This window comes from Podarcis erhardii (assembly GCF_964252035.2).
Source record: "Podarcis erhardii genome assembly, chromosome: 9".
Lineage (NCBI taxonomy): Eukaryota > Metazoa > Chordata > Lepidosauria > Squamata > Lacertidae > Podarcis > Podarcis erhardii.
The window spans coordinates 21,736,569-21,880,747 of NC_138512.1; the positions used below are offsets into that span (position 1 = coordinate 21,736,569).

General features: G+C 43.6%; 1 protein-coding gene and 1 long non-coding RNA gene across 2 annotated transcripts; both read right to left on the reverse strand.

The window, feature by feature from the left end:
• Positions 1–43,852: 43,852 nt before the first annotated feature.
• Positions 43,853–48,822, reverse strand: LOC309349754. Its single transcript, XR_014160168.1, has 2 exons — positions 48,759–48,822; positions 43,853–43,969 (listed from the first exon to the last, which is right to left on the reverse strand). It is a non-coding gene; the product is annotated as an uncharacterized lncRNA (long non-coding RNA).
• A 17,708-nt stretch (positions 48,823–66,530) lies between these two features.
• GRXCR1 (glutaredoxin and cysteine rich domain containing 1) lies at positions 66,531–120,400 on the reverse strand. Its single transcript, XM_081875995.1, has 5 exons — positions 120,305–120,400; positions 119,380–119,995; positions 84,649–84,888; positions 69,555–69,620; positions 66,531–66,817 (listed from the first exon to the last, which is right to left on the reverse strand). The coding sequence occupies exons 2-5, from the start codon at positions 119,767–119,769 to the stop codon at positions 66,638–66,640; spliced, it is 876 nt and encodes a 291-aa protein (XP_081732121.1). The 5' UTR covers positions 119,770–119,995; positions 120,305–120,400; the 3' UTR covers positions 66,531–66,637.
• Between the last annotated feature and the right edge of the window lie 23,779 nt (positions 120,401–144,179).

Below are 144,179 nucleotides of genomic sequence, written 5' to 3' on the forward strand. Positions count from 1 at the left end.
AGAGCGGCCCCGGTGTGGTTTCTGACTTTGTGAATTTTTCTGTGGTTCCGACACAAGGCAGCACATGAAAAAGAGCATCAATCAAAGAAGAGGGAACGCTGAACGAACCATGCGGAAGGATGAGGCTTCATGCAGGGATTGAGGACAGAATAGAAGAGAAGAACCGAGAAGTCTATAGCACCGGTGAAGGCTATGAAAGAAACATGATGGCATACTGAGCACTTTGGAAGTTCCACGGATCATCCTGTTTGTTAAAATCCATGGTACTAATAGAAATGAGTAAAGCAGCTGTTCCTTCATTTGCTTTGCTTCCTATGGGCTCCCATTAGCCACACACAGAAATGCCCTTGATCTCCATTCCTGTGGCTGTTCGGTGTTAACCTTAGCCGTAAAGGATGAACGTCTTGCTAGCTGGATCAGATCAAGGGGCATTTCAGTCGGTAAGCATTCTGTTTCCACAGCAGAGGTCATGAGGTCTTCCTCTGTTGTTTGCTTCAGGGTCTGGCAATTGGTGGTACACTGCTTTTGAAAATAGAAGCTCCCATGGCAGAAGAACAAACAAAATGTTATCTTGGTCCTCTCTTGGACCCCACTGCATGTTTTGCTTCCACATTTCCAAGAAAACAAAGCATATCTTGAGCAATTTTTTGCTGTCACTCTTTTTGGGAGTGTTGGGTCAAATCATTAAAAAAAAATACATTTCCGTTAAAAAGGTAAAGGACCCCTGACAGTTAAGTCCAGTCATGAATGACTCTGGGGTTGTGGAGCTCATCTCGCTTCACTGGCCGAGGTAGCCGCCGTTTGTCCACAGACAGTTTTTCTGGGTCATGTGGCCAGCATGACTAAGCCACTTCTGGTGAAACCAGAACAGTGCATGGAAACGCTGTTTACCTTCCTGCTGGAGTGGTACCTATTTATCTACTTGCACTTTTCAGCATGCTTTCGAACTGCTAGATTGGCATTTCCATTAATCAACAACAATTAACTGAAAAGTTGAAGTGGCGAGTGTGTAGAACATGAACATATAGATTGGTTTAATGATCGATAAATATTACGGACATCTTTTTTTTTATCCAAATGTGTTTCTTGTCCTTTCTTGTGGTCTAAGAAAGGACAGATCTGTCATATTCAATTCTCCCAGATTCTCATTCTTCCCACTCTTAAATTCAGTTATCCACATCTCAGTAGCAATTACTGACTTTAAAAAAAACTCCTGAAAAGTTGTCAGCATTTTAGTGCAGATTTCTCCTAATAGACATATTTCTGTATGAAATTTTACCTGATTTACATACTTTTTGCAAGCAATCTCCCCTGATATAATGCTTACTTATATGTTATTTTCACACATTTTATGCAGATTTCCTTCCAATATGCACATTATATGGTTGGAGAACTGCCGACAAATTTCAGAAAAGAAAGGGTAGCTGTATTTCAGTCTGCATGTTCTTTCAGAAAATGTGAAATAGATAGGTTCATATTAAAATCTGAACTGGACCATATTTCTATCTCAGCCTTTTCTTTCCCTTGCCATAAAGCTTTTCCTCGGGGGAAAGAGGCTGTTTGTATCTGCAGTTCTGTGTCCTCTGATCAATAGCAAAAGGCCAGGGTGTGCTTCCCTTCAGCTCCGAAAACCCCATCATAAAAGAGGCATTTTCCTTCCTCTCCCATACATTTGCTAATTTAATTGATAGATGAATCATGTAAAATTATATATGACAAACCGGGTTCCAGAGCTACTCACTGCACATTTTAAAGATGGGCTTAGGACTGATGTTGAAGGCGGTAAAGGTAAAGGGACCCCTGACCATTAGGTCCAGTCGTGGCCAACTCTGGGGTTGCGGCGCTCATCTCACTTTACTGGCTGAGGGAGCCAGCGTACAGCTTCCGGGTCATGTGGCCAGCATGACGAAACCGCTTCTGACGAACCAAAGCAGTGCACGGAAACGCTGTTTACCTTCCTGCCGGAGCGGTACCTATTTATCTACTTGCACTTTGACGTGCTTTGGAACTGGTAGGTTGGCAGGAGCAGGGACCGAGCAACGGGAGCTCACCCTGTGGCGGGGATTTGAACCCCCAACCTTCTGATCAGCAAGTCCTAGGCTCTGTGGTTTAACCCACAGTGCCACCCGTGTCCCTCGTTGAAGGCAATACCTGCAAGCAAACAGTCACCGTGTGTTATTTTCCAACCAGACAGACATTGCATTTGATAAGTGTGCTGTGTCAACTGCAGTGCAGAGATATAACACCTGTGTAATTTCTGTGATCAGAATGGTGAGACCCCACCACTAGGCCATGGCCCTCCATAACTGTTTCAAACATGTGTCCAGAACAGCAGAACAGGAAAAGCTTCCTAGGAGAGAATTCAGAGCCAGAAACAATTGGGGTAAACACACGCCCCATAAGCACTTCTATTCTCCCCTTTCCCACTGCAGATTTCCTTTTCTTTCTTTCTTTTTCGTGGTGCCAGGGCTATTATTACGTACTTTTGTGTGGCGTGTGGTGTTCGCTCCTATACCAAATATTTTGTTGAAAATAACTGAAGGTATATTTATTGCTTCTATAATAAGTACAGCAAGCGGCAGATGAGGACAAGACCATTTGTCAAATTTATTGCCCTGCGCATAAAAAACAACTTTGAAAACGACTCTCTTTATCAGCCCAACAGCTAATGAAACTCGAAGCTGCTCTGTACAGCGCAATTGTTCCAGAATAGACATTTCCATAAAATCTCCCTAAAATTATACTTAAGTCTTCTACTGGATGAGTTTCAAAATCAATAAATCAATATTTAGTCTTATGAATCCACTCAATCTTTAAATAAAATTGTTCTAGTGCTAGAGTTTTAGGGATAAGACATCATAAATGGATTTTGAAAGTTGTAGCATTTTTAAAACACTTGGTCTCCTTTCCCTGGGCGGGTTTTGTTACTTCCCTTGACTAAGCAATCAATGGGAATATAGCTGGGAATGTCTCATTTTACAAGGCTATGGAATTCCAGTGAGGTTTTCTTCCTTTTTAATATTTAACATAAAATATTTGCAAGATGGATTGTCTTGATCTTTGTGATCTATAGCTGGTCTGAGCCTTAAGCAGCCCAGGGCATTGGGGGCAATCAGGGCTGGATTAACCATGAGGCAAAATATTACTCCAAGACCTTGTAGACCACCACAATTAAAGAACAATTTAGGTCAAGAAATAGATTCAATGGTCCACATTCAATGGTCTAAATTGCCCTTTAAATCAATTTCTGCCAGTAGAATAAAGCTTATGCTAAAACTTAATTTATAGATGGGCTTTAACTGCAAGAAAATTAGCACAGATACACCCAGAAACTTTGCCAATATGTTGGTGAGGCTGCTTATTTTTAGGTACGTGTATTCATATGTGGTGGGAATGTGGCCAAACCCAACCATTCTACTTGTCAGTTTTACATGAGATTAGCAAAATTACTAAGCATTGACCAGAAATGACACTAGAACTAGCTTTACTGAATATATTTCAAGGTAATAACACAAATCTGCATGATAAAGAACTCATTAGTCATCTGCTATCAGCAGCTAGGAATATTATAGCTAGACATTGGAAAGATCTCTCAGATGTGAATGTAGATAATTGTTACAAAAGTACATGGGATATTGGTTTGGCTTAACTTTATTATGTCTGCAATTCTTCTAGGTAATAATCTACCCCGACAGCATATAGCTCTATATGGCTAGAGTGAACCCACCCACCGCCAAAAAAGAAGAGAGGCTTTGAGTTTCCTTTCCTTTCCTCCACTCACATTACATAAACACATCCTGCTCATTATCCAATAAAAGAACCATTGAGTTAATTAATAATCATCCCTGCTCCAGACTCACTAAAATCTCTAAATTTTTATTACTCGATGACTGCCACTCAAATAATGCTGATGAATGTACTTAAGAAATGTTCTATTTACAAATGTCTTCTTTGTTGTCTTCCTTTTGCTGACGCTTGATTCTTAATAGTTATAGATATTATTATTAGATTAGAAATGTTCCTTATTTGCTTTTGTAACCCATAGATTGAGAGTCTACATTGTTAAACTGTTACATGGTTAAAATGGATTATTTTTAGAAAATATATTTGGAAATGAGCTATTTTTTAAAAAAAAAAATTCACAACATTTCATTTGATGCACTTCAGTTTGCTCTAAAAGTATTAAAAGAATTTCATAACCCCCAGAAGGCATTACTGTTTTCATTCAAAATAGGATCCTGGTTCATGGCTGGCAGCAAATGATTTTTGTTACCTCCTTACGGGATTATTTTTACCACCTTAGTGTTGAGTTATACTGAAGTGTAAGAAAATGCTTTCCGGTTAGACCAAATTCTCAGAAGTGAAAATCTCAGCAGATTTCCTGTTATTTCATTCAAGCTCTTTTGCTGGATATATGTCAGTTTAATTCATGTGCCTAATGGCATGTATAGCTTCTTGGTTCATTTGGGTGGGAGGAAAGAGACAGAAGGATAATTTATAATGGAGTTATTTTAAACTTTAGCCATCCATCCATTTACTTATTAAAACATTCACACCCTGGATTTCTGTTACAGTTTGCATGTCCCAAAGTGGCTCACATCAAGATAATTTAAATGCAACTTAAAACAAAAAAACAAAATCAAGAGCAGCGGTTACAAGAAAGCAAGCACAAACACTGGACGGCAAGGCATGATCAGGCATTGATCAGGCCAAAGCTTGGATGAAGCAAAGTGTTTCATCAATGGAATGACATCACAGATCGTCTCAGAAGGATCTTTCAGGGTGGAGAAGTCCACAACCTAGGCTCATTAAGTTCTTCTCACACAACCCTACCAACTGCTCTTTAAATGGTGGCTGGATACAAAAATGGCTTCCTCAACCAATCTGAACAGATTCATGTTTGCAGAGATGGTCCTTCAGTATCCTAGTGATAAGCTCTATTTCCATACCCCCAGGGCACCAATGCACCATTCACAACCTGGTGGAATGCTCTGTCCCACAAGACTAGGGCCCTGCAGGACTTGATCTCCTTCCAAAGGGCCTGTAAGACAGAGCTATTCTGCCTGGCCTTCAATTTGAATTAGCCTGAGCCTCAATTCCCTTTTCCCTTTCCCCTTTCCTCTTCTATGAAGAAATCCTTTCTGGGACCCCACATTTAAATTCTTATTCACACACCTCCTTGCTGGCCCTAGTAGGACCAACTTGGCCAGTGAGCCCTGGTGATCATTCAGTGTCTACTGACTGGAGGTTTTCCCCAAAAAATGACCCCTGAATTTTTGAATTTTATTGATTTTGATGCTGCTTTTTTAAGGGTTTTTTTGTATATATTTTTTATTAATTTTCCAATAAAAACAAATTTATAACACAATTAAACATTCGGAATTCATCACATGTCTTTTTTCTTTTAGACTTCCATCAGGAAGTCTGATAATTTTCCATAATTATTACATATCTTCACATTTCTTCATTTATATTGCACTATGTATATCTTATCTTACCATGTTATTTAAACAATATTTCTACCAAACCTTCTTACAGAGCTTCTTGGAAACTTACAAACGTTATATCATTATCACAAATATTTTTAATATATTCTGTAAATTTATTCCAGTCCTCAGTGAATCTTTGGTCCCATTGGTTGCGAATCCTCCCTGTTAATCTGTCCAGTTCTGCATAATCCATTAATTTCGTTCTCCATTCTTCAATCGTGGGCATTTCTTCTTGTTTCCATTTCTGGGCCACAAGAGTTCTAGCTGCTGTTACTGCATACAAAAATACTTTCTGATCCTTCCTTTTTATCTCACCACCTAAAATTCCTAACAGGAATGCTTCTGGTTTTTTAACAAATGTATATTTCAATATTTTCTTTATCTCATTATATATCATTTCCCAGAAGCACTTCATTTTTTTACATTCCCACCACATATGATAAAATGTCCCTTCTTTCTCCTTACATTTCCAACATTTATTACTCACTTTATACATCTTACTTAATTTGACTGGTGTTATATACCATCGATATATCATTTTCATAACATTTTCTTTAATTGTGATGCATGCTGTAAATCTCATCCCTTCCTTCCATAATTTTATCCAATCATCAAATTGAATGTTATGTCCAAAATCTTTGGCCCATTGAATCATAACTGATTTAACCTCTTCATCCTTCAATTGCCATTCTAATAGTAATTTATACATCATAGATAAATTTCTAACTTCATTATTCAATACTTCTCGTTGAAACCTGGATTCTTTTTCAAAATAGCCTCTTTCTGCAACCTCTTTTCTAAACATTTCATTAATCTGAAAGTAATGCAGTCAATCATTTACATGTTCTTTCACTTCTTCATATGGTTTCGTTTTCCACTTACTCCGTTCTTTCTCGATTAAACTCCCATATGTTATCCACCTCCTAGTCATATTGATCTTTTTAGCACTCATCACCTCTAATGGTGATAGCCAATGTGGGATTTTTGGTTCCAGTAGGTTTTTATACCTACCCCATACCTCAATCAGAGATCCTCTAATAATATGATTTTCAAAACCTTTATGCACTCGTTTCTTTTCATACCATAAATACGCGTGCCAACCGAATCTATTATCATATCCTTCCAAATCTAACAAATATGTGTTTTCTAATTTCACCCATTCTTTCAACCAACATATACATGGCGCTTCATAGTATAACCTCAAGTCTGGCAGGGCAAAGCCTCCCCTCTCTTTTAAATCTGTTAACAACTTAAATTTTATTCTCAGCTTTTTGCCCTGCCAGATGTATCTTGAAATTACTTTTTGCCATTCTTTAAATATTGCTACTCCTTTAATTATTGAATTGCTTGGAACAGAAACAACATTTTTGGTAACACACTCATCTTAATCGTTGCAATTCTTCCCCAAAATGATAATTTCATTCTGCCCCACACCTCTAAATCTCCTTTAACTTTATTCCATACTGGTACATAGTTATTTTGAAACAAATCAATATTCCTGGAAGTCAATACAATCCCTAAATATTTCACTTTCTTTACCACCTCAATCTCTGTCTGTTGCTGTATTCTTTCACTAATTTCTTGGTCTATGTTTCTCACCATTATTTTGGTTTTTTTCTTATTCAGTTTAAACCCTGCCACCTGTCCAAATTCTTCCATTTCTTTTAATACTTCTTTAGTACTCTCTATAGGATCTTCTATCATTATAACCAAGTCATCAGCATACGCCTTTACTTTATATTGATTACGGCCAACCGATACCCCTTGATTTTGATGCTGCATTTTATGTTGTATTCTATGCTGTTATATGCTGTTTTTAAATCACATTTGAATCAGTGTTTTATATTTGCTGTTAGACGCCCTGAGCCCGGTTTTTAAACCAGGAAGGGTGGGGTATAAATTATTATTATTATTATTATTATTATTATTATTATTATTATTATTACTCCCTTATAACTCTGGGTTCTCCCTTTCCTGCCTTCTCTCCCATGTGCTCTCTTTCCACCCCCATAAGGCCCCAGCCCCCTTCCCAGTCATTATTTCCCACCTTTCCTTCTTCATTCGACACACACCCAGGCACAGTTGCATTGCTAGCGCCTTATCCTTGTTTCCTCCAACCAGTCAAACTGCCTACTGCTGTCCAGCGGAAATGCGGTGAAGGCCTAGCGATGACACTGGGATATCGTTTTCATCTAATTGTTTGTGGGGAGAGAGAATCTGGTGCAGAAGTTTAGCAAACAGCACCATGGCAGCCCTCTGAGGGCACAGTGGTGCCCGTGGTCACCACATTGGTGACCCTAGCAATTGGCTAATGGATTTGCAATTTTTTCTCTCTCCCTTTTTAAAATTACATTGTCCACCATCCAATTGCTTGTTACGTATAAGTTGTTGATATTTGTGTTACGATATTCCGTTCCATCTTAACAGATGTGTGGAGTTGTTGTATGTCACATGTCTGTTTACATTCCAGCACAGCTTGCTGGGAACTTCCATTTTGTGTATAGCTTTTGCTTATGCTTCTTGCCTTGGACACAAAGGGGAGAAGACATGTTTTTCCCTTTGTCCTGATGCTGAATAAAATGCCTGTAAATACGCTTTACACAGCCTCTATCTGCCCTTCTGCTGCAAAGAGTTTTATTCTCTGCTAGCTTGCGTGCTCAGCTTCTGAAGGTTTCTGAAGCTCAAGTCGCAGTTACAGGCTAATCTAAGGACCAGAGATCGCCCAGCTGCTGGCCGGTGGGCTGGAGCTAGCTGGGGGTCTGCCAATTCCTCCCTTTTCCTTAGATGCATCCCATCAACAGGGTCATGGGCCCAGATCTATGGCGCTTACACAAGAGTAAGGCTGCCAATGGCTGCTGTCCAATGTGCCAATTAGCAATGTGACTATTTTACATTTGAGTTCTTTCAGAACTCTTGGGTGCATAGCACCCAGACTTGATGATCTCCTCGTTTTTAATTTGAAAGCTTATTCTAGAATGCCATCTCTTGTCACATCTTATTTGACTTATTTCTTATAACACCTAAGCAGTTTTGGCCTCAATACCTGTCTAATATCATGTCCTGTAAATAGTGGCCCTTGCATGAAGGGAGTTTTCCCTAACGTTTTCTTGGAGTGAAGTGGTCTTGTGACATGATCACTCTACCGTAGCGCAGAAAATAAGCAAACAGATTTAATAGCCATTCTTTCTCCCTAGGGAACCCTGGGAATTGTAGATCTCAGAGGGGTGGTGGCTGATATTTGGGTTCAATAACATCATTTCCAACTTCCTCAACAAACTACAGTTGTCACGATTCTTTGGGGAAACCTATGGCAGTTAAACTCTATTAAAACACCAATGTAAGCTTGGAATGTGCTTAAAGCAACTCTCTAACCAAGAGCTCTCCCTAATGAACAAATTAATGATTTCATTTTTATATTTCAGGCTATTACGATGTTTGACCTTTCCCACCTTTCTCATTTCAAAGTGAATTTCCCCTCATTTTGAAAGCACATCTTATTTCAGAGTTGAAGGTTGAGAGGGCGTTATTAGTGATACAAAGTCACAATGCCTTATTTAAAACTTTAAAATATATGCATATATGCACACACACACACACACACACACACTTCCTAATGGGTTTCTGAGGGATGCTGACTTTATTGTGCTTTGAGAAATAGACGTTTCAGAAATTCAAATAAGTTACAGTTATGGCATCTAGAAGTTATGAGATTTGCTCATAAAATAAACTAATTTCCATATATTGTATTTTAAATACAAACCACTCGTCTGCAGCACTTTAGCCTAGCCTACAAATAGCTGGAATCTATTTCCCTTGATATATATATTTAATAAACAAAACAGAGTAAGCAGAAATACAAACATTTGGTCTGAAGGGAAAAACACGCTTAGGGAAATGGCAGTACTATGTGCAGAAAACATCTCATTTTTTGGAAATATATGCGAGAAAATCAGCATATGTATATATATATATATATATATATATATATATGCAGGTTTTGGTGTCCTCGGGTGTCTTCCCGTGTAAAAGTTGGGGTGTCTAGGCGACGTTTCGACGAGGTCTCACTCGTCATCTTCAGGCTGGTGCTTTCGGCTTCTTGTTACTGGAACAAGAAGCCGAAAGCACCAGCCTGAAGATGACGAGTGAGACCTCGTCGAAACGTCGCCTAGACACCCCAACTTTTACACGGGAAGACACCCGGGGACACCAAAACCTGCATTCCTGTACCCGTGAAAATCTACGAAAGCATATATATATATATACACACACACACACACACACACACACACACACTTCAGGGAAAATGTAAGACGCCCATCAGAACTATACACTTAAGGTAGTATTGTACCAGTTATGACCTCCAACCAAAAAATCCTGGAAATGGCCATTTTTTAAGAGAATTGAAAGCTGTTGGGAAACCCTGCCCTATTCCCACCACAGAACTACAATTCCCAGAATTCCTTGGGATGAGGGACTGATGGTTAAACCACTCTGAGAATTGTAGCTCTGAGAGGGTGAAAGGGGCCTCATAGCAATTCTCAGAACGCTTAACAAACTACAGTTCCCAGGATTCTTAGGGGGAAGAGAGTAATGATATTTTAAACTGTTATGGTACTGCTTTAAATGCGTCGTGCAGACGGAGTCTAACTTCCAGGTGTGCTTTACCTTTGAATTTCCATCAGGTCACATCACAAATGTAGCAACACCAACAACAACTTGTCTTGGCCCTGAGCTATGTATGAACATCTCCAAGAAGCTCAATAAACTTCTTCTAGTTGCTGCCTGTTCAGCGGGGTTGTCGAACACTTGACATGCTAGTTCAGGCATCCCGAAACTTGGCCCTCCAGATGTTTTGGGACTGCAGCTCCCATCATCCCTAGCTAACAGAATCAGTGGTCAAGGGTGATGGGAATTGTAGCCCTAAGACATCTGGAGGGCCAAGTTTCAGGGTGCCTGCTCTAGTTGCTGCCTGTTCAGCAGGGTTGTCAAGCACCTGACATGACTGAAACATGCAACTTCATGGGTCTGAGTTGCGTATGTAGACCAACAAATTCCACTGTGAAGCATTCCTAGGCCCAAAGTGACGTTATCCTCCCATCCCGGCTATCTGCTCGCTTTGACCTGGAAGGACTAAAATGGGTTCCACGTCCAATTTAGACTCTGGCTGGCAACACCAGCATCTCCTTGCTTCTGACTCTTAGCTGCCGTCTCCTAGTTCCCGGTTGTCAGCCGTGCAAGGCCCAGCACTGACAGTTTCTGGGTTCATTTGCTCACAATCCAGCCTTATGATCCTCCCGTGGGAGATGTGAAAGGCATCCGGCTAATGAGACATCTCTCTTTTCAAAGTCTCCTACATTACACTGACGGCAATTCTGTCAGGTGCTAAAGAACGGCAGTCATTCTCTGCGAGGAGGCATGCTGGGAGCTGTACCTCAAAGCCACAGAAATGTGTGACTAACACATCGGTGCCCTGTGGCAATTCCAAGGGCAGCAGGATTGATCTGAGGACAATAGCAGAGTTCAAACAATTACGTCCTCAAAGAGGGTGGAAGTAGAGGGCCTCAAAGACTTACACCACCTGGAATCATTGGCTCATTTAGATGGGTCAATGATCCTTTTTCACTGGAGCTGGTTCCTTCCACCCAAAGTAATTAGGCTTGGTTGATGACAGATGGCACTCAACCATTTGCTAAGCCACTAGATGCTCTTGTGGATTTGGCCCACACATTTTCTTCTTAATGATGAAAATCTAAATGTGCAGAGCTTCTCTAAATGAAAACACAAAGCAACAGCCTAGCCTCCTCCTCCTCTTTCTTATCTCTCAACAGTATTGGCATTTAGACTGCAAGCTCTGTGGGGGCACAGAGCTGCCTCTTTTGCTTCTTATGCTCTGCAAAATGTAGTGCATCTTGCAAATATTATGTTAACATTAAGAAGAAATAAGATGATTTTTGAAAGAGTTTTCATGCTCCCGGCCCCACCCCGCTCTTAGAAATATTGTTAATCTTTCTCTCTCTTTCTCACTAAAAGGGTGGTGGTACTGATGGAGAAAGTTGCCATTAACACAAAAGCACAGATAATACTGTTCCGAAAATGATCCATCCTATGCATAGATGAATAATTCACCAGAACCTTCAATTTATAGGATGGCTGCGGAAAGCCAAGGGCCTTTCATGCGCTGTTAGAATTACTGTGCTGTAGCTAAGTCACTGTCAGGCTTTAAAGATTTCACTCACTATCACATGGTGGGTCTCCCCCCTTTCCTTTATATGGAGATAATATTTGTATGGGGGGAAATGCAAATTACAGCACAAGTATTTCTTCTGCTACAAACCCATGGATTGCCAGCTTGCAGCAGTGATTATCGGGGTGGTGGTGGTGGTGGGGATCATACACATATCAAATCTGGTAGAGCAAAACTGGAAATTAGCTGGTCCTTTGATTACACAGTAATCCAATCTGATCTCAGTTTGACCAATGCATGTGTAACTGTGGCCAGATTTTCTCCAGGAAAGGGCATAGCTGTAGTACTTGCTGAAGCTGCACAAAGGCACTCCTAGCCCTCACTACAGACACATGAACATCCAGAAGCAATGTTGAATCAAGGAGCACCCTCAAGCTATGAACCTGATCCATCATGGGAAATACAACCCCCATCCAGAATCCAGAACTGGCTCTGCAACTATTCCTGAATTAACTGTCCTCCTGAACCACCTCTGTCTTGTCAGTATGAAGTCCCTGCTTTTCTATCCACATCCAATCCATAACTTCCCTCAGACGTCAGTTCATGACTTTCACTGCCTCTTTGATGAAAAGAATAGTGAGGTGTCATCTCCATACCAATGATCCCAACACCAAATTCTCAAATGACTTCTCCCAGCAGTTCATGTAGATATTAGACAATATGGAAGGTGAGATGGAATGAACCCTGATGAGCCCCATAGGCCAATACGATATACGATATATTTATTGTCATTGTCCTATACAGAACAATGAAAATGGAAATCTACTTAAAAACATTCAAAAACCTCTAAAAACTCCTTATGCTGCGTTTGGAACCAGAATTGCATTTGAATAGAAACTGTTTCTCAGGCAGCTAGTCCTGGTCTTTATAACCCTATACCTTCTTCCAGAAGGCAGAAGCTGAAAGAGATCATTTCCGGGGTGCGTACTATCCTGCGCTATCTCTGCAGCTTTCTTATGGCACCTGGCAGCATAGATTTGATCTAAGGTGGGAAGAGTGCAACCAATTATTCTCTCCGCAGTCTTTACAACCCTGGGCAGTATTGTTTTTTCCCTGGCCGTGCAGCTCCCAAACCACACACACAGACCATAAGTTAATACACTCTCCACAGTACAATGGTAAAATGCCATCAACAGGTCCTTTGAGAGACTGTTTTTCCGGAGGATTCTCAGAAAATATAACCTCTGCTGTGCTCTCTTCATCAGGTCTTTGCTGTTTTCTCCCCAGGTTAGGTCATCTCTCAACTCCATTCCCAGAAATCGAAACACCAAGACCTGTTCCACACACTTCCCCTCAATAATAAGTGGCTGAATATTCAATTTACATTTCCTAAAGATCACAATAATCTCTTTTGTTTTCTTTAAGTTAAGGAGTAAGTCCTGGGCCACAGTGCCTCAGGGCCACCTTCTGTGATCTGCCCTCCAGGTAGGACAAGAGCCCCCCAACAACAACCATACCCCCAAGTCCCATCCTAGCCTGGCAATCCAGAAGAATACAAATGGCCATTGGTACAGAAAGCTGTTGAGAGGTTCAGCAGAAGCAATTGGGGTGTACTTCCACTGTCCTAGGTGGGGCATTGTCATTCCTGGGGGGTTCGTAGGCTGGTTCCTCCCACCACTCAATGTCATCCAGTCAGTCCCTGACATTATATAATTTTTAATATGTTGTAAGCCACCTTGAGAATGGTTTCCCCTTTGGAAAGTCGACATACACATCAAATGGTTGGTTGGTTGGTTGGTTGGTTGGTTGGTTGGTTGGTTGGTTGGCTGACATAGGATCTGAGCACAACAGTAATATTTCAACTTTAGTAGCCATAAAGCTGCCAGTTTATTGAGTCCATAAAGGTCATGTAATCAACAAACCTATTATGAGACTGGAAAAGGTGGTGGCAGTTGGTAGGTTTTCCAAAATGTGCCTCACGGTTGCCTTGGCATTTTTTATCCAGCTACGTTTTCAAAAATATCCCCCATAGTGAAAGCTTTATAATGACAGCCAAGAATCTTCAGATCTCATCAAGAGCATCAACTCCCAGGAATAGCACACTAGATGCTGGATATTGTAGAAAAAGGGGAAATATCTTGCCAGTCAGTTTCTAGTATACGTTTCATGCCTTACTCTTTTTTTTAAAGAGTCTGTGTGTCATGACAGAAAAATGTCAGAGAATATTTGTTAAGGAATAGGTATCAAAAGGAAATATACCATTAAACTATGAAAAAGAATTTCAGAAATAATTTCAAAGCAATCCTTTTCCTAAGAAAATATGCCAAGAGGTGTAATTAGAGGAGAATTTCTTTCAACTGTCGTTCAGTACAAGAGCAGTTATATACGTAGTGGCAAGGAGCAGGATTGGTTAATCGCCGTGTTTTCTCTGTGACATAAATTTGAACCTGTCTCATATATGAATTCTGCCACCATCTTGACAGAAAAAGGCAATACTTTTACCACTTTGTTCCTATGGAGATTATCTGTCTCTATCTATCTATCTATCTATCTATCTATCTATCTATCTAATCTCCAAACAGCATTCACCTGTTCTTTTCCTTTCTCTTGAACTAACATTTCTGATCCAGAGCTTTCATTGGAAATTGCAAAGCCAGGTAGCAAAAACAGGTCATTTACTGAGTCACTGATGGAGCCCATGTGGCGACAGAGCTGTTTGGCTGGGTGCAAGCTACTTTTTCTAAACCAGTTTTACCAGTTTTTCTAGAATCACATTTTCTCACCAGTTCATACTCCTGAATTATTTGTCCATATGACAGTTTTTCTACAGAGATAGCTTCATGTTTGTATGACATGTGGGTGGGGGAGGGGCAATCAGAGAAGAGTGAAAGCAGTTCTATATAATTCCAAAACACACACATAGGGTGCCATGATAAAAAGAAAAATCTAGGCTTTGACTATAACTGTGTTTAAAGGTAAAGGTACCCCTGACCGTTAGGTCCAGTAGTGAATGACTCTTGGGTTGTGCGCTCATCTCACTCTATAGGCCGAGGGAGCCGGTGTTTGTCCACAGACAGCTTCCAGGTCGTATGGCCAGCATGACTAAGCCGCTTCTGGCGAAACCGGAGCAGCGCACGGAAACACTGTTTACGTTCCTGCCGGAGTGGTACCTATTTATCTACTTGCACTGGCGTGCTTTCAAACTGCTAGGTGGGCAGAAGCTGGGACCGAACAACGGGAGCTCACCCCGTCGCGGGGATTCGAACTGCCGACCTTCTGATCGGCAAGCTCTAGGCTCTGTGGTTTAGACCACAGCGCCACCCGTGTCCCAGATAACTGTGCTTACAAGCAAGCAAATCCTAAAGACTGCCAAGCAAACATGTCTAGTATCCAGCTAGAGTGTTCCCCATCCACCGAGATCTGCATGACTTTTAAAAAGCAGCAGAGTGCTAAGTGAGGCCTGATACCCTTTATAAAATTGTTTTATGGGCAATCTCACAGGCCTTCCCACATTGCAAAGGTGATAATTGATATTGATTGTCTCTAAGGGGAGTGCAGGAAGGTGTGTAATAGTATTGCTATGGTCTATTTACCTTACATGTATTGGCCTTTGAGAAAATAAATAAAAGCATCAGTGTTGTCACAGTTTTGCATGTTTGAATCATGAGGACCAGTTTGTTGGACAGGGCTCTTTAAAATAAGCTTTAGGTTTAGCATCTAATACTGAAACTACTATATTCCATTGGATTTTTTTTTCCCCCTTTTTAAAAGACAAGTGCAATGGATCCCAGTATAGACTGATGGCAGGCACTTCAGACTTGGATCAAGGCCCAACCATAGATTGGCTGGGTCATCTCAGTTATGTATCTGCCTCTTAACCTGGTTCATTTATTTGAGTTTCCCAAAGCTATCTGGAGTGATATCTAACTAAGTCATATGCAGAGTTGACCCGTTTAAATCGATCAACATCTATTCGTTTCAGGGGGTCTACTCGGAGTATGATTAACATTGGATATCACCCCTGGCAACGCCATGTTCACTTTTGCTATCTGTTTATAAAATACTGTACAGTGGTACCTTGGGTTACATATGCTTCAGGCTACAGACGCTTCAGGTTACAGACTCTGCTAACCTGCTAACCCAGAAATAGTACCTCGGGTTAAGAACTTTGGTTCAGGATGAGAACAGAAATCGTGCTCCAGCGGCGCGGCGGCAGCAGGAGGCCCCAGTAGCTAAAGTGGTGCTTCAGGTTAAGTTACAGATAGGTAGCCGTGTTGGTCTGCCATAGTCAAAACAAAACAAATTCCTTCCAGTAGCACCTTAAAGACCAACTAAGTCAGTTCTTGGTATGAGCTTTCGTGTGCTTGCACACTTCTTCAGATACACAAATTGCTATGGTCTATTTACCTTACATGTATTGGCCTTTGAGAAAATAAATAAAAGCATCAGTGTTGTCACATTATTTGTGTCACATTATTTGTGTATCACATTATTTGTGTATCTGAAGAAGTGTGCATGCACACGAAAGCTCATACCAAGAACTGACTTAGTTGGTCTTTAAGGTGCTACTGGAAGGAATTTGTTTTGTTTTGACTTCAGATTAAGAACAGTTTCAGGTTAAGAACAGACCTCTGGAATGAATTAAGTACTGGCTTATGTAAGTAAACGAAGTGATGGAGGTTTGAATAGGATGACCTCCTGTTTTTCTAGCTTTGGGTCCTCTGGCATTAGAATTTTATTTGTACTATCACCTTGTGATTCCCTGAATGTCCCTTCTAAAGGCTAACAAGGACCTGAGTCATGCTATTAAGACCATCTCCAGTCTCCAAAGTGTTCTGCAGTAGCCCTCACAGTGTGCAAGATTGGAACAGCAAATGTGGTTATTTCATACGGTGGGGAGGGAATTAAGAATTATCTCTTATCTGTGGAGCAAGGTAGCTGTTGTAAGTGAGAGAGCTGCAGTCAGCTGGGTCTTGCTGAATTATCTTTTTGTGATATCTTATATAAGCAATACAGAATGCAGTTGGGATGTCCCACAGTATGGAATACTCCCTCACACATAAAACACTCCTTTTGTGTAGTAAATAGCAAATAGGAGAGAGCTGTATCTAGCCTTTTCTCCCAGTAATTTTAAAAACAAAACGAAATGGGAAATCATTGAAAAATAAGGTTCCGCCATCTGAAGTGATACAATCCAGAATTCTACTACCTCTTCCTTTGGTTGGGGGACAACACTTGGTAAACACACTTGAGACACAGTGAATGGGCCCTTTATGTGTACCAACATACATGTTTAGGGTTCATCCATATAAGGGGGTATCCTGTTTTCTTCAGTGTGTGGTTATGTGAAGCCTCCATCCTTATGTAATACACAGATTAGGGGGTACCTTCTCACATCTTCATGATGCTTCACCAATTTTGGGATAGATGAGAGCAAAGTCCTTGTTACTCCAGGGATGCTGAGGCAGCTCCCAAACCATACCGCAAGTGTTGCCAATGTAGTGCCTTCCAGATGATGTTATTATTATTTACTGAATTTATATTCTGCACTATACCCAGAGGTCTCAGGGCGGATCACAGAATTAAATCTAAATATAAAACCACAAATCAAAATAAAAACAACAACCCAATAACACCTCCCAAAAAGCCACCACATTTGAAAAGAGCAGAGGATGTAAATCAAATCAACCAAAGGCCTGGTTAAAAAGGCACATTTTTGCCTGGTGCCTAAAAGTGTATAATGAAGGTGCCAAGCGAATTTCCCTGGGGAGAGCATTCCACAGACAGGGAGCCACTGCAGAGAAGGCTTGTTCTCGTGTTGCCACCCTCTGGACCTCTTGAGGAGGAGGCACACAATGAAGGGCCTCAGATCACAGGGTCTGGGTAGGTTCATATGGAAAGAGGAGGTCCTTGAGGTATTGCGGTTCTGAGCCATTTAAGGCTTTATACAACTATTTCAGCCACAACCATTGGTCTTGCTCACTGGGACTGATGGGAGTTGTAGTCCAACAACACCTGAAGGGCACCATGTTGGCTACCCCTGCCTTAAAGTAATGCCAGAAGGTGCTGTAAGACTCTCCACACAATAGGGATAATGAGATTCATCCTTTTAAATTATACGGTCAACAGGTAGAGAACCTGCCACAGTCCTATCACATGTGCTTCAGCTCTCTGATGGAAAGAATTGCCAAGCGGCAGATGAGGACAAGACCATTTGTCAAATTTATTGCCCTGCGCAAAACAGAACTTTGACCAAAGAAGGAAAAACGGAGTGTGAAAAGAGGGTGCCCAAAACCTTCAGCTGATGCTTTTGAAATAATCTTGCATAGTTGGTTTGCCACTTTGATCAAGGTCTATATGGGCATATAAAGAAGTACCATTTTGAGAGATGTCACCTTGTCTGAGAGAGATGAGCGCCTGATTGGGGTTGAGGTAGGAATCAGTACTGAAACCTCACATTTCTGGTCTTGAAGATGCCATAAGTATCCTTTGAAAAGATCTGAGATTTTGGCTCAGTTTCTGCTTATGGAATTACAAGCAGGGGTATAATTGACCTCCAAAATGTCAAGAGTCCCCTTAGCTTTCCATTCACACTTCTTCCCTAAGGAGAGCGAACATGTATAGAGACTTAATTTGGTGTCTGAATAAATGTCTCTTTGTATTGATACAGGCATCCCAATGGCCTCGCACTGACTGTGTCCTGGAAGAATCCCCTATTTAGCAGAGACATCTCGCAGCTCCCGGCTGTAATAATCCCTCCAGAGGTATTTAATTTTTAATTAAGTGAAGCTGAGTGTTTACTCTTGTTCTATAGCTGATTAATCAGGGCTTTGCTATTCGTGCAGCCAGAAGGGCCTGACTTAAATAGATGGTACCTTTAATTAGATGAAGGAGAATCGGCATCCACCGTCACCGAGAGGGTAATACAGAAGCGTAACCCATCAGAAAGAGTGTTCCAGAGCGTACACAGGGTGAAGACACCCATAAATTAAAGGGCAGTTGGTAGAAACTTTTGGCCAACATGGCCTTGGACTGTGTGTTTGTATGCACATTGCAAGAGTACTCCGTGCAATAAAAAGGAGAGCTAATTAAAAAATCCAAATAGTACCACAAATCCAAATATTACCACAAATGTCCAGCTCACTGAATATGCCCCTTGCTGTGTCCCTGCACAGTTCAGTCCCTTGGGATAAACCTCCTTACAAGCTGCATCTTCTAGGGATGGGCTGCACACAATCAGCATTCTTCTTTCTTGTTTCTTTGGCGATCACTCATAGCCAAGTAAGATTGTCTTCCATAAACACGGATTTTAACAATGAGTCCGTATGTGACTGTGGAGGCCAATTCTGGAGCCACACGTCCTTCCACAGTGCGGACATTGGTTTCCGGGCAGGAGTTGATCACGGAGTAGATTTGCCAAGTGTGCAAATCTCCCTTTCGTCCTGAGTTCAAGTATCTTCAAAGCTCATGACACCTTTGGTAAAGCCCATGACACTTCCAACTGAAGTGCTCGCAGGCCAGTGTTTCCCAATTGTTGGTGTTTATACTACATTTTTTTTAGATTTGCCTTAAGACAGTCTTTAAAACTCCTTTGTTGACCACCAGCAACCACCTTTTTGTTGACCACCTTTCCACTTTTAAGTTCAAAATAGAGTAGTTGCTTTGGAAGATGATAATCAGGCACCCACGCAACATGACCAGCCCAACGAAGTTGATGTTGAAGAATCATTGCTTCAACACTAGTGATCTTTGCTTCTTCCAGTACACTGGTATTAGTTCGCCTGTCTTCCCAAGTGACGTGTAAAATTATCTGTCCAAAAACACAATCTCCACAATCTCCATCTCTTTATGAGCAAAAACACAATCTCCACATTCATGCAAGACTGTCCAAAATTCAGTTTTTCAGTAAAGTTGCCTTGATCCCACTGACCACATGTTTGGGCAGAGACATCACCTTGCCAACAAAGGTCCATTTAGTTAAAGCTATGGTTTTCCCAGTAGTGATGTATGGAAGTGAGAGCTGGACCATTAAGAAGGCTGATCACCGAAGAATTGATGCTTTTGAATTATGGTGCTGGAGGAATCTCTTGAGAGTTCCATGGACTGCAAGAAGATCAAACCGATCCATTCTTAAGGAAATCAGCCCTGAGTGCTCACTGGAAGGACAGATGGTCCAATACTTTGGCCATCTCATGAGAAGAGAAGACTCCCTGGAAAAGACCCTGATGTTGCGGAAGATTGAGAGCACAAGGAGAAGAGGACAAGATGGCTGGACGGTGTTCTCGAAGCTACCAGCATGAGTTTGACCAAACTGCGGGAGGCAGTAGAAGACAGAAGTGCCTGGCATGCTCTGGTCCATGGGGTCACAAAGAGTCGGACACAACTAAACAACAACAACAAAACAGGGGTAATACTTCAGGTGCTGTTGGACTCCAAATCCCATCAGGTCGAGCCAGCATGTCCAAGGATCAGGGATAATGGGGACTGTAGCCTTTGCAACATCTAGAGTGCACCATATTGGTTACCCTATCCTAAACCATGTAATTGTGGCAACAGACCCAGCAACCATTGATGGAACCAAACTGTTGTTATTAATATGGGTTTTTAGAATGTCAAGTCACAGGTCTTACATGTTATATTATGGAAACTACTTTGACCAGTTTCACTTTTTCAGAAAGGTCTAGGAAAGTAAACCAGCCAATAATGGAATTGGTATCTGTTCACACATACAGCTGTGAGTCCGCAAGTGCTTTTAGTAGATGTGGGGACCACACGTAGGAACAAACCTGTTGATAGCTGCGGTCCTTTTGGAGCGATGGTCTCTCCATCCCATGTGTGCATGTTCAAAGTCACTTCTTTTGCCCTGAGCATGGCAGAAGAGTACTGCATCTGTCTCAAGTGACAGTGCTTTTACAGCTCCCTAGACTCCACTCAAGGGATAATTATTGAGTGGATGGGGGAAGAGGTTAATGAACTGGAAAGCAGCATTGGAATGTGGCCTTTGCAAACTCGAATATGCATTTTGGATTCTGTCAGGCTGTGTCCTTGGGAAAGTTATGCAAATCTGTTTTTACTGCACCTTTAGCTAATGTTGCACCAGGATACTACAGCATCTTCAAAGATTGGTGGGTGGGCATACAGAGCACATTATCTGCTTTCTCTCTTCTCCTAAATATCACACAATGGAAACCATTTCGTTAGGATATATCTCCCAACATTTCATTACACTTCAGAACAACCTAGAGAAGGAAACCAGCAGGGAGCTGTGCAGATTAGATCAGGCTTAATTCCTTAACAGCCAGGAAAAAAGTTTAACCCCTGAATATACTCCTTTACCTTCTCATGCGCGTGAATGGTTCCCATTCATTGCTGTGCGGGAAAAGGAAAACATTGGCGGGAGAGAAAGAGTGAAAATCAGATTAATATTTCCAAGCGAGGAAGGAGACTGATGAAGAAGAGGAAGGGGAAGTAAAGGGACAAAATGGAAAGGGGTTCGAGCTCTCACTTCTTCATCTTCTCCTGACTATAAAATTCATGGGCTTTTCACAAGTAATAAATCCTCTCTTGAATGATCTCATGTGATAGCACCATTAGAAAACTGAGTCTATTATTATTATTATTATTATTATTATTATTATTATTATACTATTTATACCCCACCCATCTAACTAGGTTTCCCCAGCCACTCTTTAAAGGCTACTTCTTACATAATCCCACAGCAAACTTTTATATATATATAAAATATTTTTATTCCATTTTACATTTCACATTTGCATTCATATATAGATCAAAATCATATACAAATAGGATTCACCAAATTCCTGGACTTCCCTCTGCCCCTCGATGGGTTCCATAGTTATTCTTTTTCAACCACATCGTATAATGCTCTCCGTATTTCCTTAAAACTCAATTGTTACCATAGTTCTGTTACATTGCAAGCGTTGATAAAATCCTCCCAGTGTTTTTAATTGTTTACAGCGTTCTTCTAAATAATTTATAAATTTCCCCCATTCTTTATTAAATTTATTGTCTTCTTGGTTTCTGATCTTCCCGGTCATTTTTGCCATTTCGGCATAGTCCATCATCTTTGTTAGCCATTCTTCTCTAGGTAAATGCAGCCTCCATTATACAGAGCCAGTACACCTTCAGAGCCGCTAGCAACAACAACCGCTTCTTTGGTCCTTAACGATACAATACAATAATCTTTATTGTCATTGTCCCATACAGAACATCAAAATTGAAAAAATCTACATCAGGCATTCAAAAACCAACAAGCCAGCTATCCCAGCTATCCCAGCCTTGTTAGCCCCCTAAAAACTCTAATACCCCATAATTAAATACAATACTGTATGCTCCCATAGAGACTACCTTACACTGCGTTTAAAACCAAAATCGCATTTGAATAGAAACTGTTTCTCAGGCGGTTAGTCCTAGTCTTTATAACCCTGTATCTTCTTCCAGAAGGCAGAAGCTGAAAGAGATCATTTCCGGGGTGTGTACTATCCTGCACTATCTCTGCAGCTTTCTTACGGCACCTGGAAGCATAGATTTGATCCAAGGTGGGAAGAGTGCACCCAATTATTCTCTCCGCAGTCTTTACAACCCTGTTTTTTCCCTGACCATGCAGCTCCCAAACCACACACAGAGACCATAAGTTAATTCACTCTCAACAGTACAATGGTAGAATGCCATCAACAGGTCCTTTGAGAGATTATTTTTCCAGAGGATTCTCAGAAAATATAACCTCTGCTGTGCTCTCTTCATCAGGTCTTTGCTGTTTTCTCCCCAGGTTAGGTCATCTCTCAACTCCATTCCCAGAAATCAAAACACCGAGACCTGTTCCACACACTTCCCCTCAATAATAAGTGGCTGAATATTCAATTTACATTTCCTAAAGTCCACAATAATCTCTTTGTTTTCTTTAAGTTAACGAGTAAGTTGTTTTCCCGCACCACTCCCCCAACTGCTCAATAACAACAAATTCTTTGGTCCTTGCTTGTGAGGTTGCACACAGAAGCCTCTGGCTGCCTCTTTTTACAGACAGTCAGCTGGACTTGGTAGACCATTCATTTGTGTTAAGTTGTGGGCGAACATATCAGACGACACAGTGATTCTTCAAACAGCTCTTGTTTATTCAGAGGCCAGAACAGAACTGAACTGAAGAGCTCAGTCAGCCTGCTTATATAGAGCTCCAGAACAACGTAACTGTAGCAACTTTCTAAAACTATCTAATCACTGAACGTCACTTTCGATCCTTCATTTGCATACAAACTATCCAATCACTGAACGTCACTTTCAATCCTTCATTTGCATAACTATCTACAGTATCCCCCTGCTAGCCCAGGGTGAGAACTTCAGTACATAACAGTTTGATCCAGCATGACAGGGCAGAAGTCAAGGAAGCAAACCTATGACGTTAGTGTCCGCAGACAAATTCCTCATGGCCGCATTTGAAAAGCAAATGCCACAAATTGCCATATAGGGTGGTGGCATGCCAAAATTTTGATCCCCCACAGGGGGGGAAATCTGGCAAATCCTCCACCATCACTATCAAAAAATATTTACAACAAAGTGCTTGAATGGATCCCATTTAATTTCAAGGACTCTGAGGCTGTGGCTTCCGCGCAGCATTGATTTCAGTGAAGAAATGCTCTTGGGTAATTTTCATGGGCGGCGTCAACCACCTTTCAAAGCAATTCTATGTATCATACCTTGGCATCAGTATAGCACACAGCTTTTCTGTGTATGTCCATGAAAAGTACAAAGACATCCATCACTTCACAAGCCACGGCCAACTTGAAAGTGTCATGTTTGTACTTTCCCAATGTGTAATTTATAACTTCCCCATGTTTGGAGCTTTCAAGGCTTCTGCCTAAATCCCTTATCTTTAATTTAGACAACTAATTGCTTCAGACAAATTACACCATTCGCTTTCATATTTCCCTATATGCTGAACACTGATAAGTAACCTCCATTTATCAATGATATTCAGCTCCACATTAATTATGTTTCCCAGGCACACAGAATTCATTTTGCCATTGCACTTCCTGACTGATGCACAAACGAGCCACGTATTTAATTGCAGCCTGACATAAAGAATTTCACTGAAGCCAAGTCAAAATGTCGAATCCTTAGCCATCGCAAACTGAATGCATTGTAAATGATGCAGGTGGGGCTTTTAGTGTGAAACAGTTTTTTTAAAAATAAACAATTAAGTCTCTTAATCGAGTTGCTTATCAGCAACTAGAATGAAAGATTAAGTCACATGCCTAGGTTACCTAAATCCTCTTTGGTAGCCAACCATAAAGCTATTGAATTTGTAATGTTGTGCCCCCTCTTATGCTAAAAACACTAAACATTACAACGGGACCCAGAATAAGCCAAGCCAAAAAAAAGAGAACTCAATGGGAACTGAGGAATACCAGTTTCTGGGAATCCCAAGTGGGATAATGTTATTGGACGTACAGTGGTACCTCGGGTTACAGATGCTTTAGGTTACAGACGCTTCAGGTTACAGACTCCACCAACGCAGAAATAGTACCTTGGGTTAAGAACTTTGCTTCAGGATGAGAACAGAAATCATGCGGCGGCGGTGCAGCGGCAGTTGGAGGCCCCATTAGCTAAAGTGGTACCTCAGGTTAAGAACAGTTTCAGGTTAAGAACAGACCTCCAGAACGAATTAAGTTCTTAACCCGAGGTACCACTGTACCTTGTGAGCATCCCATAGTTTGCGCCTGTGAGAAGACTATGCTAGATAAGATGACTCTCTGGTCTGATCTAGCAGGTCTCCTTTTATGTTTGTTTATGTTGTTTATTTCTTTTTAATTTCAAGTAACAAAACAGACCCATACAAGGAATACAGAGCTTTCTTCTTATGATCTTCTGAGCACGTTGAGTGTTCTCCAAGGGCCTGTCATATCTCAGCAGGGGGACTGTTCCACAGAACAGGGGCAGCTCTAAGTTACTGTGAAGTGTGCCTCCAATATTTTTGAGTTTGGATTGTGTGGCATAAGCCATTCTTCGCCAAGCCCTCTTAAGCCTCTACACTCCACCAAATCAAACACAGGAGTAATCAGGTCCTCCTTTAAAGAGGGCACGTGTTGCTGTGAGACCTGGCAACCAAACCCTGTGTTGTGGGTGGGTTTGATTGAGTAGCCACAACACCCGATTGGTGGGTCCCTTGATGCTGGGTTTAATCAGGCCAATAGGACACAGGCGAAACCGATCAGGGGACCTATATATACCTATGCACATGACCCAAAGCTTCCTCTTTCGGTGTGTGCATCAGAACACCCACCCACCTCTCCCTATATTTAGGGCTGTGCGCTTGACCTTGCTATGCCGTCATGTGTCATCTGTCATTGGGACAGGGGCACGGCAGGAATTTTCCCCACTTGGCTGATTGGCTGGTGCCATTTGGGTTTTGCCTGCCACGTAGCAAATCGTCACAACTTGTAAGGTTGCGGATAGGCTCTGGTTCAGGTGATAGGGATGGTAGAACGCTCTCGCCATCCCTATGTGAAGGGTATTCCATTAAAGGAATCCAAGGACTCAATGGTTTGGTCAACCCCTGAGAGGGAGTTGTGCCTGTGCCTGAGTCCAGAGGGGCATTTGGGTGCTGGAGATAGTCTGTTCCCGGCTTTCCGCCTATCCGTATGTTCACCCTAGTCTGACCTATGCTGGTGCCCTGGGTTAGCGCTACCTGCAACAGTGTAGGGAGCTAGTCAAACCAGAGCCTATGCAACCACTTACTTGCTGTAATCAATAAACTTGTGGCCTAAATGCTGCCAAAAACCAAACCAAAATTTGAGTCTGGTCTGAATTTATTTAAGGGGGAGGTTTAAAGGTCTGAACAGGCAATTGATTTTTATTGATTTTCATCATCTTGGAGGATTGTTTGTTTGTTTGAAATATATTTTAATTAGTTTTTACACAACAAATTTAAATTTGAATTTATAAATTAAATTCAAACACATCATTCACCTCCTCATTTAGGATTCTTTGAATCCCTTGACTTCCCCCTGCCCTTCCATGGTTACCATTGTCATTCTTTTTTTTTCATCTGCTTCTTTTATTTTCCCTAATTTGTTAAGAAAATAATAGTCTATTTTCCCATAGTTTTTTGTACATTACAAGCATTATTCAAATCCTGCCAAAGTGGAAGATTCATTTTTTTAACCCTCTTCTTTCTTATCATGCTTTGCCCCACAATCCCTCCTCCCTTACTATGTTAGCTACCTCCTCCCTATTCCTGATGCACGATGTCACAAATTATGGATGGTCATTTGCATATTTCTCTTTCTGTGGTGAAGGAAGCACCATGCTTAAACAACCCAAAATATCCAAATGCATGAAGCCACTTGCTAGGATTATGAACTGAACTCGGCAGCGGGGTAGGGCCTTTAACAGTAGCTTGATCTGCAGCAAATAGAGCCTTGATCTCGAACAATGCAGATGTCTGTCTGCAATCTGCAGGTGTCCCTGTGCAGGCTGTAGAAAGCTTCACCAGCTGATACCTGCCGGTGGAAACACTGCTGGAGAATTATGTCCAAAACCTGGCAACACAACCAGACACTCTAAGCTGAGACAACATGCAGAATTCCGAGAGCTGGGAAACACTAAGCAGCACTTAACGAAGCATTGTGAAAACACATCAGACTAATTTGCACTTAGGGCACTGATAGCAAACTTCAGATTTTGCTAACTCGAGGTTAAACTTTTGTCAGCTACAGCTAAGACAGGTCACCTGAGGGAGAAAACTTAGCACAATGCTCTGTCCACATCTAGAGTTGGTTTTGATTTTCATTCCCAGTGCTTTTAGTTGAGAGAGAGAGAGAGAGAGAGAGAGAGAGAGAGAGAGAGAGAGAAGGATACCTCTCCTTAGAATTTTCAGAATTTCCCTGTCTCCTACATTCTCTGTTTAGGGAAGCTTTTAATGTTTGATGCATTACTGTATTTTAATATTTTGTTGAAAGCCACCCAGAGTGGCTGGGGAATCCCAGGCAGATGGGTGGGGTATAAATTATTATTATTATTATTATTATTATTATTATTATTATTATTATTATTAAGCATGGGAGGCGTTCATGGGGAGCTCCAGCAGCTCTTTCTCTAGAAAAATAGTCACATTCAAACACTTCCTGGATAATATGTGGACACAGAATGCCAATAACTATGCTACTGGCAGAACTCATAACCCACCTACTTTCAGCAGCCAGAAACACCATAACCAGACACTGGAGAGACCTGTCAGGAGTAAGCATGGACCAATGGTACCAAATAGTATGGGAAACAGCCCTACTAGAAAAATTAACCAATAAACTGAAACTGACATGGGGACAAACAGAAGAAGACGCCTTTACCCCGGCTCGCCTTTATCACATACACAGCCCAACAAGACAACGACAATAATCCACCAACAGCATACAAATCAATATGGCTAACCTGATCCAAAACACCCACCCACTCCACTCACACACGAAAACAAAGATCACCACAACCAATCACAAACAAACAACCACACCCTAGGCCAACCCCAACCTCTCTCACCACCAAAGGAACACAAGTGAACAACACAAGCAACGCTGACACCAAACCCTACATACATTAAGCATAACAGAAACATCGCCACCCGACCCCACCCCCACCCATCTTCCCTCCCTCCACCCCTTCTTTTTTTTTCTCCCCCTAATGTCTCAACAAATGAAACGGATCTGTAAAAATGTTACATGGAAAAAATATGAGAGACATTGCACTTACTTCTGTAAAACAAGAAAATCTTTAATAAAAAATTTAAAAAACTATGCTACTGGCAGTGTCATTTTGATTATAACCTGTTGAATGTTTTTATACCATTATAAGATATGCAAATAAGGGGGGGAGGAGAGAGAGAGATCATATAAATGTATTTAAATTGTTTATCAATGCAGTAGCCCAGACACTAGTAATGCAATGCTTTGCTTATTGATTCAGAAGTTAAGACCCCAAGAGCTCAGTGTAAGAGCTCAGTAAGTCCATGAGAAATTCCTGTGTTTACAGGAGCAAACACATTTTTTGTATGCGACTCAACCCCTCCTGCAAAATGCCTGGAGGTGACCTACACAGGAGTAAACAGGTTTATTGAATAATTTTTTAAAAAAAATATCTTTATTAAACAATTTTTTAAAATACACACATACCAGAGAAATGAAGATAAACAAAGAAAGAAACAAGAAAGAAGAAAGTAAAGAAAACACTTATACACTTACAAACAGTAGACCTCCATCCAGCTCAGTTTAGGGTTACATAATCTTGTACAGTTTCTGCAGTTGTTCTAGCAATAGCTCTAAACGTCGTAGGTATTAGTTACCGTCTGCTGTTAAATTATTAATTCCCAAATTAATCTCAATATAGCTTAGAAATTTAGTCCACTCACTTTTTAGTTTCGCAGTATTGTGATGCCTAATTCTTTGTGTTAATCTCGCTAATTCTATATATTGAAACAATCTCGCTTGCCAGTCTCTAATCGAAGGTATGTCGGGGGATTTCCATTTCTGCGCTATTAAAATCCTCGCCGCCGCCGTGGCATATTGAAAAAAGGTTTGGTCTACATTTTTTATCTCCTCACCGATCATGCCTAAAAGAAACGCCTCAGGTATTTTAGGGAAGTTGTACTTCAAGATTTTTTTCAACTCCTCATAAATTTGTCCCCAGAATCTCTTCACCACATCACACGTCCACCAAATATGGAAGAAGGTCCCTACCTTTTCTTTACATCTCCAGCAGGTGTTGTCAACAGATCTGTACATCTTCCCCAGCTTTGCCGGGGTCAAGTACCAGCGGTACATCATTTTCTCTAAATTTTCTCGGAGAGTTGCACAAGCAGTAAACTTCATACCCTTCTTCCAAAGTGTCTGCCATTTATTATATTCCACCTTGTGCCCGAGATCTCTATCCCATTTAACCATCACTCCTTTCACCTCTTCCTCTTTGGTGTCCCATTCCAGTAGTTGTTTATACATTTTAGAGAGGAGTTTATTATTACTTTCTAAAATTTCCACCTGGTATCTCGATTTTTTTTTTTGCTCATCCCTAGTTTTTTATGTTCACCCCACAGTGCGTTAATTTGGTGAAAGTGTAACCATTCCTTGATCTTATCCTTCATCTCATCATATGACCTAACCTTCCACCCCTCTTCTGTTTTGACTAGAAGGTCTTCATACGTCCACCTTTCACCAGTCATATTTAATTTTTTTACTTTGACAATATCAACTGGGGAGAGCCACCAGGGCGTACCTTTTTCAATCAAATTTTTATTTCTATTCCAGACTTCAAGTAACGGGCCTCTAATAATATGGTTGGAAAAGCCTCTGTGGACCTTCCCTTTCTCCTGCCACAAGTAGGCGTGCCAACCAAACCTGATGTTAAAGCCCTCTAGATCTAACAAATCTGTGTTCTTTAAAATGGCCCAGTCCTTTATCCAACATAGGCAAACTGCCTCATAGTAAAGCTTTATATTCGGGACTGCGAAACCGCCTCTCTCTCTAGAGTCCGTAAGATATTTAAACTTGACTCTAGCCCTTTTCCCCTGCCATATGAAATTGGCCAAAAAATTTTGCCACTTCTTAAAGCATGTAGTACCTTTGATTACTGGAATATTCTGAAATAAGAATAGCAGTCTCGGAAGAATACACATCTTAATCGCTGCCATCCTTCCTGTCCATGATAGTTTCAGCCTATGCCAGGTATCTAAATCTTTCTTAATTTCTTGCCATACCTTATTATAGTTGTCTTCCACTAGATTTATATTTTTCGGAGATAACCAAATTCCCAGGTATTTTACCTTATTCACGACCTTAATACCTATCTTTTGCTCCAACCAAGTTTTAGCGTGTTCATCCAAGTTCTTTGTTAAGATTTTAGTTTTTTTCCTATTTAGTTTAAATCCTGACAGTTTGCCAAAATCCTCCAAGAGTTCTACTACACTACTGGCACTATCCACAGGGTTCTCTAGAGATAAGACCAGGTCATCGGCATACGCCTTTAGCTTGTATTCCTTTTCCCCAATTCTTATCCCCTTTACATTTGATGTTTCCCTTATTTTATTTGCGACCACCTCCAAGACAATAATAAATAACAGGGGTGACAGTGGACAACCCTGTCTTGTACCCTTCATGATCATAAAAGACTTGGACAGATTATTATTAATAATCAGCCTAGCCCGTTGCCCTGAATATATTGCCTTGATGCCTTCCATATAGGGACCTTCTATTCCTGCCATTTTCATACATTGTAGTAAGAATTCCCAAGAGACATTATCGAAGGCCTTTTCGGCATCAATGAAAATAAGAGCTGCCGGGATGTCTGTCCTCATATCTAAATATTCAATAATGTTTAATATGTGACGGACATTGTCTTTCTGTTGCCTATTGGGGAGGAATCCTGCTTGGTCTTTATGGATGTATTTCTTTAAGTACTTCTTAAGTCTATTTGCCATAATATCTGCAAAAATATTATAGTCACTATTAAGAAGTGAGATTGGCCTATAGTTTTTTATATCTGTTTTTTCCTTTTCCGTTTTTGGTATTAAGGTAATATATGCCTCTTTCCAAGAGTCAGGGATCCTCCCTCCTTGAAGAATATTATTAATAACGTCCGTAAGCACCGGCGCTAGGTATTCCCCTAACGTTTTATAATACTTCGAGGACAAACCGTCCGGCCCGGGAGCCTTTCCCGGCTTCATCCTGTTAATAGCCTCTTTGACCTCATCTACTGTAATGTTCTTATTCAGTTGTGCACTGTCCTCTTCTGTTAGATATTTCCCTCCACATTGATCCAGGTAGCTTCCTATTTCTATCCTGTCTTCTTCTCCTTTTTCATACAACTTCTCAAAGAATTGGATAAACCTTTTTTCTATTTCATCTGGGTCTTCTGTAATACTATCCTCCGTTGTGCGTTTATTAATCACATTTTGTTTGTTCCTTTTTCTTAGCTGCCACGCAAGTAGCTTCCCCATTTTATTTGCCGACTCAAAATATTTCTGCTTCATAAATTTACTTCTCCATTCTACCTCTTGCTTTAATAAGGCTGAGTATTGTGACTGCAACACTTTAGAGGTTTGGTTAATCTCTTCATCTCCCGGGTTTATAGTCAATTTCCTCTCACAGTCTCTTAACTGGGTAAGGATATCCTCTTTTTTTTGTTCCCTTATTTTCCTTCTATGACTATTTTGTTGTATTAAAAAACCCCTTAGGACCGCCTTGCCGGCGTCCCATACTATATCTATAGGGGTGTCCCTGTTCAAATTTAAATCGAAATAATTTTTCAAAGTACTTTTGGCCTTTTCCGTCACCTCTTCGATTTCAAATAGATGTTCATTCATCCTCCACCTGTACTGTCCCTTTGCTACATTTTTTATTTCCAAAACTAAAGGGCAGTGCTCAGAGAGGGTCCTGGGCTGAATTTCACATCTCGTTACACTCAGCGATAATGCCCTTGACACCCAGATCTGATCAATTCTGCCCCAACTCTGGTGGGGTTCAGAGTAATGGGTAAACTGTTTTATAGTAGGGTTTTTATGCCTCCAAATATCAATTAGGTCTAGGTTCTCCTCAAGGTCATTGAAAGATTTCGGTAGTTTCCCCCGATTTGACTTCCCCTTCTTTTCACTTCTATCCAAATCCGGTACTGGAACACCGTTCATATCTCCAAGCAGGATTAGTTTATAGTCTTCAAGTTCTGACAAAATGTGTTCTAGTTTCTCAAAAAATTCAGTTCTATTTGTGTTCGGGGCATAGACCGTCACAACATTAATTTTTTCCCCTCGGTAGTTTAATTGGATTCCCAGGTTTATTGAATAAAATTAAGGGTTTTTTTCACATGCTACTTTGTAGTCTAAGATGGCAGGGCTACCCAAACTTCTTCCTTAAAGTTGGCCAAGTAATCCAGTTCAGATAAAACATGCAGAGTCAAGGTATTAATTAAGGTGACGGAGAGAGATTTGTTTCTCGTGCTTGTGAATGTGCCAGAAATCTACCTTAATCGCTCAGAAGGGCTGAGAGGTAAATTACTGAATCTCTCAAAGAACTGTTCATTCTTTACTTGGTTTAAAGAAGGAATCCAGGAGTTAAAAGCCTGGCGGTTATCAAACTGGGGATTTGTTTCTTGGCTGAATAATGGAAAACCCATGAGACCTTTTTTAAAGAAAAGAAAAGAAAAGAAAAGAAAAGAAAAGAAAAGAAAAGAAAAGAAAAGAAAAGAGGACAAAGCACATTATACATGCCCCATACTGATTACGTTCGAGGCTTCCTGTGGTATTTTGGTATGGGAGTATTCTGCCATGTGGAATGCCTAGTGACTTCCGGGTTAGCGCCATCGGCAATGGCGGAGCTCCTCTGACAGAGAGGAACCCGCTCTGCGAAAATCGGGTCTTGCCGCCGCGGCGAAGGCGGAGACCCTTTAAAAATCCCAGGCAGAGGAAGCCTGGGAACGTGGGATTCGGCTGACACCAGGAGCGCCTCCCCTACTCACAGGGAAACCCTTTTTCGGGGATCCGAAGTGACGTGGGGTGAGCGGCGCGGTGTTTTGAATCGACGGAGTGAAGCCGCACAGCCTTTGCCGGAGAGCGCTGACTTTTTCCTGTGGACAATTGGATTTTAAACAACAACCCGTGAGTAGAACGGAAAATTGGACCTCTAAATAAGTTAATTTGGCACCAAACCGGGAAGGCTCAAACAGGAAGTCCACCTTCCCTTTCTGTAAATAGACTGAAGCAAAGTAGTTGCTAACTAAGGTCTTGGAAAGTCTTATGTAAAGGACCAAAACTCCACTGATTGAAATTATTTAATCCCCCCTGGAAGCGGGGGAAGAATCTGTAGGAGGTGAAAATTTAAAATTTTAAATTGAAGCACCACGTCTCTGAACCTGGGAGTGGTCTGCAAAAAGCCCATCGACGGTGAACAGGATAAATTTGACAGCTAGTCTAAAAGAAGGACATTGTTTCCATTGTCCGCTTCTGCACTTAAAAAGAAGAAAAAGTAACTAAAAATTGTTACTAAATTTACTTTTGGAATTGTGCTGGAAAGGATTGATACAAATGAAGTCTGGCTTCCTCTAGAGGGAGCCTTGGGACATTGTTACAAGAGTGCAGCTGCTAAGATAAAGACTGTGGGAAACCAGCTTTGACCTTGAACACCTCAAGAATGTCGGCTAAGGAAGAAGTAGTCTCTGTACTGAATAGGACATTCTATTTGTTGGGAAAGTTGCATAAACAGATAGATGTCATGGCTACCAATATTGACATCTTGGGAACAAAAGTGGGCAGCTGTACAGAAGTTGACAAAAATCTACTTTAATTGAACAAATTGATGAATTGGAGAAGGAGAAAGTTGCCCTTGCTGAACATAATGCAATACAAGGGGGAGCCTTAACCTTACAGAAGCAAATGGAGGATTATAAATTGAAGCCCTTTATGACTGTAACTAGGAAAAGCCAGATTGTAAAGATGGGAGCCTGTCCTGGTTTGGAAAAGGAAAGTGGGAGAGATCCCCTTATGCAGGGATCAATCGACTTTTGGCATATGGATTTGGGCCAGGAGGAGCTTGGAGCTTTTGGGGCCTTTGGACTTGGAGGAATTGTGAAACAAGATTTGGAATACTTTGTGGGCCCTAGCTTCAACTATGGAAATCTGGCGGACTTGTTAAGAAGGAATCTAAGCATTGTTGGGTTGGAGCTCCCCCGAGACCTGCTTTTTAGCATCAAAGATTATCAAGAAGATCGGCAGAAGGGACGTCAAGAAGAGTTAAGAGCCTCGGATATAAGATATCCAGGTTGATGGACTGTTGGAGGTTGATGGAACTGGCGGCAGGGGCCGAGACCAGGGAGGGGAGAGGGTGGAAGAAAATTGGGAATTTGAAGTGTATATATGGAGATTTTTAAAATTTTAAAAAAAATTAATGAGAGATGGAAAAATCGTGGAATGAAATTTTTATGACCCTAGGGGAAATGTCTTAAGAGATCAAGTTCAAATATATTAGTTTTAATGAGAAATAAGATTAAATAAAGTAAAAATGGATGGTTAATTGGCGAAAGAAGAGAATGTAAAATTACAGTTTATTAGGATAAATTATTAGGATAAAAACAAGGATGAAGGATTTGCTGAAATATTTAACTGAACTAGAATACATAGAGGGGAGGTGTGAGGAGGTCAAGGAAAGAAAGTTATGTAAAGGTTTGATTTGTGCTTTTTTTGATTGTATGTATTTTTTATTTTTTATTTTTTATTTTTTCTTCTTTTTTCTTCTTTTTTATTTTTTTATCTGTTTTTCTTTTTTATTTTTTCTTTGATGTGACTTGTTTTTCTTTTTGTAACCTTTAAAATTTGAATAAATATCATTTTTTAAAAAAAATGGAATGCCTAGTGAGTCCCATGTATTTGCCTTAGCATATATTCCAATATTTCACAGGTGAAAACAGGGATCTTTCTGAGCATTTGTTGGTGGGGCATCATGCCAGGCAATGTCCCCTCTCCTCGCCCCTCCAAATATGCTGTTCTGCAGGTTCTCACAACCCCCTGAGCACATTTGGGAGTAGGGGGTAGGGGAAGAGAGGGGGGGTAGTCCTATGTGAGGGCTTCCGCTACACAGTGATGGCCAAACTTGTTGGGATTTCATTCCTCCATTGCTGGATGTGTGATTGTTTTCATCACATGTCTGTGCTGACATTCCATACTATTAGAGTCATGAGAACAGAAGTTCATTTACACTGTTCCATTATGTAGTACTATTGCTTTTTCTGTTTCTCTCTCAGAGAAGAAGAAGGAGAGAGGAGCCATGTTTTCTTTGTTCTGTGACACTTGTATATAATAAAGTAGCTTAGATTCCACACCGCAAATGCCTAGCTTCTGCTTGGACTCTGCTATTATATTGTGTGCATATATCTTTGGATATATGTCGCAGAAGCGGATTGGGAAAGAAGAGTGATGAATCATCCTGAGGGTCTCTTGTGGGGGATAACGCAGCTGCCTGGCATTTTCCTAGTTGGTTCAGAAGCCCAGCGAGGTATACATATCAACAAAACTTGGCCCTCCAGTTGTTTTGGGACTACAATTCCCATCAACCCTGACCACTAGTCCTATTAGCTAGGGATGATGGGAGTTGTAGTCCCAAAACAGCTGGAGGGCCAAGTTTGGCCATCACCGCAGGACCCATCATTTCAATCTGGCCCGTAATATACAGTGGTACCTTGATTTAAGAATAGCTTAGTTTATTAACAACTTGGATTAAGAACGCTGCAAACCCGGAAGTAGGTGTTTTGGTTTGTGAACTTTGCCTTGGAATAAGAACATGTTTTGCTTCCTGTTGGGTGTGTTCCATTTGTAAATTGAGTCCCCCGCTGCTATGGGAAAGCACGCCTTGGTTTAAGAACGCTTTTGTTTAAGAACGGACTTCCGGAATGGATTAAGTTCATAAATGAAGGTAAAAAGTTAAAGGTACCCCTGACCGTTAGGTCTAGTCGCAGACGACTCTGGGGTTGTGTGCTCATCTCGCTCTATAGGCCAAGGGAGCCAGCGTTTGTCCGCAGACAGCTTCCGGGTCATGTGGCCAGCTTAACTAAGCCGCTTCTGGCAAAACCAGAGCAGCGCATGGAAATGCCATTTACCTTCCCGCCAGAACAGTAGTGATTTATCTACTTGCAATTGACGTGCTTTCAAACTGCTAGGTTGGCAGGAGCAGGGACCAAGCAACGGGGGCTCACACCATGACAGGGATTTGAACCGCCGACCTTCTGATTGGCAAGCCCTATGCTCTGTGGTTTAGACCACAGCACCACCCGCATCCCAAGGTACCACTGTATATATTTTAAAGTCTCATGAAAATTCACCAGCATTTTGTTGAGAACGTCTCCTAAAATTGTGTTGTTGTTGTTTTGGTATGCATTTTTGCCTCATTGACACTTTCTTGCAAAGCAATTTCTGCAAATGCAATGCTAAATATGCAGTAAAACCACGATCAAATCCGCCAAAATTCCTTATTACACAGAATAAAAAGTAACTTTCAATTAAATGTGCAAATTAGATCTCAGAGTCCCCTTTGCAATTGACCGCTGGCCCATCCAGTTCTTTCTTCCTAATCTTCCTAGCTGCCAAGTCATACAGAGCCACCTTATAAGTCACAGAGTCATCAGAATCACTCAGCAGCCATTTCATCGCCTCCGCCCTGGTTAGATTTGTTTCCTTTGTGAAAAGGGGTTTTATGAATCAGTTTCTTGGGTCTGTATATAGTGGACACTGTAGTAGGTAATGACAAATGTCCTCTACACATGTTTTCCCACACAGACGGTCTCTCTTCATAAGGTATTCTATTGTATCGTCCATCTAGGACCTCTAAGGGCATAGATTGAAAGCATAGTTCTGTGAAGGCAACTCTTATTGAGGCAGATGGAAGTTTTGTCAAATATCTGGCTTGAAAGTTGTAATGGTTCTAGGGGGTTGCTCATGCGTAAGTCGTCGCCACACCTGGCTGAGTTACCTGGGTGAACCCTTTCTGTCCGGAGAGCCACCCATCCGTGGCTGTCTCAATCGCTGGCAGAATCCGTCAGTGGGCGTTTCTTGAACTTCTTCCAGCAAAGAAGTTCTTTGACGCCCAGTCTCCTCCTACTCTCCCTGCGTGGAAGTCTTCTGCGCAGGGAGGGTGTGGGCAGTGGAGGACCCGTGCTCTCCCCGCTGGTCTCCGGTGAGGAGTCCAGGAGCCTTTTCTCCGATTCCCCCATCTGCCCCCCTTCACCCCTGGTGCTACACTGATTTCCTTCCCCAGCGGATGGGCTGCCTCTCTCCCTACTGGGACCCACTCCGGCATCCCTCTGGAGCCCTCTCTCCTCCTTTGGCTCCGATGGCAGTTCCCTGACAAAAGTGCATCATTTTAATAAACAGAAACCATGGTGAACACTTAGAAAAAGTAATCATAATTAAGTCTTTTTCTGCTTCAGTCCTATAAAGGCAGTCCCTTATCCATGTTCAGGGGCACCTGGAGCTCTTGTGGGTGATATTGGGCCAAGTAGTGTTGGGTCTGTTCCAATTCTTTGTGGCACAAGGCAGGAAATCTCTCATCTGAAAAGGATCTAAGTCTTTTCACATAATTTAAGCACAGATAGTTGATTCGAGCCTGTATTGTTGTCACACCAACTTTGGCACTGAGGAGAGCAGCTGATGTTCCACTGGGGAAGGAAAGTACTTTCCTGAGAAATTTGTTTTGCACCATCTCTAAGGCTCTGCTGGCATTTGGATCAATACCCCATACCACAGCACCACAGAGAACCTGGGGGACTACTTTACTAATAAAAAAAAATCAGCACAGGTTCTAATAACTGTCCACCCACCATGAGGTGGAATTTCATTAGTGCCCCACAAGATTTCTGCACTTTAACCTTCACAGCCTCAATATACAAATGCACTGTGATTTATATATTGTTCTCATTACTTAATGCATTTTATGCTTTGCCCCAGTATACACACATTGCACATTACTTAGCTGGAGAACTGCACTGCAAAATCCTCAAAAGTTTGCTTTCCCAAGGATGGCCATGTTTTGTTTGTGAATTAGGTAGGTTTGCCTTTAAGTGAGAACTGAACTAAATTTCTCCTCATCCCTAGTGATGGGAGAGCTACAGTACACGCAGGCTGAAGCCGCACAGCAACCCGTTCTCAGTGCTATAGCAGAAAAGAAAATGTCTGCATGAATTACTGCCACCATACCCTCCAACATTTCTCCAGTGAAAATAGGGATGTCCTAATCGTCATCAACAACATCATCAGAGCTTTTTTTCAACCAGAACTCAGTTCCGGCACCTCTCAGGTGGGTGCCATTGTCATTATTTAGAAGACATCTGAAGGCAGGGAAGTTTTTAATGTGTGATATTTTACTGTATTTTTAATCTTTGTTGGAAGCCACCCAGGGTGTCAGGGGAAACCCAGCCAGATGGGTGGGGTACAAATAATAAATTATTATTATTATTATTATTATTATTATTATTATTATTAAGCATGGGAGGCGTTCATGGGGAGCTCCAGCAGCTCTTTCTCTAGAAAAATAGCAATAATAATAATAATAATAATAATAATAATAATAATAATGTTATTATTATTATTTATACCCCAACCATCTGGACAGCTTCCAACATATATAAAAACATAATAAAACATTAAACATTAAAAAAACTTCTCTGTACGGGGCTGCCTTCAGATGTCTTCTAAAGGTTGTATAGTTAATTATTTCCTTGGCTCATGGCTTGCATAACTCCAGACGAAATAGAGACATCCTATCATACCCTCCAACATTTCTCCAATGAAAATAGGGATGTCCTGAGGAAAAGCGGGGCATTCTGGAATCAAATCAGAAATCAGGAAGGCTTCTGTAGATCCAGGACTATCCCTGGAAAATAGGGAGACTTGTATAGTCTGCCATATGGAGGCTGTTTTAAGCCATTCTATTTGGGCCAGCACGTATGAGTCGGACTCCATGAGACTGACAGCCCTTATTTCAACAGGAGACCAGGCAGAGATACTGCAACATATTCCCCAGTGTTAATAGTGGAGTCAGAATTCCATACATCTGAGTGACTCTGCTGCAGAGTCCATTTCGGCCCATGCAAAAATGCCCTTTGGTTTCAAAGGATCCTGGGCTTCAGACATTCATCCATAAATATTAATGCAAATGCATCTAGTAAGTGGGGGATTTGCATTGTGTGTGTGAATGCTTAATATATGGTCACTAAAACTAAAAGCCCTTTCATCATTCCCTCATAAATTCATTCTCACTGCTAGACAAGGGAGACACTTCACAAGATTTCCTGAAATTGCTCGCTGGCTTTCAGTTTACCTGTGGAAGACTGCCAGGAAGAAAAAGAGGAGGAGGAGGAGGAGGAGGAGGAGTTTGGATTTGATATCCCGCTTTATCACTACCCAAAGGAGTCTCAAAGCGGCTAACATTCTCCTTTCCCTTCCTCCCCCACAACAAACACTTCGTGAGGTGAGTGGGGCTGAGAGACTTCAGAGAAGTGTGACTAGCCCAAGGTCACCCAGTAGCTGCATGTGGAGGAGTGGGGAAGCGAATCCAGTTCACCAGATTACGAGTCCACCGCTCTTAACCACCACTCCATGCTGGCTTTCAGTATTTCCTCAGCGTGTTTAATTGCTTTTTTGTGATGAACCGGGTTAGATAGAGCAGCTTAATGGATTGGGGTGGCACACCAGCAAACAGGGCCGGTTCAAGCACGCCTAACAGAGAAAGAAAACTTATCACGTGAGGACTGTAGCATCTTAGTCTTCCTGCTGAAAAGCATTTTGTGCTTGGGGGGGGGGGGACCCACCACGCCAGGCACTTGAGAGCAACAATTTTGTCTGATGTAGAAAACTTTCACGTAGAGCATGATTCTCAGGCAGGGGTCAGTTTCAAGCAAACAATGTGAAAGCTGAAGCGGAGGTAAACATATAGACCCAGACTTGTTCTTTTTAAAAATCAATTCCCCAAATTTTCCCAACAAGCAAAAGAGGGGGGTTGTATCTGAATACTGAAGAAAATCTCTAATAAAGAGGGGCAGCTGGAGCACATATCAGCTTCCCCTCCATGCCGTTTACTTAAGGGAGTTATACCTCACTCGTGAACAGCTTCCAAGGGTGGCTTACAAAACCTTCCCCCCAAACCTCAGGGTGGTATATATCCCCTCCTTCCTTTGTATCTGCTCAACCCCCCTGTGAGGTAGGTCAGGCGAAGACATTGTGACCAGCTCAAAGTCATGCAGTGGATTTCGTGGATGTGTAGCAAATTGAACCTGGGTCTTCCTAGTCTATTTCCAACTCTTTAGGCACACAATTATATTTAGCCGCTCTTAGGATTTAGAGCAGGGGTAGGCAAACTAAGGCCCGGGGGTCAGATCCAGCCCAATCGCCTTCTAAATCCGGCCCACGGACCGTCCAGGAATCAGCGTGTTTTTACATGAGTAGAATGTGTCCTTTTATTTAAAAAGCATCTCTGGGTTATTTGTGGGGCCTGCCTGGTGTTTTTACATGAGCAGAATGTGTGCTTTTATTTAAAATGCATCTCTGGGTTATTGGTGGGGCATAGAAATTTGTTCATTATTATTATTTTCCCACAATATAGCCCTGCCCCCCCCACAAGGTCTGAGGGATAGTGGACCGGCCCCCTGCTGAAAAAGTTTGCTGACCCCTGATTTAGAGCCTGTGGAGTGAGAAAGGGTAGTGGCGTAATGGTTAGAGTATTGGACTATGACCTGGGAGACCAGGGTTCAAATTCCCACTCAGCCATGACACTCACTGGGTGAACTTGGGCCAGTCACCATCTCTTAGTCTAACTTACTTCACAGGGTTGTTATGAGGGTGAAAAAAGGGAAGAGGAGAACTTTGTACACTACCTTGAGATCCTTGGAAGATACAGGTGGTATATAAATGTGATGATGATGATGATGTCTTCAATTCTCGTTCACTAGCTGTATATTTGTAGACCTCCTACCCATTGGTATCTGACATCAGCTTGCTCATTTCTGTTTAGATTCTTTCCTTATTCACTGGGTCACATGCCTCTCTTCTCTTTCTGGCATTTTGTTTGTTTGTTTGTAAGTTGTTGTCCCTGCCCTTCACCCTAAGGTTCCAGGTTGCAACAGGAGAATATGCCATTGTTATTTTAAAAACAGATAAAACCATTACAACTATAAAGCAAGGGAAACTGTTGCAAATGGAAAAGTATTCCTAAATCTCACGCGGCAAAGATTAGAAGCGCACTTGCTCCATCTGCTGGCAATATTTGAGTAAAGCTCATTCCCATCCTTTCCAAACCAAAGTACATGGAATGAAGCCTGCTTGAGTACAGTGTTCATTAAAAAGAAACAAATTTCATGTTGAACTGACCTTTTTTACTTGTGGGCAAGCTGCAAAATACTACGGAACCATTACTTATTTATTTAGTGAATAATCTGTAATGTCATTAACTTTTAAAAAAATCCCCTCAGACTGCATTCCTATATACAGCTACTTGGAAGTAAGTCCCATATACTGCTACTTAGGAGTAAGTTACATGCTTCAAAATAGGCATGTATAGGATAGTTCCAGTTGCATCGATTGAGAATGGATTTCTTTAAAATCCCTGTTTTTTGTTAAAATATTACTTGCATAATATCATTTTCTCCAGAAAAGCATACTGTTGGAAAAGCACAAATGTGTCCTAAATCAGGACGAATCATAGCACACCACAGATAATGGCATCACTGGCTTCCTCCGAAGTCATGTCATTCCTCAAAGAATCATGGGAACTGCAGGCAGTTAAGGATGCTGAGAGATGTCAGGAGATCCCTGTTCCTCTCACAGAGCAACAATTCCGAGAGCTCTTTGGGAAGAGGAATCAAACCACCCTGAGTTCCCTAGCTCTGTGAGGTGATAGGGGTCTCCTGGCAACTGGCTCTTTTAACAAACTACAGTTCCCAGGATTCTGTGGGGGAAACTATGGTACTGCTTTTAATATATAATGCAGCTGGGGCTTACAGCACAACACAGGACCACGCAGGGAGGCATTGTGGGGAGGTCATGGCCGCCAGTCTGTTTAGAGAAGCCCCACCACAACTGTGAAAGAGTTTTGTAAAAGAACAGACTGGGAAAAGTCTCTGCCACTCCAAAAATGCTGCTGTTGTTTTTCTCCATCCCCCAAATATGCCTTGCCCATTTTCAGACCCTCTAAATGTCCCTATTTTCCAGGGACAGTCCCGGATTTGCAGAAGCCGTCCTAGTTTCTGATTTGATCCTGGAATGTCCTGCTTTTCCTTGGGACGTCCCTCTTTTCATCAGAGAAATGTTAGAAGGTACGCAGTTATGTGATTCCCCCGGCAAGGAGATATGTAACTACAGTCATACCTCATGTTGGGTGTGCTTCAGCTGGAGCATTTTCAGGTTGTGTCCCACGGCGACCCGGAAGTACCGGAAAGGGTTACTTCTGGGTTTTGCTGCTCGCGCATGCACAGACGCTCAAAATGACATCATGAACATGCTCAGAAGTGGCGAATCGTGACCCTCGCTCACGCAGACGCGGGTTGCATTCTGTTCAGGTTGCGAATGGGGCTCCGGAACGGATTCTGTTCGCAACCAGAGGTACCACTGTATACATCCTTTAGAAGACACCTGAAGGCAGCCTTGCATAGGGAAGTTTTTTAATGTTAAATGTTTTATTATGTTTTTATATATGTTGGAAGTCATCCAGAGTGCCTGGGTGAGGCATACACAATAAAATTATTATCATTATTATTGTTATTATGGAATAAGACGTCCCTATTTTCATCTGAGAAATGTTGGAGGTTGTATTTTTGACCCCACCCCACCCACCCCCTCAAAATTCACCCCACTCTAGTCTGCCCATATATCAGGTAAAAAGAGGTTCGTTGTGGAACTTTTAGCCCAACTCTAATTAAACCATTGCTATTCTGCTAGGTCTTTGAGGCAGAATATGAAATATGGAAGTCTTTTTTTAAAAAAACCTCACACACTGTGGCACTATTTTTATTCTTCTATTTTTATATTCTGCTATTTTATTCTGATTTAATACTTGTGTATTGGATTTTGTCTTTTTGTTATTGCCAGAGGCTTTGGGGGCCCATTGGCCAAAAAGAGCCAGGCTATTTTAAAGGGTAATAATAAATGTCTTTGTGATAAAATAGTGTAAGTGGACAAGGCGACTTTGTGATCCAGGAGACCCAATTGGTGTGCACAACTGACTACCTCCCTGTGCACTTGTATGTTTCATTTGAAATTAATCTTGAGCATCTCTCCCAGTGTGCATCTTCCAAGTACAGTGGTACTTCTGGTTACGAACTTAATTCGTTCCGGAGGTCCATTCTTAACCTGAGGTACCACTTTAGCTAATGGGGCCTCCTGCTGCCACCGTGCCACCGCCACACGATTTCTGTTCTCATCCTGAGGTAAAATTCTTAACCCAAGGTACTATTTCCGGGTTAGCAGAGTCTGTAACCCAAAGTGTTTGTAACCCGAGGTGTTTGTAACCAAAGGTACCACAGTAGGTGAAGTAGCCGAACTGATTTCAGATGGCCATATTCAGATGGTTGTATCTCAGCTTCATGAAACGGGGGCCTTCGCTTAAAAAGATTAGAAGTTGATTCTTGGCCCTGATGACACCAGCAGCTTTGTTTCCTTTTCGTTTAATGAAGCTTCCAAATATATTGAACACACCAGCAGGAAATTATAGCAGGGCAGGGAACGTTGCTGGAATATGACCAGCTATCTGGAGTTCTGTTTTGCTCCAAAATCTTGCAGACTCAGATTAATTTCTGTACAACCAGATGGTCTCACTGTGCCTGGTGAGACAGCAGTACGGAAAACGCCTCCCCTTCTTGGGGAGTGTGGAGAGATTAAAACTAATCTCCCTCTGCTTCCTACTTGAGGTTGGGGTGTGTGTGTATGTGTTTCAGATAACTTGGCTGGTTAATTTTACTTTTGTTATTACATCAATTTTATTGGGGGGACACAGTGATTTAATTATGGCATTCATATGCACCGCTAAAAATAGAGACATCCCCTCCAATATTTCTCCAGTGAAAATAGGGGCGTCCTAAGGAAAAGCGGGACATTCCGGGACCAAATCAGAAACTGGGACAGCTCCTATAAATCTGGGACTGTCCTAGGGAAATATTATTATTATTTATTATTTATTGAATTTACATACATCCCTATACCCGGAGGTCTCAGGGCGGTTCACAGAAAATATCAACATAAAAAACACAATATATATAATCAAAATTAAAACAAACCCCTCCCCACCCAAAAAAGAAAAGAAAAAAAAGGAGGGGGCATAGGATGTAAATCAGGTCAGCCAAAGGCCTGGTTAAAAAGGAATGTTTTTGCTTGGTGCCTAAAGGTGTATAATGAAGGCCCCAGGTGAACTTCCCTGAGGACAGCATTCCACAGATGGGGAGCCACTGCAGAGAAAGGACACTTGAAGGGCCTGGAAATTTTTGAGCAGGGGTGCCATCTCGCCCTTGGGATTGTTGCAGGTTTTCTCAGTCAATAAAGACAGACACCGCAAGGAAGATCAGATTTATTCACCTGTTCAGCGGGATCTCTCTCATAGGCTGAGCCCTATTGTTGAGATTGCAGTGTCCCGTGCACAGCGGAATGATGAGGAGTACGTGCACATACTCTATATTGCTTTATTTACATTTCAAAGCTGGTAGGTTACAGAAAAACATCTTGCCTCTGCCGGAGCAGAGAAAGCATCCTCTCTCCTCTAAAGCACGGAGAGAACACACACTGAACTGCAAAGAACAGTGAAAAACAGGAAACCAGTGTACGTCACATCCAGTCTCCTTTCCCGTGAGAAACTCCAACAGCAATTGACTGTGGAATGTAAACATTGTCTTGTGACAAGCATTTCGCTGCACAGTGAAGAGAGCAGAAACCAACATCCTCCCCCTTTCTGTGAACATCACTGGGCAGCGTGTTCGTACAATATCAGTACAAACCCAACTTCTGCACATAGGTACAGTGTTGATCCCTTGATACAATCTTGGACAATACATCAGCAGGAATTTCATTACCTGGCATATAGGACACCGTTACGAGTCCCTTCTGAATACGTTCCCTAGCATGTTGCAACTTCAATTGCAAGTGCTTCGTGCTTTGCTTACAACCTTCAGAATTCAGCAAAGCCAAACATGCTTTGTTGTCCTGGTAAACCTGGATTGGACATTTGACAGGAATTTTCATGTCTTTGCACAATTGTAACAACCATTCACAATCCTTAAGTGAATAAGACAGTGCATTCAGTTCAGCTTCACAAGTACTTAAGCTAACTGTTGTTTGCTTCTTGCATGACCAATCAAATAGACTCTGATTGTACATGTAGCAAACTCCAGACGTACTTTTCCTGTCTGTAGTGTCACTTCCAAAACTTGCATCTGCAAATATCTCAAGACCACCAGACTTCTGATTGTTAAATCTCAGTCTGTACTGCATAGTGCCTTTCAAATACCGCGCTATGCGTTTCAGAGCTTTCCAATCCTTAACAGTAGGATTGTTGACTTGTCTGCTTAGCAAATTACAGCTAACAGCAATGTCTGGTCTTGAACATCTGGCAATGAAGTTTAGCTTGCCTAGCACACTTCTGTACAGTGTAGTGTCAGAAAATGCTTCTTCAGTGTCATCTACCTGATAACCTGTTGTCATCGGTGTGTCTACAGGGTTAGCATCCATCAGGTTCAGTTTGCTTAACACATCAGCAATTTTCCGTGACTGGTGTACTAGAATGTTACCATCTTGATCTCTCTCTATTTCCAGAGATAGGTAGTTGTTTACCTCACCAAGATCTTTCATGTCAAAGTGCTCTTTCAGTTGAGCTAGGGCGTTATTGTACATTGTGACATCCTTCCAAAAGAATAAAAGATCATCAACATAAAACAAACAATACAGTTTCTTTTGCCCCTCCTCTTTGACAAATACACATGGATCAGCTTTCCCTTGCTGAAAACCTAGAGAAAACAATACTTCAGTGAGTTTTGTGTGCCAACACCGTGCACTTTGTTTGAGACCATAAAGGGACTTCTTCAGAGCACAAACAAATCCCTGTTTTACCTGTACGCCATCAGGTGGAAGCATATAAAGAGATTCATCTAGAGATCCGTACAGAAAAGCTGTATTCACATCATGGTGACTAATGTGTAGATTCTCCTCTGCAGCTAGCTTGAGCATAAGCCTAATGCTCTCATACCTCACTGTGGGTGAGTAGGTCTCGTGATAGTCTTCACCTGGTACCTGTGCAAAACCTCTGGCTACCAATCTGGCTTTGTGTCTGACTATCTTGCCATTTTGATCAGTCTTCGCTTTGAAGACCCATTTGCTTCCAAGCAGTTTCATTCCTGGAACTACTGGAACTAGGTCCCATGTTTTGTTCCTTTCCAAGGAATCAAGCTCAGCCTTCATGGCATTTAACCATGGCTCAGCTTCCTTTGAATCCAAATCTTGGATTTCTTGGAAACTTGAAGGTTCAAATACCTTCTTGGAGCTTTTAACAGCTGTTACTGCTATCTTAGCAAATTCATCAGCAAATCTCTTTGGAGGTCTGCCTTTTGTGGCTCTTTGTGACCTGCGAATTAGCCGTAGGTCTTCAACACTCTCCTCTTCCTTCTTAGGAGAAAAGTGGCCTATTGTGAACAATGGTTCCTCCAATTCTTGATCAGAGCTTTCAGAGGGTCGCATAGAGGCTTTCACACTCTTGAAATCCTCTGAATCACCCGATTCAGTTTCAGACTCAGAATCAGAACCTTCATCAGTGGGTGTGGGTTGCTGTGGCTGCTTTTGGCTATCCTCAGTCTCATCACTGTCATCAGGATAACATTGGAAAATTCCCACATTCTCCCCCCACTTGGCATTGTACTCAACACTTCTTGTGAGCTTAATTGCCTTTGAGTCAGTCATCATTATTCTGTAAGACCCTTTCTGATAACCTAGAAAGATACCATGCAATCCACGCTTGTCTAACTTCGAGTTTTGTGGTGAGTGAACCCACATGTCAGAACCAAAAATTTTCATGTGTTTGATGTATGGCTTCTTGCCAAACATCTTCTCATAGGGGGTACAACCAATCGCTGAAGATAACCTGCGATTATAACTGTAAGTGAAACATGAGAGAGCTTTGGCCCAATAACTCTCTGGAAGATTGGCATCATGCAGCAAGGTTTTTAACCCTTGAAGCAAAGTCTGGTTTGCTCGCTCCGCAAGACCATTCATCCATGGCGAGCGAGGACTAGACAAATCGTGTTGAATTCCTTTCTCAGTCAGAAAAGCTTCAAACTGCTGAGAAGTGAATTCTCCCCTGCGATCACTGAAAAGAGTCTTTACCTTCTTACCATGCACATTTTCCAACCAAGCACAGAATTCCTTGAACCTTGGAAATGGCTCTGATTTTTGCTTGAGATTGTACACATAAATATATCTGGAAAATGCATCAATGAGAACCATGAAGTACCTATTTCCACCCAAAGAGGGCGCTAGTGGTCCAACCAAATCAGCATGAACAATTTGGTATGGTTCTGTAGCTTGCCTACTAGACACCTTACCTTTTGCAGCCATTTTCACCTTGTTTGCTGCGCATGCCTTGCACTTCATGTGGTACCTGCAGGGTTTAATAGTCATACCTTCAACCAAGGCAGGCATTTTAGATACTGCCTCAAAATGCAAATGACCAAATTTTCGATGAAAATCATGAATACATTCTGCATGCAAACTTTTGTTAGTACCTGCAATGCAACAAGTGTCATCCTGCACAACATCATCAAAATACAAAACATATAAACGATCAACATATTCAGCATACAATACATAATCATTTTTCTTTGTGATGATGCACCTTTTGTTCTTAAAGGAAACATCAATATTCCGCTCATTCAGCTGTCCAATGCTGAGCAGATTATGTTTGGCATCCGGCACATAAAGTACATTCTGTATCGATAAGTTCAAACTGTGAAGAACAACAGTTCTTTACTGGGGATTGTGTGGTCATCCGCCTGGTGAATCGCACCTTCCTGCGGTGTAAAAGACACGAACAGTCGCTTATCGTTGCACATGTGATGCGTTGCAGCCGAATCAACAACGAAGAAAGATCTAGACGTCTTCTGGACCTCTGCAACCTTTGGAGTGAAGCGTGAGACCATTGCCTTGGGCTGCGTTGTCCTGGACACTGGACCTTTGCCTTTGCTCTGGCCTCTTCCACGCGATGAGCTTCCGCTGCGCTGCTCTGTCTTGGCCCTGGGATATTTGCATTCCCTCTTCATATGGCCTAGACGTCCACACGAGTAGCATTTCACTGCCTTCAAAGCTTTGGCGCCATCTGGTGGTTCCACTGCACTATGGGATGACGTCTGTGAAGTCTCCCCCTTGCCCATGCAGCTAGCACCCCGGCGGTCTGCTTCATTCAGTATCACGGCAGTAACATAGTCCACTGTCAGCTGAGCAGTAGGCTGTACAGCAATCTGAGTTGCAACAGACTCCCAACCTGAACCCAAAGATTGTAGTATCATAAAGGAATACACAGCCTCTGGAAAGTTGAGTCCTCTCTGTTGCAGCTCATGTCTCAGATTCTGCATCTCCATCAGATGTATACGCACATCTCCACCTTCAGCAAGAGCCATATTATGCAGCTTGTTAAAGTAAAACATAGTGGATCCAGCTTCTGTCCTCAAGTGAGCCTCTCTCAAAGCGTCCCAAATTTGTCTGGCTGAGGTCTTATCACGCAATAGACAGAGCTCTTCTGGGGATACTATCAATGTAAGAGTTCCCCTTGCTTTGGAATCTTTAGCTTGCCATGCATCTGTAACTGGAGCTGGGGGGGTGTCTGTAATAACTTCAAACAGACCCTCTTTCCGCAGAATAGCCTCTGCATAGAGAACCCAGTCCGCATAGTTTTTCTTATTGAGCTTAGGAATTCCAAAAGCATCAGCTAGCTTTGCATTCGCCATTTCTGCTGCTTTATATCAAGCTGCTTCACTGCTGCTTCCAAACCTCATTCCAAAGGCAAGTTCAAAAGTGCTTTGACTCTGCTGCCTTAAATGATGCTGCGTCACTATTTTCTGCAGCTGCTTTAGTCCAAAAGCACTTTTAAAAGTTACTTTCGATTTCCCCAGCATAGGAACTTGATCCTTTGAGCCTTTGCCTATGCCCGGCAAACGACTTTAAAAGTTCAGAGTCCAGCCATAAAGCCATTAATTAGAAGCTGGCAGGCTGCCGGGAGCAGTAGCACATACCTCATCAATCATCTTGACGCGCAGAGATATCGTCCGATCCGTCCCTCTGCTGCTGTTCCGATATCTGGAGCCCATTCTTAAGATGACTGCGTTTTTCTGGGCCCGGAACCAAATATTGTTGAGATTGCAGTGTCCCGTGCACAGCGGAATGATGAGGAGTACGTGCACATACTCTATATTGCTTTATTTACATTTCAAAGCTGGTAGGTTACAGAAAAACATCTTGCCTCTGCCGGAGCAGAGAAAGCATCCTCTCTCCTCTAAAGCACGGAGAGAAAAACACACACTGAACTGCAAAGAACAGTGAAAAACAGGAAACCAGTGTACGTCACATCCAGTCTCCTTTCCCGTGAGAAACTCCAACAGCAATTGACTGTGGAATGTAAACATTGTCTTGTGACAAGCATTTCGCTGCACAGTGAAGAGAGCAGAAACCAACAAGCCCCTCCTTGTTCTCTGAGGCTTCCTTTTATAGTATGCGACAAACAACTTCTTACATGCTTACTCGAGCAGGCAGAATAAAGCAGAACTATACTCAGACAGGCAAGAGAAACAGAACTTTTTTAGCTCCTCCCCCCTCCTGTCCTGTCTGCCCCAAACTGCGAGCACGTGCAGATTTCTTGCCCGAAGCTGAAAGGTGCAAATATAAAAACAGACACCGAAAACAGACACAGCTAGCTCACCCCGTCTGACAGATGTGTGTCAGACTTCCTGGCTGTGGTGGAGCAGCATGCTCCAGTACTGTGGGCGGAGAGCAGGTGGGGGCGTGGCTGGCGCACGTCCTGGGGGCATGGCATGCGTCCCGGGGGCGTGGCGCCCAGTGGGGGGGGGGCAGCCGCGATGGCACCCCACCAGGATCATGGTGTTGGGGCAGTGCGCTTCCCCCACCCCCCTCTTCCTCCGCCAGTGCTTCCCGGCATAGAAGACACCAGTTAGTACTGTTGGATTTCTGTTTATGCCACTGTGCAGTTTTTGGAGTCACAAGACTCTGTTTACATTCCAGACTGTTGGAAGTCTCACGGGAGATGGGAGACGGATGTTGATGTTACTGGTTTGCTGTTTCTTTGTCCTAGTTGTTCACCGACTCTCCCAGAGAGCAGATGCTTATTATTTTCTGTCCTGCATAGTTAGAAATAAACCTAGCAATGTAGCACACATGTCTCACTCCTTCTGCTGCTTGGATACTCTGCGTAATGAGCAGTGGCGTAGCGTGGGGGGTGCAGGGGGGGCCGGCGGCACCGGGCGCAACATCTGGGGGGGCTCGCACTCGAGTGCTAAAATCCACGGGTTAGGGGGCGCAAATTACTTGCCTTGCCCTGGGTGCTGACAACCCACGCTACGCCACTGGTAATGAGGGAACGTGCCTGAAGCCTCATTAAAGGCTTAGGTCATTAATCACTGTCGGGGGGGAGAGCCTGATGGATTCCGAAGAACATCCAAGGAGGAGAGCCATTTACAGCTCGGTTGAACGGAACCGAGTACTCCGACAAGTTCATCTTCTTGTGACTGACTTTCTGGCATAAATGGCTTACACGGCACTTTCTGCTGGTCTCCAGAGCGTGGGCTATTGGGGGAGATATTGCCTCAATATTACTGTGGGTGCCCAAGCACCCATGGCCCCCTGAAGTTGGCTCCTATGTTCTTGAACAAGCTTGGGAACTTCATTTCCAGTTAAGGATAAGAACGTCATACTGGCTGCTGAGCCCCCAAGCCCACACAACAACTGGTTTTTCTTTTTTTCTTTTCAAGGACTGGTTGTTATGCCTGCGTAGCAGTTGAGAGACTCTGGGGAGGAGGCAGATAGCAGCATTCACAAACTCCAGCAAGAGCTCGATCCAAACTTGGAGGGATCTGGGCCTGGGTCAGGCTTTCAACATCTTTCCCCCTTCACTAGACAAACAGACCAGAGTTATTGGCTGGTCTGTTTCCTCTTATCTGGGCTGCTTGGACATTAGAACCAACGAAACCCAAGATCCTTAGGGCTTTAACCGAATCTGAATCCGAAGACCAGGCAGAGCTGAGAAGTTATCTGCTCCAATATTCTTTCTGTGCATATAGTCTCTACCGGGTAAAGTTCAGGCTGTAATGAAGTCTGTAGGACATTCATTTGCATGGAAATCATGCCCACATTCTAATGAAAAGAGTAAGCAAATGTTGGTCTTAACAGAACAAGAAGCCATTAAAAGTAAAATGGCTTCCAAAGTCATCCCTGAAGACCAGAAGATTTCATACTTGACAGCTACGCTTTACTTAAAATGGGGTCCACTGGGATTACAGCAGCAGAGGGTTTTTTTCAGTTCTTTATTTAACACTTTGGAAAGTTCTGCGCAGCCAGTGTTTGGTGGAAGGAATACAAAGAACAATAAACAAGAAAGCAAAATATTCTTTGGGGTTTTTTTAGTATAAAATTTACGTGCCTGTTTTTGCATTTAACCAATATCACATGCCTTCAGAATGCCCAGGTTGCAGGATTCCTACTAAATCGTTTTATAATAACAACAACAACAACAACAACAACAATAAAATTATTTATATCCCGCCCTCCCCAGCCGAAGCTGGGCTCAGAGCAGCTAACAGTAAAATAATACATTATAAAATCATTTCATTATAAAATCAGTTCAAATCAAATTAATGGCAACCATTGGGCTAGAGTTCTGTGAGGATTGCCAAAGGAGGGGGTCAGCTCTCATGGAACAGCTCTGTCTTGCAGGCCCTGCAGAAAGATGTCAAGTCCCGCAGGGCCCTAGTCTCTTGTGACAGAACGTTCCACCAGATTGGAGCCACAGCCGAAAAAGCCCTGGCTCTGGTTGAGGCCAGCCTAACCTCCCTGTGGCCCGGACCTCCAAGATGTTTTTGTTTGAAGGCTGTAGGGTCCTTCGTGGGACATACCAGGAGAGGCGGTCCCGTAGGTACGAGGGTCCTAGGCCGTATAGGGCTTTAAAGGTTAAAACCAGCACCTTAAACCTGATCCTGTACTCCATCGGGAGCCAGTGCAGCTGGTATAGCACTGGGTGAATGTGATCCCACAGCGAGGACCCTGTAAGGAGTCTCGCTGCAGCATTCTGCACCCGCTGGAGTTTCGGGGTCAGTCTCAAGGGCAGCCCCACATAGAGTGAGTTACAATAATCCAGTCTGGAGGTGACCATTGCTTGGATCACAGTGGCTAGGTCAGGGTGAGAGAGGTAAGGAGCCAACTGCTTAGCTTAGCGGAGATGGGAAAATGCTGCCTTTGTTATAGCTGTAATCTGCGCCTCCATGGAAAGGGAGGTGTCGAAGATTACACCCAAACTCTTAACGGATGGTGCTGGCACTAATTGCGCCCCCGCAAGAGATGCCCCCTCTCCTTTTTCTCCTTCAGTCGCATAACCACTACACTATAGCATGGTCATAAACTTGTACGTTTGACCGCTGAAATACAGTGGTACCTTGGGTTACAAACACTTCGGGTTATGTGTTTTCAGGTTGAGGACTGTGGGAAACCCGGAAGTACCAGAAAGGGTTACTTCCAGATTTCACCGCTTGCGCATGCACAGAAGCGCTAAATTGCATCACACACGTGCACAGACGCGGAGCTGCAAGTTACGAATGCTGTGGGTTGTGGACGTGCCTCCATCACGGATTATGTCCACAACCCGAGGTTCCACTGTATACACCCAATATGTAGCAATGGAAATTTATGTTACTGCTTTATGAATGAATACTGCATTTTACGAATGGACTCTGTATTTTGTAAATTACCTAAGAGCCACCAATAGGGAGCTCTAGAATCTGACAGCTAACCCATTGGGTACTACCAAACAGCGACCCCTATTGCTGAAAGCAGGTAAACAGCAGGGAATGCTTCAGCTCAGCCTTTGCACTGTTGACTGAACACTCCCTGCCATGCAGATAATGGAGAAAGCTCATAAATTGTATCCCTTCTGGCATCCTGGCCAACTCTATTACACTGGTGTAAACCCTGGTGCATCAGAAGCACAGAATAGCAGCAAATAAAATCCGCTCATACGTCAGCAACTGATAAGACTTGTCAACCAGTTCTTCCAAAGTCTTCCTAAATTATAAAACTCCAAAATACAGGCCAAAAGAGAGCAGGTCTGGGAAGAGGGAGGCATACAATGGGCACCACCAGGGAAAAGGCCCTGCTCTGTGTACCTCCTGCCCTGTCATTTAATAGAGTGCCCACTTACCCTCCTTCTTGACATGGAATGCTCTCTATTGGAGTCTCCAGGTCCAGTACAAAGACCATAAGAAGGGAGAGCAGGGACCTTGAAGTTCCCATCAGCTGTTAATCAAGCAAGCACACAGGTCACCTTTGTCACAGGTGCGTCACACCTATGTCCTGGCCAGGCCTGCACCCAGTCTTGTTTCTGTATACTCTTGTTTGTTCTCAGTAACCAAAAACATATTATCATTAAACATACAAGGAGAAAAGTTGTTTTCCTTCATTTGCAAGGAATTGTACAAAACAAAGTGGGACTAATAAAGAAAAGTTCCAGGGTGGCAACAGAAAGCAAACTAAAAATGCTTTTACAGCTCATCAAAACTATCCAGCAATATCAAGTTATAGGAAAACTGGTGCTATTAACAATAATCCTTCTAGTTGGTTTGGCAACTTCCATGCACATGACGTGTGATGTTAATTATTTTAAATGATAACTAATCAGAGGCAACTACAGGAGAGCTATGATATTCAGGTGAGGGTCAGATGCCTTGTCAATCCCAGCAAGTATATAAGAGGATGACCTGGCCTGCCCGCCCAGGCCTGCGGTGGAGGGTGCATCTGCAAGCGGAGGATCCTCTGCACATGGCTGGGGTGGCATGATGGTGGCAGGGCAAGCCCACCACAGGGTGCCTTCTTGTCACCCCCTCAAAGATGGCACCCGGAGCCCTCCACCCCCCACCCCCCTTTGCTCTGCCCCTGGGAACAGATGCACAACACAATCCAATGAATAGCTACTCAAAAGTGATCATCATTGCTTTCCCTGAGCTAAGTCCCAAGTAAATGTGCATAGAATTGTAGCTTTGAGTTTCCACTTATTTGAGAGCAAGCCCTATTAAACATAAAGGGACTTATTACTGAGTAGACATGCTTAAGATTATGGTGCCAGTTACCTCCTTCTTCACTCAAGACTAGCAGGAGTGTTCTGCCAAAGCAGGTATAGCCAACGTGGTTTTGACTACAACTCCCATCATCCCTGGCTATTGGGCATGCTGGCTGGGGCTGATGGGAGTTGTAGTCCACAACATATGAAAGATACCAAGTTGGTCTGTAGGGAGTGGGGGTGATATAAAATGCCTTAGTTGTTTCTCAGCTATTGAGACAAAAAGGCTACAATGAGTTTGGCGTATACATTGGTTCCTATATCTATCAACTCTGTTCAATTTTGTGGCTACAGGCCTTTTTGCAACTGTTTAGAATAAGCATCTAGCCCACTTTCAATCAGTAATCCTGTACTTTTTGAAGAAAACATGTCTATTTTATTTCAGGAAGTAGTAATCCAATGTCATTGTTTGAAGAGAATGATAGTAAATATAAATCTCAACATGTCTTTGTTACGTTTGTGTTTCTTTTTGCTGAGAAATTAGATCTCCGAAGATACTGAAATTAATTAAGCCACATCAAAGAGCAGCCTTGTAATGCATTGATAACATATTCTTTCATCTTCAGGATTTCTTAAGGGCCACTTCTACTTGCAGTCATAGAATTATCTCTAATTACTCAGACTTTGTGAGCAATCTTTCTGACAATATAAAACCATCTTGCATGTTATAAATCAGGAGATGTGGAAACCCCCTTGAGAAATGTTACTACCCTTGTTGGCAATGTTTTTACTTCCATTACAATTCAAATTGACTTCAAATTAAATCTTAGGTAAAAGCCAGCGGATAACTTTCATGAGGAACTGAAAACCTTCTGCCTTTCAGATGTTGCTCTGAAACTCCCATTGGCCATGCTGGCTGGACCTGGTGGGAGTTGGAGCCCATTGACCCAAAGGTTCTCCATCCCTGATTCAAGCATATAAGAATCCTGTTAAGAAATATCAGTACTCATTTGGTCTTCCCTCAAAACTTTATTTTGTATTTTGTGGATCTTTGGACTGAGCCAGCATGGAACATTCACGTTTCCTTTGAACTCCTCTTTAGGTGAAATATTGGTGGCAAACTAGCCCAATGTCAGGAGGCAGCATGGCTTCTTTCTGGCCAATGAACCTGAATATTGGAAGGACAGACAAAAAGAAGTACCGTATTTTCGCTCTATAGGACGCACTTTTTCCCCTCCAAAAATTAAGGGGAAATGTGTGTGCGTTCTATGGAGCGAATGCAGGCTCCTTGGCTTCAGCGATAGCAACGCGAAGCCTCCAAAGCGCAGAGGGAGCGCTCCCTCCGCACTCCGGAGGCTACACGTTGCTTTCGCTGAAGCCTGGAGAGTGAGAGGGGTTGGTGCGCACCGACAGTATGTCTCTGGAGACAGTATGTCTCTGAAAAGCATGCAGCTACACTCATAACCTGCTTGAGAGCTTCCCTTGGGCATCTGGTTGCTGTCAGGAGCTGGAGTCAAGCGTAGGTCAACAATAAAACAACAAAGCACAGTGAAGTTAGCTCTTTATTCAATGAAACAAAACAACTCAGTCCTACTGGGCACAACAACCCTCTCAGTAGATCTTGCTCAACGAAGCTGTTGTGAGGACTGAAGGTCCCCACCTTCCTACCAATCTCTAAGGCTCCTCCCCCAGTTCATTCATCAGCAGCCTAAGGCTCCATTGTCTTGTCTCTCATTGCTCTGCTCTCTTCATTTCTCTGCATGTTCTGGGAGGGTTGCAGCAGAATAATAATAATAATATTTTTTTTATTTATACCCCGCCCTTCCCGATTTAAAAACTGGGCTCAGGGCGGCTAATAGCAAATATAAAACACTGATTAAAATGTGACTTAAGAACAGCATAAGAACAGCATAAAATACAACATAAATGCAGCATCAATGTCAATAAAATTCAAAAATTCAGGGGTCATTTTTTTGGGGGGGGGACCCCAGTCAGTAAACATCAAATGATCACCAGGGCTAACTGGCCAAGGTGGTCCTACTAGGGCCAGCAAGGAGACCAGGGAAGAGTTTAAATGTGGGGTCCCAGAAAGGGTTTCTTCATAGAAAAGGAAGGGGGAAAGGGAATAGAGGATCAGGCTAATTCAAATTGAAGGCCAGGTGGAATAACTCTGTCTTACAGGCCCTGCGGAAGGAGATCAAGTCCTGCAGGGCCCTAGTCTTGTGGGACAGAGCATTCCACCAGGTCAGAGCCATCACTGACAAAGCCCTGGCCCTGGTGGAAGCTTCCTTAGGGCCCGGGACCTTTAAGCTATTATTATTCATGGACCTTAGGGTCCTCTGTGGGACATAGCAGGAGAGGCGGTCCCATAAATACGAGGGTCCTAGACCTCATAGGGCTTTAAAGGTTAAAACCAGCACCTTAAACCTGACCCGATACTCCAGCGGGAGCCAGTGCAGCTGGTAGAGCACTGCGTGAATATGCTCCCATGGCAAGGACCCTGTGAGGAGCCTCGCTGCAGTATTCAGCACCCGCTGTAGTTTCTGGGACAGTTTCAAGGGCAGCCCCGTGTGAAGCGAGTTACAGTAGTCAAGCCTGGAGGTGACCGTTACATGGATCACTGTGGCCAGGTTGGGGCGGGAAAAGTAAAGGACCAACTGCTTGATACAATGAAGATGGAAAAATGTCGACTTGGCTGTTGCTGCAACCTGTGCCTCCATGGAAAGGGAGACGTCAAGGATTACACCCAAGCTCTTAACGGAAGGCACTGGCACTAACTGAGCCCCCGCAAGACAAGGGAGTTGGTCCCCAAACCCCATGCCATCCCAACCCAGCCAGAGGACCCCTGTCTTTGAAGGATTTAATTTCAGCCGGCTTCCACAAAGCCATCCAGCCACAGCTTCCAAGCATCTGGTCAGTGTGTCCGGGGCCGAGTCAGGGTGGCTGCCCTTCAGCAGATAGAGCTGAGTGTCATCAGCATATTGGTGACAACCCAGCCCAAAGCTCCAGACAATCTGGGCGAGGGGGTGCATGAAGATGTTGAAAAGCATCTGGGAAAGGATTGCGCCCTGCAGAACACCAAGGAGTGGTGCGATGACACCCTCTGTCCCCGACTAGATATGAAGGAGTACAGCCATTGTTGGGATGTGCCCTGAATCCCCACGTCGGCAAGATCATGATCAACCATGTCGAAGGCTGCTGACAAATCTAAAAGAATCAGCAGTCCTGACCCGCCTCGATCCAGTTATCTATGGAGATCATGTGTTAGGGCAACCAGAGCCGTCTCAGTCCCGAAACCAGTACGGAAACTGGACTGAAATGGATCTAAAGCCAATGTTTCTTCCAGAAACCTACCAAGCTATTCAGCAACCGCTCTCTTAATTACCTTACCCAGATATGAAAGATTCGAAACTGGGCTGTAATTGGATAGATCTAAAGGATCTAGTGAAGTTTTCTTTAAGAGCAGGCACACCACTGCATCCTTCAGCTCCCCTGGGAATGTCCCCGTGCCAAGGGACAAATTGATGATTTCAACCAGGGGGACCCACACAATGTCTGGGCACACTCTAATCAGCCAAGGGGTGAGTCCCTGGATTTTTCAGCAGCCTACCTCATCTCTGTCTCCTTGCTCACCTCTGCTTCTGCCTCTGTTTCTGGACTGCTCTCTGCCACAGTCTCTTCCTGCTCACTAAACCCTGTTGCCTCTTCAGTTTCCGACACCTCCTCCTCCTCCCAGTGTGTCCCCTCTTCTCTCTCTGACCACTCATCGTCATCCCACCACCAATCCCCTGGCTCTGAGACTTCTTTCCCTGGGGGTTTCCCTGGGGGTTCCCCCGCTGGTGTCTCCCACCATGCCTCTGCATCCATCCATGACTGTCGGCCACTTGGGCAACAGGACATAACTTTATTTTGTGTTTTGTGGATCTTTGGTCCGAGCCAGCAGGGCTCTGCTTGTTTGTATTCGTCTTGGTCCACACAATTTCCTATTGGTCTCTCTACAGCATCTACAGAGAGGCCAGTCGGAAAAGAGTATGATCATATACTTAGTTGTGTTAAAGTTCCTGTGGATAATGTCGAAGGAATTATGAGAGGGTATTAAAAACCTATCGTTCGGCTTGGAAGAGAGAGAGAAACTTCTTCCGCCTCCTGTAACAGTTTTTTAAGACTGCTAAAACAGCAGCTTAATTTCATTGCCTAGACTAACCGGTGCCAGGTTATCCCAGGAGACAAAGAGAAAGCCAAGTATCTGATCAAGCTTGAAATGCCCTTGCACAACTGCCTTATTTGTTCTCAGGAATAGGCAAACCATGCCAAGATAGCTTTCTCATAACAGTAAGATTTGACAAATGCAACCTCAACCTTTTCCTCTAATCTTCCAACTGACCTCCCTGCTTCAATGTGAAACATTACTCAGAGGTGTGACATATTTTTCTTCTTGCATAACGCTCCCAATTCATAGGGTAAGATCTTGCCAGCTACAACTGCACATAGTAACCTAGCGCATCACTAAGTGTGTGTGTGTGTATATATATATATAATTGTAAACAGAAAGTGCTCTAGCTAATGGGCAGCAGGAGATATCAGATATCTAAAGTCTGCTGATGAATTTGATACGGTCAAGTTTGATTCCACCTGAAAGCAAAGTGGTACATCTCTTAGCCCAGGCAAAACAAATGACCATCAAATATATGAAGGGTGGTATACAAATTTGATCAATAATAATAAAGTACACTTGTGGTGGGTGTGCACACACGTTTGTGGTGGATGAAGCAGACAGACGTGGCCACAGTTTAGGATCTGGCCCAATCACCGTCTAAATCCGGCCAGCAGACAGTCCAGGAATCAGTGTGTTTTTACATGTGTCCTTTTACTTAAAATGCATCTCTGGGTTATTCTGGGGCCTGCCTTGTGTTTTTACATGAGTAGAATGTGTGCTTTTATTTAAAAAGCATCTCTGGGTGGCGCTGTGGGTTAAACCACAGAGCCTAGGACTTGCCGATAAGAAGGTCGGCGGTTCGAATCCTCGCGACGGGGTGAGCTCCCGTTGTTCAGTCCCTGCTCCTGCCAACCTAGGAGTTCAAAAGCACGTCAAAGTGCAAGTAGATAAATAGGTACCGCTCTGGCAGGAAGGTAAACGGTGTTTCCGTGTGCTGCTCTGGTTCACCAGAAGTGGCTTAGTCATGCTGGCCACATGACCTGGAAGCTGTATGCCGGCTCCCTTGGCCAATAAAGTGAGATAATAATAATAATAATAATAATAATAATAATAATAATAATAAATTTATTTATCTCCCGCCCTCCCCAGCTGAAGCCGGGCTCAGGACGGCTAACAACACTAAAATAGTGCAACACTTTACCTCTGCAACCCCAGAGTCGGCCATGACTAGACCTAAAGGTCAGGGGTCCCTTTACCTTTACCTTACTGGGTTATTTGTGGGGCCTGCCTGGTGTTTTTACATGAGTAGAATGTGTGCTTTTATTTAAAATGCATCTCTGGGTTATTGGTGAGGCATAGGAATTTGTTCTTTTCTTTCTTCAAAATATAGTCCGTCCGCCCCCACAAGTTCTGAGGGACAGTGGACCAGCCCCCTGTAGAAAAAGTTTGCTGACCCCTGGTTTAGGGACAGAGCACAGGCTTTTCATACAAAAATAATCTTGGTTTAATGGCTGCTGACCAGCCCCGGCATCTGCGTGGCCTGCTGATGCCATTGCCCAATGCAGGGCACTGCTAGTCGGTTAGCAGCCCTGTTCCTGAATGGTGCTGACCCAGTCTCTCCCCACTTCTGATGCCTTCTGATGTCGCTCACGCGGCAGCCCGAACAGTCACTGTGCAAACAGCAGCCCGTATGGATGCAGTACAAGCGGCAGCAACAGCCATCCTAATTTTACATGTCATGTACTGTAACTTTAAATGGAAATCCTTGATGGCTCTGCTTCTCAAGAGGCTATTTATCTTGTGCCAAGGGAAGTAAGTTTTTCTTTGACAGCTTCCAAAGCCCTACCACCACCACCTTTTCTCTTGCCACCTCCTTCGCTCTTTTAATTTATATTCAATCCCACTGTCGGTACATCACTCTTTTTTATGTCGCCTTTCCCCACAGCCATAGGTTTGGCAGTTTGCCATTTGTCATGGTATCTCTTAGGGTTCTGTGACCTTTTCCTAGCGCAATAAAAATAGCACTATGACTTGGCTACTTCCAGATCAAATATCTTCAGACTCATCAAACACAGTTTCTTCCCCACAGTCCATTGATCTTTCCCTGTTACTCTCCGCTGCTACATACTCCTTGGTGAAGGAGGAAGTCACACTTTCTTCAAAGCAAGCAGAGCAAAAGAAGTCATGTTATCCAATCCTTAATATTTCTGAGGGGGGACAACTTTGGATTATCCTGAAAAACACCAGCACCATGAATCACACGAGTACATTTCAGTTAGTCACGTGATAATTTTTTGTGAGGTTCGTTTTTCAGTTCCAAACACTGTTTTGAAGGGTGCAAAGAATTACAGAGGGGGGAAACCACCCCAACACTGTTAAATTCTTCCCTTTCCAATTATTTCATGCCTGTTCATAGCCACAGTTTCCCCCAAACTGCTCATGCTACTTTGCCAAAAAAAAAAAAAAAAGTTACTTGAAAGGATATTGCCTGCACTATTTTTTTAAACTCCCATTGCTATAAACTGGTACTTTATTTATTTATTTAACAAACATTAAGTACTGCTTAGTGGTGGTAAAAACTTAAAGAAGATTGCAAAAAATAAAACCCATTAGTTTGTCAATAGAGGTTAAAAATCGGCATTTTAAAGCATGAAATACCAATTTAAACCAATAATAAACAGATTAAAACACATATCGCTTCTACATATAGGCTTTCCTAAACAAAAATGTTTTAAGCAAGCACCAAAAAGACAACAGTGAAGGCTTTTGCTTGATGTCAGTCAGCAGGGAGTTCAAAGGTGTAAATCAGTCTACAACTCCCATGATCCCTAGCTAGCAGGATCAGTGGTCAGGGATGATGGGAATTGTAGTCTCAAAACATCTGGAGGGCAGAGGCTGAGGAAGCCTGGTGTAAATGCTGCAAACACTAAATATTTCATACAAAGGCAGGAAGAGTATTATGTAGTGCATATTGATAGCGCCACTTCATCAGACTGAGCATGTATGGGATAAGACGAGCTCACAAGCTGCTAAGGCCTTTGTAGACTAGTAGTGACATCTTAAATTTGGTCTGGTAAAAATTCAGCAACCAGTGCAGGTCTCTGAGCAAAGCTGTTATATATGCTGACAGAGTCTCCCTACTGCTGAGAGAATGAAGCAGAAGAGTGAAAACCTCTTTCACAGAGAAAGAAAACCTTCGAAAACTGGAAGACAGCTTTCATCACAGCATGTCTTTCAACCACAAAAAAGTGAGGATGTGGGGACTGCCTTCTTTATTGTAATAACGTAATAATATATTACAGGCACGTCCAACAGGTAGATCATGATATACGTTTCCGAGCACAATTCAAAGTGTTGGCATTGAACTTTAAAGCCCTAAATGGCCTCAGTCCAGTATATCTGAAGGAGCGTCTCCACCCCCATCATTCAGCCCGGACACTGAGGTCCAGCGCCGAGGGCTTTCTGGGGGTTCCCTTGCTATGAGAAGCCAAGATACAGGGAACCAGGCAGAGGGCCTTCTCGGTAGTGGCACCCACCCTGTGGAACGCCCTCCCATCAGATGTCATAGAGAAAAATAACTACCTGACATTCAGAAGATATTTGAAGGCAGCCCTGTTTAGGGAAACTTTTAATGTTTAATAGATTATTGTATTTTAATATTCTGTTGAAAGCCGCCCAGAGTGGCTGGGGAAACCCAGGCAGATGGGCGGGGTATAAATAAATTATTATTATTATTATTATTATTATTATTATTATTATTATTATTATACCAGTAGATCACTGGACGTCTGTGGTAGATCACTGGTAGATCACTGGCTCCCCCCCACAGAAGCTGAACAACTTTGAACTGAACCCCTCAAAACAGGGCTTCCCTTCCTAAAAACCCCACAAAAGAGGGTAGATCACAGCCAGTTTTTAACTCTGTGAGTAGATCACAGCCTCTTGGGAGTGGGCCACCCCTGATATATTACCGTATTTTTCGTCCCATAGGGCGCACCGGCCCATAGGACGCACCTAGTCTTTTTGGGGGAAAATAAAGGGGGGAAATTTCCTTTATTTCCCCCCCCCAAACCAGGTCGGGGAATCCAGCGCTGCGCCTCCCTGCTGTCCCCCGAGCTTGTGGGACTGGCGCTGGGGAGAAGCGTCCAAACCAGCCTCCAAACCAGGTCGGGGAACAGCGGGATGCCGGCGCTGCGCCTCCCCGCTGTCCCCCGAGCTTGTGGGCTGCAAGGCTTGTGGATAGCTTCCTGAAGCCTGGAGAGCCCCATAGGACGCACACACATTTCCCCTTCATTTTTTGGGGAAAAATACAGTACATTAAATATCAATGCAATCGCAGCGATGTTTTGCCGCTTCATTCAAAATATAACTTCTCGCCAACTCACCTGAAAAAGCAGCCTAGAATAAATTCACACAAGAGGTTTCCTCCCATACACTGCAAGGGCCTGTAATATATTTTTTTCCATGGGCATGTGGTAGCTGCTAATTGGCTATTAAAAGACGTTGCTTTGCCAAGAGACTGGCTGTCTCCTTCAAAAGGAGTCTGGACATCGAAACACGGAGACTGTGAAGGACTCACATGCAAATCATTGCAAAGTGCCATTACTTTAGCAAGAGCTTACTCGATTTCATAAATCTTTAAAACTCATTTGAAAGCTATTTTTCACAATGGGACTGGTAAGCCAGAAGCATTTTAGGCCAGATTGCTCTTTTCATAACCCTTTACTGAAATGCCGCCATTTCCAAAATTCAGCACCCACAAGATCAAGAACGAGAGTCGGGAATGAACATAAATAATGATTTCCCCTAATTTTCATTCTGCAGATTGTCACTGGATTACAATACTCCTCCTTATCGCCCCTAAATTATTTAAAGTAAGCTGAGCAATCGAAATTCTCCCACCACCTAAATTATTTAGGGCATAAATGTTTCCCGTCGAATGCTTTTGTGGTCATATTATGTGTCTTGCTCCTAAGTGAATAAAATTAGCTTTCATGCCATAATACAAAGCAAGGGTCGGAAATAATACATGAAGTTTCTGCCGTTATCTTTTTAACCATGAAGAAGATGAAGCCCTGTTCATCAACAATATCATTTCATTTGTCTTCCGTAAAAGCCAGCGCCTGTGAAAAATGGGTCAACCTTTAGTTATGGGGAAGAAAAAAATGAAGTGTTATTTTTATTTATTTATTAAGAAGTGGGACATTCCAGGATCAAATCAGAAGCTGGGACGGCTTTCATAATTTCAGGACTATCCCTGGAAAACTGGGAGACTTGGAGGGTATGCTAGACTGGCAAGGTGCCATCTACATTGTAACACCAGCCTGCCAGAGCATTGCCAGCTGACTCCAAAGCCTCAGAACTTCTTCCTTACTTTGAGCAACTTGTTGATAGTACAAGGACTCTAATTCCTCCCCCTTTTCCTTGCTTGCTGCCCTGAACTTTAACCTCTGCTTCCCTTTAACGGCATACTTCCTCCCGGTCTTCCTGGCCCTTCTGTTCTTGCACACGTACATACCGTATTTTTCGATCCATAAGATGCACCCGACCATAAGACGCACCTAGTTTTTAGAGGAGGAAAACAAGGGGAAAAAATATTCTGAACAAAACAGTGGATGTATGATTTTTGTGGTTCATGCTGTGGCCACAGACATGTGATCTGATGGTGAATTTGGGGTGACCCAATGCAAAAATCCTGAGGATCCATGTGGATCCGTGCTTTGTAACCACGTTTTTGCGCCATTGTGGCCCCATGTAAGTAAGTGCGTACTATGAAAGGACACATGAGTCTTAATAAAAGAATGAATCAGCTGCCTTTGCATCCTCCAGTTCTGGCAAAGGGACATGAGCGTAAAATTCTTTCCAGGCCAGGAAAATTCTATTGGTGTGGTTATCTCTTTGTCTCAAAATGAGCCGCAATAAAGACTCCATTCAGAATAGCTGTTTATGAGAACCTGTGTATTTGCATTTGGCGCTGATCTTATCCCTTAGCATATATTGTGCTGTTTATCAATGCTGTCCATCTTCACTTGATCCTGGTTAGAGCTTTAGTTTACTTTATTGGGTGTAAAGCTGTCCTTCTATTCCAAGGTTTCACACCAAGTTCTCAAGGCCATAGAAATGCAAGTTCTTGATATTAATTTAGTGTGTTGTTGGACCTGACAGGATCTCGCCTGTTATAGATCTTTTCAAAAGACAAAGCTGCCAGACACCTCACATTTGATGGAAATCAATTTCTCGTGGTATTATTTCTCACCGGAAAAGAAAAGGTTTGTATATCCCCTGAAGCAATATAAAAGTAGCCTCCTTCCCTCTCTTAAAAAAAATAAAAAATAAATCCAAACTGTTCTGAACATCAAGAGCCTCATTTAAGAATATTGAATTAAAAGGAAGAAATTGCCTGGAACTATAAAACTGTACCAAAAAATGGAATGCATTCTATCTCCCCTTTCAAGCAAACAAACAAAGCAGGAAAATATCCCTAAAAGCTGCTGTAATTGCAGTCGTATTCACCCTTTTTGGGAATAGGCTGTTATGGACTACAGTGGGATTTCCTTATGGGTAAACGCACATAGGATTTATATTGTAAATCTCTATAGTCATATGTGCTTGCTCTCAACATGGAAGGGGTTAGCAATCTTGTCCCAAACTTCAGAGAACTGCATTTTGGAACGATAACATAGCAAATATCTATAGTCTTTGTGCCATCAGTTTGCTACTGGCAAAATCCTATGCTTAGCGAGTAGGGCCGGTACCCCTCCGTGAGCCTTGTAAATTGCAGTGTTGGTCCTGGAAGTATAGGCAGGAATGGATGGGAGAATTAGGCTTCGTTCCAGAAATAGCAAAGGTCTCAGGGACCTTGAGTGACCCCGGAGCTGGAGGGCAGGAGCCAGCCAAGAAGAAAATGGGCAAGAAGGAAGGAAGCGGGGAACCAATGACATATCATGGAAATTGACAAGTACAGGCATGGAAGAGCTGGAAGCTGTACAGAAGAATTTATAGGTAGCCAGGGTCATTTAGAGGTGGTGAATGAAGCTATTGTGATGTTGGGTCGAAAAATCCCACATCGTCAGCAAAAAGAGGCAGTGTTGTAATAGTCAGCATATAACAACAACAACAACAACAACGGCCTGCATAGATGCAAGAGAGTCAAGTCCAATGTATCATAGAGTTTATCATCCACAATGGAGCAGAGTGACTCACTTCAATTAGGTCTATTCAGCAGCTGAGTAACAGAGATGTTGAATGAAAGGAGGCTCTCCCACTTCCAAAGGCAGCTATGGTTTATATTTTCTCCATTGTTTTATGTTTAACATAGTCTTAACTGGCCTTTTTCTTTACAAAGACAAAACACATGGTACCAGGAGTGGGAGGCACATTGCCAAAAAAAGAGAGTAAAATTAACACGGCCACCCAAAAGCCTAGGCATTGGTGCAGTTCAGAACTCTGAATTGCCAGCAGTTAAACACGGAAGCAACATTGCTGAAACCTAAGAAGTATCTCAGAAGCACTCTGAATTGTGCATCAAAGCTACAGAGATTATTAAAGCAAAGGATGAACATAAACATGTTCAGCTTACAATAGTAGAAACCATAGTAGCTTTAGACATTTTTGGTGTACATACATACGTAAAGGGACCCCTGACCATTAGGTCCAGTCGTGACCGACTCTGGGGTTGCGGCGCTCATCTCGCTTTATTGGCCGAGGGAACCGGCGTACAGCTTCCGGGTCATGTGGCCAGCATGACTAAGCCGCTTCTGGCGAACCAGAGCAGCGCACGGAAATGCCGTTTACCATCCCACAGGAGCGGTACCTATTTATCTACTTGCACTTTGATGTGCTTTTGAACTGTTAGGTTGGCAGGAGCAGGGACCGAGCAACATGAGCTCACCCCGTCATGGGGATTCAAACCGCCAACCTTCTGATCAGCAAGTCCTAGGCTCTGTGGTTTAACCCACAGCGCCACCCACATCCCATACATACATACATACATACATACATACATACATAAAAAATACACACACACCAGCCATGACTGTGTCTGGTAGATGTTTTGTACTTACGCAAACCTTCCTTAAGCTTGCTGATATATTCCTGTGCATGGATGGTGCCATTTAAATCAGAACCAGTGAAGGCAGTGAAAATAGCGAATGATACCCCATGAACTAGCAATTCCTTGGACCACATGGGAGAGGAGAGCTGATGGAAGGTCAGTCCATTCTGCATAGGTGGTTGGCTACAAATTAACCATTAGTTGTCGACACAGCTCAATGGCCCATAACAGGAAGCCTTAAACACTGCAGGCCACAATACCTCAAGGACCACCTCTCTCCATTTGAACCTATCCCAACCCTGAGATCATCTTCCGAGGCCCTTCTTCATGTGCAATCTGAATGAGAGGTCTGGAGGGTGGCAACACGAGAACGGGCCTTTTCTGTGGGATGCTCTCCAAAGGGAGATTCAGAATAGTCTTATAACTTGATAGAAATGTCATAGCAATGTGCTCAGCTATTATTTAATCAACACAAGGTGTTGTTATTGTTTTTTGTAGATGTGCTATACAGTCCTACCTTGGAAGTCGAATGGAATCCAAGCGTGGCTTCTGATTGGCTGCAGGAAGGTCCTGCAGCCAATTGGAAGCCGCGGAAGCCCCGCCGAACGTTCAGTTTCCAAAAGAATGTTTGCAAACTGGAACAGTCACTTTCAGGTTTTGATCGTTCGGGAGCCAAAATGTTTGAGAACTAGGCTGTTTGAAAACCAAGGTACAACTATACCAGCTTTATATATGCTGAGTTTCAGGTAACTGTGAGATCTCACCACATAAAGGACTCCAGCAACTTTTTATTTTATTTTATTTTTTACAAATGAACGTTTATTGACTGAATTAGACAAACATGGTGGTTTTCCTTAATATAAAATAGTATAACAAACTGCTGCGTTGACATAATAAAATGAGGTTGTTTTTTGTATCAAGGCGCCATCCTTAGCTGAGGCAACTCTTGCAGCGTTGCAATCCATTCTCATTGCAAGCGGTGCACTTGAGGGCTTTGAATGAGTCCGTAAAACAGTTCCGAAACACTGACATCTTGCTCCCATGGCACGCTGAGCACGGAATAAAACCAAAGCCCCCACATGAGAGGCATTCATGAGGGTGTTGAACTCTCTGAGGGGGGGGAGAGACAGAAAGTAAGATGGCATCCATTATTTGCATTATATTCTGAGGGCCAAACTGGACAGGAAATTAAATGTGAGAATGAAAGTAACTTACACATTTCTTCTTATGTAAATACAGTGGTACCTCCGGTTGCGGACGGGATCCATTCCAGAGCTCCGGTCGGATCCCGAGGTTTCCGCAACCGGAGGTGCCTGTTCTGCGCACACACGCGGCGCAATAAATCGCTTCTGCGCATGCGCACGGCGTGCTAGAGCGCTACTGCGCATGCGTGCGCAGCGAAACCCAGAAATATACTTCCAGGTTTGCCATGTGCGTATCCCGAAGGATACGTAACAACAGGGGCACGTAAGTAGTGGTACCACTGTATGACTCTCAGGACCCATAGCTCCAACAAAAACCTTTCTGAAGCTGCTATTTGTATTTCAAGAGAACCCTCCATTCCTGCCAGTGGAAGCTTCCCTTGAATCAGGAATGGAAGTTTCAAGGAGATATTTTTTGTTGAGATGTGTTATAAGAAAAACTGCTCCCTTTCTCTTATGGGGTATAGAGCCCATATAGAGTCCACAGAGGCCAACCAGAGTATATTGAGAAGCAAAGTGGCTAGTAAGCCTGATCTTTATTCAAAGAACTGTTGCAACAGGGTCCCCGCTCACCACACGCAGGAGGGAGGAGAACCCTGAACAATGGTGCGCAAGGCCTTATATAGACTTTTGAAATTGCCCACCCTGCAGCCCAAGACCACCCCCCACAAAACATCATACATACATCACAGAAGGGGAAATCCCGCCTGCCAGGATACCTGAGAATGGTCACTGATTGTATTGCCTGGGCAGCCTGGCCATTCTTTTGTGATGGTTAATACTTTAGTTCCTGAATCCAGGTCACAGGCATACACAAATACAGTGGTACCTCAGGTTACATACACTTCAGGTTACATGCGCTTCAGGTTACAGACTCCACTAACCCAGAAATAGTGCTTCAGGTTAAGAACTTTGCTTCAGGATGAGAACAGAAATCATGCCCCGGCAGCGCAGCAGCAGCAGGAGGCCCCATTAGCTAAAGCGGTGCTTCAGGTTAAGAACAGTTTCAGGTTAAGTACAGACCTCCAGAACAAATTAAGTACTTAACCCGAGGTACCACCGTACACCCTTAAGACAGGATTTGCAAGCAAAAAGACAATGGGAAGGCTTTCCCCATTTGCCTCCCTTACTGCAGAGGAATATCTGAGGTCAATGGGAGAGTCAAAATGGCTTCAGGATTGCTCTCCCATACTATTTCAGACACACGGTTCATATAGTTAGATGTGTGTGATTTATGAATATTTATTCTATATTTGAGATCTTGAGATTCTTATAACAGATGGTTGCAGATAAAACCTTCCAGTCTCCGTGGTCCTGAGGCTTCTTGGGCTCCCCTATGGCTGTGATTTACATAAGAAACAAAACGTAAGGAGGGCCCTGTTGGATCAGGATAAAGACCCATGGTGGCTTATCCTTCATGAATTTGTCTACTCTTCTTTTAAATATAATAATAATAAATTTTATTTATACCCTGCCCTCCCCAGCCAAGACCGGGCTCAGGACAGCTAGCAACCAATCATAAAAACAAGTTGATTGAAATACAACTTAAAAAACAAGATTAAAATACAACATTAAACGATTAAAACATTAAAATGCAGCCTCATCACAGGAGGTGAAAGGAAAAAAGAAAGGGGGGGAGGGAATAAAATTGACTCCAAGCCAGAGGCCAGGCGGAACAACTCTGTCTTACAGGCCCTGTGGAAAGAAATCAAATCCTTGGTCTCATGAGACAGAGCGTTCCACCAGGCCGGAGCCAGTGTTAAAAAGGCCCTGGCTCTGGTTGAAGCTAATCTAACTTCCTCAGGGCCCGGGACCACTAGGGTGTTGCTATTTATGGACCTTAAGGTCCTCCATGGGGCATACCGGGAGAGGCCAAGTAACTCTGTGATAATCTTGGTTGCCCTTTCCTGACTCTTCTCCAGTTCTAAGGTGTCATTTTGGAGCTGAGGTGACGAAAACTATACATGGTATTCAAGGTGTGGTCACACTATAGATTAGCAGAATGGTGTTATGATATTGACAGTTTTATTTTTTGATTATTATTTTTTATAATACTGATTTAACTTTTAATTATCCCTAGCATGGAATCCAACTTTTTCACAGCTGCCACACACTGGGTCAACATCTTCACTAAGCTACCAGTTTGACCCAAAGGTCAGCCATTCCTGGTCTGTCACCACCAGTTCAGACCCAATGAGAACAAAGATGCACAATTTTATGCCTTCGCCACATGACAGAGAAGAAGATAAAAAGAAGATATGGGGCGGCCATTTTGTTTGGGGTGATTGGTAGTTCTAGCCTGAGCTGCCCTGTTCTCTATGTGAGGCACTTTTGAGTTTGTGTAATAGAGGCTGGGAGAGGTTGGGTGGCAGAGGCATGGGCATCAATTATATATACTCGGGGCAGAACCACATATTACCTTCCTATGGCCATGTTCCTAAATTTATTTTTCCAGAATTAATACAAGTGTAGGGCCAACAGATACTTGTAGTGAAGAATGGGCAAAAGGTTGGAGACATTCATGTTGATGTTCCCTTACAAAGAAAATATAATTCTTCTGTGAGCTTACCACAGAACACTATGTATGTAACTAATGTACGAGAACGGTATTTTAATGTGTAATCTTTTATAACCTCATCAATTACCTCAATTTTGGTTAAGAGATCTTGCAGTTCCCCTGATTCATTCATTGACAAAATTTTCTCAGCACCCTGTAAGGAAACAGACAAAATTTGTTAATGTAACGGCTGAGATATAAAGCTTTGTTGGAGTTTTTGTCTCGACAATTTTGCTGAAAGTTAGAAAACAGATGCTTTTTTAAAAAGGGGGGGGGAGAAATTTATTCACAATATCATCATACTTTTTCAGCTGGCCTGTGTGTGCTTTGGCTGCTGAACACAGGATTATTACATATTGTATCTCATGTTAAGTTGCTTGGCAGGGGGTTGGACTTGATGGCCCTTGTGGTCTCTTCCAACTCTATGATTCTATGATTCTATGATTCTATGATTCTATGATTCTATGTGGGTGAACATATCAGACGACAAAGTGAGAGCCAGTGTGGTGTAGTGGTTAAGAGCGGTAGTCTCGTAATCTGGTGAACCGGGTTCGCGTCTCCGCTCCTCCACATGCAGCTGCTGGGTGACCTTGGGCCAGTCACACTTCTCTGAAGTCTCTCAGCCCCACTCACCTCACAGAGTGTTTGTTGTGGGGGAGGAAGGGAAAGGAGAATGTTAGCCGCTTTGAGACTCCTTAAAGGGAGTGAAAGGCGGGATATCAAATCCAAACTCCTCCTCTTCTTCTTCTTCTTCAACAGCTCTTGTTTATTCAGAGGCCAGAACAGAACTGAGCTGAAGGGCTCAGTCAGCCTGCTTATATAGAGCTCCAGTACAACGTTACTGTAGCAACTTTCTAAAACTATCCAGTCACTGAACGTCACTTTCGATCCTTCATTTGCATAACTATCTACAGTATCCCCCTGCTGGCCCAGAGTGAGAACTTCAGTACATAACAGTATCTTATATATCTTGTACTACATGATCACTGCAATTCCCAGCCCCTCTTTTGCAATACATGCTTTCTTATAAATAAAAAACGGAAGGCACCTTGTTAATATGTCAAAGAGGCAATTTCTTATACATATAGTGCATCAGAGAATACACCTAAACGAGCATGAGAAAAACAGTATTTCTACTGTTCAAGCATTTCCAGCTTGAATTCATCTGGAGCATGCTGAGGATATGATGCCAGGGGAAGAAAGATGATGAAAAATACCATTATGACACTAAAATCAAGATCCAGCCGTGAATAATAAAAATAATTTAGGTTGAGTACATAGGACCCTGGGGAATTTCTGAGCTCTGAAGCAAGGCAGTAATGAAGAGGTTCTTCGTTTTTCTTCTTGAAAGTACAAAAGGTTACTGTAAAGAAAATTAAACTGCCAAAGAAGATATAAAACTTTCCTTTGGCTCTTTCTGCTAATCAGAGAGGACCTGTTGAGGAACTGAGCAACACTACCAGGGCATTTGTATTTAATGTGTGTGTTATTCAGGGGGTGGGGAGGGGGCGATTATACTTGCACATACTGGTTGCTAGGTGCAAGGAGTGTACCCATATCTTGTGCCCTCCGAGAAGGGGTCAGTTTGATTGTTTGTTTATTAGATTTCTATACCAGCTTTCATCCAAAGATCACAGGGCGCTTTACGATATAAAAACAAACAAAAACCCCAAAATGACAAATAATAACAACTGCCGCACCCTTATTTAAAAAGCCATAGATTGTTTAATTAGCCAAAGGCCTGGGAGAAGAGTAATGTTTTCGCCTGGCACCTAAAGATATGTAACGAAGGCTCCAGGCAAGCCTCACTGGAGAGAGCATTCTACAACTGGGGAAGCCACCCCCCCCCCAAAAAAGGCCTGTCCTCTGGACCTCTTGTGGAAGGGACACACAAAGAAGGGCCTCAGATGATGATCTCAGGGTCCAGGTTGGTTCATATGGGGAGAGGCAGTCCTTGAGGTATTGCAGTCCTGAGCCATTTAAGGTTTTATAGGTCAAAACCAGCACTTTTAATTGGGCATGGAAACTACCGTAATTGGCAGCCAGGGCAGGATTGGCGTTATATGCTCAAGCAGTCTTGCCCTGGTGAGCAACCTGGCCACTGAATTCTGCACCAGCTGACATTTCAGAACTTTGTTCATAGGCAGTCCCACCTATAATGTGTTGCAGTAATCTAGCCTAGAGGGTACCAGAGCATAGGTGGCAGAAGTTAGTCTGTGTCCAGATAGGGGTGCAGCTGGACCAACAGGCAAAGTTGATAGAAGGCACTCCAGGCCACTGAGGCCACCTGAGCCTCAAGCCAACAGGAGGACCCCCAAGCTACGTACCTACTCCTTCAGAGGTAGTGTAATCGCATCAAGAGCAGGCAACCTCCCATCCATCTGGTCTAGAGAACCACCCACTAACAGTGCCTCAGTCTGATCTGATCTGGACTGAGCTTCTGTTTGTTTACCAGACTGCTCCTTATCAAACAGCCTCCAAAAGTAAACTGGGGTCCCTTTGAAGCCTCCTTAGGTATTGCTATAAATGTTAGAAAGAAATGTGATGCCCCCAAATTACAGAAAGCCAAAATATCCCTGTCAGAGCAAAAACAAACCAAAGTTGGATAAACCCAAGTCTCTAGCCCTAGTCTGGACAGTTCCTAACTTACCAATCTCTTTGCAGGACTCTTTTCTCATAGATAGGCATTTCCCTTGCAGCCTTCTTCACCAGCTCCCCCAAATTTCTGTATATCACTTTGATATCCCCTTGATCTCCCATCACCATTGCACATCAGCAGTGGTAGATGCCTCACCCTTGGTGTTTAATGGGCCTTGGGGCACCTGTCAGGTCTCCAAGTTCACCTTATACTCCCCAAATGAATACATAGAAAAGATATGCACCCCCTTGCAGATGCAGCAGATACATGTATACAGAAGCAGTCTAGGGACTCAGCTACATTAGTAAAAAAAACAACAGCATTTTGATTGTGCTATAAACATACAACACCAGATGGCGCTGGAGAGTAAAAGAAATTCTATGTGATTTTTCATAGTGTTGTCCCCCCCCCCCTTTTGTTATAATGCTTTAATTTTTGACTAATTTATCGTGGGGTTTTTTCCTGTGTGTAGATCCACCCTAGGACTGTAGTTCAATTCTTTTACACTGAGCTAGGGTACTGTATGTGAAATCAAGAGGTGCAGAAGGGTTCAGATCAAGTTCCATGGTCTTCAGGTTTCTAACTGCTATAGTCTAGCGAAACTGCCATTCTTCTGCTGCCGCCATTTTCAAGTTGTAAAGATCCTACAGAGACTAGGCCCACACACACACACAAAAGCTTTATTGAAATTGAGAGTGTGTGAGAATGAGGCTGGGAACTTTTTTCTGAAAACAGTCTACTCCTTGGGATGGGATGGGAAGGGAAGGGAAGGGAAGGGAAGGGAACCCTGTTCTCCTTAACATCAGTTCTGTCTGCTCCCAAAAGAGTCATCACCCCAATGCTTGAGAATTACTTCCCCACATGTGCATTTTGAACAAAGATGATGCATTTAGAAGTGCAGCAAATAACAGCATGCCTTTTTTATGTAGCTATATGAAGCCTTGTGATTTAATACTTTTTAAACAATTTAAAGTGTTTCCTTACCACAACAAAAGAAAAGTACATTTCTGCAGAAGAAACAAAAAAATACAATACTACAAGCATTTCAATGACGAAATTTCTCTGGTACTCAAATGCCACCTGCTGCTTCCTTTCTGTGGTGTTCATGGGAGACATTTAATATACAATAGATACCTCCCATACCAGAGATGGAGATCCTATGACCCTTGGGCTCCTAATTTGGTTCATGAGACCCTTTACCTCAAACCATTCCCACCTGCGCAGTCAGCTGGTCAGTGGTGGCTACAAAGTCTGCTTCCTTTGCCTGCACTGTTTGATTTCAAACTGCATGGATAAAGGGAAATGCTTCATCTAGTGTCACAGTGACATCAAGCGATTGATGTCAGGTGACTGTGTGGTTTCAAAAACACCTACTGGCTGGATCCAGTTTCCCACTCCTTTCCTATACAGTCGTACATTGGATCCCATATGCCTTGGCACTCGGACGTTTTGGCTCCCGAACGCTGCAAACCCAGAAGTGAGCTTCCTGCAGCCAATCAGAAGCCACGCTTTGGTTTCCGAATGTTTTGGAAGTCGTACGGACTTCCGGAACAGATTCCTTTTGACTTCCAAGGTACGACTGTAATTTTATCAGCAGTTCTTATAAAGCCGGGGCCTTTAAGGTATGGTTACCCAACGTCCCCATTTCCTGGGGACAGTCCCCAGATTTACAAATCTGTCCCCGGACAAAATCCGTCCCCGGAATGTCCCCGGATTTCATTTAATGTCCCCGGATTTATATTTAAAGTGTTGTAGATTATATAGTAGGGGATGAATGTTGCATGATTGGTTAAATGGTACAAGACACATCATATGGGGACTTCTGGCGAGGCAAAATGGCAGATGCCACGGCAGTGGGCAGCTCCTGAAGCCAGCCAGAGCCAACTGTGCTACCAGGCTGGCTCTGGGCTGCTGAGACTGCTGCTGCCACTGCCGCTGCCACTGCCGAGGGGGAACTGGGGACGCCCAGTGCGTCAACTGGGGGAACCACTGACGCACCCACACCCACAACCCAAATCAAGCTGGAAGCTACTGCCCAGTGGCATTCCAGGGCCAGTAAAAACCCCGGAGCCAACACAGGGAGAAGGAGGAGAGGAGGAGAAGGAAGAGAGAGAAAGAGGACGGAGAAAAAAGAGGGGAGCTGCTGCCGCTGCCACTGAGGAAGAGAGGTAGGAGAGCACCAGGAGGGCAAGGACACGTGGCCGAGCCCAGGCCCGACCTGAACCTACTCCACAGTGGTTAGCGCTCCAAGAAAGCATGCCAGGGCCCAGAGGAAGGCCGTGCGACAGAGGAGACCACAAAAGAGAAGATATTACTTCTTCATTTTTTTAAAAAAAAAAAATAATTTTAAAAAATAACTTATTTTCTCTTTTCAAAAAAAAAAGGGTCCCCGGATTCTTTGAAAAAAAAATCTGGTAACCATACATTTAAGGTGACTGCTAGATTTACTGCCACTGCTTTATGCAAGCAGTGTGCTGAGCTGGCTGTGCCCATTTGGCAACTTGCTTACTTCGTTTAGTGCTTTGATTGACGACCTCTGTGATTTCAGGGCAAATGAGAGTGAGCTGGCTTGTTGGGGTGGCCCAGGGTTTTGCTTTGTTTGCATAGACCTGCTTCATCATAAGGACGGGTACAGGAGCTGTTTGGTGTTTCTAAATAGCCTTAAAATAAAATATCTACTTGCATAGGCAAGCAGGTTTTAAGTTTATAATCACTCGGCCCTTGTCAGGGCTCCCCCACCCCTTTCTCAATACCTTTCAAAACCTGGAAATGAGAAGCGCCCAGGCTCCTTTTTACGTAACCTTCTAGTCGAAATAGTTTCATTATGTATGCTTCATCGTTATCCCAGCAGAGGGCATGATTCGTTTTCAGATATAAGCAGCCCTTGGCCAATATAAATGTTACAGACACACTAAAGTGCACTTAACAACATGGACAGAGGCAAGCTAATGCCAAGAGATGATTTATCCTTACTTGGATGTGAACTCAATAAGGCTGTCCACCACATTTGAAGAACATGGTTGATGAATCTTTTGCCTTTCAACTTACTAATTAATTGATAAAATGTATTGATGGCAAACCCTTAAAACAGGTGTCTTTGGGGGATACAGCAGGAAGTATTAGAAAGCGTACAATTTAATTAAACAGAAACCACTATTCATTGTTAAAAGGAAAGGGCATCTTTCGGTTCCCCCCCCCCCTTTGCAATTCAACTGACTTGCAACCTCAGTAAATATGTACACTCTTCTCTCCAGAGGTTGCTGGAATACAACTCCCATCATCCCTGATCACTAGCTATTCTGACAGGGGCTGATGGAGGTTGGAGTCCAACAACATCTGGAAAAGCACATGTTCCTTATCCCTAGCATATAAGATGGGGTAATAAGCAGTTTGGGGATGTGGGTGGCGCTGTGGGTTAAAACCACAGAGCCTAGGACTTGCTGATCAGAAAGTCGGCGGTTCGAATCCCCATGATGGGGTGAGCTCCCGTTGCTCAGTCCCTGCTCCTGCCAACCTAGCAGTTCGAAAGCACGTCAAGTGCAAGTAGATGAATAGGTACCACTCCGGCGGGAAGGTAAACGGCGTTTCCATGCGCTGCTCTGGTTCGCCAGAAGTGGCTTAGTCATGCTGGCCACATGACCAGGAAGCTGTACACCGGCTCCCTCGGCCAATAAAGCGAGATGAGCGCCGCAACCCCAGAGTCGGCCACGACTGGACCTAATGGTCAGGGGTCCCTTTACCTTTAATAAGCAGTTTTATCCCATGTTTTCAGGTGCTAGGTGGGCACAGCAAAGAGGCCTGCCTCAAACCCGTGACCAGCAACTGGACCCATTTAGGACCCAGAGCTCCACTCCTTCCTTACCCCAGGAAACATCCTGAATGACACTACCATCAATAGCTGTCACCCACTCACACTTTTGGCAGGCGCAGCAGAGACATCCGCCTTGGGGCCTCCACTGTCAAGAGTCTGGTGGAGTCAACATGGAGGAGCCTCTCCACTGTATCCAAACCCATGCCAGTGCCGCAGATGAGGGAGTTGGACTTTGGGTTGCTCTGTTAGGCTCTCACTCAGATGAGGTAGAAAGTGAACAACCGTATCTGATTATACATGATAGCAGTGATTCCTGCATTCTTTTTTTGAGGCTCCTGGGACTGAAGGAATTGCAGCAAGCCTGACTGTCCTACTTGTAATTCACACACTAGCTGCTCTGTGAGACTGTGGTCTCTAAACTGTGGTCCTACTGAGCCTCTTGGGCTTGCTGAGCGGAAGGTTGGCGGTTCGAATCCCTGGAACGGGGTGAGCTCCCGTTGCTCTATCCCAGCTCCTGCCAACCTGGCAGTTGGAAAGCATGCCAGTGCAAGTAGATAAATAGGTATTGCTGTGGTAGGTAGGTAAACAACGTTTCTGTGTGCTCTGGTTTCCATCACGGTGTCCGGTTGCACCAGAAGCGGTTTAGTTATGCTGGCCACAACATGACCCAGAATGCTGTCTGTGGACAAATGCCGGCTCCGTCGGCCTGAAATTGAGATGAGCGCCACAACCCCATAGTCGCCTTTGACTGGACTTAACCGTCCAGGGTTCCTTTACCTTTACCCTACATGTATTTGTACATAAGATTCTTTCAAGTGCCCCATTTGATTTTTGAAAAGGTCTTCACAACAGGAGTTTCATACCTGTGTAGCTACAGGGTTGGATATTTTTGTTTTGTTTCAAATCAGTTCCACACAATTTTGCCAAGTCAGGATGTTGTGGTTTCTCACAAGTGAAAGCTATTTTCCTTCCTGTTAAAGGGCATGAACTGGGTTAACAGGACAGATTTATTGATCAGCTGCTGGTAAAAATGTAAGGAAACACAGGGTGATTTTTTTTCATTTTCATCTTTTATAATAATTTCTCTATAAACATATGGGTCATATTTCTTCAATATATTCAAGGAGCCTTATGTAACAAAAAGGAGACTGCATAACAAAACAAACCTGATAAAGGCTAAAACTAAAGAACACATTTTTTAAAAAAAATAATCCATATATTATCACACGCCTTATGGCTTTGAGAATAAAATAGGCTTGCTAAATTTATTCCAACAATATTCTACCAGACGATGAAAATACTTCTGAAAGACTAGATTATATGTTCTGCTATTGACCCCAGTGTGCTTCTGTAAATAAATAGATGGCATTCATTTCATGACAATCTGATAAGATCAGCTGCAGTACATTGAGCTGTTTCCCCAGCAGTCCAAAAGAACTAAAATTATATCATGCTCAGCATACAGGTTTTCAAGCAGAGAAAATAAAACTCTTCCATGAACTACCTTAAGGCTCATAAAAAAAATTCATTGGCTTTTAAAAAGTATCGCCCAAAGTCTCTCTGTGTGTGTGTTTATTGGAGTATTTTTGGGCTGCCTTTCAGAGCATATACTCTCAGAAGGCTGTTTACAATACACAAAACAATTGTAAAAGCAGATAAGATTAAAACACTATTTAAAGCGCAACACATTGATGGCAAATGAAACCACATCATTATAGCGCAGTTAAAATGTAATGTGAGGAGCAGCAGCAGCATAAAACCATCAAGAAAAAAAAAATGACCTGAATTCAAATCACCAATATATCTCCTCGGATAATGGGTTCCATGGAGGTGGTGCATGCTCCCATATAAAAGCCCCCCCCCTTGTGCCTAACAACCAGAGGCGCCAAGTTCCCCAAAGATTGAGGGGGCCCAGCGCACATCACACACCTGTGACATCACACCTGTGATGCAAGCATGATGTCACATCATTTGGAGGAGGCCTAGCACTCTGGAGGATCCAGCCACTAAAGTGGCCCTGAACTCAACTCCATACTCAGCCTGCTCTGTCCCTTCAACATTCAGGGGGCCTGGCCCCCTTCCAACAAAAACTGAGAGTACCTGCTGCCAACCTATTTTATCTTAACAGTGGGCATAAAGCAGGGGCTCTGAAGTTGATCTCAATTCATGGGCAGCCTTATGCAGGTGAAGGGAGTCCTATAGGCAACTGCCAATTGAGGAGAAATTGCCGTATTTTTCGCTCCATAAGACACACTTTTTTCTTCCTAAAAAGTAAGGGGAAATGTAAGCGGATGCGTGGTCCCTGGAGCCAAATTGCCCAGGGGGGTAGAAAGCGGGAAGGGGGTGTTGAAACAAAGCTGCTGATCGGCAAGCAATCAGGAGGGAGATAAGGCTGCGGGTAAAGGAGGCTGCCGGGGGGGGGGGGAGGTAAAGACAGTGAACTTGCAAGGAGAGGAGACAGGAAGATTAAAGCAATGAGGGGAGAAATTAAAAGAAAAGGAGGAGCAAAAAACTGCTCCAGCTAAGGAAAAGACGTTGGCAAACAAGAAGGAAGGGGGTGTTGAAAGGAAGCAGCTGACTGACAAGCGATCAGGAGGGAGATAAGGGACACTAGCGATAAAGGAGGCAGCCTGAGAGGATCCTCAGGATTTTTGCATTGGGTCACCCCAAATTCACCATCAGATCACATAGCATGTCCATGGCTACAGCCTGCACCAAAAAAACCACGCATCCACTGTTTCGTGGGGTCACAATGGAGCAAAAACCTGGTTACAAAGCACGGATCCACATGGATTCTCAGGATTTTTGCATTGAGCTACCCCAAACTCACTGTCAAATCACAAATCATGTTTGTGGCCACAGCATGAACCACAAAAATCATACATCCACTGTTTTGTTCAGAATATATTTTTTTTCTTGTTTTCCTCCTCTAAAAACTAGGTGCGTCTTATGGTCGGGTGTGTCTTATGGAGTGAAAAATACAGTAATCTTAGTCATGACTCCACTCTCCTTCTGATTGGGAGGGAGGAAGTTTTATACAAGTTGAGTTAGAAAATAAGGCAGTTATTCAAAAGTAAGTGGAAGAGTTGGAAAGATGAAGCCAGAAACCTGAAGAAAAGAAGACAGGCAAGAGAAGAAAAGGGCTGAAACACTGAAAAGCCTTAGAGAACTCAGCTGGGCACTATAACAGAAAAGAGCCAGAATGAGACCACAAAGTGGCTTGGAAGACAAACTGAAAGATACAAATCAATACACCCTTGCTTGGTGTATTGGTAAACTTGGATGCATTTATCTCTTTCTCTTTTTAGCTCTTATGAGTTTGCTCAAACAGTCAAATTAGTTCTTTTTCCTAAAATGGCGTAACTCAAAAACTGTGTAAGTTGCTGCCTTAATAAGCCCTTAAGTAGGCTGACAAACATAATTGCAGTTTAAGTAGGCAGCTTTTCTTCCAAACTGATGCGGCAGCCTAAAAAGCAAACTGTCTCTTCACGCAAAACCTGCATCAAAAAGGTAATGCACCCAAGCCCAACCAAAGTTCCTTGGCTTGGCCTAGAAAGTGCAGAAAATTCTGGCAGCTCTCATACAGGTCAGGCGATGTCAAAATGATGGGCGTAGGTGGGAAGGGTTTGACAGTGAGTAAGAGCATGGAACTGAGGAGAATGCCATCTGTGGAGCCTGGGCCTCGCAGCGCACATTCAGTAGCTGAGGTAGGGTTTTGCTGCAGACAGAAAGTGGCAAATTTCTGTGGCCACTGCACCAACTCCCATTCAGAAGCAACTCACTGACATTTCAAGCATTAGTGACGGTGGCAAGCTGTGCTGCTTAGAAAACATTGCCAGGACTTGGAGGACCGATTTGACAGAAATTGCAGGGAAAATAAAGACTTGGGTCTAACGGCTTGCTTAGCAGAAAATTGGTCAGACGCCTTGTTATTTACCCTGTGCCTAAATGCCAGCATAGGTTGAGCCAGTGAAAATCTAGAAGGTTAATAGGCTGTTTAGTGGCGGAAACAAGAGAGAAATTAAGGTATCCACTTGGGGGCAGTGGTGAAGTTAAGAAGAAGGAGGAGTTGGTTTGGCTAGCGTACGCCCCTTCCCTCTGATGGTACAGACTACAGCCTTTGACATCACGTACGTACATGGCATTTTGTTGGCCTTGATGCATGATAGAATTTTGACATTCTCAGTTAGTCCCCTTCAAAAAAAAAACTCCTGTACTGAACCTAGACTCTAAAGTCAAGGTAGGTAGCATTTATAATTTTTTATTTTTAAAAACCACCAGACGATACTGAATTTAGAGATCTGATCCATGATGTAGATCAGGCTCTCCAACCTGGTGCCAGACTGCTGGCTGAGGATGATGGGAGTTGTAGTCCAAAAGTTCTGGAGGGCACCAGGTTGGGAAAGACTTCTGCAGATGTTTAGGGAACCTGATTTAAGAGTTTTCACTAACATAGCATTTGAGAAACGCATCCTTTCGCGTGGGCTTTTAAGTGACGTCCCAGTGGCGGACCTTGAGGTCTCAAATTCCAGCAGCACCATGTGTGATGCCAAAATTTGGCATCCACACCTCTCATGCTCCATTCTAAGTAATGGTTGTGGTATTCCCTGTGTGTGTCCCCCCCCCCCCCTGGCTCTGCACCCAAACTCTTAAATCTGCCTCTGCCAGTGGCTAAGAGCCAGGACTCAAACAACTGCCCTCTCTCTCTCTCTCTCTCTCTCTCTCATCCCTCATGATGATGCCCAGGGTGGCTGCAAAAAAACTAAACCTAATGAGTTATAACGATGTCTGAAACCTGCCTGTTTATTTTCATGTGTCTTTCTGCCATGCCACATAGTTGCAATAGCAGATATGGGGATCCTGACCTGACCTCCTGGCCACTGAGTCATTTCTGCTTACTGGTCAGAGCAAGGGGAAGGCAGTGTTAGGATATAGTTCTGTTCCACCTTAAAAGGAACAGGCATGACTCTTGTGTGTCACATGCCTGTTTACTTCCAGCATAGACTTGCTGGGAACTTCCGTTTGTATACTGCTGTTTGCTGGACACAAAGGGAAGCAGACATGTTTTTCCTTTGTTCCTGATGCTGGATAAACACTTGTAAATAATGCTTACATGTGCTTCTGTCCGCCACTTCCGTTGTGAGGATTTATTCACTCTGCTGATAAGAGCGTGCACAGCTTCTGAACGTATCGGAGGCTCGTGTCGCTGATTGATGCTGTTCTGAGAACCGGTGTTTGTCTGGCTGCCGGCCGGTGGCTGGAGCCAGCTGGGGGCCTGCCAAATGCCCCCGACTCCCCGAATGAAGGAGGTGAGGACAGGTGACCCCACCTAGGTCCGAAGTCACCCCCCCAACCAGGCCTCAAAACTGTCCAAAATTCCTTTCTCTCTTCTAAAAATCCACGGCTAAAGTTTTCCTTTGCTTTCTCACAAGATGCATAGGCAAAATGTTATTCTTTTATCAGTACGAGAAGGCTTCAAAAAGCTAATGAATAGGCTCTGTCAAAGCAAGTCTGAGAACTGACTCTTATCTCACTCTGGTTGTAACATATCTTGGACATGCTGAACGCAAGGCTTTTCATCCCTTTTCCTGGGAAGGGCGCCAAGAGTCCAAAAGAGTCCCAAGACAGGAGCTTTCTGTTCATGCTCAGGAAACACATTATGGGGCAGGACTCTTGAGGTGGAGGACAAAGGGGAGGGAACTGAAGGGGAATATATACTCTGTGTAAATGGCTGTGAACTCGTGCTTGTTTGTGAATTTATCACACTTGCTCCTTCTACCAGTCCGGATGGTAGAATAAAGCTTTTTCTCTGCAGCTATTCCTTGAGTGTCTGTTGACTCCCATTTCCCCATCCCAGGTGCAAAGCTCTTCTCACCCGAGGCTAAAAAGGCTACACCGGCAGCATCCCAACAGGCAGTATGGAGGGCAGCATGGTGTAAGTGCCCTGGGAGGAGTACCAGAGTGGTTCAGCTTGCACATTTTCACCATTCCGACCTCACCACCACCTCACCCAGGACCTCAACTGCTGGGAGGTCAGGTGAGAGCTTCTGCCCCATGACGCCATCTGTTATTGCCACATGGCGGCATGACACGTTCGTGCCATGTGTCAACGAGAAGCAGGTCCAAATCATCGGGATCATCACACGGCCATTATCAGTTATAATTTTGCATCACATCTGAAAAGACAGGCGACGATGCAGACCTGTGTCGCTGTTACCCATTGCTCGCCCAGTTGCCTTAATTGCCTCTTCTTCAAAAGCAGAGACAGCAGTGTTAATTAGCCCAGAAAAGAACCACTGTCGCACATCGCAATTGGCTTAATTGCACAACTGAGCACCATCCCATCTCTACCTCTGCCCATTTGCTCCCTGTTTAGGACACTTCTCTGTAACGTGAAATACGTAGATTTTGCTACGACAATAATGTTTATTTATTTGATCCTTTCAGTTATTAATAGCCTGCTCAAGAAAGTGAGAAGCAACAAAATGCACACGAAAGACAGTATTTCGCAGAAATACGACAATGTAAAAACAAGACAGTGTACTAACAACATAACGGCGTCAGCCAACTCAGGAGCAGCGCTTTCCATCTCGGGCTTTGTATGTCAAAACAAGCACTTTAAATCTGCCAGCCAGTGCAGAGCTTTCTACACTGGTGTTTTCTGCAGACGGCAAGCTCCCCCCACAGGCAGGCTTGCCGTGGCCTCCTGCGCTACCTGCAGCCTCTGAACCAGACCCAGAATCAGCCCCGCGTAAATTGAAATTATTTATTTGTTAATTGCATTTATATCTTGCTCTTCCTCCTAAAAAGGAAAAAGAGGGGGGGGGACCAAGACAGAAAACACATAAAGTGATCCAATTGAAACATCCAAAAGCCTCTTTAAACTATTCCGGCGCTTATACAGACTGGGATAAAGTTCTCTTGTTGAAAAAGGAAGGTCTTCAAGGGCCCAATGATTCCTGCTTTGCAGGCAGTTAGACCTCGAGGTCGCTTGCAGCTTGACAATCATTCTAGAATTAAACCATACAATAGAGGTGGCTTGTATCTAATTTGAAAGGATGTGTGTCACTACACACTAAACACTTGATTCCTATATTGTATAGAACAGACCCCTTGAAGAGATGGCATCTTCAGGAGCCTCTCTCCTGAAGAGGGCAGTGATTGACTGGGTATATAAGAGATACCTGTGGCGTTTGCCGGTTCGCTTAGAGCCTGTCTGTACGGGGGGAAAGAAAGGGTTAAAAATGTAGACCAACAGGAAAGCTGGAGGCGGAGCCTACATGTGTATAAAAGGGCTTCGCCCGAGGTTTGTTGGAGTTGTTGGTGGGTAGTTGGTTGGTTTTAGTGGGATGGCTGGTTGGGAAAGGCAGTTGGAAAAGCAGTTGGCAGGCAGTTGGCAATAGAGAGACAGGGCAGTGGGTTCTTGAGTGAGGGGAGGTAGAAGAGATAGAGAGAGGAAAATGAGACTAAGAAAGTAAAGAGTAACAACGTTTGGAATGCCGTTGTTTGTGTCTGAAATAAAATACACTCTTCAAATGAGAAGAAAGAATGGTGTTAAGTGATTAAGTTAATTTTACGAGAAATTTGTTTTGGAAAATTGTTACAATGATATACATTGAAATTCAGCCAGGGGGATTTGAGGAAGTCACTTAATAATGTTACTAAGATTGGATTAAGTGCAACTAAGATGTTTGTTTGTTTGTTTGTTTGTTTGTTTGTTTGTTTGTTTGTTTGTTTGTTTAAAAACTTTGGAAAATCAATTTGAAAAAATTGGAAAAAAAAGAAAGAAATAAAATACCTCTTCTTTATTTACTTGAGAACCTGACTGAGACTGAAGTGATTTTACCAGGGAGGACCTGGTTGGTGGCAGCGGATTAGTGGTGTATGGGTCAATAGTCCGTGAGACGACCAGGGACTCCATACGAACGCCACAATACCTTTTAGATATCTGGGTCCCAAGACGCATTGTAGGGCTGGGCGATAATTGAAAACTGGTTTAAAGTTCATATAGTGATATCGGTTTCATAATTTTTGACCTGGCAATATATCACAAATCATGGTGTGTGTGTGTGTGTGTGTGTTGTGCCAAAATCACAGTATGGGAAAAGCCATGAAGCCAGCCAATGCCTCTACATAGCTCCATCCTTATTTCAGACATCGTGATATATCGGTATATATCACAATGTTGAAAGCCAATTATCACCCCGCCCTAATGTATAGGGCTTTGTGCAACAGAACCAGCACCTTGATCTGAGCTCAGCAGCTAATTGATGGCCAGAAATTACGAAAACATCTAGAGGACTTACGGTTCATCTTTTCTGAACAAGAATGATTGAAATCAGCATGATGTATAGCAACGGTTCACAATAAGTAATTGCTCTAATGGACACAGGAGGACAGCCAGTTTTCTTTAGGTATGGTTGGGCCACTGAAGAAGAGCCATTGGGTTTTATTATGCAAAACACTTCTGAAATAGAATTATTTCATTCTTATATTGTCTACACATTATTCTAGACATGTTTTGTTAAGTCTCTCTTCTTGAATTCATTATGACTGCTATATATCGATTCGCGTTCTTTGTGTTCCTTTCCTTTTGATACTGTATTTTAGAGAAACTCAAACAATGGTGAAGATTTGTGTCTTGTTTTTATACATGCCTTCCTGGTTATTTCTCATGCTTATTGAGTAAAATGTGCATCGTAGGGAGATGATATTCAAGCATATGGTACTTACCCCAAGATACTGGCCTTCAATAAACACAACTGGTAGCGATGGGATTTCACCTACTTTCCTGCACCTCTCGTCCAGTTCTTTCCCATAGTCACCATTCAGTGCAATGTTTTTCTCTTCAAATTTCACTCGATGGTTTTGGAAGATCTTCCGAACCAGCTCACACCGCTCAAAGGTTGTTCTAACCACCCGAAGGCTGGTTGTATAAATCACTATGCGCCCATATTCCAGAACTGATGATACCTGTAGAAGAAAAATGAAACATTTTTTTTTTCTTTGCATGCTCCTTCATGGTGCATTTTTGCCTCAACCAAACATCACATAACTGTACCAACTCAGCCCTAAACATGGGCATTATTTCGCTCTTACCTTTCCTATCTCTAAGGAGCAGTAGGAGAGCTGAAAATAATGCCACGATATTTCACATCTGCCAACCAATGAGCCTCTTTGATCTCAGACAGTACGATGGTATATTGGTCTAAAAAGCCAGGGACATAAATTTTCACTGCCCTCTAGCAGCTATTGTGGCTCATTTAGCAGAAGCAATGTATTTAGCATTAAGTTTGGACGTGTATACTTGATTCTGACCAAACTAACTTTCTGATGTATGTTTTGCTCTAGGAGGCTTTTATCTCTTTCTGTGGTGATCTATCAGCCCAGATCTGACCCACACATCCAAAAGGTAACAGGGACTGCACAATGCCTTCCTCCCTGCCACTGCCTCCTCTCTTCTTCTCCCCATATCCCCGGCCATTTTTAAACGTTTTGCTGGACACAACGCAGCGAATGGGGAGGACAAAGGGTCACTTCTCACCACGGCGACTGCCATGGCCAGTTGACACCAGTGGCCTCTGCGGCTGCTTCCGACAGACACTTACTGCGTTCTTCTGCGGTGACCCAGTGACACAGCATGGGAAAGGAAAGTTGATCTTGATTGGTGCAAATTTTGCCTAACAGATGGGCCATACTTGCATATGCAGCCGCCCTCACTCTATCATCGATTTGTGCCTTAAATGCACAGTCTACCCCAAACAAATGTCTGATACAATAACTACTACTACTACTACTACTATTATTATTATTATTATTATTATTATTATTATTATTACTATTATTATTAATATCCCACCCACCTGACTAGGTTTCCCCAGCCACTATGGGCAGCTCCCAACATACATAACAACATACAGTGGTACCTCGGGTTAAGTACTTTGTTCTGGAGGTCCGTTCTTAACCTGAAACTGTTCTTAACCTGAAGCACCACTTTAGCTAATGGAGCCTCCTGCTGCTGCCACGCTGCCGGAGCACGATTTCTGTTCTCATCCTGAAGCAAAGTTCTTAACCCGAGGTACTATTTCTGGGTTAGCGGAGACTGTAACCTGAAGCATCTGTAGCCTGAAGCATATGTAAGCCAAGGTACCACTGTAATAAAACATTAAACATTAAAAAACTTTCCCATGCAGGGCTGCCTTCAGATGTGTTCTCAAGGTTGTACAGTGGTACCTCAGGTTACAGACGTTTCAGGTTACAGACGCTTCAGGTTACAGAGTCCGCTAACCCAGAAATAGGACCTCGGGTTAAGAACTTTGCTTCAGGATGAGAACAGAAATTGCGTGGCAGCAGCAGGAGGCCCCATTAGCTAAAGTGGTACCTCAGTTTAGAACAGTTTCAGGTTAAGAACAGACCTCCAGAACGTTCTTAACTTGAGGTACCAATGTGTAGTTACTTATTTCCTTGGCTCGGGGGGCAGCATACACTGGCAGAGGAAGAGAAGTGCGGGGGGAGGGCACTGCCCCCAGCAGCGTGATCCCGGGAGGGTGCCATTGCGGCTGGCCCCCCACCCACGCTGGGTGGCACACCAGGACGCGCGTCATGCCCCTGCGGGCGGCGTGCCAGGCCCTGGGACGCGTGCCAGCCCCTTCCCCACCTGCATGAAGCTCTGCCACTGGTTGCATAACTATACCCACCAATATTTCTTCGATGAAAATAGGGGCGTCCTAAGGAACATTCTAGGATCAAAGCAGGAACCAGGACGGCTTCTGTAAATCCTGGATTGTCTCTGGAAAATAGGGACACTTGAAGGGTCTGCTACCCCTACCAACCAAACAGCTGGCCATGAACTTTTATTTGGAAGCCAGCTGCTCCAGCATTGCCTCCTTGCTTCCAAACAGTCAGTGACCCCTGCCAGGCTACGATTTAGCTGCTCACCGCTCGGGGCCACATCTCCTGTCAATTTGAAGCATGTGTGCGTGTGACCTTTACCTCCACAAATTGCACTCCTGGTTTTTGCAAGCAAGCCCTGCTCTGCCATCAATGCTTTTTGTTTAGTGTTTTACTTCTTGAAATAAATACTATCAGTCACACAGAAAAGCGGAAATGGCCACAAGCAAGGATGCCAGGCCGCTTGCTAAAATGATGGCTTTCAGAGGAGCAGCCTACAGCCTTGCAAAACAAGTGACCCCTTAGCTTCTGTTATGTGAGATAAAGTATGATGAGATGCTCTGCTTAGGCGTGTGTGTGTGTGTGTGTGTGTTCACCATACAAAGTGCTACGGGGATATTTTTTTCCCCTGACACATTTCTGCTAAGCTTTCAACGTCTTCACACAATTTATACAGGCTGTTTAAGTCACTCAAAATCTCAACAAAGTGCAAAACAATTCCTTTGCTTTCAGTGCAGACTGAATTGCTCATACAATATCACTAAAGGCAAAATGGCAGCCTGCCTATGATTGACTTTAAGTCTTGTGAAAGTGACCAAACTCCCAGTTTCTTTTGTAGCTAGAAACCACGCAGAACACCTCCCAGCCACACAGGAAGCCCCTGAAGCTGATGGCTCCCCTTCTCACAGTACTACAAATCCATTATATTAAAGAAAGTAGGCACAGAATCTCATTATTTCACCTCCCAGACACTGAAAAGTCACAACATGTCCATTTTTGCTTTGTTGTTTCTCTATCTGCAACACGATTCCATTTTTGCCTGCCCACATCCCATAATAATAAATATCAAATTCTCGTCTCAACCCTTCTGCACTCATCCAACTCTTCTTCACTCCCATGCAAAAGAGGTAAACATCTATCGGCACATGAATGCTTGAGAAGGTTGATTCTGCTGGTGATAGTGCCCAAACTAGCCTGATGCTCTACTATCAGACAGAAATGCTTGAGCACAAATTACAAAGGAGTGCTTTGGGTTTGTGACTTTGTAGAGACATATTACTCCAATATGATGAGCTTGCTCATCCCTCTAACCTGCCACCCCTGAGCCCATTATCCAATGTGTGTGTACATAAGGAAACATGGGAAGATGAAAAGGGACATCAGCAGCCACTGTGGGAAGCCACAACGTGTTAGTCACTTGAAACAGGGAGCTCCACCTGTAAGACAGAGATGCATTTCTTTCTCCCACAATAACAGCTTCCCAGGGGAAAGAAACACTGCCTGCTCTTTGCTATGTTGCAGCAGCAACAGCAGCACTGCAGATGACCAGAGGGTGACACTGCTGCTACAAACTGTGCAGAGGTCAGGTGATTCTAAGAGCCAATAGCGTTCCAGCTCAAATCAAATGTTGCTTGCTCCCTCCCTAAGTGGTACCACTGTGATGTTAATCCTGTTTCTGTCCGCACATAGAAGCAGGAATTTATTTCACAGTAGGATCCAGCTCTCTATATGCAAATAGTAAAGGTAAAGGGACCCCTGACTATTAAGTCCAGTCACGGACGATTCTGGGGTTGTGGCGCTCATCTCGCTTTACTGGCCGAGGGAGCCGGCGTTTGTCTGCAGACAGCTTTCCGGGTCATGTGGCCAGCATGACTAAGCCGCTTCTGGCGAAACCAGAGCAGCACATGGAAACGCTGTTTACCTTCCCGCCAGAGCGGTACCTATTTATCTACTTGCACTTTGGCGTGCTTTCGAACTGCTAGGTTGGCAGGAGCAGGGACTGAACAACGGAAGATCACCCTGTCACGGGGATTTGAACCACCAACCTTCTGATCGGCAAGCCCTAGGCTCTGTGATTTAGACCACAGCGCCACCCGCGTCCCTAAACCAAAATCTCTGGTTGCTGGCATTCATGTTCTCTTCCCCCCACCCCTCGGTGCAGTGTCCCCTCTGCCCTTGTGCCTGGTACTTTATGGTACATCAATGTGGCAGCCGCTATATGTAGCTTAAAACGCCCTTTGAACAGAAGCCGCTGATCCCGGTGGGAGCAAATTAATTGCAATATTGTGTAATTATCTACCGTATAACCAATGTCTGAGCAATTCAAATCCAATTAGAGAGACAAAGATGCTTGGTTGTGCTTAATCAGTGGGTGCACTAGAAGCTAACACCACTATATGTATACAAGGCTTTAAAAAATATCTCTGTTTACAGCAGTGTTATTCTTATCCATGAGTCACTTTGTCTGTTACTATCAGTAGAATGGTGGTCTCTGGGCGGGGGGGGGGGGGAATCTGAGCCCCAAGGTACTTACATTAGTGGCTGAGAGAAGCAAATGTCCTAGCCAGGAGAAAGTACAGTGGTACCTCAGGTTACATACACTTCAGCTTACAGACTCCGCTAACCCAGAAATAGTGCTTCAGGTTAAGAACTTTGCTTCAGGATGAGAACAGAAATTGTGTTTTGGTGGCGCGGCGGCAGCAGGAGGCCCCATTAGCTAAAGTGGTGCTTCAGGTTAAGAACAGTTTCTGGTTAAGAACGGACCTCCAGAACGAATTAAGTACTTAACCCGAGGTACCACTGTATACTGTAGAGGTAAGGAGGGTTGAAAGTAGACCAGAAGTGACCCCCTGCCAATTTGGGGGAGATTCTGGGAATAGCAGAGGAATGCAACTGTGCATGGCCCAAAGGGAATGTGTGTTGAAGTAAGGGGAGGAAAATCGTAGCTAAGAAGCTCAAATATATATATATATATATATATGACTGACACTCTTCTTTGGAAACTAAACCAATGTCCAGACTTTAACATTCAAAAACTTTGCTTGCAGAAACTTATAGATGAATTAAACCATGACATCTGCAGTCACAAGCTTATCCCAGCATGGGTTTACGGTGTCTTCTTCTAACTTCCAAGCAACTGTGTTTTTCTCTCTTTCCTGAGTTTAACACTCAGCCTTCTGTATCTTAATTAGCTCTGCAGCTCCTCTGAGAGATTTCCACTTTCGCCTTCTCCCGCAGCTTTGTTCTCTTTCTTTCAAGCACAGAAGGAGCACTCCAACACTCTATTCAACTTAGCAGTGCTCACAGTGGATTCTAAAACAGTCACCTTGCGTCATGTAAAATGGAGCCTCTCCTTCACTCGATACCTCCCGTGTGACCAACATTAGCCAATCACATGAGAACTACTAAAGAACTCTCTATAATTCAATTACTAACCAATCAAATTTAAACACATAGTAATGCATACGATCACATACAATTTCAGTGAATTAAATTACTATGCAGGACAGGACTATGAAAACAGTGACCTCAGGTATGAGGACCCCATTCTTGGAAGCATATGGGGAACCTAGGATGATCCATGGGGTCGTAAATCAGGAGAAAAGGTGATATATATCTATCTCTGTTGGAAGCAATCCTGGGCAGTCATAGGACATTAGTGGGTTTCCCTGCCACCAATTCAGAAAGCTCCATCCTCACTCCTATATACCGCAACCCCTCATTTGTCATGCTGATTGGAGCTAATGGGATTATAGTCCCATAACATCCAGAGAGCTACAGGCTGGTCAAGGTTTCTATCACTAGCTGTGGTGGGAATGTAAGAAAGTAAAGAATTTCTGGGAAATGATATACCGTATTTTTCGCCCCATAGGGCGCACCGGCCCATAGGGCGCACCTAGTTTTTTGGGGGGGGAATAAAGGGGGGGAATTATTCCCCCCCAGGCGTGGGGCTGGGGTGGGGGAAGCCCGAGCTTCCCCCGACCCCAGCCCCCAGAACAGGAGCCCTCCCACGGCTTGCGGAGAGCTACCCGAAGCCCGGGCGTGACTGCTCAGCACACCTGGGCTTCGGGATAGAGGCAGCTCTCCGCAAGCCGTGGGAGCCCGGCGGGAACTCCCGCGGGCTCCCAAGGCTTGCGGATAGCTTCCTGAAGCCTGGAGAGCGAGAGGGGTCGGTGCGCACCGACCCCTCTCGCTCTCCAGGCTTCAGCGAAAGCCTGCATTCGCCCCATAGGATGCACACACATTTCCCCTTCATTTTTGGAGGGGGAAAAGTGCGTCCTATAGGACGAAAAATACGATATATTGAGATGAAAAAGATGTTGAAATATACATTCTTAAAAAAACCAGAAGCATTTTTACTTGGTATTATAGGCCAAGACATTAATAGGCAAGATGTCAAACTGTTCTTATATGCAACAACAGCGGCAAGAGTATTGTTAGCCCAGAAATGGAAGCAAGAAGAAATTCCGACGAAAGAAGAATGGCAGACGAAATTAATGGACTATGCAGTACGGGACAAAATGACAGGAAGGATTCGAAACCTGCGGGACCAGAGATTTACAGAAGATTGGAAGAAGTATATGAATTATTTGAAGAGCAACTGTGACCAACAAATTACGCTAGTAGGACTACAAGAAGTTTTGTAAGGAGAAATATACAGAGTGTTACAAAGTAGAAAAAGATAGAGATATTGGTTATGAGTTTGAAATGTAATAGGGAAAATAAGAAATGCATACTAAGAGATTGGAAAATTTTCAGACAGGACTGATGGAAGTCAAAAACATTGAATAAGATGTAAAAGTATGTTTACTTACTGTTGAAAATGATACGTTACAAAAGCATATATATATATATATGGTTTCTATCACTAGCTGGGTCTAATACATAAGACCCAGGGACAGTTCAATCAGTAGAGCATAATCTCAGGGTTGTGGGCCTGAGCCCCACATCAGGCAGGAGATTCCTGCGTTGCAGGGGGTTGGACTAGATGACCTTCGGGACCCCTTCCAACTCTACAATTCTACGATCCTATATGGAAGACTGTTCTTCAACATGAGATACAAGGGGTAATTACTGCAAATGGATCAGTTGAATAATAATAATAATAATAATAATAATAATAATAATAATAATTTATTTATACCCCGTCCATCTGGCTGGGTTTCCCCAGCCACTCTGGGCAGCTTTCAACAGAATATTAAAATACAATAATCTATTAGTGCCACTACCAAGAAGGCCCTCTGCCTGGTTCCCTGTAACTTGGCTTCTCACAGCGAGGGAACCGCCAGAAGGCCCTCAGGGCTGGAACTCAGTGAACGATGGGGGTGGAGACGCTCCTTCAGGTATACTGGGCTGAGGCCGTTTAGTGCTTTAAAGGTCAACACCAACACTTTGAATTGTGCTCGGAAACGTACTGGGAGCCAATGTAGGTCTTTCAAGACCAGTGTTATGTGGTCTCGGTGGCCGCTCCCAGTCACCAGTCTAGCTGCCGCATTCTGGATTAGTTGTAGTTTCCGGGTCACCTTCAAAGGTTGCCCCACGTAGAGCGCATTGCAGTAGTCCAAGCGTGAGATAACTAGAGCATGTACCACTCTGGCGAGACAGATAGGATCTCAGCCTGCATACCAGATGGAGCTGATAAACAGCTGCCCTGGACACAGAGTGCTTTTTGCTAGCCGTTTTGGGAGTGCTTTGCTAGCCCAAACAGGTGGCTACTCGCTTTCAAGATAAGGTGCAGAAATGGCTCAAAGTTTGGTCTAGTCGCTCAGGTAGGGTGTGTGTGTGTGTGTGTGTGTGTGTGTGTGTGTGTGTGTGTGTGCTTCTGACTGCCTATTCTCTCCTGTCACAATAGCAGCAGTTCCCTTATGCAATACCTCCGTCTGTGAGTCTCGGTGCCCTTTACAAAGAGTAATAAATCTCTACAGTCACCAGCTCTTCGCTTTATGGCTCTGCAAGGGAGGATGCCCAGCTGCCTTGCCCTCTGCTTTCTCATTTCTTCCATCTTCCACATAAAATTCATCTCAAATGCCATACAGCACAGGGAACTATTGTGTCGACTGCTTCCTCTTCCCCGCACAGATATTGCGTTAGATACCGAAGCATTTCACATCCCTGAGTGTGATCCGCTGGAGAATTCCATGTGATAATGAACACTACTGGCAACTAGCAGCAATCTGGGTCACAAGCAGGGAACAGTACCTATTAAAATACTGTGCCAATTACTTTATGAGGCAATGGGGCCTCGTGGATGGGCCAATGTAGGCGCTCACCCGATTCGTCTGCTAAAGGTTTTCCTGCAAAGAAGAGGTGTGGTTGTGCCTGTCTGTGTGATTATGTTGGATTATACTCCCACAAAACCTGCTCCCTGTGCTTAGGAATTAAATGTTATTTAAATAAATGTTGTATAAATGTGTATGTATATTTTGAAAATAAAAAAGAAGGAAGGAAGGAAGGAAGGAAGGAAGGAAGGAAGGAAGGAAGGAAGGAAGGAAGGAAGGAAGATTGTGTCTGAGCAGTTTCCCCCTTGCCCTGCTCCTTTTCCAGGGGAAATGAAATAAACTCAATGTAGAGCTAAAAAAGGAATGCGGGTGGCGCTGTGGGTTAAACCACAAACCTAGGACTTGCCGATTAGAAGGTCGGCGGTTCGAATCCCCGCAATGGGGTGAGCTCCCGTTGCTCGGTCCCTGCTCCTGCCAACCTAGCAATTCGAAAGCACATCAAAGTGCAAGTAGATAAATAGGTACCGCTCCGGCTGGAAGGTAAACAGCGTTTCCGTGCACTGCTCTGGTTCGCCAGAAGTGGCTTAGTCATGCTGGCCACATGACCCAGAAGCTGTCTGCAGACAAACGCCGGCTCCCTCGGCCTATAGAGCGAGATGAGCGTGCAACCCCAGAGTCGGTCATGACTGGACCTAATGGCCAGGGGTCCCTTTACCTTTACTTTAGAGCTTTTTTTTTTTTTTTAAGGAATTAAGCGAGAAGATTCAGCTGAACCCTTTTGACATGTGACAATATTCTGTACAAGGAGTATTTTTTTCATGGGAGAGAATTCAAATATGCCACTCCCCTCCCTGCCAAAAGAAGTTCGCACAATCCAGGAAAACGCTGAGCAAGTGAGTCTCCTGACTGGGTAAACTGGCCTTTGGATGGCAGCCTGACCAAACTGGGATTAGCTTCCAACTCATTATTAGATTCAATGGGCAGCTTTGAGCAAATCTTTCTCCGAATTCCAGTCCCCCGTCGTTGGAATAATAGATGGCTGCCATTTAGTGAATGAGTTTAGTGAATTCTTATTCCAGAATTAATGTAAGGCGGCAGGAAATGTTGTCAGCCTGAAGCTTTAACGAATATAAATATAATTAAGTCATTAAGCCCACACAATTTTTACCTTGGAAAAGCCTGGAAAAGCCTGTTTGCCCATCCTCAGTTCTCCAGACTGCAGAAAATGCTTCGAGGGCTGTTGTGAAAGCAAGAAACACCCCACACTTCCGTGTAGGCGAAATCATGGCGACTGCCTATAGATTGCCATGTGTAAAGTTGGTCTATTTCGAACCAGGAAGCTCACTGAGCCTCAGCTTTCTAGTCTCATTCACTAAATGGCAGCCATCATTATTATGTGGCTTCCAGAATACAGTGGTACATCAGGTTAAGAACTTAATTCGTTCTGGAGGTCCGTTCTTAACCTGAAACTGTTCTTAACCTGAAGCACCACCTTAGCTAATGGGGCCTCCCACTGCCACCGCGCGATTTCTGTTCTCATCCTGAAGCAAACTTCTTAACCCGAGGTACTATTTATTTCTGGGTTAGCAGAGTCTGTAACCTGAAGGGTCTGTAACCCGAGGTACCACTGTATATAAAAGCATAATAAATCTTTAATTTTTAAAAAACAAAACTAAAAACCTTCCCTATACAGACAGGGCTGCCTTCAGAAGGCGTGGGGGTTGGATAACTCAGCACACCCCGAACATTTCTCTGATGAAAATAGGGACATCCTAAGGAAAAGCAGAGGGATGCGGGTGGCGCTGTGGGTTAAACCACAGAGCCTAGGACTTGCTGATCAGAAACGGGGTGATCTCCCGTTGCTTGCTCCCTGCTCCTGCCCACCTAGTAGTTCAAAAGCACGTCAAAGTGCAAGTAGATAAATAGGTAAGGTAAGGTAGGAAGGTAAACGGCGTTTCCGTGTGCTGCTCTGGTTCGCCAGAAGCAGCTTAGTCATGCTGGCCACATGAGCCGGAAGCTGTACGCCGGCACCCTTGGCCAATAAAGCGAGATGAGCGCCGCAACCCCAGAGTCGGCCACGACTGGACCTAACGGTCAGGGGTCCCTTTACCTTTAAGGGAAAGCAGGACAAATCCGAAACCCGGATCAGACTGTATCTAGAATACAGGGACACTTGGAGGGTCTGCAAACCAACTCCCAATCATCCAGATTCATAGCTGCTGCTCCCCTTAAAGCAACTGGAAGCACAGGCCCAATGCACACCATGCTTACTCCTGTTACAGTGGTACCTCGGGTTAAGTACTTAATTCGTTCTGGAGGTCTGTACTTAACCTGAAACTGTTCTTAACCTGAAGCACCACTTTAGCTAATGGGGCCTCACGCTGGTGCCGCGCCGCTGGAGCACGATTTCTATTCTCATCCTGAAGCAAAGTTCTTAACCTGAAGCACTATTTCTGGGTTAGCGGAGTCTGTAACCTGAAGCATATGTAACCCGAGGTACCACTGTACTGGCATCACATGCGTACCTAGGACCCCAAAAGGATAAACAGAAACAGAGCAATGGCCTGGTTCATTGATAGACAGCTGGTTCCACACTGCATATTGAAAGCAGGTTTGCATCCACAATTTCATTCCCCACCACCACCTACTACATGCATGTGTTATGTTAGTAGGAAAAGCATCACATTTCTTGCAGCCCCCTAGACTTGACATTCTACTTTGCAAAAGTAAGTGACACAGAATGAAGTCAGTGGTTTGGGAACTTTTCGCACTTTTTTCAAAAAAAGAGACGTAGTTCACTTATCTCTACCAGATGATCAACTGCATTTCGCTTAATTAAAAGGCATCGTTGTTTGTTGAACTTTGCAGCAGTCAGCACTGCCGCAGTGCATGGCCTGCCTACGGCCACAAGGACTTGTTTTCCTGATACTAAGGTAGAAATGCCGGTCTCAAAAACAATGTCAAGCCTGCTTTTTTTCTGCCTTAGCATTTTGAAATTTCTTTCTCAGTCTAGGGCAGATCGAGTCCATTTCATTAGCAGAGCAATGCAAACAGTTCACCGGTGTGCTGTGTTCCCTTTCTGTCTGCTTGATTTGCCAACCATCCGAGCTAGCTTATATTAATTAAAACAAGTGTCACCGCTTCTAATAGTAGCTCTCTTAAGGGTTATAGATTGCAATCAGTGAGAAACGAGCAGTTGCTAGTACGACTCTTATCAGATGGACTGAGCTCTGTTGAAAATTTACGGCATTTTTCCTTGGCAGTTGATCTAACCTTTCATCCCAGGATTAATTACACTTCAGCATCCAGTCTGCCTGGCACAATTAAACTTATTTTTCACTCATCCAGGATCTACACAAGCCCTGGCATTATTGAAACAGGCTTTCTTCCTAGATTGTTAAACTTGCTGTGGAAGTGCATGTTTATTTTATTTTTGCAATATCCTTTCTAAACAATTTGGTGGAGTATGATTGCTAATCACTGAGACTTAATTTGCTACTCCAGTTTAGATGGCATAATGGATAATAATAATAATAATAATAATAATAATAATAATAATAATAATTTTATTATTTATTCCCACCCATCTGGCTGGGTTTCCCCAGCTACTCTGGGTGGCTTCCAACAAAAGATTAAAAATACATTAAAACATCAGTCAGTAAAAACTTCCCTATACAGGGCTGCCTTCAGATGTCTTCTTAGATAGTTGTTTATTTCCTTGACATCTGATGGGAGGGTGTTCCACAGGGCGGGCGCCACTACTGACAAGGCCCTCTGCCTGGTTCCCTGTAACTTTGCTTCTCACAGTGAGGGAACCGCCAGAAGGCCCTCGGTGCTGGACCTCAGTGTCCGGGTAGAATGATGGGGGTGGAGATGCACCTTTATGTATACTGGGCCGAGGCCAGTATATCTGGGTTGAAGAAGCCATTGAATTGATGCCCCTGGTGAGAGTTGGAGTAGGACAGAGGACCTGGCAGCCCACACTGAGTAGTCGCTGGGGAGGTGGCATTCTTGCCAACAGGTATGGAGAAGCAGAGGTAGAGGCTGGGTCAGCAGCACCTGATTGGCCAGCTGTTCCTCGCAGGCAGGTAGTCGCAAAAGCATCTTGATGGTGTTGGCTCAGCTTCTACTCTGCTGCCTCTTGATGCCTCTTGACCCTTTCCTCCCCTCTGTGAACAAATGCAGTCTCCCATCCCAACAGCTGTATAAAACCTTTTAAAGGGAGGATAAAGCTTGTGAAGCATGGACCACTTACAAACACCATCTCCAACTCCTTGAAAGATTCCATCAACGGTGTCTCCGGAAAATTTTACACATCACTTGGGAAGACAGGCAAACTAATGGCAGTGTACTGGAAGAAGCAAAGTTCACTAGTGTCGAAGCAATGATTCTTCAACATCAACTTCGTTGGACTGGTCATGTTGTTCAGATGCCTGATTATTGTCTTCCAAAACAACTACTCTATTCCAAACTTTAAAATGGTCAGCGTAATGCTGGTGGTCAACAAAAGAGGTTCAAAGACTCTCTCAAGGCAAATCTTAAAAAATGTAGTATAAACACCAACAGCTAGGAAACACTGGCCTGCGAGCACTCCAATTGGAGAACAGCCTTTACCAAAGGTGTCGTGGGTTTTGAAGATGCTCGAACTCAGGACAAAAGGGAGAAACATGCTAAGAGGAAGACACGCTTGGCAAACCCTCACTGTGATCAACTCCTGCCTAGAAACCCATGTCCCCACTGTGGAAGGAAGTGTGGATCCAGAATTGGACTCCACAGTCACTTACGGACTCATTGTTAAAACTGTGTTTATGGAAGACAATCTTACTCAGCAACAAGTAAACGCTAAAGAAGAAGAAAGCTCTGGTTTACCAAGCCTGGGAACCCTGCAGAAAATATTGCATCTAAGAAAATGATGCAAAGAACTTTCGTGTCCCCTGAAGTACAAGGCAATTTCAGCTGAAGTAGGCCACCTATTCCGCAGGGGAGACTGGCCCATTAAGGTGAATGGGGCACTGCCCCACCAGTATTGGACCGCTCTCAGCCACCTTCACCTGCCTGCCATCTTATTTACAACCAGTCAGGGGTGCCAACTTGAATGAAATATTGGGAGGGGCCTGGTAAGCCCCACCCTACATAACTGATTACATGACACAGTACATGCACACCATTTGAATGGCAATGCCTATCAACTTGGGGAAGCAGTCCCCTCAAATATTTTATGGGGGGGGCAAAGGGACCTCAGCCCCAAGGAGTTGGTTCTTATGCAGCCTGTCCAGATTACATACTGGCTGTCACCTTCCTCCTCCTTAGTCTCAATGATGCCTTTGTAAAACACAACAGGGAAGATGGTGGAGATGGAACCAGAATTAGCTGGTTCTGCCTGTCATTGGCTCTGGTACGACCTACTGTTAGCCTCCCTGCCTTTCACACTATCAATCCCGATGGTCAGACATCACTGGATATACAAATTCATTTGAGAGAGGACAGCAATGCTTCGTACAAACAAAATTCTTCTTCTTCCTCCTCTCCCTCCTCATATTTTTAAAAATATTCCTGCACAGAGAAAACTGGAATTCCGAAAGGAAGAATTATAGGCTCCTGCGGGCTTTCTGTATGTAGAATTTTGTTGTGTGGAGCAGCAATCAATCATTCATTCCCCCAACTGTAGTCCTAGAACCATTTTTCCATGGACTGAACTGTTTGTCAAGAGTAAGGGTGGAGAACTGGTGCCCAGGGTGATGGGAGTTGTAGTCTAGCAATGTCTAGAGAGCCACGGATTCCCTCCCCTTGGTCTGGAGAATATCTAAAGGAGCCCATGTAGTTCTGGGTCAGATATACAGCACAGTTCTACCCCACTGAATTCTGCCAGAACGACTCCTATAACATGAAAGAAAATAATACCTAGCTTTACTTTTTTAAAAAGGAGTAAAACTCCAGCATTTCCATTGGTACCCAATTAGCATTTCATGTGAAAGGTTTCCCAAAACTCATCACATTAGTGACTTTGCATGCTGTGCCCTTAATGAGGCAAAAAGATGCTCTGTCGTTGGGCTATCTTTAGATTAGCAAAGTGCTGATGAAGTGTTGACTCAGTCCTGTGACTGCAGTGCTGCTGTATCTTTGAGGAAACTCAAAAGTGCAAGAACTTCAGAAAGAGACGCGTATTCTCCTCTAGTAATGCACAGAGCTGCGCTAGAGTCAACCGTCAGAGAGCTCAGGGCTGCCCAATGGCCTTGCAGCGTACTTAACATAATTGGAACCATAACTCCCAACTGTTCCTCATCATTTAATCATGTCGAGAACGTGGAGAGGGCTTTTCATCTTCAAATTGCTTTACAAGCATTAATAAATTAAATAACATGGATCATCTTCATCGTCCCCCAATTATATGTGCTATTCTGCGTTATATGTTTGAACGTATCCTCTGTTTTCATTAAAACATACTACCTTGGGGAAAAGGCTTTCCTCGAACGACAATTTTCCTAGCAAGAATAATAAAGCAAAACACACAAAGGAGAGGTTCTAGGAGGCAAATGTGCATTAAGTAGCAATGAAAAGAAAGAGGTAAGGTAAAAAGTCGCACTACAGGTATGCTTTTAGCAAGGTATCTGGTGAGAAAGACAAAGTTAAAGTGTCTACCCTGGGAGAGTAGTTAGGGTGTTACAACTAGGGCTGGATGATATATCAATATATCATCCAAAACTGGTTTGAAGTCCGTATCGTGGTAACAGTTTCATAATTTTTGACCTGGCAATATGTCGCGAATAATGTTGTGTGTCTTTGTGTGCTATGCAAAAGTCACAATGTGGGGGAAACCGTGAAGCCAGCCAGCCATCCTTATTTCAGACCTAGTGATATATCGGTATATCGCGATGTTTAGCTGGTGATATATTGCAATGTTGAGACCCAAATATCGGCTGGCCCTACTGTTTGCCTCTACATAGTTCCATCCTTATTTCAGACAGTGTGATATATTAATATACCATGATGTTTAGCTGGTGATATATTGTGACGTTGGAAACCAGATATTGCCCAGCCCTGCTTACAACATGCAAAATCTGTAAGTGCTGCAGAGGTCAGGGTCAAGATGTTTTGCTGCCTGAGGCACAGGACAAGATGGAGACCTGCAGGCTTCCCATAGGCATTTGCTGGTTGTCCTCTTTGGGCTGATCCAGCAGGGCTGTTCTTATGTTCCCAGGATCGGCCTGCCAGTTGACTCTTACTTCAGCACTGGCTACCGTATTTTTTGCACCATAACACTCACTTTTTTCCTCCTAAAAAGTAAGGGGAAATGTCTGTGCGTGTTATGGAGGGAATGCCTATGAGTGGCATGCCTACGGATTTTCCTCCTCTAAAAACTACGTGCGTGTTATGGTCGGGTGCGTGTTATAGAGCGAAAAATACGGTACATTACCATCCTCCACTACCTGGCAGTAGGTAAACTTTGAGACCACAGGGCAAGCCATATGGCACACACATCTCAGTCCTCCAACAAAGCCAGTGTGGTGTAGTGGTTAGAATGTTGGACTACGACCTGGGAGACCTGGGTTCAAATCCCCACTCAGTGGTGGAGCCCATAGTGTCACCTTGGGCCAGTCTTTATTTCTTAGCCTGACCTACCTCATAAGGTAGTGTATGTGGGGGGGGGGAGGCTTGGTTAATTTCATTGTACACAGGCTGTATGTTGACAATAAAGGTATTATTATTATTATTAGGCCCCTTTCCAGGCAGTGAAATGCCTTCAGTTGGCACCTGGGTTAAATATTCATAAACCATTAGCGCATTAAAAAAAAAAAACCATGGTCATATACAATGAAATAATTTAAACATTGCAAAATTCTAAAATGACAAATGGCCAACACTGAATCAGATTAATTCTCTAATAATGTTTGGTGGGGGAACTTTCAGCAGGCGATAAAATATTTTGAGCATTTACAGGAAGCAAATGCCACTGATTTCATCAGAATCCACTTTGGCCAATAGAGTTTGGGAGCTGCTGAGCAATGGTGTTAGTATTAGTCATCTTAGGTTTGATAGAACTTCTTATTGAATCATAGAATTGTTGAGTTGGAAGGGACTCAAGAGGACATCTAGTCCAACCCCCTGAAACTCAGGTATCACAGCTAGAGAATCCCTGACAGAGCTCTGTTTTTAAACCTCCAATGTTCTCGCCTTTAAAAATAATTTGTAGATTGACACTTTCATTTGCAATTGGTATTTCTTGCTACATCAACTACGAAGAGGCTGTTGCGGGCTATTTATAATTAAGTATGGGGGGTTGCAGAGTAATCTTAGCAAAAGAAATAGCCTCCTGCCCTAAGATACTTACTGTTAAAATAGAAGCTTGCAGTCGAAATAGAAGGGCTATATTGTTAAGCATCCCCCACAATCTAATTTGGTTCTTGGCACTTCAGATTAACCTTAATCTGACCCAAGGCCAATCTGACCTAGATCCAGGCCCTGAATCAAATCCGGAGCCTTCTACAGTGTTCAGTTCGGGTTTATACCTTAGTAAATATGCAGTTGGGATGCGGGTGGCACTGTGGGTTAAACCACAGAGCCTAGGACTTGCCGATCAGAAGGTCGGCGGTTCGAATCCCCACGATGGGGTGATCTCCCGTTGCTCAGTCCCTGCTCCTGCCAACCTAGCAGTTCGAAAGCATGTCACAGTGCAAGTGGATAAATAGGTACCGCTCTGGCGGGAAGGTAAACGGCGTTTCCGTGCGCTGCTCTGGTTTGCCAGAAGCGGCTTAGTCATGCTGGCCACATGACCCGGAAGCTGTACGCTGGCTCCCTTGGCCAATAAAACAAGATGAGCGCCACAACCCCAGAGTTGGCCACGACTGGACCTAATGGTCAGGGGTCCCTTTACCTAAATATGCAGTTGGGAGCAGGAAGTGAGACACAAACTGGCAGCTTGTGTGCGTCTCGTCCATCCCCCACTGTCCAACTGCATCTTTTAACAGACTCGGATCTCTTCGAGTGCACACAATCCAACCCAGGGTAAGAACTTTAAAAAATAATAACCCAAACAATATGTGTTAATGTTAGTGGAACAGTGGAACCTTAGTTGCCAGATGGCTTAGTTGCCGAACAAATCAACTCCCGAACGCCTCAAACCTGGAAGTAAGTGTTCCGGTTTGCAAGCGTTTTTCAGAAGCCGAACGTCCAACACGGCTTCCGCTTGAGTGCAGGAAGCTCCTGCAGCCAATCGGAAACTGCGTCTTGGTTTTCAAATGGACTCCCAGAATGGATTAAGTTCAAGAACCAAGGTACCACTGTAGTCTGTTTATGGATCCACCTTTTAACCACTTGTAAAAAAAAGAAAAAGAAAGAAAAGGTAAAGGATCCCTGACGGGTAAGTCCAGTCACATATGACTCTGGGGTTGTGGTGCTCATCTCGCTTTACAGGCCAAGGGAGCCAGTGTTTGTCCGCAGACAGCTTCCGGGTCCGCAGACAGCTTCCGGGTTGCGCACTCATCTTGCTCTATAGGCCAAGGGAGCCGGCGTACAGCTTCCGGGTCATGTGGCCAGCATGTAAAGCCACTTCTGGCGAACCAGAGCAGCGCACGGAAACGCCGTTTACCTTCCCGACGAAGCGGTACCTATTTATCTACTTGTACTTTGACATGCTTTCAAACTGCTAGGTTGGCTGCAGCAGGGACTGAGAAACGGGAGCTTACCCCGTCGTGGGGATTCGAACCCCCAACCTTCTGATCAGCAAGCCCAAGAGGCTCAGTGGTTTAGACCACAGTGCTACCTGCGTCCCTTTAACCACTTGTAAGGCACCCAAATAAATATTCCAAATTAAGGAGGAGCCTTGTTCCTTCCCTTCCAGGAAAGGATTCCAATGAGTTCATTCCCAAGCAAACTACTTCCTGTCTTGCCATCATTTGATGTACAGTGGTACCTCGGGTTACATACGCTTCAGGTTACATATGCTTCAGGTTACAGACTCCGCTAACACAGAAATAGTGCTTCAGGTTAAGAACTTTGCTTCAGGATGAGAACAGAAATTGTGCTCCAGCGGCGCGGCAGCAGCAGGAGGCCCCATTAGCTAAAGTGGTGCTTCAGGTTAAGAACAGTTTCAGGTTAAGAACGGACCTCCGGAACGAATTAAGTACTTAACCCGAGGTACCACTGTATTTTTAATCTTTGTTGGAAGCCACCCAGAGTGGCTGGGGAAACCCAGGCAGATGGGCGGGGTACAAATAAATGATGATGATGATGAGTTGTGCTCTTGTGTGTTGCACACAGTTTTGTGTGGAAATCCCAGAGCTGCCAACCTTCCCTTCCCCACCCCTTCCCAGCACCACCTCCAGCAGAGCTTGTGGTCTTTTAAACAGTCATATGCTAGGCAGCAATGAAACAGGTTTTCCCAGCATGAAAATTTCTGCCTTTCATATGTCAAAGCAGGGGGCGAGGAGAACATTACAGTCCTATTCTATTTATGAGCCACTTTTGAGAACGAGTCCTTAGTAAAGAAACAGATAACAGCAAATCTTACACACGCTCACCACATTATTTTTTCATAATATGATTGGCATCTTTCTCTGAAAACACAGGTGGAAATATCCCTTTAGTTTCCAGAGCGATGGTGTTAAAATGCCTTCTACTGCATAGGCTAGCTATCCAGATGGCTTTTTGTCATCTTTCCTGTCAGGTGTGAAATGAGCATCTTCCTCACAAGGTTTGCAACGACCTCTTCAGTTGATTTTTGGAGGGGAGAAACTATGAAGTGTTCTGTGGCTCCTTTTCCTGAATCTATTGCTTAATTTGCCTTCCCCCCCCCTTTTTTTTTTTTAACATTTCACTCAGAAATGTGCAGTGAAGGAAACAAAAGCAGAGAAATGAATCACAGAATCATAGAATGGTAGAGTCGGAAAAGAACCCCTTTTGGGGGGTCATCTAGTCCAACCCCCTGAAATGCAGGAATCTCAACTAGATCATACAGGACAGATGGCCATCTAATCTGTGCTTTAAAATCTACTTAAAGAATAAAATAATAAAACATGGAATCAATCACAAAATATAGACCGACCTAGAAGAAGAAGAAGAAGAAAACTAACAAGCCAGCTTTCAATATTTTTTACTAACAATGCAAACCACAGCTAAGATGGGGAGGGTCAGCAGTCAGCAATACAGTGGTATCTCGGGTTAAGAACTTAATTCGTTCTGGAGGTCCATTCTTAACCTGAAACTGTTCTTAACCTGAAGCACCACTTTAGCTAATGGGGCCTTCTGCTGCGGCCGCACCACCGGAGCACGATTTCTGTTCTCATCCTGAAGCAAAGTTCTTAACCCGAGGTACTATTTCTGGGTTAGCGGAGTCTGTAACCTGAAGCGTATGTAACCCAAGGTACCACTGTATTAAAGGACAAATGAAAAAGATTTGCCTTGCAATTCCTTCTAAGAGCCTGCAAGGCAGCAAAGCTACACCACAAGCTACATTTGGAAGCAAGCTTGCTATATCCAGAGGATTGGTTATCAGAAGATGGAGCGATGGTACCATGATTCACGGTCCTTTCCTGTTGCTTACTAGCAATAAAGGGGAGGATCAGAATGAAATGGTAAGTCCTATATGCCTGAATATTCCGTATCACTGCCCAACTCTGACTTTTTCTTTGTTCATAAGCAAGTTCTAATTGTTCCTCTTCCATATATCATCTATGCTACTGTCTTTATGCCTCCGTCTTAATAATAAAAAGGTAAAGGGACCCCTGACCATTAGGTCCATTCGTGACCGACTCTGGGGTTGCAGCGCTCATCTCGCTTTATTGGCTGAGGGAGCCGGCATACAGCTTCCGGGACATGTGGCCAGCATGACTAAGCCACTTCTGGCGAACCAGAGCAGCACAAAGAACCACCATTTACCTTCCCACCAGAGCGGTACCTATTTATCTACTTGCACTTTGAGGTGCTTTCGAACTGCTAGGTTGGCAGGAGCAGGGACCGAGCAACGGGAGCTCACCCCATCTCGGGGATTCGAACCGCTGACCTTCTGATCCACAAGTCCTAGGCTCTGTGGTTTAACCCACAGTGCCACCCGCATCGCCCTCTTAATAATACCGTCCAGCAAAAGAGAGAGAGAGAGAATCCAAAGAATGCAAAACTTAACAATGTTTCTCTGAATGGTAATACAGTGGATTCTTGGTTCTCAAACGTCTTGGTACCCAAACAACGTGGAACCCAAACAATGCAAACCCGGAAGTAAGTGTTCCAGTTGCAAACTTTTTTCGGAAGTCAAATGTGCTCCATTTTGAGTGCCACACTTTCAATTTGAGTGTTACGCTGAGGTCTGTTTTGCTATTTATTTGCGTTTTTGTTTTTGCTGCTTTTTGTTTTTTTGTTTTTGTGACTATATGGAACCCTGTTCAGCTACTGATTGATTGATTGATTGATTGATTGATTCATTCATTCATTCATTCATTCATTGAATGATTCATTGATTGTGTGACTGCAGTACATTGCTTATTGCTTTCATGTTATGGGTCAATGGTCTCATTAGATAGTAAAATTCATGTAAAATTGCTGTTTTTAGGGGTTGTTTTTTAAAAGTCTGGAACGGATTAATCCGTTTTGCATTACTTTCTATGGGAAAGCTCACCTTGGTTTTGGAACGCTTTGGTTTTGGAACGGACTTCCGGAACGGATTAAGTTTGAGAACCAAGGTATCACTGTATAACATCTGCTTAGACATTGTTTACTATTCAGTGTGCTATGCAGAAGCAGCATGGTCCTGTGCTTACAATTCACAGAGCAATTTGTATAGAAGCAGAACTAAACCGATGCTAATAGTCTGTAATGTCTCTGTATTAAAAAAGTAGGAAATGTAATGAAGTCCACTCTCAGGAAGGAATTCAACATCGCATTAGTTTAAAGTCACCTAGCTATGTTCTAGTCTAGTTCTAGCTTCTAGCTTTTAGTCTAGTCTATGTTCTAGTGGCTTTTTTTAAAAAAAGAAGGCTCAAGAAGCCAGTATGGTTCCTATGTCTGGCTGCACAACAGCCTGCTGTAGCCCCAATACTTTCTGTGCACAGGCTGTTGCACTACAAGCTTCCGCTAGAGCAACTGTTACACTTCACCTCATGGACTCAGCTATACAGTTGCAAATATAACGTTTTACGTGCATTGTACAAATGTGACACTAGGTGGCGATAGTGAGCTTACGGCAAATTAAATATATTCCGACCTTGAAGCACAGCATGTGGGAAGCCACACAAAATTTATAATTGGCCATGTAATTGATTTCTAGTTGAAGTGGTATTGCTATATGGTATAATAATATAATATAATATAATATAATATAATATAATATAATATAATATAATATAATATAATATAATATAATATAATATAATATAATATAATATAATATAATATAATATAATATAATATAATATAATATAATATAATATAATATAATATAATATAATATAATATAATATAATATAATATAATATAATATGGTGCATGTTGGATTTTTGTAATTGAAAATTAATTTATATATACACACACACGGGTTACATATGCTTCAGGTTACATACGCTTCAGATTACAGACTCCGCTAACCCAGAAATAGTACCTCGGGTTAAGAACTTTGCTTCAGGATGAGAACAGAAATTGCGCGGCAGCGGCAGCGGGAGGCCCCATTAGCTAAAGTGGTACCTCAGGTTAAGAACAGTTTCAGGTTAAGAACGGACCTCCGGAACAAGTACTTAACCCGAGGTACCACTGTGTGTGTGTGTGTGTGTGTGTGTGTGTGTGCACTTTTTTTATAAAAAAAGCATTTTCACAGCATTTTTTATATGTGTCTAGATTCCATCATCTCTCTCTGCTTGCTCAACTGGCCTTCAGATAACACTGAATCCATGCCTGTACGTCTATAAAAAGAGCATTAGCATCCCTCAGCTTATAAAATACTGCACATACGTCAGGAAACATGCGGACTATATAGAAGCAAATCTTTTTTGGATGGGTTGCGCTTGGCTAGGATTACTAAGCTCCTTATACAACTGGCAAACATTTTCATAACTTTAGGGTTTAATATATCCCGGGCTAGGTTTCCTGTGTTCCTGCTGATATCTGTAGAACTTGCACTGGTCAGTTGATTCCGTTTCACTTATGAAAGTCAGCTCAAGTTAGCTGCGCTCAGCTCACACAAGATCTGGTATCAGGAAGCCTTGATCAGGAGCTGTCAAGAGAAGATTTTGACACCTCACACCCAAAGTGTCCTGCAAGAGTCACGGGAAGATCCACAAAGAGCCAGTACCCATGGGAGCTTCAGCTAGGGGAGACAAATCTTCCAATTTCATTTTCTCTCCATTGCTGCACATTTCTGTGACAATTTGCAATTTTTAAAAAAAATTCACGAAAAATTGCACAAAAATGTCTCCCAATAAACACATTTTCCTGTGCATTTTTGACAAATGCACACATTTTTTTCAAGCAGTTCCCCCCTAATACAATGCATTATATGTTATTTTCATGAATGTGTGCATTTATATGCAAACTTTACCCTAATATATGCAGTTTTTTGTACATTTTACTTGGCTGGAGAAGTGAACTGCAAAATTCAGAGAAGTGTGAATTCCAGCGGGCAGCTGTGTTTTGATTCATTGCTTTGGAACATGCAGATTATATAGCTTTGCCTTTAAATGTCAACCAAATCACCTTTCTCCTTCCATCCCTACTTACAGCCCACTTGTATGCACTCTTGCTCAGAGGTACGCATGCCAAAAGCACAAATTTCATTGCCCCAAACTGTTAAAATTGCCTGCTTCTTCTGCGGTTGATAAAAACTACAATTATCATTAGAATGTATTTCAAAAAAGATGTTCTCAGATGACGCATCTTTTTCATAAGTTGGCTTTGCTTGTGTACAAAAGCAAGTTCTTGCTAAATGTAGATTCTTCCCTTTCTGAAATATAGCTTGCTGTCCTACATGGCCTGGATTGTGACCACAATCCTAACCACATTTACCTGGCAGTAAGAATTTGATGGGACTTACTTCTGAGTAGACATGGTTAAGGTTCCAGCCTCAATGCCTGACTGAATAATCTACAAGGCTCCATTCGAATGCTGCACATGGTTTTCAAGCAACAACTTTTGATGGTTCAAATTTAGAAAATGGATGTTTCCTTTTGTTTTTTTTGTTTTTTTATAATATATTTATTAAAGTTTTCAAAGATAATACAATGTAAGAATAAAAAAGAGAAAAAAATAACAAAAATACAAAAATAAAAACATTTAAAAACAAACAAAATTTCCATAACTTCTTTTCTTTTAACTTATTTTCCAGACCTCCTCATACCTCCCTTTCTTGTATTCCAATTCAAATTGTTAGTTCAGCAAATCCTCACCATTACTTTTTACTTGTTTCTAAACCTTTTTTTTTCATGTCTCTTAAGCATTACAACTGGAAACCACTTAATTTCTGTCCAACATCATTCTTTCATTAATTTTACAATATTTCTGTAAGTAATCTTTAAATTTCTTCCAGTCTTCTTCCGCCGACTCTTTTCCCTGGTCTCGGATTCTGCTGGTCATTTCTGCCAGTCCCATATAGTCCATCACCTTCATCTGCCATTCTTCCAGAGTGGGTAATCTTGTGTCTTCCAATATTTTGCAATAAGTATTCTTGCTGCTGTTGTAGCATACATAAAAAAAGTTCTGTCCTTCTTTGGCACCAATTGGCCAATACATAAAAATAGTTCTGTCCTTCTTTGGCACCAATTGGCCGACCATGCCCAGGAGAAAGGCCTCTGGTTTCTTCAGGAAGGTATATTTAAATACCTTTTTCATTTCATTATAAATCATTTCCCAGAAAACCTTGATCCTTGGGCACGTCCATCAAAGGTGAAAGAATGTTCCTTCAGTCTCTTTACATTTCCAACATTTGTTATCGGGCAAATGATAAATTTTTGCAAGCTTGACTGGGGTCATGTACCACCTGTATATCATTTCATAATATTCTCTCTTAGGGCATTACATGCTGTAAATTTCATACCTGTGGTCCACAACTGTTCCCAGTCAGCAAACATAATGTTATGTCCAACATCTTGTGCCCATTTAATCATAACAGACTTCACCGTTTCATCCAAAAATGGATGTTTCAAGTATATTGGACCCCGGTCCACCTAGGAAGGAATGAGCTAGTTCAGATAGTTGCTGGTGATGTAAGGCTGATAATACTTCTTTGAGGCATGTGGTGCAGCTGTGTCCTGTGTTGTCTTCCTTCTAGTCATAAAGTAATTTTGGTTTGGAAAAATCCTTTATATTTGCAGATATTCGCAGGTTTTTTAATGATGTTCCTGCAATGTGTGAAACTAACAATGAAAGTACACCCTGTGAGCCCTTAGAGACTGATACTTTGAGGATGGAAGAATAAACACCAACCATCCATTGCTCAATGGGATGCGGATGGCGCTGTGGGTTAAACCACAGAGCCTAGGACCTGCCAATCAGAAGGTCGCCGGTTTGAATCCCTGCGACGGGGTGAGCTCCCGTTGCTGGGTCCCTGCTCCTGCCAACCTAGCAATTCGAAAGCATGCCCCAAAGTGCAAGTAGATAAATAGGTACCACTCCGGTGGGAAGGTAAACGGCGTTTCCGTGCGCTGCTCTGGTTCGCCAGAAGCGGCTTAGTCATGCTGGCCACATGACCTGGAAGCTGTACTCCCTCAGCCAATAAAGCGAGATGAGCGCCACAACCCCAGAGTCATCCGTGACTGGAGCTAATGGTCAGGGGTCCCTTTACCTTTACCTTTATCCATTGCTCAATAGTCTGAAATCTTCCTGCTCTTTCTGCATTTGAATATATATACAGTGGTACCTTGGGTTAAGAACTTAATTCATTCTGGAGGTCCGTTCTTAACCTGAAACTGTTCTTAACCTGAGGTACCACTTTAGCTAATGGGGCCTCCCGCTGCTTACATGCAGCTGCCGCGCAATTTCTGTTCTCATCCTGAAGCAAAGTTCTTAACCTGAGGCACTATTTCTGGGGTAGTGGAGTCTGTAACCTGAAGCGTATGTAACCTGAAGCGTCTGTAACCCGAGGTACCACTGTATCTCTGCATTTGAGTATACCATCATCAATCTTGTTTTGGTATCAGTTCGGACATCCAAATATATAGTAAACTGCCCTGAAATCTATGGATGAAGGGTGGTATACAAATTTAATAAATCAATAAAAAAAAATAGATTCAGGTAGGTAGCCATGTTGGTCTGACACAGTCGAAATAAATTAAAAAATTAAAAAATTGTCCAGTAGCACCTTAGAGACCAACTAAGTTTGTTCTGGGTATAAGCTTTCATGTGCATACACACTTCTTTAGATACTTCAGATTCTTCTGGTATCTGAAGAAGTGTGCATGCACACAAAACTTATACCCAGAACAAATTTAGTTGGTCTCTAAGGTGCTACTGGACAATTTTTTAATAAAAAAATATATATTTCAGTTAGGATTGATGGCTCATCCTTTCTGTACGGTGAGCTGACATTAATCCTCTCTTTTTATTTCATTCTGTTATATTTGCAACTAATGTATTTTTTTTAAAAGATAAGCAAGGTCGCTATTATTTTCGTGCGAAGGAAGAGGAACAGTGGTTAAAAAGCAGTGTTTTGGCAAAAGCTGACTAGTCTAGTCAACTCAACTGAGATCTGAATTCAGATTTCTAAATTCCAAGTGGTCCATCCATTGGAAGAGAAGGCCTCTCCAGGTTTCAGAAAGATAACGTTTAGCTCTATCCCAGCACGCCTTTGGTTTAGCCTGGCAAGCCAGGCGACACTCAGAACCCCTCATTCTCAGTCCCAAAGGCACAAAAGCCCACAGAAAGGGGCCACCAATGAAATTGCTACGTCACCTTTTCTTCTAGCTGCTTTGCCTGGAGGATGTGGAAAGATGTTGTCATGGCAACTGCATTTCCCTTCTCATTGAAGCAGGCAAAGGAAGATGAGGGGGGAGGGGTTTCCATAGCAACTTTTTCCACGCCAGACACCAGCAGCAATCAAAAGGCAAGTCGGGAGGAATAAATAACACCCCCATGGGGCAGCAGTAGAGTTGCCTTCTTGGAATATTGAAGGCTCTAGTCCAGGCACATCTGCTTTGTGGAAAAGCAGAGTGTAAGCTGGTGGTGTGCCAAATTATTTTTGAGCCAAAACTGAACATGTGAAAGGGCATGAAAGTTATACAGACCCTCTCCATCCACCGCAAGAATCTATTTTCCATTCTTTTGTGTATATATATCTGCCATCCCTATTAGAAACCACTTAGCTCCTCAGTACACTACTGATTTGAATTCTGGTGCTGGAGGAGACTCTTGAGAGTCCCATGGACTACAAGAAGATCAAACCTATCCATTCTGAAGGAAATCAGCCCTGAGTGCTCACTGAAGCTGAGGCTCCAATACTTTGGCCACCTCATGAGAAGAGAAGACTCCCTGGAAAAGACCCTGATGTTGGGAAAGATGGAGGCCACAAGGAGAAGGGGACGACAGAGGACGAGATGGTTGGACAGTGTTCTCAAAGCTACCAGCATGAGTTTGACCAAACTGCGGAGTGCCTGGCGTGCTCTGGTCCATGGGGTCGCAAAAAGTCGGACACGACTAAACGACTAAACAACAACAACACACTACTGCTTGGGTTGCCTTTTTTAAAAAAATGCATCACATATTGACCATGATGACATCACAGACCACTTGAGTCAGGTTTGGTGACATCGTTGAGGGCAAATGAAGCTGCATTGTCTGAAGTCCCACCACCCTCAACTACTTAACAGATTTGGACTGACATGGGGTAGAAAAGGCTGTTCACTCATGCACACCAGAACATATCTATATCCAGTGCTTTCCCCCCCAAGGGGTACTCAAGGGTACGCAGTACTGGCACGTCTTCTTTGTTGTTGCTTTAAATTGTGGCACTTGCTGTAACAACTTCATGGTTAGTCCCAACACCTATTTGTCTTGAAGAAAGACACTGTCTATATCAGTATCTATCTGTTTAACCTTCCTGCAATATTTCCAACCCCTGAAGCCTCACCAAGATGTGGGGACACCCTTTTAGGTCCAACACGTACAGTGGTACCTCGGGTTAAGTACTTAATTCATTTCGGAGGTCCGTTCTTAACCTGAAGCATTACTTTAGCTAATGGGGCCTCCTGCTGCTGCCGTGCCACCAGAGCACGATTTCTGTTCTCATCCTGAAGCAAAGTTCTTAACCCGAGGTACTATTTCTGGGGTAGTGGACTCTGTAGCCTGAAGCGTATGTAACCTGAACCGTATGTAACCCGAGGTACCACTGTATATGTGTATAAAATTCAGCTGACAAAAAAAAGGATAGTTCTTTCTAAGACTCTTCACGTTGCCTTTCTGTGGGTTAAACCACAGAGCCTAGGACTTGCCGATCAGAAGGTTGGCGGTTCGAATCCCCGCGACGGCGTGAGCTCCCATTGCTCGATCCCTGCTCCTGCCAACCTAGCACTTTGAAAGCATGCCAAAAAGTGCAAGTAAATAAATAGGTACCGCTTCAGCAGGAAGGTAAACGGCATTTCCGTGCGCTGCTCTGGTTCGCCAGAAGCAGCTTAGTCATGCTGGCCACATGACCTGGAAGCTGTACGCCACCCGCTCCCTCAGCCAATAAAGTGAGATGAGCGCAGCAACCCCAAAGTCAGCCACGACTGGTCCTAATGGTCAGGGGTCCCTTTACCCTTTATCTTTTAAATGGCCTGCTAATGCAGCCCAACTCTGCCTTTTAGAATCATAGAATCATAGAATCATCGAGATGGAAGAGACCACAAGGGCCATTGAGTCCAACCCCCTGCCAAGCAGGAAACACCATCAGAGCACTCCTGACATATGGTTGTCAAGCCTCTGCTTAAAGACCTCCAAAGAAGGAGACTCCACCACACTCCTTGGCAGCAAATTCCACTGTCAAACAGCTCTTACTGTCAGGAAGTTCTTCCTAATGTTTAGGTGGAATCTTCTTTCTTGTAGTTTGGAACCATTGCTCCGTGTCCGCTTCTCTGGAGCAGCAGAAAACAACCTTTCTCCCTCCTCTATGTGACATCCTTTTATATATTTGAACATGGCTATCATATCACCCCTTAACCTCCTCTTCTCCAGGCTAAACATGCCCAGCTCCCTTAGCCGTTCCTCATAAGGCATCGTTTCCAGGCCTTTGACCATTTTGGTTGCCCTCCTCTTAACACATTCCAGTTTGTCAGTGTCCTTCTTGAACTGTGGTGCCCAGAACTGGACACAGTACTCCAGGTGAGAAGGCTGATTTGTCGCCTTCTCCTATCTTAAATAGCTTCCTCGTGTTTTTAGTTGAAAAGAGACTTTGTAAGTAGTTCAACTGTGTGGACCTTTTTTAGTAAGAGAGAATTTTGAAGCAGTGTTAGGCCCAAGGGATCCTTTTTAAGAGAAACGGTTCCAGTTAAATCTAGGACAGGGTGGGGAACTTTCTTTTCTTCAGTCTGAGGATCTCATTCTCCCTGGGCAGCATTCTGGGGGACACATGCTAGTCATGGCCGGAAGCAAAAGGAGGCGGGGCAATATATGCACATTTTTACTTTTATACAAGAGGCTAGTTTCTGCACACACACACCTCTTTATCCTCCATCCAAACAAGTAAGAGACATTGTTGTTATTGTTTAGTCGTTTAGTCGTGTCCGGCTCTTCGTGACCCCATGGACCAGAGCCCGCCAGGCACTCCTGTCTTCCACTGCCTCCTGCAGTTTGGTCAAACTCATGCTGGTAGCTTCAAGAACACTGTCCAGCCATCTCGTCCTCTGTCGTCCTCTTCTCCTTGTGCCCTCCATCTTTCCCAACATCAGGGTCTTTTCCAGGAAGTCTTCTCTTCTCATGAGGTGGCCAAAGTATTGGAGCCTCAGCTTCAGGATCTGTCCTTCCAGTGAGCATTCAGGGCTGATTTCCTTCAGAACGGATAGGTTTGATCTTCTTGCAGTCCATGGGACTCTCAAGAGTCTCCTCCAGCACCATAATTCAAAAGCATCAATTCTTTGGCGATCAGCCTTCTTCATGGTCCAGCTCTCACTTCCATACATCACTACTGGGAAAACCATAGCAAAGCAGAACCAGTGAGGGGTGTGATCTGAGCAAAGGGAGTTTCACAGGGGAGAGCCCTGAGGGCCAGGTTGAAAGGCTTTGAAGGCCACATTTGGCTCTCTGAAGTTTCCCATCCATTATCCAAGTTCCCCATTGAGGACATATTTTTGGCAGCTTTATGACAGAGGATCAGAAATCAATATCTTTCTGACTGGGTGGTTCAGATGTTAGGTGTGATTCCCCCCCCCCCAGGCTTCTGAAATCAGATGTCTACTTTCTTCCATAAATATTGTTCAAAGGTTATGTGATGAATGCTCTCTGTTCATTACTTTAGAGAAAAGAGCATCATATAATTGGGTTGATTTGCACGTGTGTATTCATCATTTCATGGCTCTCAGCAGAATGTGTTGACTTCCTCTGTTGAAAAGTATCACCTTTGAGAGACATTGACAGCAATAGATATGAAAGCTCAGACTAATTTATGGTGTCTGCTTTATACATCCAAGTCATATCACTTGATCCTGCCACCAGCTGGGTACTTGGACTGTCAATGAGCTGGGGAAAGTTTCAGCAGAGAAAACAAGAAGCTGAAGACAGGTTATGGAAAACTATTGCAGCTTTGTCCCACTCACAGACCTCTGTGACAGCAGAGCCATCTTAGCTCTGTGCATAGGTTCAAACCACTTGTTGTTGTTGTTTAGTCGTTTAGACGTGTCCGACTCTTCGTGACCCCATGGACCAGAGCACGCCAGGCACTTCTGTCTTCCACTGCCTCCCGCAGTTTGGTCAAACTCATGCTGGTAGCTTCGAGAACACTATCCAACCATCTCATCCTCTGTCGTCCCCTTCTCCTTGTGCCCTCCCTCTTTCCCAACATCAGTGTCTTTTCCAGGGAGTCTTCTCTTCTCATGAGGTGGCCAAAGTATTGGAGCCTCAGCTTCACGATCTGTCCTTCCAGTGAGCACTCAGGGCTGATTTCCTTGAGGAATAAGTCTTACATGTGTATTGTTGATAGGACTCTGCAGTAGACAGTGGCATAGTGGGGGGCACAGGGGTGGTTGCCTCAGGCGCAAAATTGTTTGGGGGCACAAAATTTCAACACCCAGTGCTGCCTCAATACAACTGCACGCTTCCGTTGCTGGGCTCTGTTGAAAACAGCTTCTCCATGCAAACCAGGAAGTAACCTCTCCCGGCAACAGAATGACTCTTCTATTCTTATCTCTGTAGCCATGCTCTCCTGAGTGACGTGGACACTTTTAGACAGTTGAATGTGCATACGTACTCCATCCGTTTCCCTCTACCCATCCACCCTCCTCTGCACAACCCCTGGCACTGGCAACCCATGCTACACCACTGCCAGTAGCTCCTCCAAGTAGATTTATTTTATAAATACTGTGAATTGGCTAGCTGTTGAAATGCAGAGTCACAACAGAGAACCAACTCAAAACCAGCTATCTGAGCTGGCTTTTTCCTACCATCAGAAACCAAAAATGCCCCACATACTACTTTCTGCTTCTCTCACAGTCCCCTCAATCCCCTTCAGAAGATTGCCCTAGCCTAGATGTTGAGTAGATGAACCCCCGAGCTGATAAGATGGTTACAAACCCTGCAAGATCTTCAAGCGGAGGCAGCAGGAGAAACTTCAGAGAACGTAGGTTTGGGAACCATTTGCACAATCCAAAGTTGTTTGTTCCTTTATTTGATCCTATCTGAATAGTGAAAGTGTTGCATATTACATAGCGATTCCTCCTAAGCTACGAGTTGCCTCTATGTGCAGTTGCCTGCTTTGAATTCTATGTGAATAGTTGGGTATCAAGACCACATCCTTTCTCCTACTTAATTTTATTGCATATATATTTTAGGAATGCAGCTGATGTGCTGTGCATCCTGATGCACATTCACACTGCAATGCTCACTGTGGTTCCACTTAATAAAGTGGCTGCATTTGTCTTTTGATGCAGAATGAAATTCATATATTCATCCTAGGTCACTCCTTGTTACATATGACTATTAACAGAGTCAATGAAGTAGCTTAGGAAACTGCAATTAATCCAGAATTGTGGCAGCTAAACTGGTGACTGGGAGTGGCTGCCGAGACCATATAACACCAGTCCTGAGAGACCTGCATTGACTCCCAGTACGTTTTCGAGCACAATTCAAAGTGTTGGTGCTGACCTTTAAAGCCCTAAATGGCCTTGGTCCTGTATACCTGAAGGAGCATCTCCACCCCCATCATTCTGCCCAGACACTGAGGTCCAGCACCGAGGGCCTTCTGCGGTTCCCTCACTGCGTGAAGTGAGGTTACAGGGAACCAGACAGAGGGCCTTCTCAGTGGTGGCACCTGCACTGTGGAACACCCTCCCATCAGATGTCAAGGAAATAAGCAACTATCTTACTTTTAAAAGACATATGAAGGCAGCCCTGTTTAGGGAAGTTTTTAATGCTTAATGCTGTATTGTGTTTTTAATATTCGGTTGGAAGCCGCCCAGAGTGGCTGGGGAAACCCAGCCAGATGGGCAGGGTATAAATAATAAATTATTATTATTACTACCTGAGGAACTGCCTGGTCCAGGGATGCCAACTTGAACAAAATATTGGAGGAGCCCAAGTAAGACCTACCCCACATAATCGATCACAAGATGCCTATCAACTTTGAGGGGGCTCCTATAGCCTGGTCTCCTGCACCCCCTGCCTGACCACTGCATTTGACCAGAGATTCTGCTGTAGGACATCTGCCCATCAACTTTCATCATGGCATTCTGTGTAGCAGCACCTATCTTATGGAATTGCCTCCCTTTGAACAGTGCATGCATATCTTCTGTACTAAGTTACAGACAGTTGTTGCTAACTTTCCCATTTACCCAAGCAGCCCTGTATTTGGGGTTTTTGATGTGCTATATAGTTTGCATGCATATATGTATGTGTGTTGAATTTTATACTGTTTTAATATATTTCTCATTGCACTCCACTTAATTAATGGTATATAATATTGTAAATAAAATGAACGGAATGTTAATCAGCATTTAAAGGCTGAAAATGAGATTTAGAAAAATATAATTAGTTAAAAATTGATATTTTGATATATATTTTTCTATTTCCTCAATATACAAATATTAGGATTTTATATCAAGAAACCATACTATAATCACACATCACCATACTCAGTTGACTTACTTCTGAGTAGACATGTATTGAATTCAATTGGCTTCTTTCTCTAGGAGTCCTGAAGTTTATTGTACAAAGAAGGTTGCAGCCTAAGTACTCAGAATGGTGAAAAATTCAAATGAAGCAATTTAATCCTTTCCTGCAGCTAGTGAGAAGAGGGTGTTATTAAGACAGAGATCTCTAATTCAGTTTTCATTTCCCCTCTACTAAAGTGTTTTTGTGTGGCCATTATTCATTATCAAAGGTAACATTCTTGGTTGGACAAGTTGGTGGGAGTTTGCAAGTATGCATTTTTTACATAAGGAAGATGTAAAGATGCAAACAGTTGCCTAAAGCTGTTAAAATTATATCATATGACTATGATGTAATGACACATTTCCATTCTTAATCCGTTTTCAGAAGTCCAAAATTAATGCTTCACATACGTAATCATTTCAAGACTTAATATGACGTGAAAAGAGCATTCATTATTTTCAACCTGAAAATCACCAGAAGGAAAGGGTGATAAGAGGGATTAATAATTTATTTGCAACCTTAGTATATCTCACTAGGAATTACTGGGTTGTATTCAACAGGGATCGTAGGGCCTCCATTCGCAGAGCAGGGAGAGAAGCAATTTTCAGTGGCGTCCCCTCGCACCTGCAGCCCCCTAAATTTACTCTGGAGGGTCCCCCAACCATCTGGAGCAGATTTAGAGAGGTGATGGTCTGCAGCAGAAAGGGTGAATCACCAAAAGTTTCTTCCCTCCCTGGTCCACTGATGGAAACCTTTTTGTCAGCTGAGTAACAGCACCAGATACAAGCCACCATTAGGTAGGATGGACATGATTCAGCCAGTCCTCGGAATATTTAAGTCCTCTGGACTTCAGTGGCAGAGGGTGACAATGCAGTCACCTGTATGTCTACTCAGAAGAAAGGAAAGGTAAATGTGCAGAGGATTGCAACTTTAGGCATGTATTTAATTGTCCCCATTAAAAGAGTAAGTCTGAAAAGTGCTTGGCTGAGGCTAGATCATCTAACTCCTTCTTGTAAAAACCAACAATGGTTTTCAGGGGTTAATTCAAGTTGGAGATCACCAGGGCTTAACGGTGCTAGGGCTAAAATCCAGAACAGGTTGAACAGGAAGAAAGAAGGAAATCTCCTTTGAGAATTTGTTTTCTTCACCATCCAGGAGCACTTTAAACACAACAAAATTCCTACGTGTAAGAAAAATCTTGCAGACAAGTATGCACTACTTTTTTTTACTTTAAATCTCAAATTGCATAGTGGAGTAGAGGCACAGCTACAAACCCCAAAGTCCACAGTTCAATTTTTGCCTTTGCTAGGACCCAACTAGATATTCTTTAGGCAAGTTACCAACGCTTGGCTCTGCTCCCCATATCCACTGTTACATAATAATGCTAGTCTACCTTAGAGGATTATAAGAATTACCGAGATCAGTTGTAGTGCTACATAATAATAATGATGATGATGATGATGATGATGATGATGATGATGATGATGTCATGGCTGTGAGAAGCATGTTTTTACAATATTGAAATTGATCATTAAAAACAAGACTGATGAACCACATCAGAACCTGATATAAAAAGGAAATATTTCTGACAAGGCCAGTTTTTAAATGAAATGATGAACAGCAGTCAATTTCAGATGGCATCTTCCAAAGGGAGCATCATTTAAGCTCTCCATTGTCTGTCCCACTCCCAGCATTCCCATGTGCAGTGGCCCCGCCCCCTTTTGACCTGACCTGACCTTTCAGGTATCGAGTGTGAAGGACTGCGAGGAGATTCTCACAGAGTTCCACTGAACATGTTTAGAATAATTTCCGCAATCTGGAGTCTCGATTGCACAGTTCCTGATCGTGAGAAGAATTCTAGTGAATATGGTTAGGATTCTCCCTATGACATGAGGGGTTTTGGAGCAAAGCCTGGGAGTTCACCCCAATACCCTTACACCATTTGAGTCCCCACACATTATTTTGATGAGCTGAGTAGCGCTAACTACATACCCCAAAAGTGCTTGAAAAGAATATTTAATACAACATGTGGTGAAGATATTTCCAGAGACCTTTAGAGTGTTCCCCTTTGAGGTTTTTTGGGGGTACGATCTAGCCTGCAGGCTTCCGGTAATGTCAATTTTTATTTTTATTTCTTGCTTTTGTTGCAAAGATATCAAAGCCTGACCGCTAGATCAAAAGGAGCTCTCATTTTAGGAATTATTCTCTGGGATGTTGTTATGAACTCTGAATGTTGAGCATACATAGACAAAAATATGGCACGTGCTTTGGGATAATTTGAAAGTGGAGACAGAAAGAGGTTGTAGACCAGGAGCAAAGCCACTTCACTTACCTCAAATACCTTTGTTAAATTGTCAAAGAGGGCTTGACCAGCACTGACTTTGTGCTTGACTCCTCGAACGGTGCCATTTTTGCTGAGGATATTGACTCTTTTGGTGCCAAATCCTCTCTCTTTGGCAGCTCTCACGAAAATGAGCATGTCATCGCCCACCTTCTCGTTCTCATCCCACTCCAACCCAAGGTTTCCGTTGTGCGGCCCGTCCGATTCACTCAGCCTGCTGTTTGGGTCTGTTTCCGAGCTGCTGGTGCACTCGGAATCCAGTGAGTCAGAGGTTTCCCCGTCGGCGTACACCTCCTTGAGCACTCTCCCGCTGTGAGAAGAAGCCACCCGGAATCGGACTTTCCTCGGCTGCCCCTCGCCCTTGCTGTCACTCTTAAACATTGTCCCATCCGCCGAAATCAGCCGCTTACATCCTACTGGTCTAGGTTGTCATCGCATTTGCCAGATTCTCACACTTAAAACAATATCAAAGTTGTTTTCCACTGACGGCGCCACCGCTCATATGAAGCGAACATCGAAAGGAAAGTGGAGTCTGAAGAAGCGACAGAGCTGTTCAGCAATTAATAATGGATGCAAGCGTGTGCTATGGTTACCTTTAAACTAAAACCTGTAAAATGAGAGGAACAATTAAATATTCACGATCCATTGTGTGTTTTCCTCAGTGTCAGAAAGGGGGTGGTGGTAAGAAAAAGAGTCCAAGACTGAAAGAAAGAAACAGCTTAAGATATATCTAAGACATATATGTTAGTTTTCACGGCATTATAGAGACATAAGGTGAAGAAAAGAGGAAATGTAGAAACCTTCTCGAGCTCCTGTTTCCTGAAAGCTGCTGGCAGGCCCCCCACTTGCTGCTTAGAGCTATCTTCAAGGTGGCATCCTCAAATGACATTTTGTGGAGCAATCTTAGGCCAGTTACCTGTTACACCTTCCGAGCCGGGTCTTCTTGAAGTTGCTCACATGGCCGCTTGCTGTCTGTGGTGAGCTGGCTCATCACAAACTGAGGCAGCTGTGTTGCTAACAGGTCCTCAGGCTCTAGAGCCGACGAGGGGAACTTCTGGCTTTTCAGATGTTGTTGGGTTCCAATTCCCATCAGTTCCAGCCAGCATGGCCAACAACCAGAGATGTTGGATGCTGGAATCCAAGGGCATTCTGAGGACCAAATGTTCCCATCGCACCCACCCAGTGGCAGCTATTATCATCTGGTAAACTGACTCACTATGAGGTTGGGGTAGTTTTGACCCCATCTCATGTATGTGATTTCACCTCTCTCACCTCCTTGAAAACACTCAGCTGCCCTTTCCTGGGGGAACGGCCTTTGCCTTGTCCTTGTACAATGGCGCATATGCATATTTACTCACAAGGAAGTCCCATTGGACTCATTCCCTACCACCACCACCATTCTCCCTCCCCATTCCTTTTTTCTCATTCCATCCACCCCTCTCTCTGGTTCTCCCCCAACCCCACGCCAATTTTTGAGTGAAAGCAGGCATTTGTCTAATGTTGCCTCTGCGACTCTATAACACAAGCCACATACAGTACATCAGTATAACATGTTGCTTCATTTGTGATGAACTGGATTTGCTGCTTGCCGAAAATAAAGGGCATTTGGAAATACACCAGGGGAGTGCTGGGAGAAGCTAAAATAGTTTCAACAAGACTAACAAAAAATCTCTGTAATAAAATGTTTAAAATATATAGCACCTACTCTTCTATATATTTTAAACATTTTATTACAGAGATTTTTTGTTAGTCTTCTTGAAACTATTTTCTTGAAATTATATAAAAAGTCTTCTTGAAACTATATAAAAATATATAGCACCTACTCTTCTAGGGACGCGGGTGGCGCTGTGGGTTAAACCACAGAGCCTAGGACTTGGCGATCAGAAGGTCGGCGGTTCGAATCCCCGCGACGGGGTGAGTTCCCATTGTTTGGTCCCTGCTCCTGCCAACCTAGGAGTTCAAAAGCACGTCAAAGTGCAAGTAGATAAATAGGTACTGCTCTGGCAGGAAGGTAAACAGCATTTCTGTGTGCTGCTCTGGTTCGCCAGAAGTGGCTTAGTCATGCTGGCCACATGACCCAGAAGCTGTACGCTGGCTCCCTCGGCCACTAAAGCAAGATGTGCGCCGCAACCCCAGAGTCGGTCACAACTGGACCTTTACCTACTCTTCTGCTCTTCAACTTCTTATATCTCAAGGCTTGAACTGTACCATCAAAGTAAAAAACTGTCTCAATCACTCAAATCGTGCAACCTTTTTAGCAGCATCATGTATGAATCCAGTCTTAGAAGACATTTGTTTTCTCGTGTGTTGATAGCTTCTCAGAGTTAAAAGCATTTGTACCCATCTGTGTTTGTAGAATGCCAGTTTCACATCTATGAAAAACTGACCTTCTTAGCAGACCTTTTGATGCACGCTGCAGACATGTTCTCAGACAAAGGTGAGTTTAGCATTGGCTGCAGTACTGTGATAATTGTTACTCTGGAGTTAGAACTGTTGAAGTTTAATCATACTTGGGGTGTCTTCTTCCTGGTGACCGCACTAAATCCCATAATTACCGGGCTAAAAAGGTAACAAGTAACCTGCAGGAGGAAAAATTACCAAGCTCACAATGAGAAACTTTGCAGCTCATAATTCTTGAATGTCCTGATCCATTTCAATTTTCATCACTAAAAGGAGATGAAGGCCCAAGTTAAAATAATGGAAACTCAGGCAAAGTCAGGACCTTGGACAAGGATCCAAGTGTTGATTCACCTCAGTAAGTTCAGGATCACAATTGATAGTCCTGCTGAGGCAGAAGGAGGAAATTGCTTTGGAAGCTCCCTGAAGCAACAGCCAGAAGCACTAGAATCTGGTCTAGTAGGTCAGGTTTAGAGTCCTGCTTTCCAAAATAAATAGAAAAGTCTTGGGAATAATAAATAGGCTTAGGGGTAGAATAAGAATATATGGTAGTAAATACTAAGGAATAGAAAATTAATAAAGGAGAAGAGGTTAGTAAATGAAAGGAGTCAATATTAGTAGAAATATGAATTTGGAGAACTGCTATACAGGTGATATAATGAAATTCAGTTAGAGGGGACTCAAGGAAGTCAGTTATCGATGTAATGAGAATTAGGTATTTGAAGAAATAATTTTTGTGTGTTTAGTTTATTGTAGTGTAATATGTTTTTCTTTGTTGTGTGTTTTGTTAGGTCATTTTTGTGATAAATGTGGAAAATCAATAAAAAAAATGGGGGGGGGATAGAGTCCTGCTTTCCCAAGGCTGCATCTAGCTAGTTACAGGCCCAGTATTTTTATATGTGAAGTCATTGCATTCTTGATTTCTTCAGAGTCCTTTTTCTGATGCTTTACCTCACCTCTCTTCTTCCAGTCCTGCTCCCCCAGTCTTCCTTTGACCGACTTCCTCCTGCTCTCTTTTCTGCCTATTCTGTGCTCCTCCTGTGCACAGCCCATGGTCCAAGACCCTCTGGAGCAGGCATGATGCCGATGGTTTTCTTGGAGCTCCTTGACTTCAGAAGCCCTGGAGAAGCAAAGGAGGCTTTGAGGCCTTAGGTCATGGGGAACCTTTATCAACCCAAGGACCACATTCCCTTCTGGGCTATCTTCCACAGATGGACATTTTTTACAGGGTACTATATTCTACACAGGGGGACGCGGGTGGCGCTGTGGATTAAACCACAGAGCCTAGGACTTGCCGATCAGAAGGTCAGTGGTTCGAATCCCCACGATGGGGTGAGCTCCCGTTGCTCAGTCCCTGCTCCTGCCAACCTAGCAGTTCGAAAGCAAGTGCAAGTAGATAAATAGGTACCACTCTGGCAGGAAGGTAAACGGCGTTTCCGTGCGCTGCTCTGGTTCGCCAGAAGCGGCTTAGTCATGCTGGCCACATGACCCGGAAGCTGTACGCCGGCTCCCTCAGCCAATAAAGTGAGATGAGAGGCGCAACCCCAGAGTCATTCATGACTGGACCTAATGGTCAGGGGTCCCTTTACCTTTACCTTATATTCTACGTACACGTACATCTCTATATCTAGATAAGCAAGAGGCATTATCAGAGTTCAGGAACACATTCCAGCCTGGCAAAAATCATTTGGGCTGTGAAGCAGCACCAGACAGGGGGGTGGCCTGGGGACAGTTCCAAGGACCAGGTGGGGAGGCCTGGAAGGCCACATTTGGCCTCGGGGCTTAGGTTGATCACTCTCACCCAATGGCATAGTGTGGGGAGGGCCACAGGGCCACAAAATTGTTAGGGACACAAAATTTCAACATCCAGTGCTGCCTCAGTACAGCTGCATGCTTCTGTCACTGGGCTCCGTTGAAAACAGTTTCTCCTTGTGAACCAGGAAGTGATCTCACCAGGGGCGAACAAAGGCTAACTGACACCCAGGGTGGGGTAAACTGCCGGTTGCGCATGCGCGGCTCCGCTACGTACAACGCATGCACAGCATCACTACGTAGGGTGCATGTGTGATGCCACTATGTACGATGTAGGTATGATGCATGCGCCGTATGTAGCGACGCCGCACAAGTGCCGTACATAGCAGTTTGCCACCAACGCTGTTCAAGCACCATACAGATGGTGTCAGGATCCTCTGCTCAGGGCTGCCTTCATGTCAAGGCGCCCCCCCCCCTTGCGACACCACTGGATCTCTCCAGACAATGGAATGAGCCTTCTTTTTTTAGCTCTACAGCTGCAATCTCCTGGGTGACGCAGACCCCATTAAGCTGCTCCAGAGAAGCGGACACTGAGCAATGGTTCCAAACTACAAGAAAGAAGATTCCACCTAAACATTAGGAAGAACTTCCTGACAGTAAGAGCTGTTTGACAGTGGAATTTGCTGCCAAGGAGTGTGGTGGAGTCTCCTTCTTTGGAGGTCTTTAAGCAGATGCTTGACAACCATATGTGAGGAGTGCTCTGATGGTGTTTCCTGCTTGGCAGGGGGTTGGACTCGATGGCCCTTGTGGTCTCTTCCAACTCTATGATTCTATGATTCTATGATTCTAAGCAGTTGAATGTGCATGCATACTCCATATATTTCCCTTCTTCCCATCCCACTCCCTTCCATGCAGCCCCGGGCTCTGGCAACCCACGCTACACCACTGCTCTCTCGGTAAGTTTATTGACAACTAGAGTTCAGTGAGTTTCTCAAAGCTCTCCTCTAATTAACAGGGAGCTTGAGTATTTTTCTAAAGAAGAAGAGTTTGGATTTGATATCCCGCTTGATCACTACCCAAAGGAGTCTCAAAGTGGCTAACATTCTCCTTTCCCTTCCTTCCCCACAACAAACACTCTGTGAGGTGAGTGGGGCTGAGAGACTTCAAAGAAGTGTGACTAGCCCAAGGTCACCCAGCAGCTGTATGTGGAGGAGCGGAGACGCGAACCCAGTTCACCAGATTACGCTCTTAACCACTACACCACACTGGGTCACCCTTTCTCAACAGCAGTTACAGCACTGATGTCTGCATTATATTACAATAAGCAACTGGATCGCCTCACAGGAACTTTCCCCACTCTGTATAAATTATTCTCATTTATCTGACCGACAGCGCAATCCTACACACAGGTGTAGCTCCCAGTGAGTCCAATGGGAATTACTCTCTGGTAAAATGGTGCAGGATTGAAGCCGTAGTTTGCTCCTTGTCTGTCGCCGATCTCAGTTGTTGATGTGCGGCCCTTTGCACCTTTTGAGTTCATACCAGGGGTGCCAACTTGAATAAAATATTGGGGGAGCAGGTAAGCCCCACCTTGCATTATTGATCACATGACATGGCACATGAACACCATTTGGACAATGCCCACCTCAGCCCCTAGGAGTTGGCTCCTATGGTTCAAACACATGACCCCATCAGCATATAACATCTCTGCTCAGAGATCTGCACTTACTGCTGTTTGCTACTGGCCCAAGTTCAAAGTGTTATGATTACTCTATAAAGCCCTTAAGACTAGACATAGAAGGAACTTCCGCAGTCCCACTTAACAGAGATCAGAGTAAGGTGCACAGATGTGGGGAATTCTTTGCTTCAATAACCAGAACACAGTGATGATTAATGGCACTTTATAACTTTAGCATCTAGCTGTCAGAAATGTTTTCTTCAAAAAAAATTTGATTTATGTCCCTATCAGCTGCTATTTACACAAAAGAAATGAGCTAAAAATAATAAATGACAAGAGAGTCTTCTTCTTCTTTGGCGATCACTCGTAATCAAGAGTATATTATATTTCACAGTATGAAGGAAAGTAAAAGCTTATACCTAAAACTTCATTCAAACGAGATATAAATTGTCTTACTGTCTCTGATCACAAAATTGCTGTGTTTCTGCATAAACTGAATGCTGATAGACTTCTTGGCTTTATGTTACAGAAAAGCAAGGAAGATGATTATATGGATTGCTTGAGAAATCATGGTTCATACACATTGTGTAAAGATTTCATAACATAATGACACCCATTTGTGCCTCAGTACAAAGAAGAACCAAAGTTGTGGCCCCGGTCCAGACATTTCCGATATCTTTCAGGCAGGCTGAAAGCACACTGAAATGAATTTTCCGACTATTTTCACAGTACTAACACATTGCTAAGCAATCTATACTCTGAGAAAAATGGAAAAACAGATCACATAGGCAGTGCCTACTCAAGTACACACAAAAGCCCTGGTTCAGACTAAACAATGTATTTTTGTGCTTCATGCTGTGGCCACAGACATGTGATCTGACAGTGAGTTTGGAGTAGCCCAAACTCACTGTCAGATCACATGTCTGTGGCCACAGCATGAAGCACAAAAATCATACATCCACTGTTTTGTTTAGAATTTTTTTTTCTTGTTTTCCTCCTCTAAAAACTATGTGCGTGTCATGGTCTGGTGCGTGTTATAGAGCGAAAAATACGGTATATACCATGGAGCCCACCAGGTGACCTTGGGCCAGTCACTGTCTCTCAGCTTAACCCACCTCACAGGGTTGTTGTGAAGATAAAATGGGGAGCAAGAGAGGTGCCAACTCCTGGGGGTGAGCCCTTTTGGGGGCCCATTCCTATATTTTTGGGAGGGGGCTGGGGGCCCCATGTCCAAAAAAATTGGGCTGGAAGGGACCGAACCCCAGCTAGAGTCAAGAAGATGTTTTCACAGGAATCCCAACAGTGGAAGAATGGCAGGTGAAGATGTTGGACTTTTTGGAGCTAGCCGACCTGACTGGAAGAATCCACGACCAGAAAGAAGAGGAATATCAAGAAGATTGGAATAAATTTAAGGACTATTTGAATAAATATTGTAATATAAATAATTAGAAGTCACTTGAAAGCACCAAATAGGCCTAGGATTTCATTGTAAGCAAGTTGGATTAAGAACAGTAAGAAAAGAGTATAAGATAATTAATTGCTGGAAATAATTTTAGTTTAAGAATGATATTGGAGAGCTGTTACATGCAGATACAATGAAATTCAGAAGGGAGGGATCTGAGGAAGTCAATTAACAATGTAAGAGAAATTGGGTTTTCAAGGGATATGTGTTTAAGATTTCTTTTTTGTTTTTGTTTTTTAGTACTGTATTGTGTTTTCTTTTGTGTGTTCTTTTGTGTGTTTCCCTTTCCTTTTTTATGTTATATTTGTTATAATTGTGGAAAATTAATTTTAAAAATTGGGGGGGGGGGAGAGAGATGTTCAGAAATTCAACTTTTGGAGAGTTCAGGCCAAACTAGACATTGCCGCTCTGCAATGCCCATGTATTTCTGCGCAGCACAGTAGTTTCGAAAAGGCACCCCCAAAATCCCCTGTAAATGGGGGCAGACATTAGATAATAAGGGCAATCGGGATATAGGGTTTATTTATGTGAAAGGCCAGCTTTGCAGGAGAACTGAAGAAACTTAGGAATAAGAGTTCAGATAAGGACTACACATGGAGTGAAAATGGCATTAAATGTTTACTGTCTCTACTAAAGAAATCCAAACCACTTTTTCACAGCATTGTTAAAATGCTCTTCACAAGAGCCTAGCTGCTAAGAGAAGTGTGACATAAAAGTTAAAAGTGACACAGAACTGCTAAAACAACTTGCTTTAGCTTTAGGATGGAAAGGGGAATTTGTACAGTGGAACTGAGACCGTGATAAAATGAAAGAGGGTTTTGAAGAAGTTTGTGTCTTTTTTTTATTATGTTCTCACATTTGATAGACTTTATGCCCAGCACCAAAAATTAGAAGAAAAAAAATCTTTATTGCATGTCGCAGAACAACCACCTCTCTTCTATATCCCAGTTTACATACAGTGTTTTTAAATCTGTTTGAGAGCTAGGGCCAATTTATAGATGGCTTTATGAAATAGTCAAGGTCTTTTGTATGTGTGTCTCTGTGTTTTGCTTCCACCTGATTGTGGAACAAGCGTGTGACTTAAAGCACCTTCAGCTGATACACCAGCTGTGACCACACAACTGGGTGGAAAGAGCTTGGCTGCAGTCCTTTGTGCTCTGGTCATCTCCCATTCAGACTATTGCAATGCGCTGCCTTTAAAAATGATCTAGGAAACCGCAGTTGGTTCAAAATAGACCTGCGAGGCTATGAACTGGGGTTGTGTGTTTGGGGCCTATTAATCCAGGACATTACTGGTTGAACTGGGCTCCCATCCATTTCTGGGACCACGCTGACCAGGGCTATTGTGGAGGCACAAGGTTGGAGAAGACTAGTACAGAAACGGACCACACCATGCAGGGAAGCTGGAGATAGCTTATAGCTACAGCATGACGCCTTGGCCATTCAAAGGTGGGGTCTGGGTGTCTGGCAATCACATCAGTGCAGAAGGCAGCACTCCCTAAGAAGCATGTATTGTGATACAGTGGTACCTCTGAATACTCACACCTCTGGTTGCGTATAATAATAATAATAATAATAATAATAATAATAATAATTATTATTATTATTATTATTTAGTTATACCCCACCCATCTGGCTGGGTTTCCCCAGCCACCCTGGGCAGCTTCCAACAGAACACTAAAATACAATAACCTATTAAACATTAAAAGCTTCCCTATACAGGGCTGCCTTCATATGTCTTCTAAAAGTCTGGTAGTTGTTCTTCTCTTTGACATCTGGTGGGAGGGCGTTCCAACAGGGTGGGTGCCATTTCCAAGAAGGCCCTCTGCCTGGTTCCCTGTAACTTGCCTTCTCGCAGTGAGGGAACCACCAGAAGACCCTCGGCGCTGGATCTCAGTGTCCTTCAGGATGTGAACGCAGCAAACCCAGAAGTATTTTTACGGGTTTCGTCCCGCTCTCATGCGCATGCGCAGAAGTGGCACCTCCTTGCAAATTCCTCGGGATCTGACTGGAGCTCTGGAACGGATCCCATGCACAACCGGAGGTACCACTGTAATGAGATATTATCTAATTGCTAGTACAATGCAATGTTAGTGTGTGCGGTTGCACATGAGTTGCTGTTTTTGATGTTCATCTCTTTCCTCCCAACTCTCCAGAAGTTGAATCTCTCAGTGGAGGGAGAGATATACCTTGACTCTAGTACACGCGCATATAATAGCTTGCCCTAGGAAAACCAGAATGATAGGTGAACCCGAGCTGGCATTACCCAACACCAGCTTCTGATTCTATTCCCTCCTTTATGAAAGTGATAGTTTTCCCATTTGTGTGTTGATATTGAATGAACCCAGCACTCACATTAACAAGATATTCTGCACGTCCTCTCATATTTCACATTTTAGATGGCTGCTCTTTAACTACATCATCTGCTTTGTACTGTGGCTTTTCTTCTTCTTCTTCTTCTTCTTCGCCTCCTTGCTTCCTGTAAACCGTATGAGACCGTAATATTATTTTGGCTGTAATGTTGTCCAGGCCACATCCAGCCATGCAACAGAGATGTAATGAATTGTTTATGTTTTCTCTAGCAGCTGCCATCCATTAGAAAGGAGCAGCAGCTGCTAATCTGCAGTCTTTTGATCTCATCCTGCCTTCTTTTTGCATCCTGAGTGCTTTATTGTTGTTGAAATGTTTGTCCAGCGCAGGGTACTCACGCAGGTACGTACGAGGGGGCTCTTTCAGAACCTACATTGAATATGTGAAGGTTGGGCAAACCAAAGCATTTAAAGCAGCATCACAGAATCATAGAGTTGAAAGGGACTCCAGCAGTCCTCTAGTCGAACCCCCTGCAAATGCAGGAATCACAACGAAAGCATCCATGAGAGATGGCCATCCCTGGCAGCAAAAAGAAATTCCGACGAAAGAAGAACGGCAGACAAAATTAATGGACTACAGTGGTGCCCCGCAAGACGAATGCCTCGCAAGACGGAAAACGCGCTAGACGAAAGAGTTTTCCGTTTTGGAGGTGCTTCGCAAAACGAATTTCCTATGAGCTTGCTTCGCAAGACGAAAATGTCTTGCGAGTTCCTGCGGGTGTTTTTTTTCCTCCCCCCCCCCCCTTTTTCTAAGCCGCTAAGCCGCTTATCCGCTTATCCACTTATCCGCTTATCCGCTAAGCCGCTAATCCGCTAAAAGCCGCTAATAGAGCTAATCCGCTAAACCGTCAATGGGCTTGCTTTGCAAGACGAAAAAACCGCTAGATGAAGAGAATCGCGGAACAGATTCTTTTCGTCTTGCAAGGCACCACTGTACGCAGAATTAGATAAAATGACAGGAAGGATTCGAAACCTGCGGAACCAGAGATTCACAGAAGATTGGAAGAAATATATCAACTATTTGAAGAGCAACTGTAATCAACAATTTACGCTAGTAGGACCACAAGAAGTTTTGTACAATGAAACATTGCAATGTAGAGAAAGAATAGCGATTTTAGTTATGAGATTTAAATATAATAGTGAAAGTAAGAAATGTATATTAAGTGAATAGATTGGAAAATTTTCAGATGGGATTGATGGAAGTCAAAAAAAACTGTATAAGATGTAAAAGTATGTTTAATTACTGTTGAAAATGAGATGTTAAAAAACTAATAAAAAATTATATTAAAAAAAGAGAGAGAGAGATGGCCATCCCTAGAATCACATGACTTTAAGCAGCAATGGAAAACCACGACTGTTTATAGTGTTATAATACTGCCTTGAATGCATAGTGCAGATGAGGGCTCTGTCTCACTTCCAAACCAGGCATTCATATTACATCTGAACAGGGATTTTGACCCATTGTAATCAACTGGCTTTTGTGGTGCTTGATTCTGGCTGCATTGCGTGCCCATGAACAATAACAATAACAATAATAATTTTTTATTTATACCCCACCCTTCCCGGTTCAGAAAACCGGGCTCAGGGCGACTAACAACAAATTTAAAACACTTAATTGATGCAACAAAAACAGCATAAAATACAGTATAAAAGGTGAATAACAATCAATTCAGAATTCAAAATCAATTTAGGGGGGAAATCCACCCAATAAACATTAGATGATCACCAGGGCTAGCTGGCTAAATTAGTCCTATCTGGGCCAGCAGGAAGACCAGGGGAGAATTAGCTGTGGGATCCCAGAGTGGGTAATCTTCATAAAAAGGGGAGGGGGAGGGAAGGAAGGGGAATAAAAGATCAGGCTAAGTTCAAATTGAAAGCCAGGCAGAATAGCTCTGTCTTACAGGCCCTGCGGAAGGAAGTTAAATCCTGCAGGGCCCTGGTCTCATGGGACAGAGCATTCCACCAGGTCTGAGCCCTGGTGGAGGATAATCTGGCTTCCTTAGGGCCCAGGACCTCTAAACTATGATTATTCATGGACCTTAAGGTCCTCTGCGGGGCATACCAGGAGAGGCTCTCCCGTAAATAATGCATTCAGGAGGAAAGTGCCAAATATACACAAACAAAGCTCCTATACATCATGCCACGCATGAACATTTGTCAAACAAACCACAACCCTGCCAGATATATCAATGTAATTCTTTCCCTTATCTATTGATCATACACAGGCCACAGGCCAAATTAATGTAGTACAAACAAACAATTACTCTTCAGGAGCAAGAACAATGTGCTCTGTGCATGAGTCCTCACAGCTTGACTAATGTTTAATGCACACCTGCCGATTATTTGACCATTTTTCTCTGAAACCCTTGTTCAAGGGGCATTTTGGTATCACACTGGAGTCGTTTAGGTCAGCTAACGAATGCATTTCTACTGGGAGAGGGGCTATTTTGTTCTGTAAACCCCAGATTGCAATGGTGGTCGTGACTGAAATGAAAGCGAATATGCAGATTACACCAGAATATGCAGAGCTGCCTTGTAGGACATCTTTGGGAGAAGAATGAGCTAAGGAGAAAACCCGACATGAAACAGATGGGAGTCAAGAAGAAGAAAAGGTACAGTGGTACCTCGGGTTAAGTACTTAATTCGTTCTTAACCTGAAACTGATCTTAACCTGAAGCACCACTTTAGCTAATGGAGCCTCTTGCTGCTGCCACGCCACTGGAGCATGATTTCTGTTCTTATCCTGAAGCAAAGTTCTTAACCTGAGGTAATATTTCTGGGTTAGCGGAGTCTATAACCTGAAGCGTATGTAACCTGAAGCGTATGTAACACGAGGTACCACTGTACTCATTGAGAACCCAGAGGCACCAAGAAGGTGAAAGGGGGTTCCTGAGACTTGACACCCAGAGTTGTGGGAATCAAAGGCAGGGAATGAACCTTCTGGGGTCTGAGTCAGGGGACTTGTGCATCAGAAGGGTCTCCCTAAACAATGAGGGGGCAGAAACAGGCAATGTACAGGACTGGGGAGAGAAGTGTACAGCTCTTCCTCACTGAGCCAGCAGGGGGACATGTTCATAAACCTCTCACATAAACAAACACCCGTACAAGTGCATTGGTAGGGTTAATTTCTTAAATCAAGCCGTTAAAAGTATTATCAAGATTAATTGCAGGACGATTTAAAAAGGGAGTAAAGTAAAAAAATGCAGCGTTAAAAAAATTAAATTAGATAAATAAACCACAAAAGTGGGGGGGGGGTAGGGAAGTCTGACATATATTTGTATTGGAAGTATGAGACTGTAAGATGTGTATATGCACATTTCTGGAAACTGAAAATAAAATTCATAAAAGATACAAACAAACAAACACCTGTACAGTTTGATCCCTTGCTGGTCTCCTTTTCTTGTGTAGTTAACAAAGCTGTGTCCCTAGTTAACCCAGCTTTCAAGTCTGTTGCCTCTTTATTTTCCGAGTGTGGGTGGAAGAAGGCACGCATCTTTTGAAAACAACATCAGCTTGGGAACAGGTTTTCCTGCTTTTGTTTTCCAGTGACTGAACTTGGGAAGCCTTCCAGGATATCTATTTAATGATTGACCTGGAATAAAAGGAAATGTAGTAGGAAGTTTTATGAGGCTGTAATAAAGCTTTAGTGCCCTCAAGAAGAAGTCTAAGGGGAAGAATTTTCTAGAGGAACCTGAATGCCTTGGGCGTTTTGTGCCATAAGACCTGTAGCAGAGGGAAATTAACTGAACTAAGCAGGTCTGGGTATGGGATTCTCAAAGCATGAAATTTCCGTGACTTCTGATACAAACTGATCCTAGGTGCCTCTCCCAAACTATGATGTTGGTTTTCAACTTGCCTATCCACAGGATTTGACACTATCTGAATGTTCTAACCAGGTTTTCAGCTCGAAAAAATGCAGCAAAGTGTACTTTTGAGATGAAAAATGTATTATCGCATTTAAATACGATGTGAATTTACACACCAGAGGCAGATTGATGCATTCATTCCTAGACTGGTTCTGGTTAGTGCCGAGGTGAGAATCAGCTGAGGAACCCTGTGTACACCTCTGCCTTGAATTCTATGGTGGAAGATAGGCAGGAGATATATGGATGATGATGATGATGATGATGATGATGATGATGATGATGATTTTGTCTATTTATATACCTCTTATTATCATCTAAGTGTTGTACAAAAAAATCTCAAGACAACAAGAAAGTGATTGAATTGAAATCAACATTATAAAATCAGAATCCAGTTAATTGGCCTTCTGTAATAAACACATCTGTAGTACTTGCCAGAAGTTCATCAATAAAGTTATAAATATGAATAAGCAGGTAGTGACACCAATGCACAGGTTTGAAAAATGGGACATGAGAAAAGCATTTCGCTGTTGGACTGGTCTCTCCATCACAGTGACTGCTAGAGGAGGAGGACTATGCCCTCCGCCTCTCAATCTAAGCATGGGCAGAGGAAAGTCATGGACCAAGCCCACCAGACCATGCAGTTGTGAGCCTACCTCCAAAGCAAGCTGTGTGCGGAAATAGAAAATAGGCCTGCCAAATTTTGACAAGCATCAACTTGTTGTATCTCATTGCTTATTCCTCTTATTCCTGTGAGATTCAGCATTCAAATTAGATTTCTGACTCACGGTTTATAATTCTTCAATAATGATGTCTCCTTATTTTAGCTTTATAGTTCTTTGGCACAGCAGACTCTGTGCCTTTCTTGGGTCCCCGAGGAAGGATTGGTCCCGGATGAGAATTAAAATATTTGATAATTGAGAGTAGACCATTTCAAAAGGAAGTGATGTATGAGGGCCAGGACTATAATGAGCACATTTAGAAGCAGGATAAATGTGTTCACCACAGGGAACTGAAATCTTGACCAGGTAATGAATTGCTGTGGACAAAAGATGAGATCCAATCTGCATTTTAATGTGTTTCCGCTGATAGTATTGTTGCATGCCGCCCCAGTCTCTGAGTGGCACAAGATTTCAGGTGTTCTAGACCAAGGGGTAGGCAACCTAAGGCCCGTGGGCCGGATGCGGCTCACGCCTTCTCAATCCAGACCACGGACGGTCTGGGAATCAGCGTGTTTTTACATGAGTAGAATGTGTCCTTTTATTTGAAACACATCTCTGGGTTATTTGTGGGGCATAGGAATTTGTTCAATTTCCCCCCAAAAAATATAGTCTGGCCCACCACATGGTCTGAGGGACGGTGGACCGGCCCACGGCTGAAAAAGGTTGCTGACCCCTGTTCTAGACACTGACCCAGAGCCTGTGTTTCCTTTTGGAAATGAGACACAGCAGATACTGTGGTGTCTTTATGATACAACACTTGTTTTCAATATGCACCAAATTTAATTTTTAATTTGATTCAAATTTAATTTTTTTTCTTGCTTTGGGAATGGCTTGATACTGTACAAGTGTGTGTGTGTTTACACAAATCTTCTTCTTGTTGTTGTTGTTCAGTCGTTTAGTCGTGTCTGACTCTTCATGACCCCATGGACCAGAGCACGCCAGGCACTCCTGTCTTCCACTGCCTCCCGCAGCTTGGTCAAACTCATGCTGGTAGCTTCAAGAACACTATCCAACCATCTCATTCTCTGTCATCCCCTTCTCCTTGTGCCCTCCATCTTTCCCAACATCAGAGTCTTTTCCAGGGAGTCTTCCTTCTCATGAGGTGGCCAAAGTATTGGAGCCTCAGCTTCAGGATCTGTCCTTCCAGTGAGCACTCAGGGTTGATTTCCTTAAGAATGGATAGGTTTGATCTTCTTGCAGTCCATGGGACTCTCAAGAGCCTCCTCCAGCACCAGAATTCAAAAGCATCAATTCTTCAGCGATCAGCCTTCTTTATGGTCCAGCTCTCACTTCCATACATCACTACTGGGAAAACCATAGCTTTAACTATACGGACCCTTCATGGATCACTGCCTTGCCATGGCGAAGGGGCTTGAATAACTCAGAGAAGCTATGAGCTATGCCGTTCAGGGCCACCCAAGATGGACAGGTCACAGTGGAGAGTTTTGACCAAACATGATCCACCTGGAGCAGGAACCGGCAAGCCACTCCAGTATCCCTGCCAAGAAAACTCCATGGACAAAGGCAACACAAATCTTAGGCAACCATTTTCTCCAGCACACATTTTCCCACTCATTGAATAAGCCCTATTTAGAGAGCAGCTTTTCAGCAGATACCAATGCATAAGGAAGCACCTGAGTGTGCTGTAATTAAATCAGGCACTAATGGATTTCTCCACTCGAAAGCTATTAGAATTCTACAAGGGGAGGGGAAGCCACATTCCTTTGTTAAAAACTTTAACAATGTGATTCACAGAAACTTGGGTTCTTTCCTTCTCCCATTTCCGGTATTCTCATTCTATTTCCTTTCATCATAGTTAAAGGAAAAAAGAAAACTTAATTTATCTCCCCTGCTTGTGGCATGTGAGCACCAGTAGTGGTTAGAGTGTTCTATATATATTCAATATTTTTTAAAGAGCCGATTTAAAGCTCTCATCATGTAAGTACAGATATGCATGACAGTTAAAATACAAAATCAAATATAAATATTTGTGGTTATTAATAACTCTATTAAATTTGTTATTATATATTAATCTTCTACTTTTTATGGTCTGCAGTGTGCCTTTGGTGTGCTGTCTGTAACTCTCTTTTAAATGTGAGCCTTTCAGAACACTTCCATTTAATTACAAATGTTGATTTGGTAGTAGTTATTATGTATAAGAAACATGGCCGGATTTAGGTTTGATGAGGCCCTAAGCTACTGAAGATAATGGGGCCCTTTATATGTCCAGCTGTATTTTCATTTTCGTTTTCATTTCAAAATAAGGTTGGAAGGATATAAAGGGAAAATGATTAGATATAGAGGATTAAGCAAAAATGAACTGAGGAAATGGATGAAAGAGAGAAAGTAAAATAATAACATATTAAAATAAATTATTAAGTTAAAAAATAAGGGAAAGGACTTGCTGAAATAAAAATTTGAACTTGAATACAGAAATGGGAGGTGTGGGGAGGTCAAGAAAATAAGTAAAGGGAAGTTGTCATGTAAAGGATTTAAATTGTGTGTTTTTTTCTTGATTCTTTTTTAATGATTGCATTTTTTCTATGTATTTTTCTGCTTTGTTTTTTCTTTTTTCTTTTTATATTTTTCTTTCCTGCCTTTTGTGTTGTATTGTGTATTTTTTGTTTTTCCCCCATGTTTTCTCTGTAATCTTTAAAAAATTTGAATAAATATTATTAACAATATATATATGTCCAGCTGTACTTTGTCAACAACAAATTGCCGCTGTTTTTTGTGTTGAATATATGCTATATGGTAATTTATGGACCTAATAGGTAACTAAAGCCATTTGCCACGGTTGCTGTATGTAGGTTTTATTTTGTTCTTTATCTTATATTTTCCTTTACATTTTTGGGAGGCCCACATGAGAGTGGGGCCCTAAGCTATAGCTTGTTTAGCTTATACGTAAATCTGGCACTGATAAGAAACATTATTCCATATTTTGGGGATTTGGATTTCCGTTTAGTTAAGCAGACAGCAAATGGATTGGCGATCCCACACATATCTATTCAAAGCCAGTCCCCTTGTGTTCAGTGGGGCACACTCTCAGGAAAGTGTGAATCAGCTCTCGAAAGAGTGATACGACTCTTAAACTCAACACTTTTCAGTTTAGGTGGTTCACATGTTTGACTGGGAGTCATCAAGTGGTGTCCATGTATGTGTGAACATACACTTCCAGCAAAGCAGCCTCATTCATTTAAACCACTTGTGACGTCAGAATGGTTCTTATGTAAGTAGCTTGAGGGCTGTGGACAGCAGTGGACCACGTGAAGACTCTCACTCCACTTCTACTGAGCAGTGACCAAGATGCGAAAGGCCTGCATTTACCATCTGTCACCACCAGCGCTGTCTTAAGCATATGTGGTAACGGGGTGCAAAGATCTGCCTGTCACACACACCCCCAGGTTGCCCAGTCCCAGGTGTGCAGGAGGGCAGAGCCAGCCAGCCGTCTCAGTGTCTCGCTGGCTTGGTCACCCCCGAACTCACAGCGCAGAGCCTCCCACAGCAGAAGAGCCCACCACAACGCTCCGACTGAGAGCCAGTGTGATGTAGTGGTTAAGAGTGGTAGGCTTGTAATCTGGGGAACCGGGTTCGTGTCCCCGCTCCTCCACATGCAGCTGCTGGGTGACCTTGGGCCAGTCACACTTCTTTGAAGTCTCTCAGCCCCACTCACCTCACAGAGTGTTTGTTGTGGGGGAGGAAGAGAAAGGAGATTGTTAGCCGCTTTGAGACTCCTTCACGTAGTGCTAAAGAGGGATATCAAATCCAAACTCTTCTTCTTCTTCCGACTGAAGGGCAGGTTCTTCCCCAGACTGGAATCTCGGCCTGGCTCCCCTGAGAGCCTGGCGCCCGGGTGCCCCGCACCCCTAGTGCCTATAGGTAAGACGGCCCTGGTCACCACAAAGCAGTGACCAGCTGGGTGGGCTTAGTTTGCACACTGAAATGTTGTTGTCACCGTGCAGAGACCTAGGACAACCTTGGCTGCTGCAATGCAGTTAGACCAGGCTTCCTCAACCTCAGCCCTCCAGATGTTTTGAGACTACAATTCCCATCATCCCTGACCACTGGTCCTGCTGGCTAGGGATCATGGGAGTTGTAGGCCAAAAATATCTGGAGGGCCGAGGTTGAGGAAGCCTGACTTAGACCATTATGCCCAAAATCTAAAATTGACTTACAGTGGTACCTCGGGTTACAGATGCTTCAGGTTACAGACTCCGCTAACCCAGAAATAGTACCTCAGGTTAAGAACTTTGCTTCAGGATGAGAACAGAAATTGTGCTGCCGCCGCAGCAGCGGGAGGCCCCAATAGCTAAAGTGGTACCTCAGATTAAGAACAGTTTTCAGGTTAAGAACGGACCTCCGGAACGAATTAAGTTCTTAACCCGAGGTACCACTGTACTTAATTTACTTCAACATGTGATCAACCAGCACTGAGCAGAGCCCTGAACTTTTGCCCCAAGGTTCTGACAACACCACAGTTTCAGCTGCCATGAACTAATAAGGTAGATCTGCAATGGCATTAAAGGTAAATGGAGCCTTTATGTGGAAAGTCAGTTCCAGATGCTGGTGATAAACAACACAGGGAGGTCTGATTCAGCAAGTATTCTGATGATACTACAGTGGTACCTTGGTTCTCAAACGCCTTTGTACTCAAACAACTTGGAACCCAAACACTGCAAACCTGGGAGTAAGTGTTCTGGTTTGCACACTTTTTTTGGAAGCCGAACATGCTCCATTTTGAGTGTTATGCTTCTGGTTTGAGTGCCACATTTCTGTTTTGAGTGTTACACTGAGGTCTGTCTGTTTTTGCTCTTTACTTTGTGTTTTTGTTTTTGCAGCTCTTGTTTGTTGTTATTTTTTTGTGGAATCCAGTTCAGCTACTGATTGATTGTGTGACCACAGTACATTGTTTATTGCTTTCATTTTATGGATCGATGGTCTCGTTAGATAGTAAAATTCATGTTAAATTGCTGCTTTAGGGGTTGTTTTTAAAAGTCTGTAACAGATTAATCCAACTTGCATTACTTTCTGTGGGAAAGCCAGTCTTGGTTTTGGAACGCTTTTGTTTTGAAAAAGACTTTAGGAACGGATTAAGTTTGAGAACCAAGGTACCACTGTACTGGCATGCACAAACTGATGTAATACATAAGCACTGCAAAGCTAATTGCCACGAAGATGACTGAGATTCTGGTCTATATTTTGGCAGTGTCCTTTGATGGCATCTTAACACACGAATCTTTAACGCAGAGCTTTCCAAACTTTTCACGTCGGTGACACACTTTGTAGACATGCATCATTTTGCAACACAGTAATTCAGTTTTGCTAGCAAACCGAAGGTTAATCTAACCCCTTGGAGGAGCACAGGGAGCGTTCGTGTGACACAACTTCACACTGTAGCCGACAAACTAATATGTCGCGACACACAGTTTCGAAAGCTCTGTTTTAACATATGTGATGCAGACTGCTTAGAGGTTTGCCAATGCATGGTTCTGAAATGTAAACTTTATACCTAGAAGGAAACGCAGGCTGATGGCAACCAATAAAAGGGCATTCTTCTTTGCACAATGTTATCAGTGTTATCAGTGTTTTGGTTTGATGTATAAACATAGGAGTGGTAAGCACAATTCATAGTATTTGCTCAGGAATTACACTCTCTTTTATAGTATTCTGAGATCTTGACCTACCCACCGGCTATTTTGGTATCCATGACAATTCCAGTAAGAATCCAAACCTTGTACAAAGTGACAGAATGAAAAATAGGCTCTGGCGCTGCTGTAATGCACTCATGCATCAATCATTAAGCAATCAGCTGTTATGCAACAATCAGCTTACCTTTGGGGATTCTTAGCAACCGAAATCATAAAGCAATATGAGTATATACTGGTAATTTTAAAATATTAAAAAGCTTTGAAATTGGACAACAGACTGAATATTGTCATGGTAGTCTTCCACATTCACTTAACTAGCTGCTCTCTCTGAAGAAGTGTGCATGCACACGAAAGCTCATACCAGTAACTAACTAAGTTGGTCTCTAAGGTACTACTGGAAGGAATTTTTAAATTTTATTTTATTTATTTTGTTTTAGCTGCTCTCCCGTTCATATGACTCATATGAACATATCACAGGTGAAGATAAGCCATACCAAGGATCATTTTAGAAGCTTAACCAACAAATTACACATTGTATTGCAGGATTAGGAGTGTGTTTCACCTCTGCTTGTGGGTCAAATAATTTGGGGTTCTCCCCATCCCCCCACCGCTGCTGCCAAGTCTAAGTGTGTTGTTTGTGTGCTTTCCGGTTCCATATAATTCTATCATTTCCTACTTTTTCTAGGGTCATGGGCCTTGCAAGAAGTGACGCTGTCCAAATGCTGCCTGCAGAACAGTGGACAGGTCTTCAGAAGTCCACAGGCAGCATTTTGGACAGCCTTATGTTGTAAGGCCTATGAGGGGCCCATAGGGTCTATTGGGAGACACAAACAACTGCCAGAATGAAGAGACAAAGTGAAGGTGCAATTTTTTTAAATGTACAAGTATACATAAAGGTAAAGGGACCCCTGACCATTAGGTCCAGTCGTGACCGACTCTGGGGTTGCAGCGCTCATCTCGCTTTATTGGCCAAGGGAGCCAGTGTACAGCTTCTGGATCATGTGGCCAGCAGGAGTAAGCCACTTCTGGCAAACCAGAGCAGCACATGGAAACACCGTTTACCTTCCCGCTGGAGCAGTACCTATTTATGTACTTGCACTTTAACGTGCTTTCGAACTGCTAGGTTGGCAGGAGCAGGGACCGAGCAACAGGAGCTCACCCCATCGCAGGGATTCAAACCGCCGACCTTCTGTTCAGCAAGTCCTAGGCTCTGTGGTTTAACCCACAGCACTACCTGCATCCCTACAAGTATACATACCACTGAGTTTCTCTGTCCTCCACCAGTCACGGACTGTGGGCCGGGGGGGAGGGGTGGCATTATTAATCCGGGAAGATTGTTCTTTCAGGGCTCTACCATCGCCATCGATCCCCGGCATTGAATGTGTTGGCCTAGTGTGGGGCTCCGAGGAGAGCTTGGCTGTCTGGCTGGTGTACCGGCCACCTAGCGCACCAGCAGCCACCCTGTCAGGCCTGCTGGAGGCGGTGGCCGGCTGGGCCTTGGAGTTCCCTAACCTATTGGTATTGGGAGACTTCAACTTCCATGCTGATGCCGCTCCCTCCTCACAGGCTCTGGACCTGGTGTCTTCCATGGCGACACTAGGGCTCTCCCAGTTTGTTTCGGGCCCCACACATCAAGCAGGCCACACGCTGGATTTGATCTTTGGTGCCGGTATAGATGTGATCATGTCTCCTTCGATGAAGGTGCCATGGTCTGATCACTACGCTCTGAAAGCCAGGATTGACTTTAAACCCCCACCCTGCTTAGGTGGCGAGCCGATTTGGGCTCGCCCGCAGAGGCTGATGGACCCTGATAGATTCCGTCAAGCCTTGCGGGACCTTGCTCCCCCTGGCGACTCATTGACTGAGCTTGTTGAGGGCTGGAATACCCAGCTCCTGGCAGCCATCGATGAGATTGCACCTAAGCGCCCTCTGCGACCCCGCAGAAACCGGGCTCCCTGGTTTACCGAGAAGCTTCGGAAAATGAAGCGGGACCTCAGACGGCTAGAGCGAGTATGGCGGGGTGCCCGTGACGGAGCCTCAAGAACATCTTATAGGGTTTTTATGAAAACCTATGAGATGGCTGTGAAGGCCGCTAAGAAGTCTTACTTCTCGGCCTCCATTGCATCCGCTAGCTCTCGCCCGGCGCAATTATTTAGTATAATTCGGTCTTTAACGTCCCTTGAAGGACAGCCAAATTTAAATAACAATCTGACACACAGCTGTGAGGCATTTGCGAGCTTTTTTGCGGAGAAGGTCCTGTTGCTCCGCCATGACCTCCCTGCCAATTTGGATACAATAAAGGAACTGGAGGCCCCTCGACTGTCCTCGGGTCCAGTATTGGACCATTTTGACCAGATATCTCCAGCCGATGTGGACAGACTCCTCCGAGCTGGAAAGCCCACCACCTGTCCTCTTGACCCGTGCCCGTCATGGCTGATTAGAGCGTGTCCAGACGAGGTGCAGGCCCCCCTGGGGGATATCATCAATTTGTCCCTTGGCACCGGGATATTCCCAGGGGAACTGAAGGAGGCAGTGGTGCGTCCGCTCTTAAAGAAAACATCATTAGATCCCTTAGATCTATCCAATTACCGCCCGGTCTCGAATCTTCCATTCCTGGGTAAGGTGATTGAGAGAGCGGTTGCTGAACAGCTTGGTAGGTTTCTGGATGAAACATCTGCTCTGGATCCATTCCAGTCCGGCTTCCGTGCTGGTCATGGGACCGAGACGGCTCTGGTCGCCCTAACAGATGATCTCCGTAGGCAGCTGGATCGAGGCGGGTCGGGGCTGCTGATTCTTCTAGATCTGTCAGCAGCCTTCGACATGGTCGATCACGAACTCCTGGACCACCACCTTGCCGACGTGGGGATCCAGGGCACAGTCCTTCAATGGCTGCGCTCGTTTCTCTCTGGTCGGGGACAGAGGGTGGCGCTTGGGGGGGAATTGTCATCGCGCCACTCCTTGGTGTGTGGAGTGCCTCAGGGTGCGATTCTCTCCCCGATGCTTTTTAACATCTTTATGCGCCCCCTCGCCCAGCTTGTCCGGAGTTTTGGGTTGGGTTGCCATCAGTATGCCGATGACACCCAACTCTATCTGTTGATGGATGGCCATCCTGACTCGGCCCCCGATACACTGGCGAGATGTCTGGAAGCTGTGGCTGGATGGTTACGTGGGAGCCGGTTGAAGTTAAATCCTTCGAAGACAGAGGTCCTCTGGCTGGGGCAGGACGATATGGGATTGAGGGGGCAACTCCCATCTCTTGCGGGGGTGCAATTAGTGCCAGCACTGTCCGTTAAGAGTTTGGGTGTAATCTTTGATACCTCCCTTTCTATGGAGGCGCAGATTACAGCTATAACAAAGGCGGCATTTTTTCATCTCCACCAAGCTAAGCAGTTGGCCCCTTATCTCTCTCGCCCTGACCTAGCCACTGTGATCCATGCGACGGTCACCTCCAGACTGGATTATTGTAACTCGCTCTACGTGGGGCTGCCCTTAAGACTGACCCAGAAACTCCAGCGGGTGCAGAATGCCGCGGCGAGACTCCTTATGGGGTCTTCGCTGCGAGATCACATTCATCCGGTACTATACCAGCTGCACTGGCTCCCGGTGGAGTACAGGATCAGGTTTAAGGTGCTGGTTTTAACCTTTAAAGCCCTATACGGCCTAGGACCCTCGTACCTACGGGACCGCCTCTCCTGGTATGCCCCACAGAGAAACCTACGGTCTGCAAATAATAACATCCTCAAGGTCCCAGGCCTCAGAGAGGTTAGGCTGGCCTCAACTAGAGCCAGGGCCTTCTCGGCTGCGGCTCCAATCTGGTGGAACGCTCTGTCACAAGAGACTAGGGTCCTGCGGGACCTGACATCCTTCCGCAGGGCCTGCAAGACAGAGTTGTTCCACCAGGCCTTTGGTCAGGGTGCAGCCTGACTCCCTCCTCTGGCAACCTGCTTAGAATCTTGCTTAATTAGTTGCCATTAATTTGATTTTAATTGATTTTTATAATGAAATATTTTTAGAATGTGTGAATATCTGATTGTTTGATTGTTGATTGTTGTTAGCCGCCCTGAGCCCGGCTTCGGCTGGGGAGGGCGGGATATAAATAAAATTTATTATTATTATTATTATTGAGTTATCTCTTAACTGCTTTAATGAAGAAAGAACAAGAGACAAACCCTTTGCCCTCCCATAAGGAACTTGTGAATCCTATCTACTTCCTCACCACCAGCTGGACCTACTCTGGAGGGACTCCTGTGCCTGCAAAGTTCATCCACTTTGGTCCAAGGTTGAGAGTTATAGCTTTTTTATCGAGAGAGAACGGATATCACAGAACTTCATTCTTTTAAAGAGCAGCTCAGAACCTGAGACAAAGATCAAAGTGGAGAGAGAGCAACTGGAAAATAGAATTGAGTTAGTTACAAGAAAAAAATGCCGATACAGATACAATGTGAACCGTACGGTCTGTGCATAGGGGTGTGCACATTTCCAGAGAGGGAGGCATGTTAATCTCTTGTTGCAAAAACAATCAAAGAGTCTTGTGAAATCTTAAAGGCTAACAAATAAATTATTGTGGCATAAACATTTACGGACCTAAGTGCGAGTGCATAAAAGCTTATGGCACTATAAATATATTAGTTAGTTTTTAAGGTGCCACAAGACACGTTGATTGTCTTTATTAGACAAGCCCTATTTCAGCATTCTCCACCATAAATAACATGGCATGAGGAAGAGAGTAGGGCTATGCTGAGGGGGGTTGTCACCTTAGATTCCCCACCCCACCCCACAAAAAAGTTAATGCACTCTTCTACCTCACTCTTCTATGTATATACTTGAGTTCAAGAAACCATGCGAGCCTTTAAATCCCAGCTTGATCTCTGAGATTACCCAGAGGAGTGCTGTTAGTTGA

Excerpts from the sequence above, each read along its gene's own strand:
- GRXCR1 (XM_081875995.1), bottom strand. The coding sequence starts at position 119,769 with ATGTTTAAGAGTGACAGCAAGGGCGAGGGGCAGCCGAGGAAAGTCCGA. Across the intron at positions 69,621-84,648 it reads TTGAAGGCCAGTATCTTGGG|GGTGCTGAGAAAATTTTGTC; the intron begins GTAAGTACCATA and ends GTTTCCTTACAG. Across the intron at positions 66,818-69,554 it reads ATCTCTTAACCAAAATTGAG|AGAGTTCAACACCCTCATGA; the intron begins GTAATTGATGAG and ends CCCCCCCCTCAG.